This window comes from Lineus longissimus, chromosome 6 (assembly GCF_910592395.1).
Source record: "Lineus longissimus chromosome 6, tnLinLong1.2, whole genome shotgun sequence".
NCBI classification, from domain to species: Eukaryota; Metazoa; Nemertea; class Pilidiophora; order Heteronemertea; family Lineidae; genus Lineus; species Lineus longissimus.
In genome coordinates this window covers 14,473,564-14,593,460 of record NC_088313.1, presented here as the reverse complement: position 1 = coordinate 14,593,460, position 119,897 = coordinate 14,473,564, and the positions used below count along the sequence as shown (strand labels likewise).

Genomic DNA, 119,897 nt, shown 5'->3' with positions numbered 1-119,897 from the left:
GGAGGGATTCATACCGAAGATAAACCATTCATTGTGGACTCTTGTGATTGTGGTCATCTGAGAAGGGATACGGAAGATAAACCATTCAGTGTGGACTCTTGTGATTGTGGTCATCTGAGCAGGGATTCATACTGAAGATAAACCATTCAGTGTCGACTCTTGTGATTGTGGTCATCTGAGGAGGGATTCATACTGAAGATAAACCATTCAGTGTGGACTCTTGCGATGTGGTCATCTGAGGAGGGATTCATACTGAAGATAAACCATTCATTGTGGACTCTTGTGATTGTGGTCATCTGAGAAGGGATACGGAAGATAAACCATTCAATGTGGACTCTTGTGATTGTGGTCATCTGAGCAGGGATTCATACTGAAGATAAACCATTCAGTGTCGACTCTTGTGATTGTGGTCATCTGAGGAGGGATTCATACTGAAGATAAACCATTCAGTGTGGACTCTTGAGATTGTGGTCATCTGAGGAGGGATTCATACTGAAGATAAACCATTCAGTGTGGACTCTTGCGATGTGGTCATCTGAGGAGGGATTCATACTGAAGATAAACCATTCAGTGTGGACTATTCGGAAAGCTAGCCCTAGCAGTTGCTAATGTGCTCTTGATAACAGTCGACACTTGGACATCAGGTATTGTATAAGCTCTTCACAGGTGAGCTGATAGTGCAAAGAACTAACAATATTTCTTGCAATTTTCTTCTTTCTTGACTCAGATTGTTTATTTTTTGAGTAGGGGGTGTTTTCTACCGGTAGGCAGGGTCACATCAAACAAACAATATTTTAAGCATGGCCTAATGTTGGGTCAACCAATTTAATTGACATTTCAATCATCTGCAATAATTATATACAGTGTATTACATTTCATTTCAAAACATGATTAATATGATAATAAGACGCAACACAACATTTTTCCATAATGACAGCCAAATCTTTCAGACTGGTTATGGTTAAAGGCAATTTCGCACGACCAAAGTTTCAGGTTACGTTGCAAAGTTCTTTAAAGGCCAACGCCGTTCATTAAAAATTTGAAATTTGTAATTGAATTTGAAAATTTCCCATTGCATAAATACGTATCGAGTATAAATTTCAACAGCGCCGCTGTGTAGACAGCTATACAAATACTATCCATACCAAGTTTCAGCAAATTTGCATGTATGATAACTGCACCACGGCATTGTGTATAACTGCATTTCTATTTCCCTGATCCACTTATGTTGCTGAATGGCATTTGAATGTCAATCACATTTCAAATTTTGCGAAACTCGGATCAAAATTGCTCGCCCAGATGACTTGACTTATGCAATGTTGACTGTTTATCACACCCTCCAGCGCCATCTAGTAGCTGGTCCAAGAACTTTGCACTCGTAGGTCTACCATTTAATCACAACCTGTCTGATTTTTTTACAACTGATTACATCACACTGCCGTCACAAATTTTCAAACATCTCACAGCTCTCAGCTTATTGCACACTTCGCTTTGCCTCATTCTTCCAATAAGGTAATGCTTTTTTAATGATTGGTTCTCAAGACACCAATGAAAGAATTAGTATTAAACCCCCAAGATGTTTTCTCCTGAAGATAAGATTCTCGGCAAGGTGGCAGACTGAGTCTACAGGGTGACATCATAAAAAATTCTCGCGTGAACGACAATTAAATATTTATTTACAATACAAGTCCTGAACCACAACACTTCAATGTCCTAACACATCAGGCATTTCCACCCTGGTTTTTTCATGATATTTTTGCATGATATTTGAACATTTTTCTTCAGACCAAGTGTAAAATTGCCCCCTGCACAGTGTAAACAGACCTGCAAAAGACACCTCAAATTCAACTGTTTAAAATTTGAAAACACCAATTCCGTTAAATCATTATCACAAACCTCCAGGCAGAGACTGTGGTATGAACAGACTAGTATGTCTGAGGCAAGGTCTTTACACTGGCTGGAGAGTGATTTGGTTGTGTTTGTATCTCCAGACAGGGTCGGGTAATTTCTCCAGGCAGAGACTGTGAAGATTTACACACTAGTATGTCAGAATTACTGTCTTTATTCAGGCTGGAGTTTGCTTCAGTTCTTTTCTGTCACAGGAGATGCCTCCACCTTACCCCAAATCTCCAGGCAGAGACTGGCTGGAGTTTTCTTTGGTTGTGTCCATATCTCCAGACTGAAAAGCCTCCTTTGTTAAGTCTCCAAGCAGAGACGCCGGAGGCTACTCGTATGTCAGAAGTATATAGTCCTTGCACTGGCTGGAGATTGCTCCACCGGACAGTATGGACATTTAAGCCTGAAAAAAACGGAGAACCACATGTTACAACATGGCGGTTCAGAACACGATCGTCCGTGCACTGGTAGATGTCTGCTGCAATGGACAGTAGGGGCACTTCAACCTGAAACAGAAGAGGCAGACGGGATAACAATAAGATAATGATCACATTCAACAATAGGAAAGGTGGCTGATAACAATGGGGTGATGCAGAAAAACAATGAGGAGATGACACAACTGACCCAAATTGAACATTTTGAACTCGAAAAGATCCCCCTTCCCAAAAGGAAATTGCAACAGGCGTATCTGAATGGCTCTCATATTTTTTTGTAGAAAGACTTGGATTTCGTCAAGAACAAGTAAAGGTAAATCTTAATTTATTCTTGGTTTCATAGATATGTCAGTTCCTCACTGGAAACAACTATACACATACAATAACTACAGCTCCAGTCAAAGGTATTTGACTGACCTCTGGTCACTGGTCAATAGTAGTAATGTTACACAGCTCTGGGCCAGGACACCGGGGTCATAGTAGACCGGCTTTAGTAGACACTGTGAAAGAGAATGAGTTAGGCAAACCCTGAGGATAATCTAATGTTGTGCAGCACCACTATCTTTCAGAAAAGGTGATCTGGCTACTTTCCCGAATTCAACTAAGTACCTTTGGCCAGAACATATGAAAAACACTATACACGCATGGTAGTTCGTAGATTGCATACTGCACACATTTCACAAACCCACGCATGTTTAGGATGTCAATTTTGATTGGAACTGTAGAAGCATACAACAAGGCAACGAATAGGGGTTGGCCTGAGATAAAATTATTGATTATCAAATATTATAGAAGGAGAGCAATGTGTTGTTTTTCAATTTTCAAATTCATGTCCAATTTTTAGATTTTTGAACGCACGTTTTGTACAAGTTAGTCCTTTTAGTGACGTGGAATAGAATGACCTGTCTAAACACCTTAGGCCTACCCCTGAGAAGGAATAGCTAACGACATATTGGGCGAAAATGGGTGGGTGTCGATTTTCTCATCCAGGATTTTTCGACTCCAATGGAACAGGGCCTGCAAGAAATTCCACACACATACGACAAGCACGTCAAACAAGGGACCAAACCACCAGCACGGAAGCCGCTGACAATATACATGACGTTATTTTGCCCCTTTCCTCGCTGTTAAAAAGAATTCAGGTCTTGCCCACTACAGGGTCTATTCTCAAAAACAAAGCCCGCTCACACCTAGGCCAAAATTGCCATTGCTCTGCTGTCTTATCAGACGGTCATCAGGGCAACATTGACCCCCGCGAAACACCTTTCAGGCCGGTCGATAGGCTTTAATCCACTTGCAAGAGAAAATACACGTGATGTCAATAGGACATTCTACTTTCGGGCTCTTTACAAGACGATGTCTTAGGTTAGCGAGGCCTCAAATCTAACACAGCACATAAAACTCTTACTTGTTTCCATTCGCTAGTTTGTTTAGGGCGTCGCGCGAGATCACATGACCGCAGAGAAGGCGTACAGGTGGATTGTTCTCGGTGCTCTGCTGGCGGAGGATGGGGCAAGCAAAAACGGAGTGATACCGACACTCGGAACCGAGGTCAATTTCCACCTGAAACAAGCCAACAAAAATTTAAAATACTGCAACAGAATTGAACGTTTTCCATTACCCAGTACTCGGAAAGGAAGTATCAATATTTTTAAGGAGTGTAAGCCTTTTATGCTTGCAACGAGCCATATGCAAGAGGATGCAACTTCGACGACCCCGTCTGGCACTGTACTTACGGGTAGCTCATCTTTGGCACTCCACACCCCCGAGCATTGTCTCTGTTGCATGACCTGCTTGATGTTCAGTAGCGGTGGGAGCGCCATGCACCCAGCACGGATACTGAAATGTAACAATCACATTATGATTAAGTTGTTCCCTTTTAATATATATATCATAACGTTGGTATTTGCATATCTGTGGACACAACAGCAATGTTGAAATTTATAGTATACGTATTTACGCGATTGGTCATTTTCAAATTTAATTACAAATTTCAAATCTTTGACGAACAGTGTTGGCCTTTAAAAATGATGGCAGTTTATACCTGACAGCCAATGGGCTCTCCACAGAAAGACCCAGGAGTGAACAAGCATCTCTGGTGAAAATGTCACAGATGTCTGCCCAGTGAATCGGGTCCAGGAGGTGGGAGTACGGACTGTTGTGGATGCCTTGCTTTAGGTAGAGAAGGCTTCCCATCAGGATCTGGAGTTCTGTAAGTTGAGAGAAAACGTGTTTAGACAGGCCTTGCTTCAGGTAGAGAAGGGTTCCCATCAGGGTCTGGAGTTCTGTAAGATGAGAGAAAACGTGTTTAGACACGCATTGCTTCAGGTAGAGAAGGGTTCCCATCAGGATCTGGAGTTCTGTAAGATGAGAGAAAACGTGTTTAGACAGGCCTTGCTTCAGGTAGAGAAGGGTTCCCATCAGGATCTGGAGTTCTGTAAGATAGAGAAAACGTGTTTAGACACGCATTGCTTCAGGTAGAGAAGGGTTCCCATCAGGATCTGGAGTTCTGTAAGATGAGAGAAAACGTGTTTAGACAGGCCTTGCTTCAGGTAGAGAAGGGTTCCCATCAGGATCTGGAGTTCTGTAAGATGAGAGAAAACGTGTTTAGACACGCATTGCTTCAGGTAGAGAAGGGTTCCCATCAGGATCTGGAGTTCTGTAAGATGAGAGGAAACGTGTTTAGACAGGCCTTGCTTCAGGTAGAGAAGGCTTACCATCAGGATCTGGAGTTCTGCAAGATGATAGAAAACGTGTTTAGACAGGCCTTGCTTTAGATAGAGAAGGCTTCCCATCAGGATATGGAGTTCTGTAAGACGTGTTTAGACAGGCTTTGCTTCAGGTAGAGAAGACTTCCCATCAGGATCTGGAGTTCTGTAACATGATGGAAACAATTTTAGAGGGGAACACCATTCGTAATTACATGTGGACCAGGAAAATAGAAATGCAGTTATACACAATGCCTTAGTGCAGTTATCATGAATACGAATTTGCCGCGGGTGTAGTTTTGCTGGCACCCTTTCAGGAAACAGCTTTCCCCTAAGAATAACTATGACTAAACATTACCTTTAGAATGCGACTGCGCAAATGGTCCAAAATTCCTCGCATAATTGAGAGCCTCAGACTGCTTCTCGATTCCGTGACTGATGAGGCTGATAAACAGCAACCGATGGAGTTTAAACTCTAACAAACTGTTCTGTTGTTTGAGTTTCTCGCGATTCAATTCGGCCCATCGCAGAGCAGGGAACAGATCCCTCTTCTTCAAAGCCTCGAGTATTCTGTGCAGCTCCAGAAATGGCTCCTTTTGCGTTTTTTCCAGTGAGAAATTCGCATCCTGAAGAAGGAGCAGAGAATTTTCAGAACTTGTTGAATCAAATGAGGATTTCAAGCATTTTAAAACAGAGAGCGCCCTGCAGACAAGCGATTAAATTGCAGCTTCCTGCAATTTGATCACACGCAACGATAATCACTCGGTTGCGGTGGTCATCGGAAGAATCGGTGGTTGCAACAACATGCGGTCTTACCAGCAGAAGAGAGATCTTTTTTGTTGCACATTAAAGCGATTATAATTGCAGGGCTACTCATACCCACCCTTATAAGCTGTTCAGCTGTGTCTAGCATTCCCTGCCTGAGGAAATGCTCGCATATGACAGCATTCAACTGGCTCCTCTTCTCTGGTCCCTCAAATGTCGGGTCGGATACAACAGCGCCGAAATCTGAGACGAAATTCTGAAATAGGAATAGTTATGAATTCACAACGAGCGCGAAGCGTGACTCATTTGCACAGAGTACATACGCACAATCATAAACTTTTCAGTGCTACCTTCCCCTTGTATGCACCAGCCCGAGGACCCCCTGCATACGTACACCAAGATTGTCTGTCTAGTACAGTATAGTCAAAGGAAGAGTTGATGTGTGTCTCAATGCTGCATAATAAAACACCATGAAATCTGATTTTCTAATTTATTCTTAAATAACATTCAAATGAAGTATGATCGCAGATTCTGATATTGACAATTGGTGTTGGCAGAGAAAATATCCTTTGACCTGCTTGGAGAATGCACCCAATACTCAAATTATTTTTCTTCATTTCTCACTCATTACCACATACCCGATCAATCGACTTGCCAACTTTAGAGACACTACTGTGGAGATCTTTATGTTCGAGTCCAATACGACCAGCAATTTCTTTCACTCTCTTCGAGAGCTGTGTCAGCAGTATCACTTGGGTTGCAGGAAGTTCAGCATTTTCAGGAACTGAAATAAAGTATTACAGGGCCATTTACACAGGACCCAAAAATATACTAAATTGGTCTGCTGTGTAAACACACACCAATGAGATCTGGTCTAATTCATGAATTGTTTTGTTCGATTCAGTGATCAGGCCTACCTCAACTTTGCACGTTTTTGTTGAACGTTTCCGTCGATGTCACGAGCGATGATGTCATTGATGACGATGAACGGCTCAAATCAAACAATCGATACCGGTACAATTTCAAAGGATGTATATGTCACCCTGTGTAAATTCTGTGTTACAAAGTAGGGTGTTAGGTGTAATGTACATAATGCACAGTACACTCACAGTGCAGTGCAGTATAACATATATAAGCCTAGTACACATCACATGCATGTATGTAATGCAATGCACAGCTGGGAGCAGAGGCTAGAGCTGGTTGTCTTGCTGTTTGTTTTGCGGTCCACTTTGAGGGACATTTTTCGCCATTTCAGAACAAAAAAACCAACCTCCAGAAAGTTCATCACGTATACTTTGAACATCTGATATCAGCTGTCCCAGCGTTCGCTGGGTATGTTCATCGATGCTTCTGAATTTCGTCAATATTTTCTCAACTTCTCTCTGGACTGCCAAGCAAGCCTCCATGTTGACTTTTGTTTTGTTTGCCTCGTTTTCATTCCAAGATGGCAGCGGCCACAGACAGCTACTTCCGGGTACAAATCTTCAAAACATTCCAAACAAAATCACAATTTACATGATATTTGAGCAATAAACTGACTTCAGTTAGAATTTACCTGATACGTCAGCTACTGTTGGTCAATCTGGTATGTATGTCATTTGTGTATTTTGATGTCATTTCCACATATTTTGTCGTTTGTTTAGAAATTTCCGAAATTTCTTTGACTCAATTTAATTTGACTATCTGACACATGCTTTTCCATCCATAATGACAGTGTTATGAGCTGTCAAACTCAAAGTTATGCCATGGCTCTGTGGAGATGAAAATAAATGAAGTAACAGTGTCCAATCTGATGTCAATAACATAACATCACTCACATCGTCAACTCAAGACACTGTCAGTCAGTCGTCTCGTTACAATGATCATTGCCACACGCCTAAGAAGAAGAAGTTTGTTTGGTCGCTGACCAGTCATGTGTTTTACCTGGGACAAAGGGTCGCAGTGGCTTAAAACGCATTGTCCGAAGTCGGCTTAGGCCTTCTGACGTGTTCCGAGTGTGCGCATTGGTTTGTTTGAGCTCTGATTGATTTTTGTCGAAAAAAGGCCTATACAGGCTACCTAGCTACTGCCCATTCATGCGCATGCAGGGTCTATGGTTCCCTGGCATTCATGTTGACACGGAACATGGCATACCACAACAACATACATACAACAAACCACTTAAAGAACCTGGGATTTTAGCTTTAATGACCTAAGACCTACTGCTTGTTAGGTTACATGTTGGCAGACATGACAACCTTTCGGCCATTGCGTCTCCAGTCTTGAGCCTCAACAAATTGAGGATGATTGACAGGTCATACAAGTAAGGCAGCAGACTTGATGATACTTCAGTGTTGGACTTATCCTGCCCTCCCAATAACAACACCCGCCACATCCCACACCTCCGACAGTCCAAGCATCACATCCTGAGGAAATCAGGGGTTAAATCTTAGAATCGAGGTTGCAGTGCGCACCTCGAAGGAGACAGTGCTCTCTATTCTTTGGCCTGATCAAACAACCAGTGAAAATGCGAGTTTCAATAGCGCTGCTACTACGTCTTTGAGATTCCTACACTCAAATGTAAGCGATGCGCTGATTGGGTGCACTTACTCCTGCGCTGACACTTCACCAAATGAGGGCGAATGTCTCAGGGGTTCGTGTGCAGGGCCGGAGAAGCGAACAAACATTAACCCCCAATTCCTTCAGGATGAAGCATCATTGACTTCTCTCATGCTCTCCTGATACTCAACTTACGAGGCTTGATATTCCTGTGAAGTTTTGTCAACAATCTTTCTGTAAGACTATCTGCTAGTCATACTTGTGCAAACTAGGTTGTTTATTTTTGATCCGGTAACCAGGCTACTTGGAATGCGGTGCTGGCTAATATTCTGAAAGCACGGCGAGAATGCGGAGAGGGGTGTTGGAAGTACACGCTTGGGGATCCAGTTTGTCATGTCTACAGATATCATGGTGCCTTGCAAATTACTGCTGCTGTCTCCGAAAGTTGAAGCTGAACCAAACAGACTGTCTTTTTTCTGGAGGTTGAAGTGTGGCAAAAATGATGTAATTGAGCAGCCTGCAATTATCGTTGCATGCAATTCAAATCACAGGAAGCAGCAATTTAAATCGGTCGCTTTGCGGGGCGCTTTACAGTAGCGCATGCCCTTCCTCCGATTTGACAGGCTGGAACTAACTTCTCATAGCTTTGTGGTTATCATGAGAAAGATGGTCTCAGATATGACCATGTTTGTGTTAGCAATTCGAACCATGCTGTGCTCGTTTTTATGCTTCACAAAACGCCACACAATTTGTTTATGTCAGGTCAACTCCGGTAAAAATGGAGGTCTTTCTACGCACATCCTCAAAGACAGGCATTAAAGGCGTTGCATTGCCTTTGTGTAGACTGAGATACAAATACTATACAATTTCCTGGACCACCAGTAACTATGAACAGCGTGTCTCCTTTAAGACTGCGGGGGTTAATGATGCGTTTGAATTGTCCTGTGACCTCGAAGTGTTCTGGCGCGGGGTCAGACCTATGAATCAAGTTGTGCGAGGCATCCTGCTGAGATATTTTGATATTTTGACTGAACATAGTAATTCATTGTGGTGATTGTTAGATGCCGGATTTCACATCAATAGATTGGTTGAAGTTGTCTTATCTCAATATCTGAATAATTCGTAAAGCTCCATCTTCCAGTTGTTTAAGGGGGAGATTAGAGGCATAGTCGTTAGACTAGAGTGCCGGCCTCATTTTCAGGAGGTCGTGGGTTCAACACTTGCCAGGATCAACACTATTGCATCTTTGTTTCCTTGAGCAAGGCACTTAGCCCTACTTGCTTCTCTCCACCCAGGAGTGAATGAGCACCGGACTTATAATCAGGAGGTCGTGGGTTCGGCACTGAGGAATCGCTGCTGTTACATCTTTGTGCCCTTGAGCAAGGAACTTACCCTATTTGCTTCTCTCCACCCAGGAGTGAATGCAGGGTACGTAGAGTATCGCTGGCAGAGTCAGCCATGAATGTTGTGTCCTAGCACTGAGACTGAGGCAGCTGGAATGTACACTCCCCAAGGAGTTGAGCTTGAATGGGGATGTACAGGCCAAAAACCCAAGTAATGATATGGCAAGTGTGAATCAAGTACGAGTGATAAACAAATACTGAACCGTACATTACAGTACACACTATGAGCATGAATTGCTGACTGAGGACCTCAGCTCCCGTAACCTGGTGTTGCTTCTCTGTGATGATATTGCCTAAGGGATGATAGTGTGATGTGGTCAAGAATAAAATCTCAAATCACAATGATGAATGATGTCAGGCATCATTCAACACACTGTGGGGTTTTCATTCGAGTGGCTTCTCCCCTTTATAAAATGGACTACCCCATCCGCAATCTTTGTTGATCTAATGATAATATTATCATACTCTTATTTAATAGGTAGAACCAAATGTCTGCTGATGATATCGGACACGCCGGTTCCGGACCTACATTGCTTAAAGTCAGTTTGGCCGGATAACATGCTGGATTAACACAAAAGTAGGTAGGTTGATGAGGTTCATTTTCATTTTTGAAAATTTGGTCCAGTTTTAAAGTCTGTCAGAATTCTGTGTTATGTTTGTAGTTGAGTGTTCCATGAATTCAGAATTCCGCGGAAGTTGTGGTAGAGTTTTAAGTTTGATAATAATCTTTGGTATTCTTACAGTTGAGTTATAAGTGCGACAGAATTCTGTTGTATGCTGGTTGAGTTTTAAGTGTGACAGAATTCTGTAGTATATTTGTATAAACAGACTGAGATATAATCAGTCATCTTTACTAACAGGGCTCTTTATTTTTCATTCAAGAACTATGCCTTTTCCATAGAATGTAGAATCTCGAGGTACATAGAAGAATCTATGATGGGAGATTCGATGTAAAATGTGGTTTGTGACAATCATCATAGAACCTACCATAGGCCATCATAGAATCTACCATAGGTCATCATAGAATCTACCATAGGCCATCATAGAATCTACTGTGTGACATCATTGAAACTACCATGGGCCATCATAGATTCTGATGGAAACCATTGCTTATGGAGTCTGGATAAACCAGTCTGACCAGTTACATTCACAACATTGTGATAGCAGCAGTCACATGAACTCCTAATAGGAGAGCCTGAATAATGTTCAGAGGGGAGGGTGCAAGGGTTAAACTGGTACAGAGGACTAATTGGCCCTTCCAGCTATGTTGGATAATAAATAGTTAATTAACTCGAGGCAGCCAAAGGGGCATTCTGGCAAACAGTGACAATAAAGGCACTGCAGGCAATTTTAAACAGGACATTTGACCAACAAAGTGTTGAGCGCCATATTTAGTTTTAAATTAATTGTCAATTTATTCATTATCGGGACCACCTGGGTGCTTCAATTTGTTTTTGTCCGAAGGCTCTCCCGGTTAATGATAGAACCTGAAATGCATGGAATGAAATGAAACATCTTGAAATATCAAAATCATTGTGTGAAAATGGGCTCGCTCTGATGATGTGAGAATTCTCTGTACCACGTGAATGCGGGTCTCTGATGATGATTCTCCACCAAAGATCTATATGGAAGGGCTTGTGGATGGAACATTGATGATTTATCCCCATCATTAGATCATAGATCCACAGATGAAGAATCTGCGAATATCATTGTTGATACTACGTAATGCGCTGAGGCAAAGTGTGGCTGAAGTGAACTTAATCATTAGTTTCTTGGGGGATCTTTGTAAAGGGTTGATGGAGAATGTGAGGCATTTGTCTTTAGCCTGCTAAAGACTGGTGATTGTACTAAAAAAATGTGCGACAAGGGGTGTTTTTTGGTCGGCAAGGGGCAAATGCGCCCATATCAGTTAGTTGGTGACCCTGCGATGGGTGCTACACTCATGATGGCGGGTCGCAGTGACTTAAATCGCTCATTTGTGGGGCGCTTAGCCTGAAATATGGTGTGTATCTGAATTCTCATGCAATGAATACCTAAAATGCATTTTCTTGGTATGTATCCCATTATATTGAAGATTTTCATTTCCAGTTTTCCAGATCTCATCATGTAGTGAGGATGATATTTGCAATGCCAGTAACCCGGGACGTCTTGTGCTCTGTCATTCTCTTATGGATGGTTGGGACGCATGCTGTGGACCTTTCTCTGATAGGTAAGCACCAGCAATGGAAACAAGGTGGAGGTGGATGGTTTGTCACAGCTTATCTTATGGTGTGTTCACACTGGATGCGAATTGAAACCGAATTCCGTAGAGCGCTCTCCGGAATACGAATTGGTTAATCCAGTTTCAGAACGGTCGCGTCACACTGGCCCGAATACGCATTGAAATCGGTTTAAAACGTGCCACACTCAATGCGTACTAACGACGCGCCATCTATAAATACATCAGTTAACTAGTTCGGAGCGCTAGTTCCCGCGGTCAAAGGTCACTTTCCATGCGCCGGGCGCATGCGCAGTGCGATCAAAATTCTTAATTCGTATCAAGCACGTCACACTTGAAATCTCAATACGGTTTCGTTGATTCGGATTAGCTGATTCGCATTCAATTCGGTTTAAGAACCGTGTTGGTTAAAGCGGATTGAGATCGGTATGAACCGAATTGAGTGTGACGCCCCAATGCGTATCAACGTTTTAATTCGAATTCAATTCGTGTTAAAACCCCAGTGTGACCACGGCATTAATGAAAATCATGTTGAAGAGATACGAGAGTGTGTGCGCATGATATTTACAAATTCGCTATGACGTCATCAGATCAGATATCCATCTACAGCCATGGTTATTTTCAGAACCCGGTTGTGCCGATGGCGTCAGACAAGGTTTACACAGCTTCAAGCGGATAGCGGCTTGCAGCGGTGAATGGCGGGGTCATATCACCAACGCTGACCACCTCTGCGCCGCTGGATGGCGCGTCTGCTCCCATGAAGACAGGAAGTTGCTGAAGGAGATCACGTGGCGAGACGCGACTGAGTTTGGCGGGTGTTTTGCTTTCAATGCTGCCCAGGATGGCGGGAATTGTCACGAGTGCCGTGATCACTTGGAGAAGGTATGCAAACTCTGTTATGACTATTTCAGCCATTCTCCAAGCTGATCGAAGGATATTTTCTCTCTGCCAACACAGAAAGTGACTCGGCCTCAAATTTTAGGGCACTCCCTGCCACAACCTAGCTTTGTCCATCCTTGGTATAGTACTTATAATAACATTTTGTTTTATTACTTCAGGATGATCTGGCAGCTGTGGGGCGTGGCTGCCCCCACCAGAACTACGGTCAGAGCTCCTGCATCACCGGTGGAAAGATTGACGCAAGCTGCTGCGTGGACACCCACTTCAATAAGTCGTGTATATACCAGCCTGGGTTGATGTCAGGGGTGCTGTGTTGTCACAATCGTACGAGTGGCAATGGTAAGTCCTGACCAGTGTTCTTCAGGGGTGGATCAGAATTATGAGAAAGAGTGATGCTGACGAAATTATTACTGCTTGTAGACTTTGACTCAGTGGTAGATTATTTTGCTTTGGTGGTAGGCCCGATTTGAAATTTGACTCGGTAGTATGACTTTTATGACTCGGTAGTATGACATTAGTAGGAAACTTCAGCTCGGCGGCAGGTAGGCAACTAATAGGAGTTGGAGAACACCCCTGAAAGACCATTTCGATGTCAAATATAGATTATCAGGCGTTTGTGACCTGTTCTGTCAAAACTAGCACTTGGTGTCAACGACATAATGAGTTATTATATTGGGATGGACTGATTGTGTACTAAATTACCCTTAAAATGATTTATGACACTTGTCAGTCACTTGAGAATTGATTGAGATATGGACGTCAGTATACACCATTCTTATACTTTTGTTTATCCAGAGATACAAATCTGGGTTCTCCCCGGATTCGAACCTGGGTCCTATTGTGTGGTAGCCAGCGGTGTTGACCACTAAACAATGAGGCTCCACTAAATCAAACTAGCAAATGTAGAATGTTTGTTTTAACTTGCTAACTTATTTTCCAACCTTACTTAGTATAAACTACTGCCTTGAGTTTGGTGCTGAACTTCGGCCCAATTTGTCCCCAATAGGACAGAATGATGCTGTGACATAAATGACTAAATCCATTGTCTATTTATAGGTCAAATAGTACCCACAACCATGACAACTACTATTACCCATGATCCACAGACAACCTTGACCCCTAATAGGGATCCAGAACTTCTGATAACCTTGACCCCCAAGCAACGTCCTCGAATGACCTTGAAGGTGTCTCAAGGTGTGCCAGTATTTGTGACCTGTCAATTGACTGATCCCGTAACAGCCGAAGTCACATGGTATAAAGATGGCCGACTCTTGCCGGGAAGCTCGCAGAGGATATCGATCCTCACCTCAGGTAAGAAAGAACCCTGTGGAAAAGTAGGTCACCACATCAAAATCCAAGATGGCTGCCACCTTATGTGCTGAAATCGTGTCAGTAGTGACAGAGGAACTGGGCGTAACATTTGTTAATTTTTAATCATATCTAAAGATGCTCTTGAACATAATCTTTTTTCACTTCCAGGCGATCTCTTCATTGTTCCCTCAAAGGTCACAGACTCTGGCCTATACACGTGTACTTATGCAATGGCTGATGGGCGGTTTGTTTCTGTAGAGACGGAACTTGCTGTGGAACAAAAACGTGAGTTGATAAACTCGATATGTTGCAATAGTAGACAGAAAACTCGAGATGTTGCAATAGTAGACAGAAAAAAAGCTTTGAAATCATATTTTTTGGTGGTTCAGGAATAAAGAAATACACAATGCCATGGTTGAGTTACTATGCATGCAAATTTGCTGAAATTTGGTATTTATAGTATTTGTATGTCTACACAATGGCATCATTGAAATTTACACTTACAATGTCCCTTTAAATCATCACTGTCTGTAGCCGTATCTTTTCTGTTTGTTTTTGCCATACTTGCTTAATGGAGCAGGGTAAGTAGGTTGTTCTCCTTTAAGTGGTTTTCAAGTGGCAGGAGAGTCCCATACAGTCCCAATTGCAATTGACATCCCTGAAAGTGCCTATGTTTTCAGCGGCATAGCTAGGTTTTTGATCTTGGGGGGCTATCAAATGACACCTTTTGAAACTTTCGGCCAAAATCAGGCTCGGCTCAACAACACATTACCATGGTTTTTCCATTCAATTTGACCTCTCTAATCAGGACACCCAAGGACAGCACTTGTCAGACCCGAAGCTGCCCATAGAGGGGCTCTACTGTACTTATTTTTACTTTACTTTCAGATGGTGCTACTTCTAATCCTCTCAGCGGCTGTGCTACTGGTGTTCTCGAGAATCTCCGCCACCAAATAAATGTCCGAGCTTGTGCCGGGGCGTGGCTCGGTCATATCCGGAAGGGTCGAAGTCTCTGTGCCAAGGGATGGCACGTCTGCAGCCCCAAAGATGAGGCTGCTCTCCATAACATATCATGGGCCGATATCATAAAAACGGAGGGATGCTATGCCTTTAATGCTGCCAATATGCCTAGTAAATGTTCAAGGTGAGCCAGGGACTGTCCCTTTAAATGCCTACACCGTTCGTTAAAAATTTGAAACTTGTAATTGAAATGTTCAAGGAGAGCTAGGGGCTGTCCCTTTTAGGCCTGCGGCGTTCATTACAAATTTGAAAATTGTAATTGAATTTGAAATTTTCCAATTGCATCAACATTGACTGAGCAATTTGACAACACCGCAACAGTAATTTCAGTTAGATTTTTTTTCGAGGCCTTTCATGCAATAAAAGTCGCATAAATATTTCTTGATTAATTTAGTATGTTATGATTTGTTTCTAGGTGCCGTGGCGAATACATGGCAGGTGTTGGGAAGAACTGTGGGGTGGTGAGAAGGAATAGCGCTCCGTCCTGCCTCCCAGCTGCACATGTTACAGTCTTCCAGAAGCAGAAGTCGGGATGTTATTATATGCCGGGCGTGACGTCGGGGGTGCTGTGCTGTAGGAGAAAGAGCAAGAGGCCGAGTCATAAAAAAGGTAAGCCCCCCCCATCCGTCAAGTACCTAATGGGCCATGTAATGGGTGCGTTCCAATTTCCTTGGGAGCGGCAATTCAGCCATGCTGAAATCTATATTTAGAACGAAATTCCGCAGTTAGAAATTTTTCAATTCAGTTACAAATTTCAGATTTTCATAAACGGCATTTGGGCGATTTTGAAGTCTTGGTCGCGATTCATAGGAGAACTCGAAATCAACCTTAGTTTCCATTTTATCTTAATCTTCCAGCTAATAAATGGATTTACCCCGAGTGCAGCTCAGGATGTAAGAATGGCGGTCGATGTATAGCGACGAACCAGTGTCTGTGTCCAGAAGGTTTTAGTGGTCAAACATGCCAATTACGTAAGTACAAGTTTCTATTTTCAAAATTAAGAAATAAATTTGGTTCATTTACCAGAACTGTATTGATGTATCTTCTTACTTTCACTTTGCACTTGGAGCTGTTTTTCTTCAGAGAGTATTCCACCAACAAGGTTGGTTGCACATTGTGCATGCTGCTATGGGTAGGTGCCAGTTGAGATTTTTTCCTAGTTACTCCATCCTTGGCCATTTACCAGAACCGAATAAAAGTTTCTTCTAATTTTGATTGCAGCTGTCTGTCATCCCGACTGCAGCCCTAGAGGAGTCTGCGTGAGGCCGGGTGTGTGCAAGTGCAAGAAGGGCTACATCGGCAAGGCTTGTAGCATCCGTATGCGGCACTATCGCTGTCAGATGCCGTGCTACAATGGCGGCAAATGTCACAGGGGGAGGTGCATTTGTTCGAAGTTGTATTGGGGAATGTCCTGTCATCATAGTAAGTATCCTAAATCGCAGCTTCCCCCTTGCTTTGTTTATTTTTTTTAATTCTGCTTGCAAGGGGAAATAAAACTCTAATTTTTGGGGGTTTAAAATTCTGTTGTCGGCATACTCCAAAACCTGACTGTAGGTCCGTGTCTACTCTCCAGTAGATATCTGATGTTTTTTTATGGCCTATCTTTTCAGTTCGGTGGTTTGCTATAGCACACTGGAATTCTACAGAGGACTGACCGAGGGTATTTAGGTGACGAAAGATCGAGGCAATCTGGATTCTTTAACCCTTTCTATGCCTATTGCAACCGTGGTCGAACAAGGCCTGGTGTCACCATGTGCCTTAAGCAACCTTAGTTCATTGTTTTGGGCACATAACTGGACTATATCATTGGCTGTGTGTTTACTGCTAATTCTAATAGGAGGTATAGTAGAGCATGAAGGAATCTATCGATAGACATGCTGTTCTAATACAATAATCCAGTACTATTATTTCCTGGCCCACGATTAAAAGGGAATGACGTACCCCTTTAGAAGATAGTTTGTAAAAATAGTTGAGAGGCAAGTGTCAACCAGGACATTTATCAGCTCAGTGAACAATATTGAGTGATTTGTGATGTCATGTGGGATGAGACTGGAGCATTACAGCCAGATCCCGTTAGCGAAGGTTAAAAAGCGAACCTCAGGCTGCAAAGGCAAATGCCTTGAGGCCGTGAGGTTGGAGTTTCTCTTTGAATTGCCCGATGATGTTGTTATTAGGGTAATCAGGCGTGATCAGAGATTAGCGCAATCTAGCCTAATCTCCTATGGCATGTCTGGCTGACCTACCACAGCAGGTGTTACAGAATTTGTTATCGTTACTCCTGCCTGTAAGTGGCACATCATCTGACAAAATCAGAGTGTACTCAATGTAGGCCTAATGGCAATGCTTCAGATGAAGACCTGATTGGTCCTGTCGGATGCTTGTTTCTATATTGCAATATTGTAGTTGATCATGGTGCAGGATGTAACTGCTTTTTCGGACTGTTTGTTTATAGTAGGCCTATGTGAAAAAAACATTTTTTTTTTCATTCATAGTTTTTCATCAGACTGGTTAAAACATGTACCTTGCTTTTTAAGTTAGGCCTGTAAACAATAATGATGTAGGGGCCTTGAAGGCTTTAAACAATATATTGTTCCGCCCTGCGAAGAGCGATCGTGTGCAAAGCGGTGGGACAGAATGGGGTACAACTAGATTACCCTGGGCTCACTGTTATCCATCCGAATTTGACCACCCCACCCTTACTCTTAGGAGAGGAGCCTTGCCTCTATCTCGACCTAACTTGAAAATAGTACACATCCCTGCGACCTATATAATGTATGCTATTGCGTGGCCTACTTACTGACACAGACTCCCTGTAGCCAGGTCAGAACTATCCGTCCAATTTCAACTTAAGCTAAAAAAATTGCAATGCATCAGGTGTGGATATACTGCCTATCCTGCAATGTCCAGTTTAGCATGAAGCATGCTGTTTCATCTTTACCTGTTCTGTTAACACACAGACCATGCAGACCTTGGCCTAGGAATTTTATGGTCAGTCTGGGGTGAAATCCCAAGGTGTATTGTAACAGTGACAAACAGGAATATTGCTTATCAAATCTGCCAAGGGTTTGTAGAGTGACTTTGAACGAAAATTTCATGGACATCAGATAGAAACCAATGCAGAAGCATACACTGCTTCTCTGCATCACAATCATTGAAGCAACTGTTCCTTGACCAATCCATGACTCATCATTATATAACATTATATAACAATTCATGGCACGAATTCAGCAACACATTGAGTGCATTCGATCTAATCCACATACCCATATTGCACCAAGTGTAATGAACCCAGTAAGACAGGTAAACCTAACACAGCAGGTGGTGTCTGTAGTGCAATAGCAGATGTCTAGGAGGAAGGCCTTGGAGTGCAATCAATCAGCTTATCTTACCTATTATAAACATCCAGCTGAGAGGCATTCCACCAATTTTGCTCATCTTTCGCTAACGGGGTCTGGCGGTCATGGGGAACGGAGCTGTCAGTGAGAGGTCACCATATCTCTATCATATGTGCCGATGTTGATTTCAAACATAAGTTTTACAACTGTGCTACTCTGATAGTTTGTTTGATGTAACCAGACCAGAAATTGACATAACTGTATTCTGTCTGTGGTGGTGGAAGAAAAAGTAGACATTGATGAAGAAAATGGCATTTTGTACTTGTACTTGTATATGCTAAGTGAATGACACCAAGAATGAATAATGATTAATCTTTATTTATTCTTGATAATACTGATAGGACTTTTAGTAGTCTTACATTTTTGCTAAAAGACGGATTGTTTATGACATGTTTCTAATTTATACAAGCTGTACATTGTTATTTCTTTATAAGAAAATGAATTAAATGATATCGTTGTCTTTTTATTTCTTTGTATTCTTGGATTACTCTTTGACAATGGCAAGCTGAGAATCCTGAGAGAAAAAAACCCTGCTTGATATCTGTCTGTAGAGGGCAGGCAATAGCAAGCGCATCACCATGTAGAATCGCCAACAATTGCCTCTCCCACCTCTCCGAGTGAATCCATCTTTACATCCTATTTGGGTGCCCACATTGTGCCAGCGAAGTTTTTCTGCACATTCAAACTGCCGAGCCCCAATTTCTATTAATTATACCAACCCAAAAAGCACATGTTCAACACCGGTGCATCCATCATTAATGGGTTGGTTCAAAACTTGGATTTGGCATTGCCATGAAGCACTAAATTCGTAGATGTTTAGCTATCATGAGGAAAAAACAATATGTTCGGCATTGAAAGCCTCCCCAAAGGTCCTCTGGATTTCGGGACGGGTTGCTGCCTTGCCATTTGTCTGGAACGGGATACTCTATACTTGTCACAACGAACGTCCCCATTAGGATTGTGTATCCTGACGAAAATAATCGCCTTTCAGATTTGTCAAATCCCAGCTAAATTAGGTATATATTCCCACCGTTATTGGAGAAAGACCATTCCCCTTCATCACCCTCGACATACCAATGCATGAGCCAGCTCCAGTGCCAATGCCATTTCTTCTTATCATTTTTAACCAACCCAATCCAACATGGCTTCCAGATTTTCAGAATAGATGATTTTGACGATAAAAAAAGGAATTTGAAGAGTTTTCTGAATATGTTATTCGTAAACGTGCATCGAGGAGGCGAACCCAATAGTCGGGAATATATCTAGAGCATAAATTTTTGTATTCATTGCTGGATTTTTAATATCCAGGCCAATATTTGGACTGATGATGATGATAAGCACGTGGTGGTGTGGTGGTGTGGTGGTTAAGTGCAAAATGTGGAATGGAAAGAACCCGGTGAGGTTGGCAACTCGAATGTCAGTTTTTGCCAAATTAACTTCGGCTCTAGATCCATGCATTTGATTGGAATAATGCTGTGATGTTTGTACCAGTGTAGTTGCATGGCATTGTCAATTTGCCAACAAAATATTTTATACACCACCGACTACCATACCGTCGTATGGGCGGCCAGGGGTAGGCCTATACTGTGAAGTCCCAGTCGTGTAGTAGGCCTACACTCTCGGCATTAATGTCTTTTTCACCTACATTTGTAGAAGGAGCCTCGGGTGAAATTTGAAGCACCAAACGTTACCAGTGACTGAGTGAGTCTGGCTGTTTTCGCCCAACAGTACTAGCGAGTCTAAAGGCGATGAAGGCACTACCCCTGATTGGACCAGTGACAGCATTAGAGTTCACAGAGAACCACCTTTTGGCCGGTATGTTTTTAGTTCACCTCTGGTGCACATCCATTTTTGGCGGTGTCTGTTAGCAAAGCACGTTTTGTAACTACTGGAGCTATCGTTTTGAAACTGGGTACATAATGTTCCCCAGGGAGACCAAATTTCAGTCTGGTTAGATTCGGGATTTCGCCACCAAGTGGCTAAAACAGAAAACACAAAAAGTGTTATATCTCGCTCATTAAAAAGGCCTAAATCATTCGATTGAATATGCAACGTATCCCTTGAAAGGTTTTCGATTTTTCTGCAGGGATTGGTCCGTGGCTTCATCTGTTTGACCTTAAGACAAATAAACATCTATCGAGCTCAAAATGCCTCCCTGGTTCAAAGATCCATGGAATGAGACCCGGTGCAGCGTCAAAGGGTTCAGCACTCTTCTGCCTGTTTGGTCAGAAATTTCTCAGGATAGCGTCTTTTGAAGAGGCTAGATCAAGGTAAGCAGCTGGGCAAGGGTCCTCGGATGAATTCCAAAAGAATCGACACAAACTTTGCCTTGTCTTTGGTACGAAACCCCCATTGATGACATAATGGTTGACCTCGGTGTGGGTTTAAATAAACAAATGTAACGACATAATGGTTGACCTCGCCCACAACAGTGTTCAGAGTGCCAATGACATCACCATTTCATTTTAGCTTACAACTGGTTCAAGAGCCTACGAGGTTTGATGACTGGATCTGGGATGTTGCCTGGGTAACCTCCAAGGCTGAGTCGACCCTGGCAGTTGCCCAGGGCCACAACTGTGTACAGCTGTATGACTGGAGGACAAGGACGGTGCTGGAGAGTGTTCAGTGTGAAGAGATATGTATTCTGTATCCTTTATTTTCATCAGAAGCCGAGATCATTTTCACACATCAGTTACTTAAAGTGTCCCGTAAAACGATTTAATTTGCTGCTACCTGCAATTTAATTGTACCACCCTACCTTATATTGTGCCCGTTTTGCGAATCCACCTTTCTTTTCCTTGACCACCATCAGATATTGTGCGAGGTTTCTAGGTACGTGTTGGGCTGATCTGGTGTTGGCTGCTGGAACTGTCTTCAACCAAGTGGTGATCTGGGCTGTTTGTGGGCAAAAGAAGGAAGGTTTCTCGAAAGTTTTATATCGGCTTGGTGGACACCAGGTATGTGATTGGATGTAACTTTGTCCTGGTTTTTACAATTCTTAAAATAATAATCGAGTCAATAGCATTCCGCGAAGATGACGTCACTGCAGCTGCTGCCCTCTATTTCCCCATTGCTGAATTACAAGCAATGTCGGACAAACATGCGGTTTCGTAATGGATTCAGGCTTTCTAACTAGGGCAGTTAGATTCAATCTGGCACATGTCCGAGTGTTGGAAATACTACATAATTGTTCTGAATATTACTTTCTTTGACTCTATGGTATCATTCATGCTAAAAACAATGCAGGGTCAAAGATAATTGACTTTGAAATAAGCTCAAATGCGTAGAAATAAGTGTCGATGTCCGACTGTCACGTGACTAAAACGTCATCAATATCTTATGCAAATGACCTTGTGAGCTATTAATAGTAACTTTGCGGAATGCTATTGACATTATCCAAATCCAATCTTACAATATTTCTCACTTGGCAGGGTGTGATCTTTTCCATCGCCTACCATCCATCCCTCCAGTATCTCTGCTCTGTATCAGACGACCGCAGCCTGCAACTGTGGAAACTGGCTTCACCAAATGCAGTCGTCGGACAAGAGACGAAAGAGTTCAAACTTGCCGACTGGTCTGAAATGGAATTCACCAAGGTCTACAGGTTATATGGACATACTGCAAGAGTTTGGAATGTGCAATTGTTGGACCGCTTATTCATAACAATAGGGGAGGTGAGATTTCTTTGAAATATAATTGGTTCTGAATTTCATAGGATTCCTCATGAAAATATTAGGGAAGAGGACTAGTTTAGCAAACTCCAAAGCAGACATGGTATTCAAGCATATTCTCTCTGCCAGTATTAGCTTCCATATTGTATTAGTGACTGTACATTATACACTGTGAACGCGCAGTGAAATTGGACTGAAACTGGCCGCAGCCACAGACTCATACCCACTTTGTGGATAAAGTTACCAAAAAATTGTTGTTTGAAATAAAACAGGACACCCTCTTTAATAAGGACACCTGTGTTGGCCCATTATTTGTCATTTCCATTCAAACTGACCTCTGTAATCAGGATGCCTCTCTATTGAGGACAGCCTCAGTCAGTCCCAAGGATGTCCATAATAGAGAGGTTCTACTGTAGCTTGTCTCCTTCAACATTTCATTTTCTCTGCAGGATTCTACCACATGCGTCTGGGATTACGCCGGTCAAGTCGTACAGAGGTTCAAAGGTCATCGAGGGAAGAGCATCTGGAGTGTGGGGGTCCATCCATCGCAGAATCTCATTGTAAGTGATTTCTTGGTGGCTTGTCACTTTCAGCGCAATCGAACAATATTCTAAAAACAATTGATGGTGATTTACTTAAAATATTCGAGTCTGCTAAAGTGTACATGTGGTCATATTTGATATTACTGAGGTGAATGTCTATACTTTTCATTCCAGGCAACCGGAGGAGGTGACTGCAGTGTGCGGCTGTGGGATCTGAAGGCAAAGGGCAAGGTTAACCCCTTCACTTCCAATGTCCTCCAGCTGCCGGCCAGTTTGGTAAGTACTGCATTGTTTCAGTTGTCCTTAGATACCCAATACTGTATTGATCTGTTTAAAGGGGTATGCCATTTGTAATTACTGGTGGTCCAATATAGTATTGATGTGTTTTAAAGGGGTACGCCGTTCGTAAATACTGGTGGTCCGGGAAAATAGAAATGCAATCATACACAATGCTGTAGTGCAGTGATCATGTATGCAACTAAGCTGGAACTTGCATATACAGTATGCGTATATCCATCTACATGACGGCACTGTTGAAATTTTTATTCGGTACATATGTACACAATCGGATATTTTCAAATTCATTTACAAATTTCAAATTTTGAATGAACGGTATACATTTATTTGGTTTGGATTGGAACGAGTCCCTGTTGCGTGGCATTCTGATATAATGAAAAATATGTCCTACTCTAGTTAAAGGGCGACTTCCCCAGAACCATCGGCCTCCTTAACGACGATGCTATCATTGTCCTGACCAATGAGGGCTCACTGCTCCAATACTCGATAATCACAGGCAACTGGAAACAGCTCCTAGTCGATGAAGCCTACAGATCATATAGTGTCCTATCTCCAAGTCCCTGTGGAGCGTACGCTGCGCTTGGGAACATCAGCGGAGGAATAAAAATAGTATCTGTAGGTAAGTTGCTGGTAGCCTGGACATATTTCTTTTTAACCCTTTTGCCCATGACCATCATTTGCGTGTGAAAGGGTTCTGAGAGATTTTGCCAACACATGTGACTATGGTATCAATTAAGGTGTCTTTGTCGCTTTCAATCTTCTCGAAGTAATGTGCTAGTATGTTTGCCTTGACTGTTTTGAATGTGTCGGGCTTTTTAAAACAGTGCCACCTATGGGCTACATACAAATTCCAGGTGAAATTTTGGCGACGCTAAAATATAGCGATATTGCTCATTTTCACTTGGCGATAGAGTTAATAGCGCGTTCACTGCAATGGTTAAAGCATTAGAGTTGACATTTTCGTGCTCTTTATAAAGTTTGCATTTGATTCAGACTGACAAATTTGCCTTAATTGAGAGGTGTCCTGTTTACCGAGGTCAAATTGAATGGAAATGACTAATGTGGGACCAAATACAGTGTCCTCAATGGTGAGGGTCAATGAGAAGTGTCATGAGAAGTGTCCTCAATGAGAAGTGTCCGCTAAGGGTGGTTCCACTTACAACCTGTTGTTCTTACAGCTGACAGCAAGACTGTAGATCATCAAGTGTTTGAGGGGAAGATACACAGCATCGAATGGTTAGTGGTGGATGGAGGAAGTAATACTGTGCTGGTCTCGGGACCTGATGGAAAAATTGTGAGTCGACTCGTTCTGTTCTGCCAGACGCCGTTCTGCGTTCGCACGAAGCAATGTAAATCATGGACTTTCTTTTTACCCGCAATTACTCAAAATTTCCTGACGCTGTCTCTAGCGTCCATTCAGAGCATTGTCTGTCGGAGCTGCGTTAAACTTTGTATTTCTTGATTGAAAATTGGTCATTGCTAGTTTGAAGTAGAGGTATTTGTTTAATCCTGTAATTTGTGTGATGTTTATCTGAATAGCTAAAAATTCATACCTGGGTGAAAAGACATACGTTTTGGAACGAATAGCTCATTGGATGATTTTTCCCTATATTTTGTGTTTTCTAGGTAATATATGAACTATTGGTAGAAGATGGTCACATGGGGACCCTGGTGAAGCTTTTCCATGATTTCACACTGCCGTACTGCAAACAGCGATGGGTAACTAGCGCCATCCTCCTTCCAGAAGAGGAACTACTCGTCTGTGGCGATCGCGGTGGGACGCTCCATGTGTACGACCTTTCCGATTCGTCATCGTCCCCGTCCAAAACATTCCTCAAGGTTCATGGGAAGTCGGGCGTCAGCCATGTTTGTTTCCATGACGACCATGTATACAGTTGTGGCAGAGATGGTAAATACGTGCAGTATAGCTTGGAGGATGGTCAACTGAAGCAACTCAATGCCAACAAGGTACAGTGGAATGCCCCCTCAGCAGACGCCTCTGGCAGCAGGAAACTTTCTGTATGAAACAGAGGGTTCTGTATACAATTAAATCTGCTGTACATTTTGTGTACAATATGAAGAGCCACACAGATGAGTGGTTAACACTGCTGGCTACCACGCAATAGGGCCTGGGTTTGATCTTGGGGAGAACCCAGGATTGTATTTCTGGATGAATCACCCTAGCTTTCATGGAAAAAAATTCCTGGCTGTTACGAGGCGTTAGCATGAGATTAAAAAAACGAGGTTCCTTGTATCTGGTGTCTAGCAAAAGACCCCACCAAGTGAGAAACAAGAGAAGCTTGCGTGGACTCTACCTCTATCTGAAGTCAGAGTCATGGGGCCAATAATTGGTGCCTAACTGAAGTGGCACACAAAAAAGGCTTGAAGGAGGAATACTCTCCCAGAGTGTCCCCGCACTTCTATAGGCATAGGCCAACAGGTAATGCCTTCGACCATAACAGATCATTTAACCATTTAACCATGTCTTCTTCTGTTGCAGGTTGCCAAAGGATTTGAGTGGCTCTGTCAGTTGCTCTTCACAGACAATGACACATTTGCGCTCGGATTTCACACTGTAAGTATGCAGTTTTCTGCAAAACATATTTGAGATGATCTCAAACGTCTTACATGTACAGTGTACTTAATATAAATGTTGCAGTTTCTAAATAACTTGCATGGTTTGATGGCAGATGAGACAAGACCACAATTGATTTTTTAAGCCTTTTAGCAGTTAAATTGTCAATGTTTGACCGCGACGCATCAAAGAACGCGTGGTGTTGTGAATCTGAAATTAATATTATGTTATTCCGGACAGTCGGGCAAGTAAATGGTGAAAAATAAAATGGTGATTGACCACGGAAATTTTTTGATAATCGACAAATTAGACAGACTTTGATATTTCCACTCTTTTCAGCCAACTGGCAGAAAAAACTCAAAACACGCCCCCTATTACCCAATTAGCAAAATTCGAAATTAATTTTTTCATCAAATAATTTCTTTATATCTGTAGACTTGCCACAACAAATATTTTTTCAATACCTCTCCAAATATGTACTTGAGAGTTAAAAACATGCACTCGTCTAATTGATAGGCCGCGACCCTCCAACCTATGAATATTCATTAGTGGTCTTGTCTCAGATGGTGCCAGGAAGTGCTACAGAGCCATGTTGCTCGGGATATCAGCTCAGAGGTAAAATCGGAAAATAACACAAAGGAAAGATCCAAGTTTCTGTGATCAATATTTTATTTCAGCAAGAAAAATTGACACACAATTGATCAAACAGCTGACCTTTGATCTGTAAACCCTCACATTTTAACATATAGTATCCCAAGTCAGTTTGAGAATATACAGTAGAACCTCTCTATTAAGGACACCTACAGGACGGACAAGTGCTGTCCTTAATAAAGAGGTGTCCTGCTTAGAGAGGTCAAATGAATGGAAAGACCAAATTTGGGACCAAAACTAGTGTCCTTAATAGAGAAGGTGTCCTTAATAGAGAGGGTGTCCTTAATAGAGAGGTGTCTGCTAAAGGAGGTTCTACTGTTTATGTGACCTGCTTTGTGCGAAGTATAGCTGGTGCTTGTTGCGTATCGAGAATAGGAAGAAAAACTGGATGAGAAAACCTTTCTTCTTGATAATTACTTGTTTAAAAATCGACTGACGATAATAGCTCAATGGGTGATATGAATAAAGACTAGCAAATGCTTTTATCTAAATCTCCATGTACATTTACACTAGGCCTTCCTGTACAAAACCAGAGTAAAAGCATTTGCTAGTCTTTATTCATATCACCCAATGTCTGTCTTTTACGTGAGAGCCCCTGTGTACTTTTGACAGAGTAGGTCACATGTAATGGCCAGGTAGGCCCAGTACCAGTACCAACATGAAAAATACAGATGATGAAAAAGAGAAAATTGAACAAACCAAGAGAGATAGGTAAATATTCACAGACAATTGTGTGGAATTTCTTCTCAGCAATGAACTTCTTTTGTGCTAGAACTTAGACCTTTTGCTGTGGGAGTCATTTCTGGCCAGCAGTGCTCAGTGCTGTGGCTGACAGTGCTGACCAGTGGCGACATCTTTCAGAGTGCTTAGATCGTATTCAAAAGCGTTGCCATCTGTGGTATTTGGGTCAAACTAATGTTCCCCAAGATTCCTCAGAGGACATGACATTGTGTCATGGCATGCTATGCACGTCAACTGCAACAAAAGAGCTAAGCACTCAGTTTGATCCCCCAAAGAGGATGCATGAATACAATTTATCAATGATCATATACTTTTGACAGAGATGAGTTCTCATAAAGACACTCGGCCCATTCCCCACCCACCAGGTAGAAGCGCATTATCAAGACGTCCGCCCAACAGAGCGACATCACACCATGTCATGAAATCATTGAATATCTCATGGCATCATGACAAAACTATCTGTAGTATTTCAGTTTCTGAACAACTATCTTCTGTGAGTGTCAGTACGTCCGGACCTTGTTTGTAACCAAGAGGCCCGGGCCCTACACCCCTGTATACCTCCCAACCTATGAAAAATGTCACGCTATACCTCACTATCTGACCAACTCTCTCCAGTAAGCGTCAGTACATCCGGACCTTGTTTGTAACCAAGAGGCCCGGGCCCTACACCCCTGTATACCTCCCCATCAATGAACAACGTATCCACCTTAAGCTTCGTCGTCTTACCATCCCTCCTCGCCTCCCGCAGCACCGGATACAACTTCTTACGATGCATCTCAATTTCCGCCGGATACTCGTCACAAACGATAAAATGCGTCCCCTTTAATCTATATTTAGCTCTCTTGATTAATTCCTTTTCCTTGTAAGAGGGGAAGATGACCCTAATAGCCCGATCAACTCCGGGCCGCGGAAATCCTAAGCGACATGTCTTCAGGAGCGGACCTGCTTCAACCCCAAGACGTTTCTTGAAAAACGTTCTAACGGTCTCATCAGGACATTCATTGTCATCTTCACGCATCCCGAGAATCAGAATATTATTTTTCATCAACGTCAACTCGTGTCTTAGATTCTTCCGTTTCATATCGCCGAATCGCGCCTCCATTTTTGCGAGCATGCTGTCAGTATCGTCGAGGTTTTCAATCATGCTTTTCGCACCGTTGCGAAATTCTTCCATATCCGTTCGCTGACTCTCCATGGAGTCTTTCAGAATGTCTGACGCCCTTATCATGGAGTCTAAATTATTCTCGATTGCAGCAGATTTGTTGCCGATCTTGGAAGTCGTTGGTATCGCCGATAATTTCATTTGACATTTTATGTCCCGGATTTCCCGCCGAACCTTTTCACTCAAATCAATATCGGTCGAAGATGAAAGATTGTTTTTATCCGCGAGGTGAATGTATTCAATGGCACGTGCCATAGCCTCATCCTGGATTGAATAATTTGGGTGTTCCGTCTGTGAATGATGATCTTCCACGTCGATCCTGAAGTTGGACAAAAGTTTTGAAGAGTCTTGGTGACTTGGGAAAACGATGTCCCCTTTGGAGTAGGACCATCTTGTTTCCTCTCGAAAAGATTCTTCAGAATCATTACTTGATGGAACTGGCGAAGTGCCATTGCCATTTTGGGTGACAGTGACTTGATCAGCTGAAGGCATTCCTCCTTCCAGCTGCAAATCTGTGAGGTGCAGTTTCCTTTTCACATGCCCAGTGCTCTTGTTCTGTGAGGTCTGCGTTGATTGCCTATCGCGAGGATGACGTTCAGAATTCGTTCGTCTCTTATGATAGCGGTTTCCCTTACTACCCGTCGACTCGGAGCCAGTTCTTAGAGCACCTTCACCCTGATAACCTCCCTGTTTCGAGTCCGTGCCTAGCACTAGTTTTGTCTTTTCACCATTGTTTGGAGATCCAAGTCTTTCACCCTGCCCCTTAAAATCGTTCCCGAGGTCAATTTGATCCGTGCTCGTCGAGTCGTGCTGCTCAACGTCCCAGATATCAAGAGAAGACACACTACGCATCTGCGACAGATTTGATTGGCTGCCATATTTGAGCGCATCGCTATACGAATCATATCGCGTCCTTGGTGCAAGTAGGAACGATTCTGGCCGCGCAGGCCGACCCGAGTCATCAAAACCCGCATGCCTCAAGTCAAATGAAGAAGAACTTACGACTTTGATAAGGTTACTCCGTCCATTACCTCCTCCATTCCTCATCTCCTTCTGTCCCGTTATGCTAATTTCTCGTGACCTTGACCCACTTTGCCTCCGTTTCCGTGGTTTCCTTGCTTTTTGCGGCGACCTTGAATCGTACGCCACTCCTTTGCTGAGGTCGCACATCGAAGCACTGAGGCCTGCCTTTTGAAGATTTGTATTTTTCCGTCCCTGGTGAGCCCGAGTCCCTGGTGACATAATTGTATCTTTCGTACCGACTTCCCTTAAGTCACAGGTTGAGGCACTGCCAGCCTTAGAAAGATTAGCCCGGTGAGATCTGTTATCATTTCTCTTGTCCTGTTTCCTCCTGGGCCCAAGGTTGCTCAAGCTAACATCACCTCCAGCTGCTTGTCGTACATCCTGAGAAGACGAGCTAGAATTTTGGTTCAGATTTGTTCCATGTGGCTTACTTTTTCTACCCTGACCCTGTCTTTGGGGCGACACTGGCCGCAGACCCGAAATGCTCATTGGTTGAAAAGTCGTCCCATTATCCCTTTGCTCCACATTTCCTCCATTGCTAAGATCACTCGTCGAAATGCTCCTTCTCTTAGAAAGATTTGTACTTTTGTCCTCGCTAGCAGTACCAGATTGTCGCGACCGCCACACAACCATTGTCTTGACACTGACAGGCCCACCCCTGTCTAGCTGTTTATTATCCCTGAACACCCTCTCTCGCAGGGCTTTGGCCCCATTGTTCCCACCAGTTCCGACTCTGTCATTTTGTTGACTGATTTTTGGTGACTGCAACATGACTTCCTATAGTATGTTTCCAGTCACACAGATAATCCTCACAAAATAATGTCAGGCTACCATCAAAGTATGCTGCAATAATGTAGCTAGATTTCTTCGGAGAGTACTTTTACGAATGTCACAAATGGGATTCCTAAAGTTATTTTCCAAGAATACGCTATCTTCCTGATCTTCCTGCAAGACTTTTTCACGACTAATATCCTTTAGAATAAACGTTAGGCTACCACTAGTCTATCCTTCAATGGAAGTTGTGCCAGATTTTCAGTGGGATTCTCAGGCTAATTCTAGTGACTGCACTTTCTTTCCAATCGTATATCCTTCAGAAGTAATGTTTCCTTCGGGTTAAACTTTGATGAACTTGCTAGAACTCTTCACTTGGTTATGATAACAAATGTGATCTGGACCATATGCAGTGACCACATTTTATCCTACTCACATACAAAACATGTGCTGTAGAAGCTGAAATCTCAGTTAATAGTGCTACATTGTATGCATACCGCTGGCAACTGTCCTAATTTTGTTCAATTGTGCTTTATCAATTGCACTTTTTACAGTCACGGCATCCTGTTCTTTGAGCTAAGAGCAGAGCTGCAGGTCTCCTTCTGGCCTTCTTTCCTGAAATGTCCTAATGTGGTCTAGTTGTCTAGTTTTTTTGTTATCAATTGTAACAGTCTCTCCTCTTGTCCTAAGAGCTCCTATTCTCAGCCTGCATCTTGCCTCAAAAGTTCTAATGTGGTCCAGTTGTCCAGTTTGTTACTTATCTGATTGCACTCAGAGTCTCCTTATCCTGTCCTATGAGCCCCTATTCTCAGCACTGAAGCCTGGTTTTAGGCCTTCTTGGCGCAAATGTCATCAACTTGTCTAGTTTGTTATCTATCTGATTGCACTCAGAGTCTCCTTATCCTGTCCTATGAGCCGCTATTCTCAGCACTGAAACCTGGTTGTAGGCCTTCTTGGTGCAAATGTCATCAACTTGTCTAGTATGTTATCTATCTGATGCACTTACAGTCTCTTCAACCTGTCCCATGAGCTCCTGTTCCCAGCACTGAAGCCAGTAGGCCTGCTCTTTAGCTGAAATATCCCGTGGTGCAGTTGTCTCATTTGTAATCTATCCAGTTGCAGACATCGCCCGTCTGTCCTATGAGTCCTTTGGCTTTGAGTCCTATTCTCGGCACTGAAGCCTGAAGGTTTAGGCCTGCTCCTCAGCTGAAGTAGGCCTATCCTAGTGTGGTCCAGTTATTGTGTGCTTTGTAATCCATCTCACAGCCTTCTCATCCCATCATCCTCTGAGTAAATATCCGTCTTTTTCCGGTCAAGTCCTAAATAAATGAGAGTTGATATAAACTCTTGTGGTGTATCCATGTTCACAAGCCGAATCCATATGTACTAAGGGCCTTTGACATTCTTGTTTTAACCAGGCACTATTGTGTGGGAGTAGACACATAACTAGGGCCTAATTACTGCAGTACTTATGTGGAACTCGAGCTGTAATGACGGAGCACCATGATCGACCATGCCGGGTCGTTCGTTAAATTCTTTCAACAACTAAACAAATCACATGAGCAATTATTGTGTCGAGAATAATGCGCTTTTCCTGGCCTATACCCTCGGTGTGAACCCAGGCCTTTAAGTGTCGATCAAATCAATAAAACTCTTTTAGGCTTCATCCCTCTGTGTACATATAGGCCTAGGATGGGACTCACAAAAACACATACCCCGATTGTTACAAGGCCCATGAGCACATACATTTGTGACAGCTGATATTGCGTGTATTAACCCTTTGAGCCCTTTTAACACCTTTATTTACGTTGCTAATCTAGCGGTTGGTTGAATGCGGTTGTAATCCCATTGTTTTAGACATAAAAAGTTGCCCATGAAAACCAACCATTTCTCTGAAGGATTTAATAATTAATCATCTTAGACCAAGTGTAAATTTAGACCGAGTGTGAATAGACGTCATATCATCATATTGTTTGTCGCCTCGAGGTTGGGATGAATTTAAAGCTGACATGGCAAATATACCCTCCATAGTAAGGCCAAAGAGGAGAACTTGATTGTTAGAGCACTAATACATGTTATAGATGTTCACCAATTATTCCAGGTGAACTTTGAACTTTGGAGCCTGAACACCAATCAGAAGATGTTGGAGATTGAGTGCGGAGGCGGACACAGGGACTGGGACTTCTGTTACCATGACAACCAGGCAGTATTTGTTTACATCAAGAAGGGTGACATTGTTCTACACCAGGGGGAGTTGCGGTCAAATCAACAAATCATAAAGGTTTGTTGAGGGGTCAGAAATTCATCCTATAAATCGACTTTGTTATGACTTCCAAAATGACAAAACTTATAATGAGACGCTCCCATCAAGAGCTCTTGCTTTATAAAGTAACATTAACATGAAGGAAAGTTAGAAAATGCCATGATTTTGAGGGCCAGGACTGGCTGTTCCCATCATCACAATGCCACAACGTTTCAATGTCATTTGGTGCATCTCGTTCCCTGTTCGTGCGTAGGTAACCAATTATTCCCTTCCAAAAATCACTCCTGGCTAAAAATTTCGATGTTTATTTACATCATTATGTAATTCTATGTTTCGTATTTCAGCCACCATTACATGGGCGAGAACTGACAGATGTCAAACACATCCTGACCACAGGCAACGTCCATGTTCTGTGTACAAGTAGCGAAGACACTGACGTCAATATTGTAGCTGTAGAATGTATCCTTTTTGTGTTGGTTCTTGGCTCGATGGAGGTTAGTGTGCAAGGAATCTGAAGGGTCGTATTGCGAAATTTCTAAGATACCAAAAAGAGTCCCTGAATTTTTAAACACCTTGAGTCATGAATGAACATGTTTTTTCATGTAGGGGCAGATTGGGGTCCGAAAATTCTAATGTGAAATTAATTTGTAAAAGATTGCAGCAGAGTTCACAAATCCTTCATTTGATATTGTTATCAACATTGACGAAAAGCTATTGCGATATCTGAAGTCATGAAGAAATATTCTCTCAACCACTTGCTGTAGAAGTAACCATCGTGTTAAAGAAAACAAGAAGGTTTCTTTCATGTTCCATTTGATACTCAACTTTAAGTTGATCATATCCTTAATGCCAGCTCAGATAATGAGGAAGGGAATGTCACACTTCACCCCCTGAAGACCCTACAGGGTCATCTCTCTAACGTTCGTTGTCTGGCACTCTCATCTCCCAAAACTACAGGCAACGTGTCTGAATTCATTCTTTTCTCGGCAGGAGGAAGAGCCCAGTTAAAATCTTGGCGGTTGACGTTGAAAATTCCCGATTGCGTGGAAAGATTCAGGGGTGGTAATGGTGCTAAACAAGATTGTGTTGATGAACCGTTGCGAGATTTGAAACTTGGTCGTGCTAATTCCGGTGCTGGTGAAATTTCACTTGATAAAACAGACGTGTTACAAGATGCAAAAGCAGTTTGTAATTCTCTGAATCAGATGGTTGATTCTGACATCCAATCCATCACGTGCAGTCCTGATGCCCAATCTGACACGTGCAGTCCTGATGTCCAATCTTTCATGTGCATTCTCGATAGCCAATCCATCACATGCAGTCATGAACTCCTCAGCACCCACATGCTACAGTACAAAAGCAAAAAAGCCAGCAAACCGTGGAAGAAATTTGAATACGATCCAAGTTTGGAGACGCGATTTATGGCCCTGTCATGTTTCTGTGCCAATGAAATACATCCCGACTATGACGACAAAATACATTTTATCAGTGCAGCTTGCTCGGATGGATTCTTGCGGTTGTTCAAGTACTGTGTAGGATTGAACCAATTTAAACTTCTTGGGGAGACCGAGTTTCACGATCATTGTTTACTCTGTGTTGAACATTTGATAACAGGAGAGCTGCCCTCACGGAAAGTTTTGCTGTTGTCTGCTGGTACGGATGGCAGAATAGCTTTTTGGGACATTACAAAAACTGTGGCAGCTGCTGGTGTTCAAGATAAAGTTACAGGCAGTGATGTCAGTGACGCTGAGGAAATCTATGATGCAGCCGGGGATACGGATGTTGCTGCAGCTGGATGCATCCGTTCAGAATCCGTGGAAGTATTCGTGGAGCCTTCCTGCGTCATCGAAGCCCACCAGTCTGGTGTGAACGCATTGGCTGTCCGGAAACTCACTGGTAAGATCACCATTGTCTCTGACAGTCTCAGTCTTTAAGGTATTTGCTTATCTGTTTTCACACTGGCATTGTTGAGAAATAAAACAAATGGCTCAGGAGATTAAAGATTTTAACAATTCTATATTTGTTTTAGATGATGTCTACCTGTTGGCCAGCGGTGGTGACGACAATGCTCTTGTCCTGACAGAGTTCTGCATAACAGATTCGCCAAGTGCTGTGGCTGCTCGGAGAGAGATACGCCAGGCATCTGCCCACGCCACGCAGATCACAGGGATCAGATTCATAGGGGAACAGTTGATGACCATCTCCATCGATCAAAGGGCGGTTAGCTGGAAGTGGTCTTTTGAAAATAAGGTATTGGCAACAAAAAACTTATCAAAAGTTTAAAAAGTGATGGGCTGAGATTAGACAGGACATAAAGCCCAGCTCTTGAAACCCTGGGTTCAAGTGTTAACTGATTCTGGTCCCTTCTAGTTCATGGTACCATGCATGATATATGTACTATGAGAACATCTCACTGTGGTGCTCAAGCAGCAAATGATTAGGTAGCACAATTTCTTTTTAAATTTGCTGACAGAGAAGATAGACAGTGTCGCCATCTATCACAGGGGTGTCCGCTTAGGGGGGTTCTGTTGCATCAGGCAACGGTGCGCTCTTGCAAGGATGGCTCGTGCGGTTGTCTCTTCCATTTTTAGCTCACCTCTTAGCAGAGGTGAGCTTATCCCATACCGTGGCGTCCGTCGTCCGTCGTCGTCGTCGTCGTCGTCGTCGTCGTCGTCGTCGTCCGTCGTCGTCCGTCGTCCGTTAGCAGGGCACGTTTCGTAACTGTTAGAGCTATTGAGTTGAAACTTGGTACACATGTACCCTTATGTAATGACACCTTGGAGACCAAGTTTCGGTCCGATTCGTTTCATGGTTTGGCCACCAGGGGGCCAAACGTTAAAAGTGAAAATATGCAATATCTCCCTTAATAGTAGTCGGGAAATTTTGAAAAAAATATGGTAGGTACTTCTAGCAAAGGTGCATCATATATCCTCCGGGTTTTTGATTTGACCTCCTTTTCAAGGTCACAGAGGTCAAATGGTGTAAATTGGCCATTGGGATGTAACGATGGCACGTTTCTAAACTGCAATGACTATTGATACCAAATTTGGTACACATTTACCCCTTAGTCAGGTGATCTCAGGGACCGAAGTTTGGTCCAATATGATTCACCACTTGACCACCAGGTGGCAAAATCCAAAAACCTTAAAAATGTGATTATTCCTTAACTTCTTGCCCGATTGCCACCAATTTGATATCATGGGTACATCTAACCACCATACAGTATATGTCACACAGGTTTTTAATTTGACCTTCTTGTCAAGGTCACAGAGGTCAAATGGCGTAAATTCGCCGTCAGGCCGTAACTATGGCACGTTTCTTAACTGCAATGACTATTGATCACAAATTAAGTACACATGTACCCCTTGGTCAGGTGATCGCAGGTACCGAAGTTTGGTGCGATCTGATTTGCCGTTTGGCCTCCAGGGAGGGGGCCAAATCCTAAATTCTTCAAAATGCCATTATTTCTAGTAATGACTTGCCCGATTGGCACCAATTTTATATCATAGGTACATCTAGTTCTAACAACCATTCAATGTGTCACCTGGGTCTTCTTTGATTTGACCTACTTTTCAAGGTCACATAGGTCGAATGTACTGTAAATTGGCCATTTTGGGGAAATTGTAATTGCTTGGACCTACATCAAACCTAACACTACATGACACAATACCATGCTCTTTATCCATCTTTCCTCCACATGAGGTGAGCACAATGGCCCTGGCCATTTCATTTTAAATCCGTTATTTTTTCAGACTCTGGAAATCTGTGAAGTCAAGTTTGTGGACGTGGCAGATATCTCTTCATGTGATCACTGGCGCTACAGGCAAGTTGTGTTTTTTTATCCTCTCTATATGTTCCACATGTAAATACTGTTGTAACGTACTGTGAATCACCAAATTTTTGTGCCACTTTATTTAGCACTTTACAAACATTTCTAAAAGATGAATTATATTATATCACAGTAGTTAATGATATTATTCATAATTGTCTTGCATTATCTATTGCAGCGATGAAGACGTGGTAGTTTTATCTGGGACTGGCCTTCAACTTCTTCGACTGCCTCGCAATAAGGAACCGACCAGTTGATTGATGGTGACAAGCATTGCTCAATATCTTGCATTGGATGTAATTTCCACAATTCAAGTAATCAATAAAGTATTTCTATTATCAAAGGGTAAATATTTTGTAGTTTTGTTATTTCGGACAGCAGAGAGATCTGAGATATGGATGATGTGTGATGATGTGTTTCGCTCATCTGAAGTATGAAATGGTACTGCAGTAGAACCTCTATTAAGGACATCGTAGTTTCACCCTTCACTTGGTTTTGGTCATCCCGGAAGTTGCCTTCCAAGATTCGGATATCCTTGTAAGTGACTTGCCCAAGGACTTACACAATACAGGCGTGGCGCGAACTTCGACTCTTTCACCAGTCACCTCCATTCACTCATTACAGAGGCTGGCAATTCACTTGTCATGAATTCGATTTCGGGGGCGTTAGCTTCAGGTGTCCGGTCCTCGAGCCAAGGAATACCAGCGCTCTCGGTATTCTCAGGTAAATCGATGAGGCCTCCTCGACCCTCAAATCTGGGACATTGCAGTAGCTACTGCCATCAGATTGGTTGTGACATGGTCTCTACAGGGAGACTGACAAGACATGTGCCTTCCCATATCAAATAATGGCTCGATGTGAATTTAAACTGTTTTCATAAATTGCTCACTGATATATGATACCCGGTAGTTAAAATTGATATAACAGGTGGCAGCACAGACTGTCTGACGCACCATTGCTCTCTTGGCATGGACTATTTCAGCAACCACTCGTAGCTGCGATGTCACTATCTGCATGCAAGGCTTCACTGCTGCAGTACCATCACTGGTTGTGACATAGCCCCAGGTTGGTGTAGACACCCATGGCTTGGACATCACTACTGGAGTATCCAGACAGGTAGTGACATTGTCCCTGGCAACATAGATTAAAAGTTGGTGTAGACACCCATGGCTTGGACATCACTCCTGGAGTATCCAGACAGGTTGTGATATCATCCCAGGCAATATATACTAAAAGTTGGTGTAGACACCCATGGCTTGGACATCACTCCTGGAGTATCCAGACAGGTTGTGACATTGTCCCTGGCAATACAAAAAAATTGGCAGATCACTGAAATAACAAGGCCTATGGCAAAGCCATAAAAAACATCTATTCATAACCAATTCAGGAGTGGAGCATAAATGTTTTGGGCATTCTTCATCCAAAATTGCAAGGCAAAACTCACAGTATTCTTTAGGGAGAGTTTCACTGGAGTGCCAGCCAGTCAAAGAAATTATTTCTTAGACTGTTGACTCCCAACAGGAACGCAGATACAATGCCTGTCCATGCAAAGCATTTGGCTTGAAATGAGAACTTATAATTTTATTTCTTTTGCAGCTCCAATCCTGTAATGTTATGCAATACACTTAAGCTAACCAAATGACAACAAATTGTAAAATTTTTATTCTAATAAATACAAATAATGAATAAAAAGCACTATTTTTTTAAGTCACATCCAGAGCTGAAACTACAAAGTTGAAACTGGTATGATACAATATCATGTTAAGGTGAATTTCTGAAAACTTCTCACCTCTATTTGCCAAGGACAAAAGAAGCAACACAAATTTCTCAATATATAACAAGTGATCAGTGCTTTTTCTCACAACTTTGAATCTTGCTAAGGACAAAGGCGCAATGAATGTTATGAAACAGTTTCACCAGTTCAGAGCACAATCACCTGACAGTTATATGGAGTTACACCAAAATGCTAACAATTTATTACATTTGTGAAAAGGTGTTGATTATTTCAATACAATCACTGGACCCAAATCAACCATCTCAGGAAGGTGCTAATGCGACTAATTGCATGGCTTTTAAAACACAAAACAAACCAGAGTTATCACTAAACCAGAGTGGAATACTCAGAAAGACTACTGTTGATTAACATTGGTATCTGTGTCCTTGTACAAGAAAACTAGCTCTAGAACCAACTATTACAAGAAATCTAGCTACACCCTTTCCCTGCGTCCTTCATCATGTCCTTCGTGCTCACAATGTCTTGCACGCTGACTTATTTCTGAGAACATCTCACCTACATTTTGCCAAGGACAAAAGAGGCAAAACAAATTTCACAATCTACAATAAGTAATCAGTGCTTTTTCTCGCAACTTCAAATCTTTCTAAGGACAAAAGGCCCGATGATTGTGATGTAAAATAAGCAATGATAATTTACAAATGGAATGAAAAAGTTAGCAAATTGGGGGAACTCCACATAATTGTCAGGTAATCACTCTCTGAACTGATGACAATCAGATGGCCTGAAATTCTCACTATTGACCACCCCTCAGTGAAAATGAATCCAACAAAAAATGGGGTCATTGTATACAGTGGTACTGTATTACCCCGATGAGAAGCTGAACGTCCATCACTAGCAGCTAAGATGTTTGTGCATACCGGTTTGACTACAGGCTGAAGTTGACGATGTACTCCTGACGGAGCCATTGGGTGCTTCGTCTGCTCATTGACCGAGGCATGGTGACCAAGGAGACAGTGACCAGTTGGCACTAGCTGATCAACAGACATATTCACAGGGCGGCAATTCGCATCTTTTCTCAGTACAGCCTATTCACGTGAATCAAGTTTTACAAGGAAACCTTCTCCTTACGTAGCGTGGGGTACCAACCCACCGCAGATTCAGGATCGTGCAATGGTTTCCAAATAGCCTCCACCCGACTCGCCTGATTGTGGTATCCATTCGCAATAGGTGTAACCACCGTCCTGCCCCTTTGAGGTCACCATCTCTCAGGCGCTAACAAAGGAGCAATCAGGTCTCAAATTTGGCAAGAGGAACGGACGATAATGACACTTTCCAACCAATCAGAGTGTCACCAGTTCAGAGCGCAATCATCTGACAGTTATATGGAGTTACACCAAAATGCTAACAATTCATTACATTTGTAAAAAGGTTTTGATTATTTCAATACAATCACTGGACCCAAATCAACCATCTCAGGAAGGTCTAATGTGACTAATTGCATGGCTTTTAAAACTAAAATGAAACGGCCAAGGGCCATTGTGCTCACCGTATAGATATTTGGTGATTAGGAGTTCATCCTGGTTAAGAAACATGCTACATATATAGTACATAGGTCAAACCAAAGTCGGTATGACATGTAATGTATTGTTGCTTGGAGTAAATACCATAAAAATATCATCGAAAAGAAGTCACTAATAAGTGAGATATTGCACCTTTTACCTTTTTAGTTTTGGCCTTCTGGTGGCCAAGTCAAGAATCAGATCGGATCGAAATTCGGTGTCCGAGGTTACATGACGTAAGGAGTCAAGGTTCTAAATTTCAAGTTCATAGCTTTAGCAGTTAAGAAATATGCCAGTTATCAGTAACTACAGTGCCTAGAATACCGGAAGGGTATTGGTTTGCCTCTCAGAAAGATCGCTGATGATTAACGTCTGTGTCTGCATCCTTGAACAAGAAAACTAACTACCATTCTTTCCCTCTGTCCAGGAGGATGAATAGTTTTAAGGCTCTCTGAGAGTAGTCAACCTCCTATCAGGAGGCGGACAATTCATTCAGTTCTGGTTGTAGAACAGCAGAATTCAACTTATATATTGGAAAACCTTTAGGCCTACACTGAAAACAAACAATTCGATTGTCCAGGTATTTTTGTTGCCATCGAAGTCCTTCATGCTCACAATGTCTTGAACGTGCCGTACCATTCAATGACCTTCCATGTGAACCAATGCTGAAATAATGATAATGACACTCAGATTATGAGTAAAACAAAACCAAAGTTTAGCTTGCTTCCCTTTCTGAAGTGCAATTCAATGATCTCATCTTGCACAGGTTTTGGTGAAGTCCAACTTGCTCACTGCCTTAGATATCCCTGAAGAAATCTTGAATTCACCGAGCATGCCCTTCAGGGAATCATCCAAAGTAGAAAACATCAACATGAACTGATGTTTGTCCTTCATTGATGATGTTCACAAAATTTTGCTGCCATATCAAATACTAGACTCACCCTGTTGACTACTAGTTGACAATTTTGAAGAGACCCAGTCCTGGCATTGTGGATGTGACTTTGTCATAAAACAACCCATTTCAGTTGAATGGACTGAATCATATCAAAACAGCACAGAATCTTTTTTGTGCAACGATGCCATCATAAAGATGACCTGTTCAGAGTTTCAGTCACGTGAAGTAGATAAATCCTGATCTTCCCTGAGCTTACAAGACAAATTGGCTGGACAAGACCTAGGGATCATTCTAGTATGTTCCGTGGAGTTGCTTCCCAATACAAGAAGGCTACAGCATATAATCACATACCGTACACAAGTTCAACCTCCCCACAAACCTTGTATTCTGATAGATTTGATCCATTGTTGCTGTCCTCTGCCCAGTCTTCTGATCTCCCGTCCGAATGGTGTTGCCTCAGGGGTCAGCAAATCTTGATGAGAAGTTGGCCGTGGTACGGGTGGGACCTGCAACCCTCGGTAGTGAACTACCCTAGACTTGTTAACCAGTAGGACCGAGGTGCTATACCATCTTTGATCAGCTGCACTACTTTCCGGCTTGATCATCAACACACTGAGGTACTGGAAAGGATCACAATTTTAAATTTTTTGTTCTAAATGATAAATCCAAAATTAACACAAACTAGTCACCGTAAACTTCAATTTTCCACATCTAGATATTCAACTGTTGAAGATAATTTGAAGCCTTTGTAGAAACAGCTGCAATCAAATCACTCTGATCTGAAGTGAACCATGAAATAACTGTCATGTCGGGTGAAATTGTGATCAGCAATTAAAAACAGTGACCATCTGCAGTTAATGGTGTTTACAGGCTTTCTGCAAGATTTAAATGCTTCCTGGCCTTCTATTTCTCAAGATTAATAAATCAGCCACTGTGTAAGTTTGGCACAACCTCAAATTCTGTTTACTGCGAAGACGTCCTCAGTCATCCACCACCAAATTTCACTTATACTTACGGTGGGGAGTCTTCTTTATACTGACCAGCTGTCACTTTCTCACCAAGTCCTAGAATCCTAATTGCTGTCTCTGACTGGCCCAGGTCACAACCAAATGGAATCAACCCAACAGCATAGCATATTTTTTACTAAACAAACTATCATGCCACTTCTTAATTGTCAAGGTAGGAAGTGAACGAGGACCCTCCTTGGCATCAACCACGATCATGTCTCTGTCGGCAGCCTTGCAAAGCCTCTGTGACAATATATTCAGTTGTTTCTCCAGCTCTGCTGTTCATGCCGCAGGCAACATGGCGGCAATTACTAATCGTTAGCTAGGTGCGGCCCTCAGCTACTTTTCACAGCAGGCATTCCTGATATGAGGTTTGAAGAGTCTCCGAGCACCCTTTGATGGTTTCCCTGGGGCTATGTGACAGATGCAGCACAAATCTTGGACCTCAGCTGGAAAAGAAACCAAACTATTATAACTAGCATAAATTTGTGTGTCATTAGACACGAAATTCTCTGACACTTGACATCCTAAAGATTCAATCCTTTCGTTGACTGGCTGTTGATATTTCATCGTAACAAGATTGCCTTGCTGAGGTGGCTACTTGGTACATATATACGGCAAGGCATCCTGTTTTAGAGCCCTCCTCTCGTCTTCCGACAATTCAGAAACTTTATTCAGCTTAATTTTGTCATTGTCAGCTATAACAAGTGCAATGACTGGCATCACTATGTCGGCAGCTCGACTGCATTGGATCAGAGGCAAGGACGTTTCAAACTGCAAAAGTACAGCAGAATGACCTCTGTCACAAAAAAACTGACAAGAAACTTCATGCGTCGGAGGTACGCAGCTCTCCATCCCTTTGGTTGACAGTTTGTCTATGGATACTTAGCCACGCAAAACCAAACTGTTCCGTCTTCTTTTATTCTACTGTACAAGTCTCCCCTTGACATCCATTTCCGCTGAATAAATCCAGGCTTTCTACTGTAGTGGTTCTGGTTCTCTCCAATGATCTTGAAACCAGACTGAAAAAGAACTCAAACCATTAGATTTTTGTAGGATATAACAGTAACACAAAGAGATTCTCAACCTCAGACCATTTCCCTCTGTTGTCAAGCTTTCAGTATCACAAGTCATAGGATGGGCATAGCTGTAGGCCCCTATTTGACTGATGCTCTCTAAGCGCTGCAAATTTGCAGTGTACCACACCTTCATCACTAACAAGCTTACTTTTACTGCATACCTGAACCATGTCCTGACAAAGTCCATCAGATGCGGTGGCTGGGATGGATTATGACAGACAATGGATTCTTTACTAGAACAGGACCGTCCATCTAAGATGGAGAATAAAGATGATGGTTTGCCAAACTACCTTATGAAACCAGGCTGAAAAAGAACGCAAAAAGTTAAGGATAATGCATCAATTTGTAGTAATCACAATTCTTGGGGAATTCTCCCCATAATCCTCAGCCCAACCCTGTAAGAATGTGGCAGGTACTGTCATACTTCCTGTCGGACAATCGTCCACTACTGTCCTTGTTGTATGCATCCTGTAGTAGCTGGCCACCAAACTTATTCAAACTTGTTCATAATCATACTGACAAATTTTAGTTCAATGCTTGACTTGTGCCAACACCAATGTGACTGTACCCCACCTGAGATGCCTCATTGCCTGGCTCCAGTCACCACTCGGCTAAAAGTTCTCGATGTTCAAGACCGATCGGCACAACCATCATGGCCAGAGCCTCTGTATTAGCCATGCAGACTTCTGGTGTTTGGGAGCCATTTTCAATTCTAATTCTGCAAAAAAGCAGACCTTGCAAATTACAAGAATTTAGACAACTTAATTTTCAACCACAGGGGGTCGGTTCCTATTGAGTTCCCCTTTTAAATCTCACTAACCCCTCTTTAATTGGCACTTATGTTTTCAATATTATTATTAAAGGCAAAATATAGGCAGCAGCTAGGCGGGCAAGATAAAGTTACACAAAGTCACCAATAGGGGTCTCTCACATCTCACAGTATGTTGAAATGATTGACGCTTGTACCAGGAATATATTTAGTGCTGAATCTGACATGACCCTTTCTGTGTATATTAGTCACCTGAAGATGGCCAGATTAGCCCCTCTGCTTCTGCCAATAGTCCCCCTTTAACCCCTCTTCTGAACTCAGCATCCAGTCCAATGCACGCACAATGCACATGGCATAGCACATGGTCAGCAGGACTGAGACATTGTATTCCGTTCTCACCTATCATTTTTTGGTGCACGTTTTTCAATCGAAAAAACGCTCAAATTATTTATAAAATCTTGTTCGCCAGACGCAGAAATACGAATAGAACACAAATATCTGAATCAGGCAACTCGACTAGGATGCTGGAACTCCCAATCGATATTTTTTTGGAGATGAGATGAACGCCCATTCGTCAAAAATGTGGGCGCCATGAAAAAATTTTGCGCACTGCACAAAAATCATGAAATACTGCATCAAAACTGAAAGAAACGGGTCAAAATATATGTACGTTTGAGCTATGATATCTTATCTATAAACTTACCGCCCAAAAAAGTCTTTACTTGTGAAAAGAAACGTAAAATCGAAGTTTTTTAGGAGAAATTTTGAAGCTCCCGCTCAGTGAATTTATTTAGCACGTGGCAGACGATGGGTGCAACCTCCTTGCGCATGACCGGAACTCTTGGGTGGCACTACACAGTGCGGAGAACGGCGTCAAGGGCCGCGTCAAATAGGCCCCGGGCAACCGGCTTGAAGTCACCTTGTGGGAAGGTTGTTGAAAAGCTCACCGTGGTGTATTTGCCTTCAATTCTCAAATGGCAAATGAAACCAAGCCATTTCACATTAACCCATGATGTGACACACCTTTGTGTTTGTAATCACCTCCAGTTTCTGTATCTGTCGTCTTGAGGGGCAGTATAGAACATCATAAACCCATTAAGGTGGCACTACACAGTGGGGACGGGGTCCGATTTGTCCCCCCCCCCCAGAGAAATAAAAATAGCCGAGATGACCCCATTTTTTCACATCAAATAAAGAAACTATATGCATTTGGCTATCTGCCTGTGGTAATGGCGTTCCCAAATCATTCATTTTGAACCGATTGAGGCCCGTTTGAAGATCGCAAACATCATGCCATTTCTTTGTCAATTATTGTCGAATTGTGAATTAAATGCAATGAAAATGCTGCAGACTTCTCTTCTCTGGATTCATATGAACCTTAAATGTATGGATTATGGTGCCTATGATGTATGATTAGGCCTCAGCAGGATCCAAAAGACTACCTCGTATCGGTTGCCGGGGCCTAGTTGACGCTGCCCTTGACGCCGTCCTCCGCACTGTATAATGCGACCTGAATATTACCTCTGCTTTGGAGAGTGGATTGTGTGATGATGTCATTGTCGGAGAGTGAAAGTCACAGCACACCAATCAAAGACGGTTTTATGGCGCAATATTTTCACATGGCGTCTTGGCCAATGGGAAGACTTCTAACTTATTGATTGGTTCTGACGTCACAGTTTAAATGGCTGTAGTTTTCATTGATGTTTGGATTACGCTCTGAAATTTGTACGTTTTCTCGAAAATTGTTGATAGAATCATCGAATCTCTGGAATTATTAGAAAGGTGAGTTAATTTACAATCCAATAGCGGTCGAAACTTAGTAATCGGTGGGCGCATTGCAGAGAAATCATGAAATTAGAAATGGTGTAGATGTTTGTAGATGATGGATGATTCACAACTTTTCTTTCTCCTTTCTGAAAGATAAGATTTTGCGATTTCTCCTTCCCGCCCTGCAACCCTGATTTTAGGTTCGATGTTATCAGTCTTCTTGATTCGGAAATCTCTTCATGTTGACCAAATCCTAGCTCTTTTCGATGAAGGATAACGCCAGTAGAAGCCTGCAAAAACAGATGTTTTTGTTGTGGATAGCGATGTACAGTGTACATTATGTACACGGATGTATAGGGGTTTGTTCTTCAGCTATTCTTAGAACTGGTACAAATGACCCCATGGTTGGGGGCTATAATACATCACTTTATGACATCTGTATTCATAAAACACGTGCTATCAGCAAAAGGAATCTGTGGTGGGTTGATTTAGATCCTGATGCAATGATAATTGACAATGATTTTCAGTAGGCCCATAACCTCTCTATTAAGGGCACACCAGGGACTGACAAGTAAGTGCTGTCCTTAATAGAGAGGTTTCCTGATAGGAGAAGTCAAATTGAATGGAAACAAAACAATTTGAGACCAAAACTAGTGTCATGACCTTAATACTCGAGAGGGTGTCCTAAATAGAGAGGTGTCCGCTAAGGGAGGTTCCACTGTACTAAAATGGTGTGTTTTTGTACAACATTGGTTTACTGTTGGCCAAGGAAAATAGAAATGCAATTAATTACACGCACACAATCACGTAGACGTAGTATTAATCGGTATCTTTATTGTTTAAAAAAGGGACTAAAGTATTGGAAGGAGCATATTAGCTTCATTGAAGAAGCTAGGGGGGGTCAAATAGGTGATCCTCAGGTAAATTACATAGGACCAACACAGTTAGGGGACTTAATTGTGTATAGTTCAGGGATTAATATTGTTGTGCAAACTTGAATAGTTTTGTTGTGCCCTGGTTGTATGTGGGATAGGAGAGACACTGATTTGGCAACAAAGTGTATCTTTTTCTTGCCGTCTCATAAAAAAGATTATCAAAGTTCTTGAAATTATTTGAATTCGATACCATTTAATGGTAACTGGATATTTTTGGAGCATTTATGATGAAACAACTGAATAATCTGCAAGTGTCTGCAAGCTCCTCAGGAACACCCCAATCATTGGAAATTAACCCTTTCATTGTCTTGCAATCACCACCATATTGTGGGCACGTTGTTATTGCTGATCAAGTCAACGACCCACCAGTGACGCGCTTATCTCTCTCTATGTTTCGCATTTGCGTTCGGTCTCCGTGTGACTTACGCGCCAATGAGTCAATGACGCGATTCACGGATGTCATTTGTGACTTGGACTGTAGTACTAAATGGAATGAAGTACTTTTTTCCTCAATTCAAAAAGTGTTCAATGCGGACCGGCATTATTCATCATGTTTGTTCACCCACTTGTCATGCCGGCAAGTGCTACAGAGCTCTTTCATCTTCCGCCCGCCATTTAAAACTACGTTGTAAAATGACAACCTGGAGTGGAGTTTGCTCCTCATCTTTTGCTCGACTGTCCACGGCGGGAAAACGTGGCACCGCACTCGAGAACTGCTCAAAATCGAAAAGTAAACAACACAATTCACGTAATCCTTTTTATGCAGATCGATGTTTCCGTGTCGAAAACTTTTGTGCTGATCAAGAAAATCTTATTCAAATAATGTGTTTGTGCAGATGCGTGCTACATTTCTCCGCGCTATATGGGTTTTGTCCCATATAGTGCGAGCCCCAGTGGAATATTATAAAACGTAAAAAAGAATTCCAAACATTTCTGGTGGCTGAACAGAAGTGATGAGGTACATATGGATTCTTCAAAAAGCATGTTTTAGAAGGATATACAGTAGAACCTCTCTATTAAGGACACCCTTGGACTGACAAAATGCTGTCCATAATAGAGAGGTATCCTGAATAGAGAGGTCAAATTGAATGGAAATGACCTATTTGGGATCAGAACCAGTGTCCTTGATAGAGAGGTTGTCCTTAATAGAGAGGTGTCCGCTTAGGGAGGTTCTACTGTACTTTGATCGCCGATGAATCATTGCAAGGAAGAGCCACCACGTAGTTTCGTTTTATGTATAAGATTCGCCGCACCACGCCAGGTGAGGTTGGTCGGTGCAGAACGCCGTGAGTACAGGTTGGCAGATTGTTTCAGCTATTGGCACAGCGCAAAGAGTTGCATGCGGCTTGAAGCATTTCTTATGTTGGCAAAGGAAGAGCTATTTTCCTGCTTCACCACTTTAATCCCTGGCATTGCTGACGAACCAGATTTGAGGTTTGAATAATGAATTTTGAGCTTTAAGCCTTCACTTCAGGTCTCGTACCATTCTGCTTGGGTACATCATAGGCAAAACTGTCCATCCTTGGATCTAGGACGAGGATTGATCATCAATGTTCTATCCATGGATCTATGATGGAGAATCTCCATCATGCGGATGCAACCATGGTTGTATCATATCTGCCATGGGCTATCATCATCATCATCATCATCATCATCATCATCATATCGGTATCATCATTCCAGCATATCATTACCGGGGTCAAGTGCAAGGGACCATGGCTTTAAATCTCATCTGACAAACCCTCGAGTATTTTGTATGTTGTATGTGTTTTGAAGAGCCAGGAATTTTAGTTCCTTAAAAGCTACGCCGGTTCAGATTCAGAAATACAATCCTGGGTTCTCCCCGGGATCGAACCCGGGTCCTACTTGCGTGGTAGCCAGCAGTGTACCACTAGGCTATGAGGCTCCCCTAATCTCCTATCATAAGACCGGCTATCGAAGAATTCTCGAATGGGTTTGTTACTGCTTATGAATTATGTGTATTCATATGGGATAAATGATGGAACCTATCATTCGATCTTGGATCTATGATGGAATTCCCATCAATGGATCGTCCATGTGTATCGCTGGCTCTACCCTTGGCCCTCATAGAATCTATGGTCAATGGGATCCATGATTCATTGATGGAGACCATTGCCTGTGTCGAGATCACACCCGAGCTCGGCCTGCCGATTCATGTAGACCAGAACATGGGAGTAATAAGTACCTTCATCAAGGATTGTATTGTTACAAGCCACATTTCAAGCTCCGGAGGGAGTCCATTGACAAACACTCAACAAAATTAATTCATCAATGTTAGCCTCCTCCACGGAACTTTCTCAAATATCTCCAATTGTCCTGCCATTCTCGCCAAATCAACATGTTTCCCTGCAAAACTATCCCACTCAATACCACCATCATGTGGAGAGAGACTTTCGTGGATTATCATGTATGTCACAGACCTGCCAATCATATTCAATTAAATTACCTGTGAGTGAGTTGTGAATGATCCACACCAGGGTGGCTAAATCGGTAAATCGCACAGGCTGCGTATGAATACGAAGTGGAATTCGATGCCAAATTACGTCTCTTCAGACATCACAAAGGTCGAGGAAGTTCACGTATTCAGACTAAAGTACATTTTCGCAAACATCGCTCAAAAGTTCAATGAAAACGATAAACATTTGGACCCCCTCCCTTCCTTGTTTTTCCATCTCTGAAAATTCCGAAATATTTGAATGTGTAAAGGAATTCATGATACTCGACTGGAGGTATTGCTTTTCTCACCAAACACCACAAAGTTTGAGCTAAAACGTTGGCCAAAACCACCTCGGTTTTCGTCAACATTTTAAGCTCTGACACCCTTGTGATTTTGGTGAGAAAACGGTGCTCCAATGCAACAAAGGTGCACACCTTCCATTCAAACGGGAGGGAGTGACATTTTAAAAGGTGGTGTTATAGAAAATCCTTATAATTTTTTCGTCAGTTTGAAAAAAATAATTTATCATAATTTTCCTGAATTGGACAAAACCGGATCTTTATATCAAGAACCTTTTTAAAATTGAGAATTATCAATTACAATGTAGTTGAATTATAATCTCATAAATTGAAAAAATCTATTTGGTTTGACAATGGCCCATTGACACTTTTGCTGATTTATGTGTGGCGTTCTTGAGCATGTCCACAAGATCGTTACAAAAATCTGTCATAAATAACTTAGTTTTTATGTTCATACCGAGTGAACTTGATTCGACTTCTGAACTCCGGTCTTACTACATGTATACCAGCACCGGGGCGGGGTGGTGTCTCCCAATGAGTGCACACCCTCGGGGCTGACAACTGCTGTCCTTAATTGAGAGGCGTCCCGATTAGAGAGGTCAAATTGAATGGAAACAACCACTTTGGACCAAAACTAGGTTGTCCTTAATAGGGAGGTGTTGGCTGAGGGAGGTTCTACTGTACTTTGATTATCGACAACCTGGTCAATTGATTGTAAACTTCATATGAGGATTGAAGGCTTATTCGCGGCTTTGAGTGCCCTCGTCACGCAGCGACATTAATTATTCACCTGATGTGGCCATTAGGGGGCGTAGCGCCACGCCACCTCTTTATTCCTCGATCATAATTCTGATGAATATTTCATCGCGCAATTGTCGAATGTTTTGAAAAGGTTGCAAGGATTCGATATCGCCACGTAAATATTGAGGTTTGTTCGACAGGTGACATTATAATATTGCTGTTTGATTTTATTGGTCACTTCAATGATTGGATGCCTGATGAAGTGAACACAAAACTGACAAAATCTGTGCAGAAACTGCAGCAACTGCCAACAGTCTAGATGGATAACAGCCTGAATAAATGGGGACACAGTTCATAATTACAGTGGACCCAGGAAAACATAAATGAGTTTACGCAATGCCGTGGTGCAGTTATCCACGCCCGCAACTTTGCATGTATGAATTTGGTTGAGGTTGAGTCACCCCTAAATCATAGTCTGCCACTGCAACTTTCAGATCTATGGTCCTGCATCCCTGCTTCTACTGCTTCATTCCTCATCAATTTCATTGCTTTGTATAAAATGTGGAAGCCTGCCTTCACGCTATCTTCAAAGGCTGGCGTACAATCCACAGATCTATTTGAGCTCGTTTTCTCGTATCTCTGGCATTGAGTCATCGAGTGGAAGTGAAAATCTATCAGATACGAACCTAGCGCGGTACTTGTTAGCTACGTAGCCTATCTGAATTGTGCATGTAGCGGGGTTGTAGCGCGGGGAACATAGCAGAGGAAAGTTGCACTGCAACTTTGAGCATTAACGCATTGTTGTCGGTGGACACCAAAATAAGCCATAATATCTTAAATGTGAATCTATCAGACCAGATCCTAGCTCCGTACTAGGTAACATATCTCAACTGTGCATGTAGAATTATAATATAAGACTCTAAAAAAGATTTTAGTGCATTTGAATATCACATTCTAGGCTGGGAAATGGGATTTTATTTGAATACGTGGCCTTGGTAGGTTGTGTAGCATGTCCGGAGATGCTTGTAAAGCATGAGACTGAATGTGGGAAAGGGTCACTCTCGGGGCTCAGAAGGTCCTAAAAAAAGTTTAACTGTATTTGAATATCACCTTTCTGGCTGGAAAACAAGAGGGTATTTGAATGCCTGTGCTAGGTAGGCTACATTGTATGTAGCATATGGCTGTCTAGTTTGCAGCTTGTACCATGAGAAACCTGGGAAATGAACATGTAAAGTTTAAGCTGGAGAATTAACACTCCTGTTTCTGGTTACGGATTATCTTTTAGAATGTGGAATTGATTGATTTCGGAAAGAGTTCGTGTTGCCTGTTTTCTGTGCAGCTGAGGATGTAGCTCACCTTGTGCTAAAAGGTATGCTACCGGCGTCGTGTAGTGCTCATGCTGTCACTGAAGTAAATCGTGAAATTTGGTAAGGAGTTGATTTTTGCAAACGCATTGTTCGTTTAAAGGGTTTTCACCCGTCACAAATATCCACCTCCCAGAAGACAACAGTTTTTCAGGAAAATTTAAAAAAGGTTTTGGGATGCTGAGCTTGGAGGTTTTTTTCAAAGGGGTGCTTACAATGTACGTATTGGCCGGTAACCTTGAAATTTTTTGCAAAAGCTGAAAAAGTGATATTTCTAAGAGTGTAGGATGTCCAATCTTCATCACGATAAAAGTACTAGCATGACCAGTAAATGAATTTAATTGCTCCATTTATTTCTTTGAACTGCCATTTTCCCAGCAGATTCCTCCAAAACCTTTGTCCAGGTCCCGAGAATTCTTTAGTCGGGCCTATCCCGATGACCCCAAGGGATCTGTCCCGGCTCAGAGGAGGCCAAATCGCAACACGCTTGCATGCGATGGGTGTGCGTCCACCAGAAATTATCAGAAATATCCAAATTTAGACCGAGTGACAACCATCACCGTGGCAGGCTGACAGCTGCATAGAAAATTTTTATTATTCGCTGAATTGTCGCAGGAGGGTTTCACAGAGATCGGCACCAGACCCACGGATCTATTGTCCATGGTGCAAGTTCATGATAAACATTGATTGTCCTGAGCAGCAGGATGCGCCCGGGTGTCCTGTGTCCGTCAAAATGATTCCGTGCACCTCTTGGACTAGAGTTCACCCACCTTGCCTGTGTATGTGCTTTGGACACCAGTGCACCTCCAGTTGACAGTTTTTGTTACTTCGAAGGTTATTTCACGTGAACTAGACTGATATTCTTAATCTTAGCTCGAAATGGACTTAACCGATACTTAATTTGCCAACAATAGTCCTATCTTGTCCGTCATCCCAACTCTCCGTGTACGCTGAAGTGCGTTCACGTCGTTTGTCCGTTCCCGTGTAGAATATGACACCTGATGTGAACTGCGCTATTCTCCAGGGTGGATGAGAGTGCATTCGACGTGTGTGTATTAACGGTGTGTATTCATCCAGTGTGGACGTTGCACACTGTATCAGTGTATGCTATTGGAACAAGCGATACAGGATTAAGGCTGTACTCTATGCCAGTGTAGTTTTGTGATTTCTTTCTTGTGATTATATTTGAATGGTTTCCAGTGATAATTGGCTTGCTCTGTCAATTTCCTGTGGAGGATTACAGTGCGTAGGTGAGTGTAACACTAATCGGTGTTCTGGTGTTCTCCACTGTAAGGGTTGACCAGAGGCACCACCATTTTGGGTAGAACTTGAAATCCCAAAGCAATTACAACTTCTTTGAAATAAAGTGAATGCCAATTTCAAGGTTGGGACCAAATGCAGTGTTCTCAATAGAGAGGGTGTTCTATTAGTAGAGAAGTGTCGCTAAGGGAGGTTCCACTATACATAAACATGAATGCAGACCTGCCAACCTGTTACGATTTTCCGTATTTAGTACGGATTTTGGCCGAAAAACGCATTTTAGTACGTCGTTACGGAATTGCTATCAAAAATACTATTTTCAAAAAAAAGTTCGATTTTTTTTCGTTTCGTCGATTTCGTTTTGTTGATATCTGTGCACCGCCAAGTCTCGCGCAAATCACATTAACTTTTTCAAATACATTGGCATTATGATACTGCCAGCGTTTCTCCTGCGTTGCGCACGACTCACTCTCAGATTACAATATGGCGGATTTCGATTTTGACGGCTTGAATTTGATGTTCGCACGGAGATTGGACTTTATTAGTGCTTCTCAAGGAACAAAAAACCTACTGAAAGTTTGTGATAATGAGAAATTTATGTGTTACTGAAAGACCCCCCCAAAATACTGAAAAAGTGACAAATTCAGGGGGAAAATACTGAAAGGGGTATTTAGGGGTTGGCAGCTCTGTGAATGTACAGTGGAACCTCCCTTGGTAAACGCCTCTCTATAACAAACAACCTTTCTATAAAGGGGAACACTAGTTCTGATCCCAAATTGGTTGTTTCCATTCAATTTAACCTCTCTTATCAGGACACCTCTCCATTTAGGACAGCACTTGTCAGTCCCAACCCTGGGTATCCTTTGGGTTCCACATTTTTTTGTTAACGACTCTCGCAATCTTTCTATTTCCAGATATCGTACATGTACATGGTTGTCAACCCATGACGCCGCCCTCACCAGAATGCAACAATTGGTGGCCCTATCACAACGACCCCTAGAGGCGTTAGCATGAACTACTTATTCGTATTTCTGTGGATATCGACATGTATCGCCGTGGCTTGTGCTTGTCCCCCACGATGCACCTGTACTACGATGAGGTCACGTGAGTCGCCCATCTCACAGGGGCGTAAGGTGGTGTGTGCAGGCATGCCCAATGCCCAGTTTCGGTCCCTTGAGGAGATACGCTTGACCAGTCTTCCTTTGGATACGTTGCAACTGTAAGTATATTTTCCATTGCGATCAGCGTCCTCTTGCAGTCTCCACCAAGGGGTTGGTTGGGTACAATTGGTGTCCTCTTGCAGGGTCTATTCCAGGTGGTACAAAACATTGAGTACAGTCAGTGTCCTCCCTATGGTCTCTACCAGGGGTTACGTTTGGTACATTTAAAAAAAAACATACTGTAAAATCTTAGAAGCTTTTAAACTTTAAAGCACACTCAAACAAATGATTTAAATCATTGTGTACATGTATGTGCGACAAAAAAACTCTCGTCTGCAGGTAAAACCTGGTTAAATATTGATCGCAGGATGCTGCGATCACTGATTTTAGTCACAGCTCACTGCGATGACCACCGCAGATGAGAGAATATCATCGCATGGGATTCAGATCGCAAGTTGCAGCTATTTAAATCAGTCATTTGCGGGTTGCTTTATAGAGCAGCCCTCTAGTTGAGAAACTGTGGTTAAGTTGTCAGTCATTGATGGTATCAGATGGTGAACATTTTTTCCCCAAGTTGTGTTCATCATCAATTTCAGCTTGGTATTCCATTTATTTTGTTGCTCACAAATGTAAACATTTTCAACATGCATGCTCTCGCCATTTAACCCTTCGATCTGAAGAATCATGTTTTGGGCAACTCAGATTTGTTAAAGTGGGCATCGCTAGGCTATATGGTTTGTTGGACTTGCTTGAAACCCCAGTCATACCACCACGCTTTCTCTAAAGTCCAAGGTAAAATATACATTCCAGAGTAAGGCGAACCCGAGCAATGAGGAACCGGCGCGATTTATCCGCTGCGTGGCGCTGCAATCGATCATACCAAAACTCTCCATTTCCAATGCATTATCATGTTATTTCTGAGCCCGAAAACGATCGCTTATTTTCGACCGATTTCGGCAACGTTTGCATCTTCCTGTTTTAAATCTATTGAGCTATCAGTTTCTTAAGATAATTTTGCGGAAAATATGCACGATGCCAGTTATTGGGCACGTTTTCTGTTGTTGAAATCCTGTGCAAAAATGTACGCAATGGTTTCCCGTGATTGACCTCATGCGACGTCAACAACCAGAAAATGACATCATGGCGTCAGAAGGTACAATCGATTGTGGCGCCGCCACTGGCATTTATCTTAACGCCGGTTCCTCATTGGGAATTTGGAACTTCTACTGAATATATAGATATGTACCCATTTACCCATTATTGGACCCAAAATGGTACTTTCCATTCAATTTGACCTCTCTTATCAGGACACCTCTCTATCAAGGACAGTCCTGTGAGTGTCCTTAAGAGAGAGGTTCTACTGTAACATGCATCGCTCAGTTTAACTGTGTTGGCGCTGCAGCTTTCTCGCTTCACATGCAGTTGCGCTGGTCACAAACGTGATCAACTCTGCATCCGATCAATCAATATTCGATTGCGAGCTGAAAGATGCATGCAGTCGTTAATAAATGCGTGTAGACCTAAGTCATCATTTGAACCATTCAGCGGATATTTATACGCACAATAAGTCGTTGACATCATGACATTGTGCGTGCGTTATTGGCTCCAGTCAGGGCTGACATTGAGTTTCGTGTTGGTGATTACGGTAAAGAAGAGGTCGCATTCAGCAAATTATTGGACACACTATGGATAGACCTATAAACAAATGTCATAGCTGCGGATCTTTCCCAGTTAACAGTGGATGTGTACAGGCATGGGTTGCAGAGGGTTAAAGAGAACAATCTTTGCTGCATCTGCAACGCAATTGTTATTGTATCACGGATGTTGAACATCTGCAACTGTTTCATGATCAAGAAGAAGCTGAGGTCTGCGATGGCGTAATGTAACGTAACTAAACATACATGCGACCTCATCCTCCGGGCAATCATTTCTTCATCTTGGATCGTAATTACCCATAATACAACACTGTAGTTGAGGTGAAAAATGCGGGGAAAAGTGCAGATGTGTTTGATCTGCTATTACATGTACATACTGGAAACCGTAACAATTTTGCTGGCTTTTTTCACGGGTTTCACTAATAACCTAGATTTGCAAAAGTATTTTTTACTGGAAAAGCTGAAGGTAATTTCCTAATCTGTTGAAGTAAAAATTGTGAATATTTTATTTTGCAAATTGTAAAAATAAAACAGTGCGAATATTTGGCGGTTTGCAGTAATTCTTAGCATAATAATACAAAGTTTAACTTATACTTTTACCTAACTGCACCTAAAGAATGTCATAGTTTAAAGATAAAGTTTTCACTGGCAAGTTGGTTGCGCCAGAATGCATTGCATCTGACAGCCTGGCACATGTAAAAAGGCCTGGCCAGACTCCTAAGATCAGAGGTCTCACAGCCAGCATTAGCCATAACATGGTAATTAACGTATCCTTTGATTACAACCTATAATTGCCTACTGATTTCCTGATTACTAATTACCTGGTCACAAAGAGCAATCATCGCACCTATCATCGTCAGAGTCATTCTGTGGCGGTGATTGCGCAATCTCCTTACCAAGGTGACAAGGAAGCGCGGGAGGGAGTGGATATTAGAGAACGGTGTTAAATTAGCTTCTCTTGCAAAGAAATGAGTGTGGCAATCTAGTGGTTTTTGGCTCACCGTAGGCGAGTCTATACAATACCGCAGTGTCCATCGTCGTCATCTGTATCCCGTTTCAAAAACAGTGGCACGTTTCTTAACCGCTAGGGCTATGAACTCTGACACTGAATTTCAGTCTGATCTGATTCTTGACTTGGCCATCAGGGGGCCAAAAGTGGAAACCTAAAAAGTGTGATATCTACTCTTTAAGTGACTCGATGCATATTAACTACAGAATGCCTCCCAACAGAATCACTGCATCGTCAAGGTGCAATGGTTTTCTTGTTGTTTTGCCCAGTGCTTAACTGTTAAGAACACATGGATGTCCTTGTCACAACCATCACATTTGACAAGAGGAATTCATAATCTTGTTCTTGCCAATTTATCTTAAGTCTAACTTTTCTACTAACCATTTTTGTTTCAATAGTTTTGTTCTTATTAACTTCTGTTCTTGTTGGCTCAAGTTCTAGTGGTGTGCCATCCTGCTGATGAGCTCCAGGGCAGACTGCATGGGTCCTATAACAAAATCATGGACGAAACTAGTGAAGACCACAGGCAGAAATGTTTGAATTATACCAGGGAAATATGAGTTGTCCATTAAGAGTTACACCAGATTTGAATGCCAGGCTTCATTTGGTTGTAGTAGTGGTCTTCACTAGTCCAGGTTAAAAGATTTCAAACAGTATTCCACTAGCGGATTTACACTTGTTTGCTGAAGGGTCCGACTCAACAATCAACTTCGAGATGGAAGATTGAAGGACAAGCTCTTTCCATATGAAGATCAAGAAGCGTTTATAGTGAGCAGCTTCGTCTCCCCGATTGATGTAATGAAATCCCTTTTTGCAGAGTGCCAGAAGTCGACTGAGTCATGTTACCTTAGTACACTCCACCCATGTCCATTTCAGTGAAAGTACATTAATCATTGCAGCACTTATTTCCTTCTCTTTATCCATATTATCAGGGTTTGCCTTGTTGCTTTCATATCAATCACAAATTGCTCAATTTCTGGTGCCATTGGGGGTGTCTAGAAATAGAAGCCATGGCTAGAGGGGGGCTGAATCATTTGTGCCTTGTGATTGAGTTGTTAGACTAATGTATGATTCATAATCAAAGGTCCCTAAAGTGCTGTGCAAACAAGCAATTTTTGTTGCAGCGAGCTTCGATGGAACCATGACAATGTGACGATTGTGGCTGGAGTGCGTCTGATGATTGGTCAAGTTGCTATCACCAATCAAGATGTCGTGGTTTTGTCTTGGTGACGAAAATTGCTTGTTTAAAGTTTAAGTATATTTTTTAGTCACTGATCTCTGTGTAATGTAGTAGCTCGGTTTGACTTGATGTCGACGGCTTGATTCAACTCCCTTTGCTCGGACAACATGGACTAAGAACGATGTTCGGACAAAGAACGTGTAAACTGATCCTGCTCCAAAATCTTAAGCAGCGGATATCGCGTTACCCGTTGTCCGAAATTAGGCAATGAAATTGTATGTCTTTTTGACTGCTATGCCTAGAAACAATAACACAAAACAATATTAGCTTGAAGACGTCAACCAGTGAAAAAATAACCTTGTTCTCGTTCTAGAATAAAATGCTGAACTTCTCTGCCATGTTGGCCCCACTCCTTAAGTCGAAAATAAATATTGCATTTGTCGATTTAGAAATTGAAGTGTGTGGAAGTAGCAGAAGAGCCGGATAAGAGTCTTGAACTTCGGATGGTATGGGTAACAGAATGTCATTGCAAATGTCAGATTCAACAAGAGTGACTTTTTAGTGCATTAGGCGGATCAAAATAAGCTCAAGTTTTCTGACCCGTACCCGCGTTTTGCTTGGGTGCAGTGAGGAAAAAACAAGGAGAGTCATAGCCTCGTAGCTACCACACAATAGGGCCCGGGTTCGATCCCGGTGAGAACCCAGGATTGTATTTCTGGATGAACCAGCCTGGTTCTCAAGGAAATAAAATTCCTGAGTAGCTTACGTTGACTCTACCTCTGGCAAAAGTCGACTCACTAGGGTAATAAACCCAATTGGTGCCTCAATTGTAGTGGCACACAAAATGCCCATCTCGCCTTGGAGGAGTAATACCCGCTGGAGAAAGTCACCTCGAAGAACAGAGCAAAGGCTGAAAAACAAGAAGAAAACAAAGAAACCTGCCTTAAGTGTCAGGCAGACTGGGGGACATGGGGAAGGGGGTACAAACCAGGGACCTCTTGGTGCCGACATTCCGAACGCCTCACACTGGCCCTTTGTCTTCTCTGTGTCAAATAGCACTGTCAAGACAGGACGGTGATCCAAAAATTATTTTCATTCGGCCTGACTGATGGAAATATTCAATAGATCCAACAAGTATTTTTCATGTAAACATCAGTTCAGCTGCTATGAGAAACAAGTACCCTCATTAGTCTCGTTTTCACGACAACGCAAATATTCTCGAGCACTTCCACCGGGACCACCAACTTGGTGACTCCCGTGTTTCCAACGGATTCTTGCTATTCTTACATTCTGTTGTAATCGGAGCCAAAGTGCTTGCATCCACAACAGCTATATTTTCCTATTATTGGTAATGTTTTAACTCGTTATGCCTGTTTTTCGTAGCGTTCTGGCCAAAGGTATATGTACTTAGTGGCTCTAGGAAAATTCGTCCCCGGAAAATTCGTCCCCGGAAAACTCGTCCCCGGAAAATTCGTCCCCTAGGAAACTTCGTCCCCGGAAAATTCGTCCCCGAGGAAAATTCGTCCCCGGATAATTCGTCCCTGAGGATAATTCGTCCCTGGAGAATTCGTCCCCGAGGATAATTCGTCCCTGGAAAATTCGTCCCAGAGGAATATTTCGTCCCCGGAAAATATGTGCCCTAGGATAATTTGTCCCTGGGAAATTCGTCCTCGAAGATAATTCGTCCCCAAAAGTTGAAAGTTTCTGACATTACTTTCTAGTAATAACTACATGTACTACTTACTACTTTCGACTTTTCTCATTCATTATATCTCGCTTTACTACCCTACTAGCTAGTTACCTACTCCACTCTTTTCATAGTAGGTAGAGGAAGGCAGGCGAAGTAATTTTTTTTTTCTTCAAATAAGTATTTTTACTGGTCAGAATGAAAAAAAAGCTCTAAATTCTTCAATAAAATATTTTGCCTGCCTACTTCTACCTACTATAAAAATAGTGGGATAGGTAACTAGCTAGTATGGTAGTAAAGAGAGGTGTTACACTGAATGAGAAAAATCGAAAGTAGTAGTTATTACTACAGTCCATTCGACAAGACTAAAGAGTCTTAGAAAGTAAAGTCAGAAACTTTCAACTTTGTAAAATATTCTGGGGATGAATTATCCTCGGGGACGAACTTTCCAGGGACGAATTATCCTCGGGGACAAATTTTCCGGGGACGAATTATCCTCGGGGACGAATTATCCTCGGGGACGAATTTTCCGGGGACGAATTTTCCTTGGGGACGAATTATCCGGGGACGAATTTGCGGGGACGAATTTTCCGGGGACGAATTATCCGGGGACGAATTTTCCTGTAACCGTACTTAGTTGAACTCGGGAATGTGACCGGATCACATTTACCAAAAGATAGTGGTGTTGCAACACTAGATTATCCTCAGGGTAGGCCTGACCAGTGCTCTTTCATGGTGTCAACTATGACACCGACTGCTCGGGGCTGTGTGACATTACTATAATTTCTGATCACGCTATTTCTGTTTAGTGACACGAGGTCAGGCATGTACCTTTGGCCAGATCTATCTGAAGAAACACTATACAGGGTGGCCCAGAATTATTTTCCCTCACACAATGGATGCACAATAGAATTCTATTGTGCAAGGGAAAACCTTTCTGGGCCACCCTGTAGAGAGGTTGGAGGAACAGACGAAAAAAGCACCCCCAAATGACCATGACAGCATTTGATTCCTTTAAGTTTGGTGTGACAAATCATTTTTCTGCCCTGCCAACATGACGGGCCGTGAAAACACCATATATTTAAAAAAAACAATGTTTGATGGTGGACATGTGGTGAAGGGTTAAGCTGTCGATTAACTATAGACATGCATTGTTCACGTAACCATGGCACCGATAATGCCATTTTTTCCCCAGGTTCACCCTTGCGATGTGACCACTCATTCATTGTTTTGAGACCAATTAATGCCAAGAGCCCGCCTTGGACGACCATACAAACCGCAGCGAGACTCGCGATTACGATGGCAACAACCTCTCCAGTTTATACAGATGATGGAGGGGAGAAAATCGTGCGTTCTTGAACATCGGTGTTATTCGCTTGTTTGATTTGATTGATTGGTTTTGAATAATGAAATAATTGGCGGTGACGTTGGAAAGTGCGTCCAAATGCTGATCAGACACGACAGGCTGCTCGAAGGATCCTTCATACTTTCCTAATGGCCCTTCAGGCAAATTTCACAGCTTCAACGTGGCAAGTTCTTTTTTTGCAAAAATTAGCTACGGTTTGAGCTTTTTATAGCAGCAAATCATTAACAATTCTGCGGTGGCACGTGGAAGAGTTTTCAATCAACTTGTGATCGGAAAGTCATGGGTTAATAAAGGCTCATCCAGTGCCACCATGTACACTGTTTAAAGCCTACGCTGTTTGTTAAAATTTGAAATTCGTAATTGAATTTGAAAATTTCCAATTATGTAAATATGTACCGAATAAAAATTCAACTTTGCCGTCGTGTAGACTGATATGCGCATACTATATTTACGAAGTTTCGGCAAATTTGTATGCATGATAACTGCACCAGCATTTCACTATCCTGACCGACCAGTAGGAATAGCGTGACCCTTCAACTGGCCTGGAACAGCCAAGAGTTGTGCAGTACGTGAAAAGTTTCCGGTACCCAGTAATACACATTGAGACTGATGCACAGTAAAAAGTGATCAGAACTTTTTTTCAAGCTGGACATTTTATTTTGCATTATTTGGCAAACGTTTGTTGTTGTTCGGTCACAGGTGGCAGTGACGAAAATCGCTTTTTCGTGCAGCATTTTGCACCACCCAGGTTAAAAAGGGTAGAGTCAGGAATGCCTAAGTTGTAGAGCCAGTTAAGCTCATCTGATATCTACTAAAATTTTTCAGGATAGACCAGGCTTGAAGGGTTAAGTCAGATGACACACCCCACTAGAGTTGATATTTAACGACAAACCGAAAACTTTGAAAAAAATTCAAGTGATTCCATTTGAGAGCACTTTTGTTGTGCACATTTCTTGAATTGGCAGTGAATAGGAACATTTGAGAATTTTGACAACCATTCTTAAAAGTTTTGATCGGCAATTCAGGCAGGAAAAGTTCACAAACATTTGGCACAATATCCATTTTGGGGATTAAATGTGCCCGCCTTCACAGCTTGAGTTCTTTCACAGGAGATTTGTCAGCTTTGTCCTGTGGGTAATGGAGTCCCTTTAAGGAGACAATATGCATTAACCCTTTGAACTTTCACACTATAAAAACCGTCACAAGGAATGTCATAATGTTGGAGCTTTGATGTGAACAGTACATATTGACAAATTTAATTGACACCTGTCAAATCATATCAATCAAATTAAACAGCTCAATCATGTTTTTCAATAATGAAATCATTAAGAATCAAAATGACACATGTCCTTTTATTTATTTTTCATTACGATAAAGTGACAACATGATTGATGAGAATAGATTGATGTTTTTATGACGGGCCATTTTACACATTCAGAATTGGATGATGTGTTGTCATACATGGAGATTGGGCAACATAAAACAAAAGCTTTTTACATCGAAATTATATTTTCTCATACATTGGAACCTACCGTTCTGGACACCTCTCTTAGCAGGACAGCTTCCCTATTATGGACAGTGGTTTTAGTCCCAAACAGGTTATTTCTATACAACTTGACCTCTGTAGTCAGGACACCTTCCTGTTAGAAACAGGCTTTGTCAGTTCTCAAGGGTGCCGTCCTTGATAGAGAGGTTCTACATCATCATCATCATCATCATCATCATCATCAGCATCATCATCATCATCATCATCAGCATCATCATCATCCTCATCATCATCATCATATACACCTTTCCAGAAATGAGGCGCTGAGTGTCCGAAATAGTGATGTCATAAGGGGAAACTAGGCCTTATGGTGGAGGGACAAGGGAGATAGTCATGGTTGACCAATACACTTGAATGCCTTTAATGATGGACAAGGGGGAAAAAGTTAGTTCCAATGCAAGCCACCAATTTCGGGAAGCATGTATAGAACAAGCTTCATATCTGATTTTGCCTGAATTAATTTATTTTGAAATTCTCTTTAGAAATCATTGCTAAGACCTCCTTTAGTATTTTTTTAACTGAAACCATTACCCAATTCACCCAGACGACTCAAAAACCCTTTAAGAAGCATTTAATGTCCATAAAATTGTAAAACTTTGATCTTTTTCAAAATATCGACCAACGAAGTTAGCGTCTGCAAGAAAATGCCTGTAAATCAGTTGCCAGTGAATGCACTGCAGTGCATGGCGAACAGAAATTTGAAGCATTAGTGTAGGAAATGTTTTAGTTCGGCTAAGCACACAAACCCGAATCACATCACGCTTGGCGGTCCAACATAACTGCCAATCAAAATCATTGAAGCTTAAAACATTGGGCCGATGTGTACGAAGCACAAGGCCTATTGAACTATGCCTTGTACAACCGGTTTAAACTGTTACAACTTTGGAACGATTAGTGTCAGATTATTTTAGCAATGGCGTGTACGACTGCACTTGAACACCTCTTTTTCAACGCAATTTAGGCCCTTGATATTTTCCTTGAGGCTATGGCAGGATAAGGTTGTTGTATATATTGGCTTGGCAGGCCGCCACATAGGATTCATTGGTGTGGGGTTCACACTGATCACCATGATTAACTATTGCAGGTTGCAGCAATAAAAGTCCCTTGTCTGTGGGGTGCTTCAGCTGAAATGTTCTGGAGCCTGACCAAGGACAAATCACTGTACACACAACTTCTGTCTTGCCAAGGTTTTGTGATAACACATTTTCAGTCTCACCTGTCTGATAGTTCTGCCTCCCTGAGAATGCCGTGCAATTCTACAGGGGGTCACAAAGGTCAAGGTTGTATCTGGGATGGCCGTTACTCATTCTCACGAGGCGGAACGTTAATGAGCGCGGATTGTCGCATCTATCGATAATCAATTATCCACAGCTAAAGTCACTTATAATTGGACACAATAAATTCTATAGACGGCACAATGGCGTCTGTCAATTGGAACGATGATTCAAATTTTTACAATTTTCGCAGTGGTTGTTTTGGCGTGTTAAAAACAACCGTGTTGTGCATAGATAAGCAGGCGTGGGTTTGCCACATATTCGCATGACGGCGTCCAGACGTAGATGAGATATCGGGTGATTACCCAATATTAATTTTCTCCCGGATATTGATGAGATATTGACCTGTACGATCCAATGCACTTGTCTTACAATTACATTGGCGTACCTGGATTAACCCTTTCAGGCCTGCTTAAACGTGTTATCCTGATATTAGTGGTTTTGGAATACTGCAAGCCACCGAATATTCACCGGCATCTCATTTGCGCTAATTTTGTAACCTAAATATCCTAACCTAACCTAAATTTGCAAAAAGATTGCAAAAAGATTTTTTTGATTGAAAAACAGGTGAAGTCTGTGTTATAAAAGCAGTCCTTTGGACCTTGATGAAGGGACATTGCAATCTTGGACCCTTGCATGTCAAAACTAAATGACACTCATTTGTCATGTATTATGGCTCTAATGTAGGTCACACCAGCTAAGATCTCTTGTTTGCACAATGCTAAGTTTAACTGCTGGTATCGATTTCAGCGGTATCATGGAAATCACTTCCTTAACAGCTTGCTCAGGAAAGTTTGGTATCCAATTTTAACCTGGAATGATACGCGAACCATCAAGTCTCACCAAATCTACCTCCCTTCAGTAGAAGCTGGTCCAGGTATTCTGTAGAATCAATCTGTGGCACCAGCAATGATGTATCGCTTGTTGCCGCCATAAAGCAAAGTTCCCATCATGTTTGCGCACCCCGGCTGTATCAACATCGCTATAAACCCATTCGATGCCTTGCTTTCCTTTTATTCGTGTTTACCTGATCAACATCCGAATCTGCTGGGAAGAATTCTGACTCCATCGATACTATCTCATGAAGCCTGCTGCACCGTTCCTGAGAAATGAACGTTGTGATTCTTGTGCCATTTGAAAAAGCATAGAGAATGGCATTCTGAAGGCAGGGTTTGGGAGCTGAAGTGATCTGAACCACAGCCAACTAAATCTTACTGAGTATGCCTACTTCCCTTCGGTTGATGGAGGAGGCACCGAGGAAGGGATTCTGAAAACAATGTTTGAGAGCTCAAGTGACATGAACCTTGACTCCATTCTGTTCATAAAATAAATAAAAAGGAATGCTTTCTGAGAACCAAGGCTTGGGGCTGGAGTGACCTACATGTATACGTACCTCCACTCATCAAACCGAGGCCTACTTCCGTTCAGTTGAAGCTGCTTTGGCACTAGCAATTATGTATCGGAGCGTGTTGCCGCCATAAAGCCAGAATTCCATCCATGTTGCCCACCCCAGCTCCATCAACAGTGTCATAAACCCTTTTGATGTTTGAGAACTTTCTGGGCTTACTCTGAGACTGTAAAGAGGGGAGACATGTTCTTGAAATGAGTGATCATGTTTGTTTGCAGAAAGTGATATTGCTCTTCTATCGACTGTGGATTCTGTTTATGGGTGAATGATTTTGACTCTGCTCCACCTTGACCTACGAGGAGATCAATACGACGCCACATACGAAATGCACTCAAATCCCCTTCCAACTTGATTTGATCAAACTCACAGCAAGGTAAAAAACAGGTGGCATCAATGTTATGAAAATTGAGACGAAACGGGGAAGCCTTCGGGAGTTTAGAGTGTAGACTTCGGCCATGGATGCTGGCAGATACTGCTGGTTGCGAGGTGCAGATCTTCCTTTGAAACCCCATCCGGGGAAAAAACATTCCAATCGGTGGGGAGCTCTACGCTCAGATGGGATTCTTCATTTAAAACCTGAGGAAGATAGCTATATATGCTTGTGTTTGTTTTTATTAGGCAGGGTTCCTATCTTGACAGGGTAGGTATATAATCGATAGGTTTAGTAGCCACTGATTCCAAGTATGCGTCCGAGTCTGATTGGGATCCTCATGCCAACATTGAGTTCAACCAGTCAGCACTGTCACTACTCTCAGTCTGAGCTGATGCACATGAATGTATGCACACCAGCTTACAAAATATGGCAAAAACCGTCCATTTTAATGAGTGCTCTTGCCATTAAAAGTACATCACTGGGCATTAACGTTTGGCTGAGCTCCTGTATAGATTCAGAAACCATAAAGAAATGTCCTAAATCAATGATGAGGAAAGATAAATTTGTAGTGGGAGCGCACTTATGAGTAGATCCTGCCCTAGCCGCGTTTTATGAGCTTAACTACAAATGAAGGTTTGATGACGTATAATGCAAAAAGGGAATCACCTCATACTCGTGAGTCGGAGTTGGGCGGCTTCCAATCCTGTCTAAAATCTGTTGCTGGTGAGTTGAAGGATTGGATGAACTGACAAAGTTTTAGAGTATTACATGAGTAACACTCGGCAACGGCAATACAGGTGACATTGCTCATCCCATATCAGGCTAATGTTCGGATAATAAGACTCCTTTGATCCGGTTATCGCGACTTTGACATCAAACCAAAACAGATATGATCCTATCATACCAGCTCACGATCAAACGCCTCCACAATAACAACGCATTATACCAGTGATAAGTTTACCATCCGTAATAAGTTTGGGAATGATCACCTGACCTGTTTGTGACAGCCAATCAGATTATTCGCTTCAATCTTGCAAAAGGTTTGCAAATATGATTTGAAATTGAGTTTGAGTTATCATTCGGTTGGTAATATGGAGAGTTTATCCATCTGTATGTGGATTGAACTTTCTCCAACACTGAGAATCGGATTGGCGCAAAATACTGCAACCACCTACTGCAATCACAAGGATTTTATTTTCCAGAATTCCTTAAAGAACCTCTATTTGCCAAATGAAAAGTGTGATGATAGTTCTTGATTTGAAAAACTGGAAGAGAAATTTTTTTGGTGGATTTCATTACATTTTGTTTTTCGTGGCGTCTTATTTTTTGCGAATTTTGCTGGTCGCGAAAAACATGTAAAAAGATCAGAAAAAGTTCCTGAGTATATTTTGATTAACTTTAAAAACTTCACCAAAAGTTGTATTCTCAGTGGAAATGGTGTTTGGCAGATTGCATATTATGCAAATAATGTAAAACCAAAAGGGGTGATGATCGGCCTAGTCTTCTTTCCTCGAGTCATCTTGGGACGTTTTTCCGAAAAATACCTGACATCCGGGATTACTGTCAACCTCATCATCTATTCAATCGAAGTAATCACGGTACTATCCAAAAAAAAATGGCTGCCACAATAGGGATGCCAAAATATGGTAATGTCGTTTCGAAATACACCAAGGAATTTTCGCATACGGGTTAATATCACAACATTGCGCTGAGGAGTGGAAAAGTTGCTTGTACAATCCCGGGAGTCGGACAGTGGGAACAGGCGAGCATCGTAAGGAAATAAAATCAATGCGACGACCTAGTCATACAATTTTTAGAATAATCCCTCATTAAACTTTGAGAATATATCATGAAAATCAGTCTCAATTGGGTTTTCTTCACATCTCCCATGGTGTTGTTTTTGTGGACCAGTTTGCACAAGTTGCGCAAGGCCTACGTTCTTCAATGTATCCTTTTTTTTCAAAATGCAAATGAGGTGTCTTTTCCATATGCTAATAATTACGATATTTCACAACTTAGTCGGCTCGATATTTTTCATATGCGAGGTGGCAGTCCCAGGTGGGGTTTGCGTACATAAAATTACATAACAATTCATATTCGAGTTTTTATTCAATCACCAAAGTTTGTAACATCGTGAACAAAATCTTATATTATGCTCAAATTTGTTTCTTGAGAAGTTCAGGAATAATGTTGGCAAAAATTCAGCAGAGCTCCAGGCCCTTGGGCCTCTTGTTTATAGCAAGTTCCCTACTACAATCAGTGAAAATATTTGGAAAGTGGGGCAAGTCCTGGCAATTTCATTTCAAGTCCTGTCAAACCCTAGGCCTCCATACAATGTAAAAAGAAATCCAAGCAGGCCTACCTGTCGATTGCCTGAGCAGGGGAGGGACAGGGTTCACATTGACCAGTGCATAAGGGTTGCAGTATCCAATACCATCACCCTCACAACTTGAAGGTCTTGTGCCAGTAATTTTAATTCTGAGCATCTCTCCTCCTTGAATCATCAGTAGTGAACCCTATAATTGAACTCCCTTTCCCTGTCAGGGAATCCCTCGTGGACTGTATTGGTATGTCATGGATGTATCAGGCTGCGGTGATGCTGCGCCAGTAATTGTACCGTGAAGCATGTCAAGGTTAGACTTCTCAAGGACAGAATCTCTGACAGTTCTGATTCCTGAAGTTGATGATCTTATAATCTTTGGTTTCCACTGTTCCGTTGATTCAAAATGTTGGATGTGTATTTTTGCGGATTTCCTGAATATATCTATTCGCAAAAATAAAAAATGTAAAGATATTTTTTGATTGTAAAACCAGAAGGAATCTATAGTCTGCCAAAATAAGAGAACATGATGAATAATGAGAACATTTTTTTCAATCCTGCAAAAATATCTTTTTAGTAGAAGAAATTGAGTAGGTTAAGTACTACAGATGGCATTGCTTGTTCAGATAAAAGTAAGCACTGTGCCGCATTTCTATCCACTGCATGCAGAAAAATGCCTTCCAGCACAAAAGGGTTAACCACTTGTTCATCGTGTCAGTTATTAGTCAGCGGTCCCCTCACCAACTCAGCCGGCGTGTTCGATGACTCTTTGTATTGGTTTCATAATAATTAGTGTGACGCTCGTTACACTTGGGTTCCTAATGAAGATGGGATAAATCAAGGCGACTTTGATTGTCACCGTCGAGGTTGACATTATAGATTCCGATAAGGCTGCAGAGTGATGGATGTTGCGGGAACAACATTTGGTAAACTCGTGGTTTCACTTGTTGCAGAGATGCCAACCCACCGTGGAAAACTTGGAACCTCCCTATTTTGCTGTTGATCTCCAGGTATTTCACAGAGCATTTTCCTTCGTTCTCAAAACTTTGGTACATGTTTGGTAGTAACACTCCCACATTAATGCGCACAACACCCTTAAAATTTGTATTCAACTCAGTTTCTGGCCACCAGGGGGCTATATGTGAAAACATAAGTAAGTGTGATATCTGGCTTATAATCCAATGTCCACCAACCAATCATTTGATACATAACTCTCTTCTTTAGATTGTCCTTTGGTCCATATCGTCAAGTTACTTTATCATGTTTATCAAGAAAATAGTTCAAGACTTGTTCCCAGCGTTGACTCCAAATTCATCGAGAACCATGGTTTAGACAGAGTTACATATTACAAATTGCAGGAATACTAATTGCCCACTCAGATAGAATGAATACAAAAAACAAATGATTGCAGAATAATGTGAATTGTGTTGATGAGATTTTGCGGTGCGTGACAGAAGTTATCTTCGACCGGGTCGATGACATGTGTCTGACCTCAGGTCAAAACCTGCTATATTTGGCTATGTTTGGCTCTGCATGCAGACTACATGGGAACTGTACAAAATCGCCCTCAATTCATGTTCTTCATTCAGTGAATTCCATCTCGTCATAGCAATACGTGCATTTGATAATTAGGATTTCATATTGGCGTAACTATAGCAGGCGACGGTGTGGATGACTCGATTAGTCATTGGAATGGCGTGACGAGGTGGCTGACCATGTAACGCGAGCCTGGCGCCGTGACTTTAACCCTTTGTTTGTTGTGCTGCAAATTCATTAGTCTGTCTAAAGAATGATGCTGCTGTGTATTTAAAGTGATCAAATTTAGTGAGGGTATTATGCTGTACTGAGTTTTTCTGCCAGGATTGATGGGAAGGGGTACAAAAAAAAGTCTTTTTTAAAGGAGATGTTTTCTTTGCATATAACATGTATAAAATCATCAAAATAAGCTCCTAAATATCCTATATTTCTATTGTTAAATCATTAAAACGTCTATTAGGACTGTAACGCAAACTTTTGTAACCATCCCCCCTTCCAACCACCACAGAGAGTGATTTGTACCGCCCCACCCGTGGCAAAATACAGTCACTTTAAAGTGTATTGCATGTACTGTCAACTGGTTTACACCCAACGTAATGAAACCCTAAACAGAGCCAAGGGTCTGAATCATTGCATCCTATTCAATTCATAATCAAATCACGGGCATCTGGAGGATATGATTAAGTCACAGGGATCCAGAGTATGCAAATATTGGTATCCGACCTTATCCTATGTAAACATGTTGGTTGCTTGCATTGGACTATCAGCAACTCATGAAAATAAGTCATATCTAGTTACTCTAGTTTCACCGACCTAAGACTGGTTGATTGATCACTACAAAATCAAAACAGAGTCCAAACTGGAACATCACAACTTGTTCATTGGTGAATTGGAGTTCATTGGAGTTGTCAACCCGTCGTTTATCCAAATTGAACATGTTAAATTGCACCAATCATGTCGAACGGCAATGTTTATTTCAAATATCCAGCATGAGTTAAATAAACAATTGGCAATTTTCAATTCAATTAAAAAAAATTAACAAGGCACTGGCCTTTAAAGATTTTCTCAACTGCTTCTGCTGTTTTCTCTTCTTTTTCAGCTTCTTCCTCTCATAAACAGAGATGTTTTTTTCACAGTGATTAGACAGCCATCTCTTATAGATTTTTGACTTTATCCTTTCAGGTCTCTCAAGGGTAACCAGCTGACCATCATCAAGCACGGAGCTTTCAAGGGTCTCAACGCGTTGCAAAAACTGTAAGTTTCCTTATCTCGTTGTATGAAATTCTGGATTGACTGTCAATGCATGTATTCTTGGCCACATCAAAAGTTGTACAGAATTGTTTAAAATTCCTAATCTCAAGTGTCAAACATGCATGTCTGCCTGGTTATGTTTCATGCAGCAGTCAATATGAACATTGTACCCCCTCCAGAGGGGCAAGGGGATTCCAAGAGTGAAACATTCCAGAAGTCCTTGGTTCGAATTTGCAACATATACATGTGGGTCGCAACAATGCAAATTTTGCAGGTTGCATAACTTTACCACAGATATACATGTATGGAGGACAAGATTGAACAAATGACTTGCTCATTGCCTCTTCTTGCGCAAACTGTTTGGAAAAGGCTCTTTTACTTTCTAGAGTTGTCAAACGGAATGGCACGTCAGCATCGCCATGTAAATGACTACAATACACAAATCAGCGATAAAGTTAACTTTTGCCAAGTTCGACAATAAAGATAAACAGTTCTGATGCCCTGAGGGGACGCGCTTCATCGAATATGTTACTCTCGTCTGTCTCACCTTAACCTGGTCTCCTGTGTCTCGTCTCTGATGTACATAGGGATGCATAGTGTACTATTAGTTTGTGTGCACGGAGGTTGGATTCGACTCCGGGAAGCGCCCATTCTGACTCCTTAACTCCATCTAAACAAACAATGCTACCAGTATGGATTAGCTTCATATATTGATCATTTGACAATGGCGCAGAGCAGCGTAACGGGCGCGATCGTTTTTTGTTGTTCTCTTCGCTATTCCTCCTCCGGGGCATATCGATGAAGTCGGGAAATAATTACTCGTCTCATTCAGTCGACGTCTTCCATGTTAACCCTTTGCGAGCAGTGCCAAATTGACTCTGTGGAAAAGTCTCCAAGATCCATTCACCGAAGTGCCCCGCGAATGAGCGATTTAAATCACTGTGCCGTGGCCTGCAATCCCGATTGCATGGAACAAAAATTGTTCATTTGCGGTGGGATTGTTCGGTGCTTGCGAAAAGAATCGGTGATCCCAGATCATCATCAAACCCAGCCAGCCACTTTTATTTCTATGAGTTGTGAGTCACTCGATATATGTTCAAATGTGGGACAGACAAAAGTTGTGAATGATATTTTGAGTCCAAAACTAACTGACAAGTATATTACCAGCTTCTGCTGGTCTGTTTTTCTTGAAACCGTGAACTCATAAAAAGGATTTTGAGAAAATATTTCAAAGTACAGGTTGATCTTTAATGAGTTTTACTTAGCCTGCTTTCTCCGCATGACCTCGCTCGAAAAAGAAACTGAACGGCGTAAAATAAACAGCGGAATTAGAATCACGGACGGACAACCAGTGCAACCCAGTTGTTGCTACGATGGTTCCATGGGGGATTCAAATACGGCGAGTTTTCCCGGTGGGCGACGTTTACATTTACTTGTTGATGAGTCCAGTGAATTTGTAGTGTTGACGCTTGATACAAGTTGGTCATGATAGCGTGGATAAATGGCTTTATTTTGCGACTTGCTATTTTGATGGCTTCCAGGAGTTGAGGTTCAATGTTGTTGCACAGTAGAATCTCTCTTTTAAGGTCACCCTCTGAACTGACAATTCCTGTTCGTAACCGAGAGGTGTCCGGTTAGAGAAGTCAAATTGAAACGAGACAACCATTTTGGGACCAAAACTCATGTCCTTTATAGAGGGTGTCTTAATAAGAGAGGTGTCTGCTAAGGGAGGTTCCATTGTAGTCTGGGACCAAAACTATTGTCCATTGCTGTGCACGGGCCGTTGCAGGCTGAAAAGTGTTTCCGTAGCAAAAGGCTAAACATGATAAGCTAAAAAACCAGGTTGACCGGGATGTTAAAAAGGTTAGCATGAGGTAAAAAAGAGTTGAGATAATCGGGGGAATATGCCTGTAATACCTTATTGGCAATTTTGGCCATCCTTCGTATCAAACTCCAGCCCTTGAGCAGCTTGTTGCGTCAGTTTCGATAAAAAATTAAGGAAAAATCTGCTTATACAATATTCTATTGGGCGAGGTATCCATTGACTAACATAATATCGGCCGAGCGCGGGAAAAAAAACCTGTTGGCCTAGCGGAAAATCATACAATGTAGCGATGGGACATTGTTAGATCATTCTTATCGTAATCAGATACGTCGAGATACGATGACAGGAAATACAAAACAATTACGACGTAAATTGGAAGAAATGTTACAATAGGTAACATTAGACGGTACGTGGTGGTTCGGGTACGTATTCCGTCGGTGATGAGTTAACCCTTTCATTGCGATGACGTCTGTCTAGTTCTATAAGAAATAGAAAAAATGTCATGCAATCTTGATTAAGGACACTAGTTTCGGTCCCAAATTGGGCGTTTCCAATCAAATCAACCTCTGTAATCAGGACACCTCTCTATTAAGAACATCATTTGTCAGTCTTGAGGGTGTCCTTAATAGAGAGGTTCTACTTTATTTATAATATTTGTTTATCTTTCTACATGACAACAGTGCAGAAATTTAAATTTAATACGTATTTACTCAATTGGAGATTTTCAAATTCAATTACAAATTTCAAATATCAAACAAACGACGCAGGCCTTTAATTAAACTAGGTTTTCCATTCATGCACTGGAGATATAAAATCCATTCATAAATAAAAGTTAGGCAACAACACTGTGAAATAACTATCTCGTGGATGGGAAAGGCGTTATAATGATTTTTATTTTATTTGCATATTTACGCCCAAGGCCAAATCGTTTTTTGCAATTTCAAATTATAGCCTTTTAAATGCCAACAGTGTAATATATCTACCTACCTTGCTCTTTTTTAATTTTTTCAGAATTTCTTGTACATATTGTGCATTGTGCACATGATGCAATTTGATATATATATGCCCGTCCTTATCCTGTGAAGGTTTATCGATTTTGCTCCGCCCCCAAGGCTATCGACTCCAACAAAACAACCTTGGTGCGGACGTTTATTCCAGAACCTTGAAATCTTAAGTGGGCAGCTGACCAAAAGATCAAAATATATTGAAGAAATCGAAGAATTGATTGGTTGAGAGAGTCAAGGTCAAAGAAACTGAAAATCTCATTGGTCATCAAAGAAACAGTTTCCCATCTTTTGAAAATCAGGCTGTTGCCCTCTCTTTCACATAAGTGTACCAAGAACAACGGGGAATCGAACCCAGGAGCTCCGAGCTCCACTGTGCCACTCTGACAGCCCTCCAGCCCATGCTACATCCTGCTGTGACTTGCTGGTGGTATGAAAGCGTTACACCCTTTGATCCCTAAACACTTTAATTGCACTGATTAGGCCGTCGGTGTCAATTTGAGTAATGACAGCTGAATTCAAGACCAAGATGATTGCTGCTTCCAGTTGCCTTTTGCCCTAACGCCAGCTCAAAGTGACCGTCATTTCTGGCCAATCAGAAATCTCGTAACTTCCTGCATTGGAATAGCATTGATATGAAAGTGTTAAACCAGGCCCTTTGATCCCTAAACACTTTAATTGCGTTGATGAGGCCGTCGGTGTCAATTTGAGTAATGATGGCTGAACTCGAGACTGAGATCATTACCGCTTCCTGTTGCCTCTTCACCTAACGCCAGCTCAAAGTGACCGGCGTTTCCGGTCCGAGATTGACCGTTGATCAGTATTCATGGCAGCCAGGGCGACGTCTAATCGAATCTTGCTTCGTTATTGCTGTATGCGTCTGGTGGTTGTGGTGTTGTGGGCGTCTGTTTTGATGATATTCAGACTACCGGCTGCTGTTTGTGGCAAATTACCTTGTTTTTTCCTCTGTTGCAAACTGGCGGTTTTATTTCGCATAGACTTGCAATATTTGCAATAAAAATTGCTTGTTTTGTCTACAGTCTAAGGTGTACATCACCTCATGGAAAATTGCTGCAAGCAAATCCCCTCCTCATCAGTCGACTTGTTGTAAAAATTTCAGGGGAAGTTGTGAGAATTTCAGTCCAAGTTGGTGATTTTCTTGATTTCCATGTCAGTTTTCTTGGACCTTTGAATATTCTGACTTCCATTGGCTTGGATGCATGCATGATCTGCCTCCAATACGGACTGCTATCCATCTGCAGAATTAGAAAATACTGGTGTCCTCACGAGGAATCAGACAATCTCACAAATAAATCAGAAAAAAAGTTAGAAATTCTTCAGGATCATGGCAGTCATGTTCTCTCCACAAGGCCATTTGTCAGGTCGGCCCATCCTACCTTGCTCTAGAATTTGGTAAAGGGTTCCTGTAGGGTGACCCTACCACAAATTGCTGGCCACCCTACCTTGTATTGCTCACTGGCAAAACTTCTTCATTATCATGGGTCCCACCCTACCTTGAGAAAACCTGGTGGAGGACCCTGCTTGGAGCACACCCCGGCATCCTCATAGCAGTATGGAAATATTCCAACCAAATCCAACTTTCCTGGCTGAATCATGCCAAGTGAACTTTTCTCTGCTTATCGGATCACCTCCGGCTGTGATGATGGTTTATTTTTCATCTCGATGGTTGATCCGGGGATTCCCTCACCGTGGCTGTGGAGGAATCCCCCGGTGGGCGCGATGGAAAACATTTGGATTCAACATCGTGGCTGGTGTTTCTGTTTGGTGTGGTGGGTTTTGTTTTTGAGGGCGTATACCAGAGTTCTAAGAGAACTGAGAAAGGTTTTATGATTAACCCTTCACTCTTGGAAATATAGGTCCTTTAGAGGTGTTTTGATAGAGTGTAAACACCGAATGGTTTTGAGAGTCTAAAACCTCTTAGAGTTATTCATTTCCTGAAAAACCTCTCTGGAGTACATGGTCTGTATTGGCTGAAAAACTACTGAAGGTTTTTCATTGCTGAAAACCTTTAATTCTAAAGCCACCTTTAAAACCCACCTTTTTAAATCAGCTTTTGACATTTAACCCTTTTGGACACTTTTAGTATGGACACTTTTAACTAAAATGGACTTAATTATTATTTTCATATAGACATTTTAAAATGCTTGAAACTCTGTACAGTGCCCTGGAGCAAGCCTAGAGCTTGGACAGGGCACTATAATATACTGTATTTTATCATTATTATTATTAAAGGTGTGGAGTAACCGTTCCCATAGACTTATATTGTACTGTCCTCAAATTGGCGGTTTTGTTGTTGGTATTTTAACCTCAGAAATCTTATGGTGGTTTAAACCTGACCTTGACCTTGACGTAGCACACAACCAAACACCCATCCTCACCCCAGGTGTCTTCCCTCTCCCAAATACACCAGATGAGCACACATTATAAGTCAAGGGAACGAGGTTTCAACAACTTTCCTGACTCATGTCGCCCTTTTCTCGACTGGCTGCCATTATTCATTGATCTGGGGATTAGTGTGCGCCATGTGACAGCAAATTGAGCTATTTAGTCGGAGTAGTTTGTCCCCGAGGTTGTAAAATTGTCGATACACTGTCATGACAAATTGCTCAAATGCAACTCTGACATGGTATGATTTATGTGTTAGTATTGTATTACAATAGAACCTCTCTATTAAGGACACCCTTAGGACTGACAAGTTCTGTCCTTAATAGAGATGTGTCCTGATTAGAGAGGTCGATTTGAATGGAAACACCGAATTTGAGACCAAACTTAGTGTCCTTAATAGAGAGGGGGTCCTTTCCTGGACCACTGGTAATTATGAATGGCATACCCCTTTCAGATGATCGGGCGTCTGATATTTAAGCCTTAATCATCATACCAGCAATATTTATCTGAAAGAGTTATAAACATATCAAGCGCAGGTGCTCGTTTTAACAGGTGGGTAGGAAGTTGGTTAGGTTTCTGATGGTGTGTTCTTGTACCTTCTTGTTGGAGGAAGCAGGATATACGATTTCTTGGCGAGAGTCTGAGGAAGATAGCGTTCGTTTTCATTAGAACTTGATATAAAGAAAACCTTTTATGCCATTCATTAAAGATTTGAAGTTTGTAATTGAATTTGAAGATTTCAGGTTGCGTAAATACTTCTGAATATAAATTTCAACCAAGTGTAGACAGACATAGAGCTAATAGATACCAAGTTGTATGCATGGCGAATTGCACTACAGCATTGTGTATTAACTGCATTTCTATTTTTCTGACCCACAGGCCTTTTTTTTTCTCTGCGAATTTCCGAAAAAAACACAGAAATAAGAATTTGGAAAAAATATGTATATGAGTGTCAAAATTATGTAGTCCGCCTGAATAAAAATCTTGAAAATTTTATCTTTTTCCATGGAAAAATTGGCAAATTGCATTATAAAGCTGCAGGGAAATTTGGTGGTTTACTGTATTGAAATCAACATGGGTTCTCATATCAGTTCATTGACCCCCCAGAGTTCCAAGTTATCGACTTATTTATTGACACCAACCTCCGATAACTCGATACATTTTCCGTAATTAGAAAAGCGTTGTTTTTTTCTCTCGCCTGTTATGGATCGAATATGATACACTGATTGATAGGAAGGCAAATCGATTGAACAATAATGCAATTTTTTTAATAACTTGATGATGTTGTCAGGTGATGGATATGTACCTAGTTTCATGTTGGTTGTTTTCTTAGCGCTAGAATGACATTTTACAAAATTTGTTTGTTTTGACATTTCCTGCCACTGCTTATTGCAAGCACCTAATTGCCGGAGGTATGGAGACCACTTTAGGCTATTGACCACTTGTTTGGGGTATTTATTTGCCATGACACTCGGGTACAAGGGACCGCGGCATTTAGTCTCATCCAACAGACCCTCATCAACTTATCTCATGTTGAGTTGAACCTCAAACTTGTTGTAAAACCCAAGAATTTTAGTTCTTTGAAAGCCACAGCAGTTCGTCCAGAAATACAATCCTCCCCAGGATCGATCCTGGCCGTATTGCGTGGTGGCCAGCAGTGTCAACCACTAGGCTAGGAGGCCACTGAAAATTTCACTTTAATTTTCCAAGGAGACAACCTGTACATTAGTATAGTATTGCTCATCATCCAGCCTCTGGTGATGAAGACCAGGAAGCCATCATTATACACATTTTCCAATTCATTGGACAAAATTGATGACATTACGAAAAACGAGCATCTTGGGCCTGCGCCATTTCTGTAACGGAAAATTACCGCCCGCGGCAAAGTTATGCTTTATGAATAATAACAGTTCCATAGGGCCCGTTATCTTAATAATCTACTTTTATAGGAGATTCGATGGATTTGTAACGGATGTCTATGGAAACCTGTTCGATAACTCCGACATCGGCCCTTAGGCGTATCCGTAAGACTCGATCGAATGTGATATGGCAACATTGTCCAAAAAAAATTAAGATATTGCCTCATTTTTTGCCCTGGGGTCTTCGGTAACAGTTATTGCGAGCTATTTAAGAATCGGAAAAAATCATTCATATTTTTCTTTGCAGACAATTATTTTTTTAGATACTTTAATACAATGGGGGGGTTTATCTCGAAATTCTGAACAAAATCCTGCAGCCAAATTTTCTTTTTACTGATTATGAAACCGCATTATTAGGCCTTCAACATTCTGATGAAGGCCTACAATAGATAAAACCTGGATCAGCCAGTACAACTGGCTGTAGCCAAGCCTAATGAGGGGCACACTCCGATAACCAGCAACATGGTGCATTTGTTATCCATACCTGTCCAGGCCGATGGAGATTTAAGGTAGCAGGAGGAACCGATTTCTTCCCGGAGCCTGTAGGCATATAACTCCACCTGGAGGTATCAAAGTAACTGATATGTCGTATCATCAAGTCCTACCCGAGTTTCTGAATTGAACCCTGTTGCGGGCCCCTATTGTCCACACATTCATCGGGGGGAATCTAGCTAACTGATCTGCGCCAGACTTCTACACAGGAAGTGAGAAGGTACATTTCCACGGTCCGAGAAAATGTAAAAAGGAGGCTGAAGCACTGGTCAATCCTTTTTAAAGTGCATGCAAATTTGCTGAAACTTGGTATGTATAGTATTTGTGTTATTTATCTGTCTACACTACGGCAACATTGAAATTGATATTCAGTACGTATTTTCGGGTTTGGAAATTTTCGAACTCAATTTCAAATCTTAACATATGGTACTGACCTTTAAACACATGTACACAACAACTGACAATATATTCACAACGCATTGGTAAATTTGATCAATTTCTGTCTACCTGTTCACGGAATTGAACCACAAAATTGAACTTGATTCCAACACAATCGCTACGTTTTTTTGGGCGGTATAACTGAATACTTTGCCTGAAGAAACTGGAGAGGTGTTATTATCATCAATGGGAGTACTTCACTAACTATACTGCGGAATCAATTTCGAATATATAATGAAAAAAATGGCATATTGACATATTGAATTTACAGTGGTTTTTGCAGTAGTTGGTGAGATCGAATGATACTACTCAAGTTTCACTGATATAAGACTGCTCCATCAATGAGGGAATCGCAAACTACACTGAGGAATCGAATAAATAGTGAAAAAAACGGCATATTAAAGGTACAGTGGTGGTACTTGCAGTAGTTGATGGAATCAAAAGATATTACTCCAGTTTCCATGATATAAGACTGCTGCATTAATGATAGACTTTATTTCTGAAAGGTGGCAGTTGGTGGTCCAACACATTACATATCTTTTTGCAGATTAAATTGACATGGGATAGACTTGGGCTGGAAGTCTATTTTGCATTGAACCGCCAACAAATACCGCTGATTTATATCGCTCATTTGCGGGACGCTTGAATGTGATGAGTAACAAGAAATCAGCATTTGTTTGGGTCATGCCAAAATAACCATTCCCGAATGTAAAGTGCATATTCACAGAAATGCAATTTCTGCATTGAAAGGGTTAAAACTGTCTGATAATCAGAGCAACCAAATCACTAATTTTCGATCCACACGTTAATCACACATCGCAGGTTAGTAATCTCAAACAGCACCATAGAAAAGTCTCGTACATTGACTCGGACCATCGAGGTGGAAGTCAGTCCAGTAATGGACGTTACTGGACCGATTTCACATTTTAATCGCGATTGATTTTATCCGCCAATCATCTGGGAAACCTGCAGGTTTGAAAAGGGTGGTGAATCGATAATCACTCCACCGTGGAGTCCATCGTTAAAGAACTGGTTAACCGGAAAGTCACACACACAATTTTAGTTTAACTCTTGACAGCCAATCAATTTTGACGTCTGGGATCTTTTCCATCTAACCACTCAGTGGCTGATGGTCATTTTTGCATCATTCATCTGTTGATGAGACGTGGTCGTCATGAATTTCAAGTACGTCGGTCTTCGAGGGTTGAGAGCGACCTTACTTTTCAACGTCCTGACTCACACTCTCACTCAAAGTTTAACCTTAAGTGTGAGCGGGACAGTGTGTACCCCCTCTCTTGTCATTAATTTACAGAAGTTGTTAAATGAAACTAAAAATGGGCAAACAAAATTTGAACTAATCAAGTAGAATTTAAAGTTTATTGAAAACAATTTGAGGAACTGGAACTTGTACAGTATACATGTACAAGTATCAGTTAAAGTCATATGTCCCCAGTTTGATTTAATTGAAACTAAAAGCAAAGCTTGTCAATTTCAGATTGATTCAATGGACAATGATTGACAGCTTTAAAAACACAACTTCCTTACATCAATAAATTTTCCGATCACTCCCCAGCACGCTGGTGATAAATCATCGTCGACTGGATGTAATCAGTGGCTGTGAAAATCAAACCAGCCATCGGTCTGCCGATTCAATGTGAAATTGACAAAATATATCTTTCTGTCTTTGCAGGGACCTCAGCAAAAACAAGATCGCCGTGATTGAACCTGGAGCATTTCTCGGACTCGACAACCTCGAGCGACTGTAAGTGTACTGTTGTTGTATTCAGTGGAACCTCTCTTAGCAGACACCTCTCTATTAAGGACAGCACTTGTCAGTCCCGAAGGTGTCCTTAATAGAGAGGTTCTACTGTATCACACAAATATTACAGGGCTGAGTTGTTCAAAACCACGTTAGCTTTAATGGAGATGTTAAGTCTTAACGTGAACATTTCAGTGGGTTTAACTAAAAGAGATAACATCCTTGAGGATACTTAACCTAACTGTTAGGGATAACGTGACTTTTGTGCTTTTGAACAACCGGGTCCTGGTTTACGTAAGTCAAGAAAACACTTGAATATGTTTTCGCTTTTAAAAAATGCATAAAAGTAAAAAATAGAAAGCAAAAGATCGTTTTGAGTTCTGTGTCAGATTTTGTCATTTGACACATTTCTCTGACAAGGTCTCAATTTCTAATCGATGTTGCTCACTTGGAACAAAACTTTGCGGGTGAAATTTCTTGTCAAGCACGTTTTTGTGACAATTTATCGATAATCTTGCGACAATTTGAATAACGAGTGGAATAATAGCGTGAAGTTTGTATAATTTCATTGCGAATTGATAAGGTTTCAATTTTGATGCTCAGTCTGCCAGCAAGTTGAGTTGCTCGATGACGAATGTAATACTGGAAAGTTTGCATTCTTTTTATTTTCAGGTTTTTCAGGTTGACTGATAAAATGATGGAATTTGTGAGATTGGAGTTCATATGTCCTTTTAAACTACTAGTAAATAATCGCATGTGATAAACAGAAAATGACACTCGTCTTTTTTTCGTGGTTGTCTTGGCCCCAAAAAACCCACTAGACGTTCGGTCTCATGGGTCTCCAGGGTATGACAACCATTCATGTGATATTTCGACACAAAAAAACAGACTTGTGTGGTTTTCTTATTTCGGCAATTCCCACAGAAAAAACCATCCCTCGATCTTTCAAACGCAGCGGTCAACCGTTAACCCCTGCGCATTCCCAATGGACCACCAACGGATGATTAAGTCATCTCAGCAGCGTTAAAAATAACTCACCTGTCACGCTATTAATAGACGTCATGCCGGCACAGTATGCGTGCCAGTCAGCGCATTGACAGACCTGTCAAAATTCTCATAACCTAACGTCATAATTGACACATGTCATTCAGAGCACTATCAGCAAAAATTGATGAAAACATTGATCACAATACCGACGTATATTCGAATAGATTTTATCTCAATCATTTTTGCGAGATTTGGCACAAATAATGCAGCATTCTACACGCTACACGGGATATTTAGAACGGTAAATGAACATTGGCATGAAAGCGGGAGTTGATGAATCCACTTCCTTCTGAACTATTTCCTTGACTGGCCTGGAAGCCGGTGTTAAGAATCCACTTCCTTCTGAACTATTTCCTTGACTTGCATGGAAGCAGGATTTGAAGAATCCACTTCCTTCTGAACTATTTCCTTGACTTGCATGGAAGCAGGATTTGAAGAATCCACTTCCTTCTGAACTATTTCCTTGACTGGCCTGGAAGCCGGTGTTGAAGAATCCACTTCCTTCTGAACTATTTCCTTGACTTGCATGGAAGCAGGATTTGAAGAATCCACTTCCTTCTGAACTATTTCCTTGACTTAGATGGAAGCAGGATTTGAGGAATCCACTTCCTTCTGAACTACTGTCCTTGACTGGCCTGAAAGCCGGTGTTGAAGAATCAATCCACTTCCTTCTGAACTATTTCCTTGACTGGCAGTTGGTATACATGTTATAAGATGGTGCTGCAGTTTCTAACAGAAACAAGACGTCTCCAACAATGTTTTGAGGGCAATATCTTTGAGTTATGACCTTACTTCGATGGCTTGGTTCATCTTTTGAGTTTCGGGTTGGGTGGTCCAAAGTTATATTTTTGAAAAGTTGGTGATTTTTATATTGATTTGGTTGTGAGAAGAGAATATATCATACTCCGTATGGCCAGAGTGCGCTCTGTCTGGCATTGTCAGTTAAAGGTTACAGGCGTTGTCGACTTTATCCCACACCGATGGCCGTCTGCCCCAAACAAAGTGCCCATTGTCTTTCGTTATCGTTTTAATCAACCAAAACCACTGCAAAAATATCATCAATAGAACTCTTCATTTATTTTAAGGTCAAACCAGCCTGTGTGAAACTATTCCCTTTGTTGCCCACTTCGCTTATGAGGTCATTATTCCTCAGATCTTAGCCAAAGGTTCTCAATTTAACATCGATTGTTAATCGATTATCAATATTTATTTATTTATCATCATTTTTCTTCTCTATTCGTCCTTTAGAGAAAAAGTTATTTGTTTGAACTTCGTTAAGAACAAAACAGTATCTGATTCCGGTGTGATGTGATATTCTGCCTTCAGACGTTCGTGTTAGATGATGTTCTTTTGAGCAGTAGGTGACATAAAGGGTAGCCATGGCCTGGGGGGTTATTTAGTTTGCATAAGTTGCAATCTGCATCTTTGGTTTACCTCAAAAAGAATGATAATGTTCAGCAAATTGTAAGGCGGTTGACTCGATTCATATCTAATTGGACTTACAAGCACATATGATTGCCCTAGCCCTAGCTGAACTACCTGGGATGTACACAATCCAACTGCCTCTCAGTACCACTGCTCAACAGTCGTGGCTACCTCTGCCAGCTTGGTACCCATTAACTCATGGGTGGAGAGAAGCAGATTGGGTGAGTGCCTTGCTCAAGGACACAAAGAGAAACAGAGTTGATCCCTGAGAGTGTCAAACCCACAACCTCCTGATTATAAGCCTGATTGTCCTACCTGTCTTACACCCAATCGCGGCTTGGAGATGGAGACAGATAGCAGACACCACACCAAATTGAGGACCTGGGTAGTATATGGTTAGCAAGAGATGCTTGTCGCCGCGTGCTGCGTGGTCAACTCATGATCATGATGATGATGATGATGATGATGATGATGATGATGATGATGATGATGATGATAATGACAGTATTTTTCATCCTAATCACATTTATGATTGGCTACTGATATCACACAGCCAGAAATGTCCAATGATCGAGAAAAAAATGACACATGACAGTGAGATTTGATCGGAGGCGTAAAAGATCTCTGCACGCACACAAGAGGCGGTAAGATCAATGATTGGAAGACGAGAAGATGTCAGTACTGACACCGCCGTAATGATCGACTGCAAAATGGCCACGCAAGCTATTAACGTGTGATGTTGCCAAGTCAGCTGGCTTGGAGGCAGTTAAGGAATTGTTGGGAGATATACAGTCAAGAGTTTTACTCTGCAGATGAGAGATTTTTGTCACATTGGATCAGAATCGCAGGTCGCAGCAACAAAAATCGTTTATGACCTTGTAGTTTCAATTTTATGCACTATTTACAAAAAAACAAAATCAAGTTCAGGATTGTTGCAAAATGACATTCATGCGTCGATGTTTGGCCAAAGACATTGAAAATGCTGTCATCAAAAACTCCATCGAATTGTATCACGATCTGAATTGCAAACGAAATTTGAAACAACAACCAACCTAAGTAAGCTGGAATGATCTCGAGAAAAATCTACTCCTTGCAGTGTAGAATGTACAGGTCTTTGAGCCCACGTTTTGGTGAGATCAACTTCATGACTTGCTTCATCCCAAGTTGACAAGAATCGCTAGTGCATTCACTTGGTTTGATAGAGAAAATGTACACATGTGTTCGAACACATCTTGGTGAATTTAACTAAGCATCTTGCGCTGATCAAAGGTGGCCGTCAACTGGCAATAATGTCGCGTCGAACACCAAGAAAAACATCAAAGTTGTCTTGATAACGCACGTGAATATGAATTACCAAGGGAATGCTGGCACCACTTTGATTTGCCTGTCTCGATATAATGAAGTGAGTGTAGCGGTTTAACCCTGCAAAATATGCATCTTTTATATGACTTGGAAAGATACACAGCGCATCGTTAAAGGCCGACCTTGTTGGTTGAATATTTGAAATTTGTAATTGAATTTGAACATTTCAAATTGTGTCAATACGTGCTGGATATAAATTTCGACAATACCGTTGTATAGACAGGTATACAAATACGTTTAACCCTTTAAGGTTTGAACTCTTTAGGTGGAAAGAACTAAGGTGTTTAAAAAAATCTGGTTCGTTATGTCATTGGCCAAGCAGTGAGCAACCTATCTCATCACAGAGTCCAAGATTGACCTCACCGATTTAAATAATGAATTATGACTTTCCAATTACAGTCGCACCAGGGTTCTTTTTTCTGTTTCCAATTTTAACGAGTTTAAAATCCCAATTATTAATGTCTATGCAAGTAGAAAAATTTGCGATTATTTCCGCTAAGTTTGACCTTATGAAATTTCATAACTTGATTAAAATTAAATTTTCTCACAGACACGTATTAAAGGTTGCCACAGGCCAATACTATTGATACCGTGTGGACACAACTTTCCGTTTTTCCTCCAACTTTTCTTGGTACGGATGCCTCCTATGACGTATTGATCACCAATTAATCTTTTTTAATAAGCACCCCCTAGCTAAGTTAAGAAAATCACGGAAATTTTTTACGTCAGTGAAAGTCTTCAAAGATTTTCTCCATGGTGTTTGTGACTTCTAAAGACGGAAAGGAAATGGTTTGGAATGGGGTGAGAGGAATTCACCCAGGAGGGCCTGATTCTCCGAAGGCGAAATTGTCAACAAAATAAGAAATATCATGAATCATCGAGATTTGAAATGTTAGGAAATTTGGTTCGATTGGAGAATTTGTCGTATCGGATAAGTGATCTTGTAAAGGAAATTAATCATTTCGCTTTGAAGTCCGGGATCTGTAATTGAAAATTTGACCTGCTATCAACCCCATAAACCGGTCGGGAATGGGCGCACATTTGAAGGACTTCCAGTAGGACTGTTACTTCTCATTATTGAATAATTGAGGAAACATCAAACTGCAATCGATATTAGATCTTCCCAAAACGGAATGCAACAGTTGGCCTGTCTAAGATTTGCAAGCCACGTCCCAAACCACCTCTCAACACTTCGAAAATCATTATTAGAGATCAGCATTTGATGTGATGCTATAGGAGGCGGCACGTGGTGGCAAAATGGCACATTATCTTCCTGCTCACCTAAATCCCATGTCAAAGTTGCCCCTTTAATTGAATGCAGAATGTTATTCCCCAAACTTTTGCTGAACCACAGTGGTCAACAACAAAGTTCCAGATGCAGACACTGCAGACTTGTTGGCTCCCCGCATTATTTCATGACGTTTGATGTCTTCTCTTTGCAGGGATCTCTCCGAGAATGCCCTTGGTAATATCAATGCCAGCATGTTCACTGGCCTCGGGAAGGTCACCAGAGTGTGAGTATTATTAACACTTTCAGCATCCAAGTTTCAACCCCAAACACCCCTTTTCAGACTACCAGGGGAAAAAATCTAACAGAGATAGCTATACAAGGTTTTTTTCGCAGCAGCATCCTCAAGACAAGAGCTTGCTGAATCAACAGAGAAAAGATTACTGTGCCCTCTGCCCTCTGCCTGGTTAAAAAAATACAAAAAGTGACCAAAATGACCCCTTTTCAGCACTTTTAGACCCCCTAAAACACCCCACCAAAGTCAGAACCACCTTACAACTGGTTTTTACCCATTGATTAAGTCAGTTCCTTCATCACCCTATAGAAGGCGTTTGTGGCACTTTAACATTGAAGCCTTTAGAGATATAATAAGCGGCTGGAAGGGGGATATTTTTGGCTGGAAAAATTACTTTGATCTACGTCCTCTGGTGCTGAAAGTGTTAAGATAAAGTTGATGTTTGATGTTTCAGGTCGCTGTCCAAGAACCAGCTGAAGACAATTGCAGAAGGATCCTTCCAGGAGTTGGCATCTCTCAAGAAGATGTAAGTCCTTATTCAATATCAACACCTTGGGTGCCTAGCAGCGTAGATCTACGTCTCTCACACCTTATCATTCGGAGCCAATGACGTAGATCTGCGTCAAACTATAGCACCTCTTGCTAAAACCTGGTGTAGACTGGGTGGCCTGGATCCCAACTTGCCCTAGGAGAAGTTTCAATGTGAAAAAGCTAGCATTTTCCAATCTTATGGTCGAGATCTTCATTGAATCGCAGTGCAGCCATGTTGTTTTCTCAGGTGCAACCAACCAAAAACTTACAGGGGCTGTGATGAACGATAGAAGTTGGAGAAAACTTCGCAGTACGGGTGACTTCGGGCCAGCAGTACGCAGTGTACGGGACCAGTATATGCTGGGTGTGGTAGCAAATGTGTTCAGGAATTCACTCATTTTATCCATCTTTTGCAGAGACTTTCAGTCCAATCTCCTCATGTGTGACTGTCACATTCAGTGGATTATCAAGTGGTCCAAGTCGAATGTGAGAATCTCAGACAACACCAAGTGTGCATTCCCAAGAGACCTGGCAAAGCGTCCACTCCGCTCCATGAAGAGGAAGGATCTCCACTGCAGTAAGTTCACGTTTGCAAATATCTGTATCATGCTACGAAGTGTGCGGCATTACTCCTTCTATTGATGTTTCAAGTACAGACACAGCCCCCACTGGCCCCATAAAAGTCTGGATACAGCACACTGACCCCCCCCTAAAAGCCCTGCATTTTTTGGGAACCTTGCTGCCATATCTTTCTTGATCGAAGGTTTCCAGCGTACAGCTGATTTGCGTCTTCCCCTCCCCCACACCGTTGTCGAGGCCGGCAATTACACCCCAAAGCATCATTATTTCTTCACCGTGTTCGCACAACCCACATACAAGCAATGTAATTTCCCTTACTGGTAAAAAAGACATTTTCCTTGAACTTGTCTGATTTAAGGGTTAACTATTGGCACCTAGAACTTGAAATCCTACAGCAATTACCGGTAGACATTTTCAAAAACGAAATGGATGTGAATTTCACAGGGGGTAGTCTGTTGTGTGGAATACAAAGAACCAACTCCCACCTTCATTTTGAAAGAGTTCTAAATGCTACAGGATTTTATGTTTCATCCAAAATGTTGGTACCTATCGTCAACCTACCAGCGTTTCTAGCCTTCTTCTCTCAGTCACCAGTTCTGTTTGGTACTTCGAAAAAGAAATGTTTTCACAGTTTCATGGAGTCAAACTACATTTTAAAAGCTTTTCGTGTCATCTTGGTGCATTATGTGATAGTTTAAATGACTCGAAGAAGTCATGATATTGAGGTTTTGTGTTTACAAATGATTTCTAAAGTAAGAAAGAAATTAACTCAAAATCTTTTGTGTTTAAAAAAATGTGCAGGTTCCCTGGTGATGCCATTTTAAACCTGTCGACACAACACATACAAACATTGAGAAAACACTGCTATAACGGTCATACCAGGGTGTTTCGGAGGCAAAACATGGGAGGGGCATGCCACACAGGAAGAGCTAATGCCAAGGCCGGAAGGTCACCTGTGTCGTCGTTATTAAAGAACTCGAGCAATTGCGGCCGTACAACATCAAAACCCCCCAACTTCAAACAATCAGTTAATTAAACTCACAGATTCAACAATTGAAAGATTGTGGACAATAAGACACATTTAATGAGAAAATTGAAACATTGTTTGACGCAGCTAGGAGGCAGTGTTTCATCAGGATTTAGTCCCAGTATGAGCCGGTTGTGTGTTGTCGCATTTCCTGTGTACGCCCTTTTCAAAGTTAATCTTTTCATCTCTCGATGATGATGCGTGTGAAATTGATGTTTTGATGTTGTGAACCTAGCGTCAAAGTGTCCCCAGGTTGCATTTTGTCTAAGATTCGACGTAAATGGACCACTTCCTGTTATGGGTGGCATTCTTTGTGGTAAGCGTGTGATGTGAATGGTACTTTTGCGTCCTCACGTCGAGGCGTTGGCTTCAAGATGGCTACAATGGTGGTCATAGAGAATATCAATTAGCAATTACTCGGCAGAAGGAAATTAGCTAAGAAAGGTCAAAGATGGCTAAGAATAGTAGCACCTGTAAGTATAATATTGCCAGTAAAGAAAGAGCTCCCCCCAGTCGCGGAGGGAACCTTGGTGAACGCATCGAGGGAAACTCTCTTCACGACAGCTAGAATGTTGGTCATAGAGATTGTTAATTGGCAATTACTCAGCAAAAGGAAATTAGCCAAGAAAAGTCAAAGATAGCAAAGAATGACAGTAGGGTGAAACATCTCCATTGAGGCCATCCTTGGGACTGACAAATGCTGTCCTTAATTAAGAGGTGTCCTGATTACAGAGGTGAAACTCAATGGAAACCTTTTTGTAACCAAATGCAGTGTCCTTAATAGAGAGGGTGTCCTTGATAAAGAGGTGTCTGCTAAGGGAGGTTCCAATGTACCTGTACGTACAGAGTTAACTTTAGATAAAGGGCTTCCACAGTCTACGAGGGAAACTCAGTGAGTGGGTTAGCCAACCTCAAGATAAACCAGAGAGCAGGCATTTTATAGATTCCTACAAATGATTCTGGGCCTCTTCCGTGACACTTTGACCTCCACTGCCTACCTGAACCTGATGCGCATTTCATCGACATTCCCAACAATACGCGAGGAAAAATAAATTCCCCAGTGCGATTAACTTACCTTTCCACGGCAATCACGACAATCAGATTGGCTGCTAAAGAGCAGTCATTGCTTCCTCATTTCCCTCGATCTTTTCGGTCGGATCAGCGTCTATTCAGCGTATCGATGAAAGTGACGATATATCTGCGCTTGAGTCAGCCAAGGCATGATCGTGTTTCGTGACGCTGACTGCACTTTCTAATGAATTAACGATTTCATACTACCTGTTTCTTCTTGTGGCAGATTGCCAGATATTCATTTTCATTTTGATTGGAAATGAACAATTCATCGATAATGCATTGTTCATCTCTTTACAGCCATTTTATTTTTCTTCTTTTTCTTCTTTAATGTTCGCTCTGCACTTTTAGTTAAAAGTCATAGTTTGGGTTTATAGTCTGATATCAACTGTGATAGAAGTACCATCCAACTCCACACTTTGAGTCCAGCCTATCCTAAAAACTTTCGGTAGACCTCAGATGAGCTGCTCAATCAGCGCTACAACCCAAGAATTTCTAACCGATACCCATTTCTACACCTTGGTGGAGTGAGGCAAGTCAGACAAAGAGATCTGTTTTAAGTCTCACGCCGACTGTGGGTTTGAACCAGGGACCTGATGACCACCAGCCAAGAGTCTGAGTCACCAACTAAATCCACAGTGGCTTCAAATTTGAAGGTGTTTCTCTCTAGAGAGTCTCTCTCCTCCAAGGTGTGATGAGCATTTTTGGATGCAACCTCTGTTACTCACCGATTTATTTCTGAAAAATGAGAGCGACGTGAAAAGTTTTTCTCGTCATCTTGTAGCAAACTGGAGTTTCAGATAACCTAATTTGAGATTTGAGAATAATTCAAAAAACAAATCTCATAGGAAACATTATCCAAAGGAGCAACTTTGATCCACAGAGTGACAAGATTAGCTCATGAAGCGTAACGTCAACCTTTGTGAAAACCATCGCATTGTTTCGAAAATCTCAAAGAACGCATCGCGATTTGTCTCGAATATCATCGCGCGTGAACAACATGTTGACGTCTTACCTACAAATGAGAGATATTTCTGCTCGGCGGAGCGGAATTTCTCGCTCGGACAAAGGGCCCGAGGCATGTTGATTTGGAATCTTAACAAGTTGGAAGGAATAGCCTTGGGGTGGGGAGATGCCAGTGACTTCTGTGTCAATATTGATGACGGGGGTATCAGATGGAGCGATGATAATGGAGCCATCGATGGAAATGGCGACCCTTTGTTGGCATTTTTGAGGATGAGTCTTCCTATCTGAATGTCATTGATCTGGATTGAGAGATTTGCTGGTTACAGGGGGGTACCTCTTGGCTGTTGAAGGCTGGGTATAGTGATGGGATGAGCATGATGCTGTAAAAAAATATCGCAGTTTACAAAAACTATGCAGTGTTAAGCAATATTCAAAAGAATGAAATGGTCCAGGGACCATGTGCTCACCTCGGGTCATGTAATGCATGTCATTTGCAGTGGATATGAGGAGGAAAGTTTCTGGCTAGTTTCACCAGTTTTGATTTCATTAAATAATATTTTTCTTCTCGGCTCAATTGCACAAAAGAAAATTACCGGTACCATCTAAGTATAGCATTTTGGTTATAAAGTTGACTGAATTTCAGGGTTATTGAAGAGTGTACATGTCACATTGAAATTGGTTGACATCTGTTCAACAGTTTAGGAGTAATAGTTATCGTTGGATTTCCAAGATGGCGGCCATATTTGTCTTGAGATTTGACTGAAAATTAGGGATATTGATAAGAGTACATAGATACATAATCACATTTAGTTTTGTTGCACTCCGATCATTAGTTTCGGAGTAATAGGAATTTTCAAGATGGCCGCCACGACAGACGCCACGGTATCGTATAAGCTCCCTAGTGGTGAGCTAAAAAGGTCTTGAGGAAAATCTAAACTGGCGTAGCGATAGGAATCTTCTGCTAGCGGTGTAAAAAGTTTGATTGAAAATCTCTTGGTTATTAAAGATAAACGGTTTTCCTCGAAGAGGTGATTTAACGCACGCTAAGGATATTTTTTCATAAAATATTGAATTTTATTTTTGAGTTGGATTAGTTTTGGGGTTTCCTAAATTTCTGTGTCTGCCACTACAAACCATTGCAATTAAAATGTGAGAATGAAAAACGTGAGAAAGCCAGGGGTGTGACCGAGTGAACGTAGAATACAAAAATTCAGTTTTCAATGATGGATTAAATGTGGTGTCAGAGCCAATGACGAATCCGTAACAAACATGTTAAGAAATTTACAAATGCCTCGCGGCAACTTTGGACCTGGCAAATCGAATGTGAAGCAACTTAACATGGAGTATCGCGGATCCGAATCAGGGTATCGCACACAATCAGAATAACAAAGGCAGAGACTAATTTGATTGGGAGAGTTTCAATATTCCTTCAGAGGGACGACAGGCAGATAAATTGAACTTGATGGAACCATCGTGGGTTCGTGCAGTAAGTCCTCGCAACCAGGTGAGACAGACTTTTGCCATCTCATCACCAAACAGCGCTTAGTCGTGCTTGTCACTTTCACTTTCCTCAACCGCTATTGTATGTTGTCATGAGAGGGGCGTGGTCAACTTTGCCTTGGGGTAGAACTCTTCGGGTCTAATTTGAGATCAACATTGGTGTTGACAATATCCCTTTCATGGGTGCTAAAGAAGCCCCCGACAAGCTGAAGAAATCTCTCCCGGTCTCGTCACTAAACTTGGGTTAGTTGTGCTTGTCACTTTCACTTTCCTCAACGGCCATTGTATTTTGTCACAAGAGAGGCGTGAGCAGATTGACTTTGCCTTGGGTGATCATGAGTTTGTCCTGAAAGTCCCTGCGACCTAGTGAAGAAGAACTCTTCCCGTTTCATCACCAGACAGGGGTTAGTCGTGCTTGTTGCTTTCACTCCTCAACGGCCGTCTTTTCTCACGTTCTCAAGATAGAACTCTTCCCTTCCTATCACTAAACTGGGCTTATTTCAGTGTGGTTGTCACTTTCACTTTCCTCAACACCCATTGTCTTTTCTCAAGAGAGGGAGAGAGAGAGGCGTGGTTGGGTACTATTGGCCTCAGGGTAGAACCATCCATGTCAGATTTGAGAGTAACATAGGTTTTGACGTTTTCCTTCCTCCAGTTGTCGCTGTCCAAGAACAACAAAGTTTGCTCCGTTTGACGTCGAATGTTTTTGGCAGGAGCGATGTGACATTTGAGATCTCATGTCCAGAATCCGTTCCCAACGGGGTGATTTTTTCTTTCTCGATGAAAAATTAACGGAATTTCAAAGGAGTGAGATCTGAATGATTACGGGTAGTAGCCTCTTTCTGAATAATTTAAGAATAGAGGAATTCGGAGGTGTGTATGGAATCTTAATGCAGCTTGTGCAGTCAGCGCATTATGCTTTGGCGAAGGCAAGAAGTTTCACTTTTAATCATAGATTATGCTGACTTTTGAGTAGACACTGTTCTGCGTTCTGGTGAAAAAAACATGCAGTATAATATTGTATTTTGCTGCCTCAAACTTTGTGGATATAGGGTAGAGGGAGGATTTGAGTTAAGGAATTAAGAGGAGTGCTTGAAGTCATAAAGATTTCCTCTGAGAAAAAAGTATTTTTGAGCTTTCGAAAACCTATAAGGGTTATTTTTTCAGCCAATACAAATAAGCAGCCATAGAGGTTTTACGGTATCTTGAACAACCACTAAAGCATTTTGAGATTCTGAAAAGCCTTAGAGTTTTTTTGCTGAGGTTTTTTAGAGGTTTTTGCTCTAGGGGTCCCGTCACATCACATCATTTATTCCCAACACATTCCATGATAACCACCCCCTTTAGCACTTATTCAAATCTTCTGACACGAAAACTGTCAACATAAAAAAACGAACGACTCCACCATTACGAGTCTACAACCCATACGAATAGCCTTTTGCAATATCCTGTTCTCACAATATGTAGCTGAATTGAAAAATGCCGGTCAGAACCCAACTCCTAGAGCGTATCAAATGTTTCCGCAGGCGTGCAATCATTTGCATTTTTCTCCGCCATTTCTTTGATGTGCTGCTTTTTACTTTGTGAAAGATAGACGATTGAAAAGTCATGTCTTGGAACATATAGAATTAATGACAAATCACTTTATTTACAGAGCAATATAAGATGACACTCTTCCAAATTTTAACCAGCTGATAAAAGTAATCAAAATCAAAATAGATATCAAAAAAAGATATCTGTCATCCGACACATGTATTCAATAAAAAATACCATAGCTAGAACTACCAGAGACTTTGCACCTTGCATCACGCACACAATCAAAAAAGAAAGAAAAATGTATAACTGCATTATAGATGTACTATGTACGCTGTTGTGAATATTTTTCGATTCATGCAAAAAAAGAAGAAAGAAAGGAAGAAGAGAAAAGAGGAGAGGAGAGTAGAAATGGAAGGAAAAAAGATTGATGCTTCAACAGCTGTGGACTTTCACTCGGAGTTCCCCCAAGGAAATCCTGGGTGATGCCTCAAGGAAGACCCCCCCATGGTTGTCCGTCTTACCCAACGCACAAGAACAACGTCATTCCTCTCGACGTTCACGGCATTGTCCCCGCAGCTATTTTACGCCATTTCCAGAGTGCGTTTTGCTGAACATTATGTGACACTACCTCTTTCGCAGAGCCTGGGGTCGGACCCTCAGGGTCCGTAACGCCAGCCTGATCTTCAGAATACAATGCTCCTTTATCAATTATCCTGTTAAGTTAATCGAAAGATGGCTGCAACATGGCCGAGTTAATGTAAGGTTCGTTGGACCACTGACTCCAGTTGTCGCCCAGCCAACCATACATCTGCAACATTCTGATGTGAAGCTGGAAGCTACTGGGAGCAGCTCATGCGTGAGCTCAATAGATGGGGCTTCGGTAAAAGCCGATTTTATGAAAAGAAGTAACGTTTACATTTTCTTTTGCCGTGGAAAGATGTGAAGACATTTCTTATTCCTTTGAAAGTCATGAAAATACATTTTCTTGAAAGATAGTTATGTGACCAAAGATATGAACAATGATCTAAAGCAATGCACCCAAACTAACGCACCCATGGAAGTCTTTGCCCAGACCTTGCTGATCCCTGGTTCCATGCAGTCACCATGATATCACCCAGTCTCAGTTTTTTGTTTGGTTTGCGTGGTGCTTTTACTGAGATCTAACCAGAATCACCTCGTTCCTATAGTTCCTATTGAGTAAAGTAAGTGCAACATTGATGCAATTTAAACATTAGATGGCCTACCTGGGGATGAGAGTGAAGGAGATGGTGCCCTGAACCAGAAAAATATGAAATGAAGTAGGTACACCTTGATTCCGGGTGTTCAAGGCGGGCCACTTCGTAGGATGGTTCGAATCGTGCATGGAGAATGAAGCTCTGCCCAAATCTACGCAATTGAAGGACCTGCCGCTTCTCAATGTTTCCGGACCTGTAGGGTTAACTGTCTCCGAATGCTGTAGCCCAGAGGCGCGAAACATAACGGGGCAGGTAAGAAAACAACCAATCACCTTTCAGCGCCTGTCGCACTCCTTTCGCTCATTATAAAGGACCACGGCGGCACTTTTGCCCAGGGCTACAGATCATTGACGCGGAAAATGCCCCATCATCTTTCAGGCGAAACTGTTTCAATGGCGAGGAATGCATTTGTGTATTAATTGTCTCTCCGCGATGACAAACTCTTCTAATTACTGAGGATTAATTGTGATGGAAGCAAGAAAAACACTTCAGAGTTAGAGAAAAGAAAATTTCTCCAAGAAAAGGAATGTTTCCAAATATTTCTGTTGACCCGTTAGTATTAGAATATTGCAGGAGAAATCACGCAAACCTACGGACATGACAATTCTCTTGAAAGCTCTCAATCTGCTCTCTCTCTTGGTGCCAATTTTATCATGGTTGATTTCACACAATATAGTTTTTGAGAACAATTGGTTCTAGTCTAAAGCATCCTGAGGAAATCAGGGGGGTTGATGCTCTGATTGAGCGTACTTCCTTTTGCGCTGGCACTTCACTGAATGAGGGCGAATGTCTCGGGAGTTGTGTGCAGGGGCGTAGAAGCGTACATCAACACCTGATTTCCTCAGGATGGTCTCAATGGGTTAATTCTAACGTCGACCCCACACGATTTTCTTCCTTCAACTCGCCCCTTTCACAGGAGATGATCAGACTGAAGTAATATCGTCAAAACTAAAATAGCTATAACACTAATAAAGTTAGCGCTGCATTCAGATGATTCGATTTTTAATAAATCCGTACTGATCATGTTGATAGTGCCTGGGGGTTGGGCTGAGCTCAAGCAAGCCAAAATGACCCGAGGCTATGTTCGCAATTAGCACCAATATGCTCGGGTTATTGCATGGTCATGCACAAGCAACCATACAAATTATGAACTTTTTAATGAAGATTCGGTAACTTGGTCATAAATTTTATGGATTGTTACATTTTTTGGATCATTACGTGTGTGACAGGTTACTGTAGTGTGAGCATTTCATTTGGGTTATAATGTAATGATGAATATTTCAATTTGATTGCAATGAACACGTGTGTAATTACATGTATCTGGGTGGCTTAAGTTTGACCATAGGCGGCAATCCAAACTCTCTGGTAAACAAAGAACTGACTCCAATCTTTGAAATTGGCATTCGCTTCATTTTGAAAGAGTTCTATTGGCTTAAAAATTCTATGGTCGTTCCATTCTCCAAGCGGACATAGTAATCAAGCATATTCTCTCTGCTGGTATAAGAATCCATGTTGCAAAGTCACTGTACATTATACATCACATACTTGGCCACTGCCACAGTTTCTTCTCCGGTGGTGTCCACTTCAGCAGTGTTCTCCACAGGGTTTTCTCAAGGTAGGGTGATACCTTTGATTTTCATGACGTTTTACCAGTGTGCAACACAAGGTAGGGTGGCCCTACAGGTACCCTCTACAAAGTTCTAGAGCAAGGTAGGGTGGCTCTTCCAAAGTAGGGTGGTAAGCTGCCAAGGTAGGGTGGGCCACCTTCACAAATCGCCTTGTGGAGAACACTGCTTCAGGGCAGTCCTGGGGAATCTGTCTCGCTCCATTCGAAAGACACACCCGAGCCATCTGAGTCTCCGTTGTCTGATTTCACTGGCAATATCATCAATCAGTGACCTTGGCCAATTCCGCATCCCAAGTTTGAATCATTTCTCTCTGACCCAGATGAACCAGTGCACCCATGTTCCATGTCCCCCTGGGGTCTCCCCTATCTCCCCCACAGGCAGACTGTCATTATGATGACAATTCTCGTTAGGAAACACGCTAACAAACGCCACGTTGTTTGCTGGTCAAAACATAACAGTTCACCATCTGATAATGCCTCGGGTCCGGTAAAATGTTGTCCTAATGACGCCAGCATGGACATCGTGACTTTTCAAATTATAAGCTGTGGAAAAAACTTGAGATTTTGACAAATCTGGTGGTTGTTATAACCTATTCGAAGCATAAATATTCCACACCCGCATTATTTTCATGTTCCCGATGCGTTATTACCACCTCGTATTGACTTCTCGTGTGAAAGCCTTTGGCAATTGTCAAAAATCTTGTAAGACTTGCCTAACGTTGCTTCATCTAAAACAGAAAAATTGGTTGTCATCACTGGAATGGTTTTGAATGAATGAGTTCTCTGAAGATTCCACTTATGGCTCTCCAGAACTCTTCGGCAGGGCTTAGTCTCGCACCATTCAGACATGTACATACGATGACACTTCGCAGTGATTTTCTTTTTATTTGGTGCTGAAATTACGAAATGGAAAAGTGCAAATATCAACATCTACATCATACAATATCTCCTATACTGGTGCACTTGCTATTTCCAGCCTCCAGAGACTAGCATGTCAAAAGGATGTCAAATAGAGCTGGTGTCCTTCTCTGGAACATAAATAAAGGTGTCCCACCTCAAAAGTGGCCTCTAGAATGAAGTCATGATAAATCTTATTGCCTGTGTAATGTCCTTTCAATGTCCTGCTGCCTGTGGGCTATTTCGAGCGCTGGGCCCCCCGAGGTAAATACGAATTTACTGCACGCAATCAAAAAAGGTGTCTCGCCATTGAAATAAAGTCGTCATAAACCTTATTGCCCATGTTATGTTCTTTCAAGACGGTTATGATGCCTGTGGGCTCTTTTTAGGGACACTGCCTCGAGCACGCAAAGCGTAGCCCTAGGCGTGCCCATATCTGCCCGCAGGCAGTCTCACGATGTCTCAGGTGGTCTGGATTCGATAGACACAGCAGGTGCCGAAGACGAAGTCGTGGACAACAGGTCGGGCGATGAGAGTAATGCTTGAAGGAGTTGCCTGTAGGTGCCCAGAGTTGCCTGGAGGGGTCCCTGGTGCATTCTCCAAAGCAGACATAATATTCAAGTGTCCATGATGGAGAGTCACCCTTGGCATTGAGAGGTTGTGCAAATTGGCCGATTTGAAATAAAATCATAGAGGAATATGTGGCATCAATTTTTAAAAAGTATGGAACAAGGCTGCTGACACCTTGAAGGGATAGCCCGTACTGGCATCACATGTTGGCAGATCGTTTGGGGTGGGAACCTCAAAGCATGGCCATGCCTTCTGGCATCCCTGCAGGAAAGAAAAAAGTGCCTCAGATGGAATGAGAACTCAAGACCCTGCAGCAGAGTCTGGCACTGTAACCACTAAGCCACTGCACTCCTTGCAGGGAGGTCATCCGAATGCTTGCTCAGAAAGCACTTGTCCACATCATCAGTTTCGTCAAGAACACTTGAAAGGCACCCAACACGATCAAAAATAAACTTCTCCACTACCAGTTTCGGTCCAGAACAAAGAATGACTCATCCTGCAAATCAAAGACTTGGAAAGGGTTCTACTGAAGGCAGTATAAAAAATGATTATTGGCCTAATTATGGCAGTTGGTGATGAAGGGCAGATGTCCACTTCACAAGGAACCTTGTGGCATTAGTGGACAACTCTTCATTGTACACCCTTTGTCAAAAATAAATGAACACCAGGTTTTCATACCAGGCTTTCATGCCAAGTCTCATACGACAGACCCTCATATGTTCTTCTCATGATGAGCCTCAAACTTGTTGTGAAGAGCCAGGAATTTTCCTTAAAACCCAAGTCAGTTCATCCAGAAATACAATTCTGTGTTCTCCCAGGATCGACACTAGGCTAGCAGGCTCCTCTCCTAATATTGGGTATCAAACTTGTTTTGAATTGTCAGGAACTTTCTTTTCTTGAGAGCCATGCCTTTTTGTCCAGAAATACAATCCCGGCTTCTCCCGAGGATCGAACCTGGGCCCTATTGCGTAGTAGCCAGCAATGTTAACCACTAGGCTATGAGGCTCTGCAACCAAGGCATCTTCCTGGCTGAATTTGTAGTGACTCTTTAACGAAGATATCACTAGCAGTTAAACCATGCGCATTAGCCATCTTTGTGAACACAAAATCTGTCTTGGTGCCATGCGAGTTTTGAATTACCAAGATTTGCGCAAAGCTGAGGGAACAATGACCAACAGTACTCTACCGGATTACCGGCACACGCCCGACATGAGCGTTCGGGGCTACAGCAGCAATAAACTAATCACCGGGCAATAAACAGAGCTTTGCTCGGTGATGGCCTCAGGGTTGCAGGAGGGATAATGGTCATTGTTGCACCATCCTCTGACAGATTATCCAACGTTGCAGGGACTTGTAAGGAGGATTGCAGTCCATGCACGAGTCATACTGGAATTGTGGAGTGAGGGCGCACAATGGTGGAACCTTAAACATGATTAAGGGAGGATGGGAGGATTTTGAAAAGTCTTCCTCTGTGTAGAGACATGTACTGATGATTGTAGTGAAGGCACGAGTCGTACACTGGAATTGTGGGAGTATAGGTCACTCAACAATGATAGAAACTTCAACATTATAGAGGGGGGATCAGAGGATTTGTAATCATTTTCTGCGGCACTGGTCTCTTTTTCGACTCTTCACGTGCACATGTCCATTACCGCCCTCTCTATCGAGAAGTTCTATTTCACCTGAGCTATCGTGGGGCAGCTCTGAATAAAGGACGTCTCTTGTAAATTTTGTAAGTGCATGGCATGTTCACTGTGCAGAAGATCTTGGAATCTACTTAAATCCCAACTAATTTCCCTGGTTTCTATTAAAACGTTTTGAACCCACACTTTCCGATAGGCAGGTGTACGCAACGAATATATCTTCTGGTATGTTTTATTGGAGGACTGGTCCCATTCGTACTTTTGGGCAGAGTGGTTCTGTTGACCTTTGCAGTACTGCCCTTCCGTTTGTATTTTCCGTGTATCTAGACCGGAAATTTGTCAAAATTGCGCCCAAATCCGGAAAGTCTGGATCACATCATCATCATCATCATCATCTTGGCAGTATGGCCCAATCTAATAGGCACTCTTCCTAAATCTCTCCTAGGAATCTTCCCTATCGTCTTGAGTGATCTACATGAAAGAAGTGGTTATGGAGCTGTAGCAAATCTGTAGTACATCTTAAAAACTTAATCATCAAAACTAATTAAGACGAACTCATCCTTTTCCAAATACGTTTACAAATCATTCCTCGAGACATTCTAGTCGACAATGAAAATGAAACTTCATACAAAAATCCATCGTGTCCGTGACAATTTTAATTAGGCCTCCCTGTTCAACCAAAGCTTTCAAAGCCAGATATCCAAATGGTGTAAAATTACAATTTTCAATTAGCATTTCTTAATAGTAAATAGTCTTGGGTTTGTGTCTTCATATTGTGGAGATAATGGTCGAGATGAAGGTCAGGTAGAGTTGAAAAATCATCAAGTTACACTACGATTGAATACCTGCACCAGCGTAATGATTCAAAATGTCATTTGAGTCTTTCCCAATACGAGTAATGGGTCAGAGCTTCTTCAAGGAATATAAAGAAGATGGATTAACTGCATTAGAGCGAGGTATGATTCGCAGGGCTTTCCAACTACTACTCCTCAGAGCGGGTTGGCGCTGAAGGTCCCTGATGAAGAGATAATGCCGCAAAAAACGTACAAACGACCCTGAACTCACTTTTTGGGATTGATTGTATGCATTATTTAGCCCTGATAAGAAAGAATTTGAGGCTGAAATAGACTTGATTATGCGTATTTGCCATGTGTTTGTTGGTTAGAATGTGATTGGGAGTCAAAAACCCCCAGCAACAGTCGGCAGCCTGTCAGTTTTCTGGTGCCCCTGGTTCAGCACGTCGCCCCAACAATCTGCTTATAGTTGTTGGTAAACCCTGATTCGTTTGCTGAGTCATTAAAAGATTGCAACAGAATATTTTATTGTGATTTTATTTTCGAGAATCACGGTTATTTGCAAAATGCGTGAAAACAAAGCAACCAGGAAAATTTAGCCGTTTCCAATACTGGTATGTCGTTCATTTATTGAACAAGAAGTTGGGTGATAATTTTCACAGCCAACAAAAATAGTCTCTTATGGATTATTTGCATGACAAGTTTGCACAATCAAAATTGATGAATACCATTCGTTATTACCTGGACATTTTATGGAACGCCCAATAAAACAGCTTCGCACAAAAAAGCGCCCAATGTCATAATTGGTCTTTTGTGTCCCAATCGAATCTTAATGCATTTGGTAAAAAATGACACAAAAGGCGTGAAAATTATGACACGATGATTCACTCTCTACAATTGGGTCTGTGGCCATCAAATTTGGTCCTCCTATTGATGAAAGTTGCACCCTGCGTGATAATACATCTGATAATGCATCGCAAATGCGGTAATTCTATCGATTAGGGATTAGTTAATTGGCGTATCTCGGGTTAGGGGTGGCTCGTAACATGTGGTGTTCTTCTCCGATGATAATCACGTCTTTGGCGTAATCAGTCTAGAGGTGTGAAAGGATAGTAGTAATTACGGCCGCCTCATAAAAAGGATGTTGCTAATTTTACTATAGTTGGGTGGGAAAAGAAAAGGATTTTCTCACTTTGGTGAAAATGCATTTGTTTTCAAGTGCGATATTCAAGATTTGCTTCATATTGTCAGGTCCATAGCTAGAGGGGTAGGGTCTCAAAATGGATGCTTTTCATTCTGTAGATTCTTGCCAATTTTCATGCTGACTGCCGGGTGCTGGGGCTAAGAGATGTGTTCATCCATTAAACTACGAAACAGATTCTACCTTCCACGCCAGTTAAGGCACATGAAAAGTATAAATTAACACCAAACGTTTATACCACCTTCTTTGCAGAAAAATTCTTTAATTCATTTTTGATATTGCTGTTTTAAAGGTTTCAGATGCAGTCATGAGGAATGGATAGAAATAAAACTCAAGAGTGCAAATTCAGCTTCAGATCTCCTGGTTTAATTTCTGGTTTGGCCACTAGGTGGCTAACACCGAAAAACAACCTGTCTGTGAGGTCAGTGAGCAGAATGGCCCTGGCCATTTCATTCAAATAAAAAGGTCCTGGATTGTGTATCTTATATTCATGTCGCCCTTATTTATGTTTTTCAGACTGGCCTATTGAGCTTCCCCTGTTTGTCATCAACCCCTCCAAGAGTCAGGTCGTGTTCCAAGGGGACGAACTCCCGTTTGAATGTCGGGCGTCTGCCATTAATGCCAAAACAGACGTCGTCTGGTTCCGCGAGGGAAAGAAGGTCGAGACGAACCAGTCTGCTGGCATCATGGTGTCGACGAGACCGTCGGATAACAACAAGGTCATCATGAATCGTTTGACGCTGCGGAACTTGGAGGTCAAGAACTCCGGGATATGGATGTGCCAAGTTCAAACGCCGCAAGGGAACGCGTCGAAAACCGTCAACATTGTTGTGATTTCCGACAACACTTTGCATTGTCCGCGGACGGAGGTCCAGACAAATCGGGGTTGGTTCAAGTGGCCTAAGACCGTCTCGGGCGTGTCCATCGAACATGTGTGCGAAACTGGCAGGTCGGCGAGTTATCACGGAAAGGCGGTGCCCAAGGCGTACTATACGTGTAGCGCGGCCGGGAAGTGGGAGAACCTGGACACGATGCAGTGTCAGTACATGATGGAAATGACACGGGTCTTGGAGCAGTATAGCATGGTAAGTCGGACTCCTCTGATGTGGGACTTGGAGCAGTATAGCACGGTATGTCTGACTCCTTTGACGTGGGTCTTCGAGCAGTACAGCATGATACGTCCATCTCCTTTTCAGAATAAGACAATGTTGCTAAAAGTTGAAAGGTTCAGATTTTCATGGTGAACCTTTAATGGTTCTAACTCCTCATATGATATTTCCAGCTTCAACTGAACCATTCCAACGTGTATGGGAAGGCAGTTGGTCTGCGGCAGTATATCGGGAATGGTTACAGCCTCCAGGACAAGCTCGATGTCGTATATATTTCGGATATCATTGGCAAGCTGAGTGTATTCGTCTCGACAAATCAGGAGGTAAGGCTTCTTCTTCTCCTTCTTCTTCCTCTTAGCATTCAATTTTCTTTTTTTATGGCAATACTACAAAACCAGGCCTACGTCTCTTATAAACCTGTCGTCTCTTGTTCGTCCCTTGATCCCCAGAGCTTGGTCTCCAATGATGCACCATATGGCCCTGTGGCTAGCCTGTCCCAGAGAGGGCAGTTCCGGAGCACATGCTCTGATGTCAGCTGAGGCTTCAAAATAAGGTCTGTTTGGTAAGTTGTTGATGTCGTGGTCTGCGTGAGTGTCGAGGATCCTGATCTGACCGTGTGTGGCGCGGTGACTCTAGGGCTACACTGGAGGATATCAGAGGTGACAGGGGCTAATTTTGCTTGTTTGAAAGGTGCTTAAGAGCAAGCATAGAAGACTGAGAATCAGAATTTCAAGTAACTACATACAACCTAACAATGCCGACAATAAATAGTCAATCTGGACGAAATAATTCGGTATTTGCATCTTAGCACTCGCCATGCCCCGTGGGAACATTCCAGCGTGATGTTGACATTTTCACAGTCTGGACGTCATTTCACAGCCTCAGAATTTACGCCTCGGGTGTTTTGTGAAATGAAAATTCGCTCGAGTTAAGAATTTATAACTGATCAATGAGATGGCGTGAAAATCCCGTCGGCGTCAAGTTGTGGTTTTGACAACTGATGATGAGGCAAACTTGGGTAGAATTTGTAGATGTTTATCTGAAAGTAATTTACTTTGGAATAAATGAAAGTATGTTTGTACAGTTGACTTGTCTCTTATGCAGCATTTATGATGCTGTCCAGTGATTGAAAATAAAAATTGTTAGAATTTTTATTGAAATGAATAGGCCTCAGTGCGTGTGGCAGTGTTATTACTGTTAGCACCAGCTGAAACACTGAAGCAAGATTAACAGTTTGTTGTGCCATGATTTTGGTATGTTGGTGTGGAGCCTGTCTTTATTATTTATGATATGGTATCGAGGTTGCTTTTGATAGGGCAGTTGCTGTTGTTGTTTTTGTACAAGACTGGCAGAATTTACAAGAGGTCTGCTTCCTTATTGTGTTTCAAGGATTAATAAACTCTTCTTCATTTCTTTTAGCTCGTCGATGTGATGTTGGACGTGATCAGTGTTGTGATGGAGCTGCCCGATAGTCTGCTGATGGACGCGCAGAAAACACACCAGGCTTGCTCCAGGTATGTCGTGGTCTTGAAAGCCTACGCCTTGTTAAAAATTTTGAAATTTGTAATTGAATTTGAAAACTTCTAATTGCGTAAATATCTGGAATATCTTGAATATCTTGAAGTCCTTGATTGAGAGAAGTCCTTTTTACAGAAGTCACTTTCCATGGAAATAGCCAATTGGGACTAGATGCGTTGTCCTTATTAGACAAGGTGTTTTTGATAGAAAGGGTGTCTCTATCTAAGAGAGGGTGTTCTGAATAGAGAGGTTTCCGCAAAGGGAGGTTCCACAGTATTTTGAACAATTCTTCCTCTCCCCGTTTCAGAATGATCCAAGTGATCGAACACATCCCCAACATCTTACTGGACAGCAAGAAGTACTCGAGCCACTATTCCAAGGGCGTGGCATTCGAGGCATTCAAGATCCGGCCTGAGAGTTTTAGCGGCATGACGTGCTCCGTCCAATCAAATCCACCCAAGAAACTGAACGAGAGCAACTTTCGATGCCATGATCTCGATGATAAAGCTATTTTTGATGAAAAGGTATTTTGGCGATTTTTTGGGAGGGGGGCATGAAACTTTTTCAGGACTTGAAGATTGGATTATAACCTCAGCTATCAATAGTTTGGTTTATTTTAAATTATGGGGCTTGCCTGATCATCTGTCAGCACATGTAAAAGTTCTGAAAAATGGCCCACTCCTTGTAGGACTGTTGACTAAACTCAGTCGATTAAATAGCCCTGTTATCTCTCTTAAATTTTTAATAACTTCGATCATCCAAATTAGTATGATTGAATTGACAAACCAAAACTCTTATCAACTGTTGTTGTTTTACAGAATCCGCGAGCGTCTATAACTCTTCCCAGTCCGTTACTGAAGAACATGCGTGGACTCTATGGCATAACCGGACCGAGTTTTAAAGTCCAGTTTGTCGTCTACAAGAATGCCAAGCTGTTTCCGATTGTGTCCTCTAGTGTCGGATCGGAGTACGAAGCACGATTGGCCGTCATGACAAATATCATTTCTAGCAAGATTTGTAAGTGATGGCCATGTTTACCTTATGATAAGTGACAATATTGAGTTCTTTTGTAGCGCTTTTCCATATTACCCTGTTTAAAGCAGTTTTGTGGTACCATATTATGACCCCGGTCTCCACAGAAATCAATCAGGGATTTCAAGGAGCAACCAGAAGGCACTCACTTGAACTCGACCAGTAGGGGAACCAAGCAGTGAATCGGCCAAGAGTAGAACCCACGACCTCTTGATCTTGAGGCCGACCCTGCAGTTAAAAAGTTCTCTTTTAGAACCTTTAATTGATTCTCTCAACGCTCCTCTGAATGGGGCTTTGACAAATCTTGTTGTCCTGTAATTGTTTATCATTGATATTTTCAGCTGAAGCACCCGTTGAGAATCTGACCACACCTATCATCATCAGACTTCAGTCAGCTCAATCATCGTCCAAATTCTGGCCTGTCTATTGGGACTTTAACGCCAACAGTAAGTTTGTTCACGTGGTCTTGGATAGCCCAAGAATGAGCCTTTTCAGAAATGCAAATTCACCTTCTTCTCTAATTGTAATGTACAGTATCTAAGGTCACAGTTCACAAAACCTGTTTGACACAAACATGCCTCACAAATATGTCGGAGGTCCACTGAAAATGCATCATTTCATGCAGAGTCTTGTCTCTCTTAGGCTTGAAAAGAAGGGGTGCACACATGAACCTGGTATATGCACCTCTTCAAGTTAGGCAGCAGTTGTTAGTGGTCCAATACACAATAGATTTCCTGTCCAAGAAGGGGTGCACACATGAACCTGGTATATGCACCTCTTCAAGTTAGGCAGCAGTTGTTAGTGGTCCAATACACAATAGATTTCCTGTCCAAGAAGGGGTGCACACATGAACCTGGTATATGCACCTCTTCAAGTTAGGCAGCAGTTGTTAGCGGTCCAATACACAATAGATTTCCTTTCCATGTCAAGCCCATGTCAGTTTAATCCATAAAGAGACTTACCAGCTTCTTCCTCCCCTTAGAAAATAATTTCTTTGCCTTGAATGTTTCACTGATTCCGCTTTCTTCCTGCAGATGGCATCGGCGGTTGGATAACAAACGGCTGTAAGATCATCCGCCAGGAGGGCAATCAGACAGAGATGCGCTGTTCACATCTGACCAACTTCGGCGTGATGCAGGTTCGCGGTCCAATCCCGCTGGAGCTTTTCATCATGGAACCAGTCGTGTACGCCGGTAGCCTGGTGTGTGTCCTTTGTATGATGACAACCATTGCGTCATACTGCATGTGTCATAGGTGAGTTTGAATTCTCGATCAGCCGATAAATCTCTAGTAAGGACACTAGATTCGGTCCCAATTTGGATTTGCCCTCGCTAATCAGAACACCTCACTATCAGGTACAGTACTTGTCAGTACCGAAAGTGTCTTTAAATAGAGAGGTTCTTCTGCCTCAATAGAGAGGTTCTACTGCCTCAATAGAGAGCTTCTACTGCCTCAATAGAGAGCTTCTACTGCCTCAATAGAGAGGTTCTACTGTATGCTACAAGTATTTTTCCACCCGTTTTCAGAAATATTATCGTCACAAAGAAGCTGAAACACTCCGTGGTGAACATCTGCCTTAGTATCCTCATCCTTATCATGGTGTTCACGATGGGCGTGCTACGCACCGACCATCTCCTTGCGTGTCAGATCATCGGAATCATCATCCATTACTTCTCCATCTCAGCGATATTTTGGATTACGATTACTACCAGGTAAGGACTTTGACCACACTTTCCAGATACTTGTGACAGAACAAATCTTTTGCGGGGCACAGTCACCCGTGTACCTTTTAAGAGTTCATGATGATGTGAGTTTTTAAATAAAAAAAACCAAACATATGAGGTGTTACAACCACAACAAAACGAATGATATCTCACAAGATCCAATGCATGATTGTTACATCATTTGTTGGTACTGTAAGCTGGCTCAGTTTATAGCATGTCCAATGAAGACATCGTTACGCCATTTTTAGGAGTTGGAGTTTACATTATGATCTTCGCATAGGCCTTGAAAACCTACAAGCCTCTCTGCTGCACCGGTGAGTAGTGGTGTCTCTGCGCATGGACCAAAATCAGCGTCGTTGATAGAGAAGCTGTTCTGCTTAACGAGGTGTTAACTAAAGAAGGTTCCACAGTCTGTCTCTTTTCCGTTTCAGCAATATGTATAAAAAGATCGCCAAGGCACAGCGCCCTCCGCCGCCCCCTGAAGATTTCCTCGAGCCAATCCCGCCGCGGCCGATGATACGCTTCTATCTCCTCGGCTACGGTGTCACGTTAATCATCTGCGGAATCACGGCAGCCGTCAATATGAAACATTACGCCGGACGAGATTATTGTTTTCTGTCCGCGGAGCTGAGCATGGGTGCCTTAGTCGGGCCGGTTGGGGTGCTACTGCTGACCAATATAGTGCTATTCATATGTATAGGGTGCGCCCTGAAGGGAACAAACAATGGGTCGCTCGAGTCAACCGATACTGACGATATTGAACTCACAGAGGGGGCCACTTGTGCGCAAACGAACGCAACCAATGACTCGGCGTCGACCACGACGATCGTCGATAAGGAGCATCGGGCGATAAGTCAGATGCGGGCGCTGATTATTTTGATATTTTTGTATATATTCATGTGGACTACTGGTGCTCTCTTGATTGCAAAACCATTCAAGTTCGCGTGGATTTTGCCGTACCAGGAGATGATATTTAGTTACTTGTACGGTTTCGCCAGTGCCGCGCTGGGGATATTCATTCTTGTGTTTTACTGCTTGTCGCGGCGTGACGCGCGGACAAGTTGGAATCGGTTCTTATGCTGTGAGCCGCAGCAGCGGATGTACGACATACAAGTCCCGGCGCAACCGGCGATGCAACCGATCGCCCATATGCCAAAGCCGAAGCAGAAGATGCCACAGGCGAACGGTCATGTGACTCAGGAAACGGTTATCAGCGGTCACGAGTCAGGATCCGTGACTGATAAGTCGATGCAATCTGGGACTCATAACGGTGGGCTAAACGGTACCTTACCGCACCGCAATGGCGGCCCTAAACAAAACAAGTCAAATGCTAATCTAGTCGCATCTCAAACTGTTACATATACGGAGCCATCTGTTGTCAGTGTTCACCAGGTGGCACCCAGTCACCATCAGTCAGGTCCGGTCCATCACCAATCAGGGAACGTTCACCAACCGCAGGAGTTACCCGTCTCCGTCTTTTATAATCCACGCCAAAACGTCATCGCCAACAAATTCTGGGAACGCAAGCGGCGCCACCAGGTCCGCCGTGATCACCTGCAACATATAAACAGTAAAGAGGCAAAAACGGACCAGAGTCAGAGCTCGCTTGATAAGTGTTTAACCGCGGCAATGGAGTCGAATAAACGCCACAGTAATGGTACAAACAGCGACATCTGTAGCGTGGAGATTCAGAGTTATTTCACTGACAGTATCGGGCGGAAGGCTTCCTATAAGCCAGGATTGTCGAATATATCCGGTTCGGCGTCGTCCGTGCCCATGGACCGGAACCAGATGATTCCAGTCGGTGCACAGCAGCCGCCTCAGTGTAGCTCTCCGACTGAGAGGAATAAGACTCCCTCCGGGCATACGTTACCGCCCACCCCTCATAATCAAACCTCACCTGGATGTCCTGAATGTCATGATTCATCACCAGGGGGCTCTCTGACATTTCCACCTCCGCCGCCACCAATAGCATTAGTGACACCGCTAAGCGGTGGGTTAAAAATGCAAGGGCCACCGGCCCCTCAGATCTGTTGTGGTCCGGAATGTGTCACAATTATGACGTCATTTTCAAAAGTTTGTGACGAATGTGCTATGAAACAGCAAAAGCAGGGTAATGAACTTCCTCTCATCGAGAACTTGCAGCCCAAACGTCACTGGATGCAACCTCATTCTAAATCTCGTCCCCATTCGTCGGGATCCGACGGCCATAAAAATAAATCTCACGAATCGGTCACGGACGACGATTGTCATCGGACTAAATTTCATTCGCTTGATAATGATAAAGATGGCCACAGAAATCGTGACAGTTTCTTGGAGCAGATTGAGCAGCGCATACCGCCGCGCCGCCGACCCTTATCTCCGGCCAAATCAGACACTACGCACTCGCACATGGCCGATTCGGACAGTCAGGTGGATCGCCGTCACAAGCACCGACATCATCGGCATCGCCATGGCGACCATCGTCACCGGCGACGCAGCGGATTGTCGAAGCAGAGTTCGTGGGAGGACGAGTTTAAAGATCGGCCACGGAAACACCATGCGTATGCGCATGTCCCGCAGGAGCACCGGGATAAATCAATCCCGACCGGAAAGCCGCCATACATGGTGGAAAGTGGCAGTCGCTCATCGTCAAATTTCCCGCGCTCCGTCTCGGCCTATGAGCAGATGGCGAATGGGTTGTTGGAAAATATGGATAACTCGTCATCGAGTTCGGAGGACGATCAGGGGATGTGGTTGCCAAAGCGAGATAAGAGACGATGCAAAAAGGTCGAAGCAAGTAAGTAGATTGGTTTCATTTAGAATGACAGGTGTATTTGGAAATCACCCCTCACCCTGTGGAATCAGCTGCCACCTCTCCGAGGCATGGCCAACTACCTCTCCGAGTCGTTGTCAACCAGATGACTCAGGGAGGTGAGAGACGCTTGGAGAGGTTGCAGCTAATTCCACAGGGTGTCCCTTGAATTAAACTTCATGAGAAGACCAAGTATAGATCTGCATTCAAATCGAAAACACCATCAAAAGGTTCAATGGTGTCACTCTTGCAGTAAAGTGTTCATCGTTGTGACTTAAGTTCATCATATGTCGTTATAATCGTGGTAAACCCCGCATGTGATATAAACCATCCACTGCCCCCCTCCCTCATCCCAGACCTGATACCTCCCCCCACTCATCTCCCAAAGACCGCAACAATAATTCACTATCATTTTGACCAATGGGCCACACGAATTTCATTGCCGATTCCACAGCCTGCTTCTGTTGTATCTCTCAATCTCCGCACAACTTGTAAACTGTTGTTCTTTTTCATTTCCGACTGTGTAGGTTTGTTAGCGAACAAGAAGCCGATTGCACCCACAGGAAACAGCATAAACACTACCGTCTAGAGATTGCACTATATGTCGCACCGTATATGCACATGACGCCCCTCCACACCCTCGGGATGCGGTGTCACGCAAATGGCGCAAACTTTCAAAGACTTTGCGGCGTCATCGTGAAGTAATACTGTGTCACGGATTTTCCACAAACATTGAATTTGCTGCAGTTGTGAGATGTCCTCGCAATTGACTGCTCATACGCAAACCAGAGATTTTTGTTGATGCAACCTGTGATAATTATCGTTGCATTGACAGACAAACGATTGCTTGTCTGTGTTAAAAAACTGGTCATCACATGTCGCAGCAATGACTGATGATTGATGCAGGCAACCACTGCAAAATTGGATGCTTTTGTTTGATGCGATAATTTTTGCAGGTTGCAGTGAGAAAGCTTCTTGTTTGCGGATACTTTAAAGTGATCTTCTCCTAATTTGCAAATGAGCGTTTAGAAAAACTCACTATTTTCTGTACATAACTGCTGTCATGGATGCACGAAGCACTATCATGGCAGAGTTGTAAGAAAGGGAGTCTTTCGTTTTTTGATTACAACTTTTTTGGCAACCCAATGTGGTCTTGTTGGAAAGACTTGAATTCAATAAGTGGGGAAAGATCGCCCAGTGCCTTTTTGTGGGTTGAGGATTAACCACGCCTCAATCCTGCAGAAAAAATTATCATATCACCTCATCCAATTATTCTGATTGGACACGCTGGGCATAGAACCTTGTAAACGATATGAGTGGTTGGATTTTGACATTGGACCGAATGCCTTCAGTTCATACCTCTCGTGAATGATGATTTCAAGGTGATATTCGTGTTTCTCTGCAGAATTGTGGACATGGAACTGGTTAATGCTCAGCCCACATTTTGTTCGGCCAAAGGAAATGGCTTTCTAAATATTTCTTGTATTATGGGTTGGCCACCACCATTTTGGGTAGAACTTGAAATCCTAAAGCAATTAGAACTCCTTCAAACTGGAGTAAATGCCAATGTTAAGGGTGGGAATCGGTTCTTTCTTTATCGGAGAACAGACTCCCTGGTTTGAGATGGACTTTCACTTCATTTTGAGAAAATTCTATTTCAAGTTCAAGCAAAATGGTGATGCCTATGGCCAACCCTTAAATGAACTTGCTAACATTTGTATGTATTTTATTGACAATTTTGCAGTGTTCACCGTGAAAACATTTCTAGCAGGGCGGAAACCGTTGCGTATTTTGTCATTCGAAAGAGATTTGGCATTTGGCAAGTCCGTAACAAAGACAATGGGGGGGGGGGGGTTATTTTGATATTGTTTTCTCCAGTAACCTGAAGATCTGGGCTTGGGTCCGGGTCTGTGATGACCAAAACAAATGTCTTAGGAAGAAACCCATACAAATTTACGCCACTGAAATATGACCAATTATTTATACTTTTCCTAGCCTGCTTTAAATTGCCACGGAGAATGCTCACTGGTTTGCATTTCTTATGGGATTCCTGGCCGAAGTTTTCGATGGTCAGAGGATTGCATAATATTTACAACAATCACCTCGATAGTATTGACAATCTTGGAGCGAATGTCGTCAAATGATCGCGTGCAGGGTATCCATGATTTTGTGTTCCGCATTGAGATTAGGCCTATGGCTGCGACATGCGATATTTATCGCTGAGACGTGTGGGTGCTCGGCCAACAGGGTAGGGGCAAAGGCAAATACGCAACTGAAATAACCATGTAGTGCTCCCTATTGTCAATTTTGCCAGATGTTAGTATAGGCTTATGTAATAAGGTTACCGCTTCCTAGAGAAATGTATCTAAAAATCTCTTTTCTATGCAATGATTTCATTATGCTCCTCTTGTAGTGCAAGTTGCATGCAAGTTGCTACTTACAACTAGTACTTCGAGTGACATGCATTTTGTCAATGCATTTCTTGCCCTTTCTGAATCAATGCTTGACCACAGTGCCAGCCGTAGCATTGCAACACAAAAATTTGGCAAATTGGCTCATTTTCATCTGGCGAAAGACTGAATATCGAGTTTGTTGCCAAAATTCAATGATAAGTGCATCTTCACGCTTTTAAAGTTTGCATTTTATGCTGCTTTTGCGAAAAATAAAACTTGCGAAAAATTTCACGATTTGCGGTAACCTCTCTCCCACGACGCATCAGTTATTGAGAGACGTCACGTACAATACGAACTTGTAGGCACATTCAACCTTTGAGGAGAGTAAAATGGAAAAAATGTCATCGGCCTTTCTTTATGGACTATTTGTTGTAGGCAGGGCTACAGTTTGTTGGAGATATGTGGCTTGTAATCTGTGGGTACAGCAAGCCTTGCTTAAAATAATCTTGCCTGTTGCATGCTATAAAAGGTCTTGTCCGAGGCAGGCTTCATTCGTGTCTATTTATTGTTTTAAAAGAAATATTAAAGTATTTCAGCACAAATTTGAAAAATTTGCCAACTACATGTGTATCATGTCTGATTTTTTATCGGGATTTTGATTCTCTCTATACAATATAGAGGGCTCTCTTTTAAATATGTAAATTTCGAGTGCAAATTATGATAATGTATGTAGATGAGAGTAGTGCATGGACTATTTATATGATAAGTAACTTATGTGTGTAATTTTAAAGGGTGGTGCGAAAAAAATGTCCTGGTTGATTTCATTGACTTTAACAAAAACAAAATGATATGATCATATGTATACATGTTATTTTGGAGTTTTGAACGACCCAGTAAAAAGAGAAAACCTAAGGTGGGAATATGCTCCCATTGTTAAATCTCAGCAGTTTTGGGTACCCCTCGGTAGTTGATCTTTTGAGCTCGCATCTGGGTAACATTGCGGACTGTGTGGCATTGACTGGGCCTCGAACCCATGACCTTCTGATCACAAATCAGATGCTCTTTCACTGTGCCACAGCATTTCCCTCAGAAATGGACAGAAATCACATGTATTTTTGTGCGCCCTGCAAGTCAGAAAATAGCTAAAACCTGGTGGTCTGCATTGTAATGCCTTTTGTCTCAAAGTAAGGGAATCAACTCTGACATTTCTTTCCACACTATGTACAAATAATGTTCTTGTATGATTTATTCTCTAATTAAGACATGAATTAATTAGCATGTCTTGAAATTGAGGAGTTAGAGGAGGAAGTTTTATACTTTTCATACAATTGTTGCAATATACTTTAATATGTAGTTGTAAAAATGAAATTATCTTTTAGTATCAATAATCATAAGGAGGTTGATTCAATGCCTTCTCCACAAGTGTATGCACTAAAGTACAGTAGAACCTCCCTTAGCGGACACCTCTCTATTAAGGACAACCTCTCTATTAAGCACACTGCATTTGGTCCCAAATTGGGGGTTTCACTTTAATTCGACCTCTGTAATCATGACACCTCTCAATTTATCCAGCACATGTCAGTACCAGAGGTGTTCATAATAGAGAGGTTCTACTGTATATGGTTTTAAGAAATTGATTAAAAATGGCTTAGTTACACTGTACATAATTCTTTAGAATAATGAATTATCCCTAACTTTTCATGAAAGTTATCAACACAGTTTGCAAAATTTGATTGTGGAGGGGTGGAGGGGGGGAAGAGGTGAAATTCCCCCAAGTTCGATATGTTTTTAAATGGGGAAGAAAGGGTAGAATCGGTTTTATTCTCAAATTTTATTTTTTTGCGGAGGTTTAATCTCACCCATGTGTTCATAAATTTTGGCATGGTATGACCCATTTTAAATCTTAGAACCCTTTTTTAATTGGACACCCCTAGGAAAATATCTGGTGTTCCACGACAGATATCTGTTGATTTGCAACACCACCAGCGTACCAGACTGTCATACAACACTGCATATGATAACCACATGTTGTAACACTGATATCAGTGTAACATTCAAAAACAGTGTTCCCATTGTTGTCAGAAGACACATTGTTAGTGTTCCCCTTGCCTGCTTATGGAGACATTGCCACATGGACACTGCAGTGTTATGATATTTGGTTATCATAGTGTTCTGCAACTTGACTTGAACATTTTGTGTTTTGAACATCATTTTGGGTAACACTGCTGTCTGGTGTTCCTGGCTTATCCCTAATATACATTATTGTTTCTGAAAATAGAATGTATGAACACTGATATCAAATCATTAAATGGCTTATAACTACTTTATTCAACACTGATAACCAGTGTTATCATTGATGATTTATTTGAAACACTGATATTAAGAGTTTTTAGGGTTTATTCAGAGTTTTGTAACACTGACAATCAGTGTTGTTTTTGATAATAACTTCTGTGCAACACTCACATCAAGGTGCATTTTCAGTGTTACTCACCATCTGGTAACACCAACAATTAATAAAGACAATCTATTAACTCTTGGTAACACTGCTTTGATAATAACCTCCATTTAACACTGATATCACTTGTTTTCATGGCTTAGTACCATTAAGTAACACTGCCAATATCAGTGTTATGAAATATCAGTGTTATCAATTGATTAGTGTTCCCTTGATATCCAGAAGATTTTAATCCTGGATATATTGTGTTTTGTGACAATTGTAAACCGCCATACATGTATGTAGAGATGAATTATACACCTATTTAACATGGAAAACAATTCTTTTTCATTCTTTTGAGGGTGGCTCTCTTTCGAGGACCTATGTAGATATCTTTGACTCTACAGGGTGGCCCAGAAAACTTTTCCCTTGCACAGTAGAATTCTATTGCATCTCCATTGTGTGAGGGAAAAGTTTCTTGGGCCACCCTGTAGATCTGTTATGTTTTTGGGCCACCCTGTAGATCTGTTATGTTTTTGACATAAAATAAAAAAAGTGTAGCATTTTTATTGATACACACTGTACAGTGGTGATGGCTGCCTGTTAAAGGAAAGACTGCATAGGAATAAGCGGCTAGTTTTGATATTCACGAAAACTGCCGGGTTACTTGGAGACTTGATGGAAAACAACGGAACTGCTGTTAGAAGCGATTGTCAAAAGTGACTTGCATCAAAGATAGGTAATATCTACGTAATTTCCCAAGATGTGTGTCGGCAGAAATCCCAAACCGCCAGCACAGGACTCACCACGGAGAACAAACAGTTATGTAAGTCTTGGATCTCTGTCTTCAGGGAAACTCTGCTTGGACCAGTTCAAGTTTAAAGGGGTACGCCTTTCGTGATTACTGGTGGTCAAGGAAATCAGAAATGCTTTTACACAGTTTTTAACGAACATTGTAGGCCTTTAATTTAGTGATAGCTTATTTGAAGTTGTTGAGATATTTTTGGCCACAAGTGGTCGCACTATTTTCATTTTTTTCTATTTTTTTACGGTAGTGTAGTTTTGTACCGTCACTTCCCTCGCATCGATGTTAGTGAGTTAGAATATTTGACGATATCACAGAGACGCTTTTCATGTTGTGTTCGTTAGTGACATTAGTGTCTCCACCTATTATCAGTATTGGAAACTGGGCGGATCGTGTATTGTGTTAATTTGGGTTGTTGTTTTTACCGTTGTTGATAAAACTTACAGGACGGGTGCACTTTACGTTAACCTATTTCCTAGAATGTTTTTTTTTCTAAAAATTTTGAAAACTCCCATTTATCATGATCATTTGCCACTTTCCTGAATCGGAAATTTTGGACAGCACTGCTAGTCTGGGATTGACCAGTCAATAGGCACCTATCAGACTTGTTTGGTGCAGAAGGCAGGGTCATGATTGAGTACGGGCTTCTGGTTGGTCAATACCTGTCACCTGACAGGAAGACCTAAATATCATTACTTAAGTATAGTGGGGAATAAGGATGAATTGTATGGCATAGTGACTTGTAAGGATAAAGCAATCAATTAGGCAAGTAGCAAAAATACTTTGTTATAATGCGAAACAATTTTACATAAATATATTTCTAAAAAATAAATTTGTATTTCAGCGGACCCGGGCCTCAACCGCCGTAGTCACCCACAGCGGACGCACCACCACCATCACCATCACCACCACGGTAGCCCGAACACGTTCCATAGCTATGGATATTTCCCACTTCTCGAAACTCTGAAGACGTCCAACGCAAGCCAGTATAGATTCTAGGAATGCTAGAGTACTAACATCATGAACTCTAACGCAAGCCAGTATCGATTCCAGGAATGCGAGAGTACTAACATCATGAACTCTAACGCAAGCCAGTATCGATTCTAGGAATGCTAGGGTACTAACATCATGCACTCTAACGCAAGCCAGTATCGATTCTAGGAATGCTAGAGTACTAACATCATGAACTCTAACGCAAGCCAGTATAGATTCTAGGAATGCGAGAGTACTAACATTATGAACTCTAACGCAAGCCAGTATAGATTCTAGGAATTCTAGAGTACTAACATCATGAACTCTAACGCAAGCCAGTATCGATTCTAGGAATGCTAAAGCACTAACATCATAAACTGAGTACTAATTCTCACTCTATCCAAAAACATTCTGGAAATGCCATCACCTCATTTCCGCTGCAGAAATAATGTGCTAAAGATTTTTTTTGTGACTTTAGAGCCAGAACAGCAGACAGAGAGGATATGGACATACCTCAGCAGTATCTGAATGTCCTGAGGTTGGAACGAGACCCTTACGTGACATATCATAGGAGTGCATTTGGATTAGGGGACAGGCAGATCCAGGTGGCTTGCAGACAGAAGGGAAGTCCATTCAAGCAAGTGTGGATTAAAGAAGAATGTTTAACTAGTTATTGGTTAGATAGACTAGCACTTAGCTATAATGCATAATTGATTCAAGTCGTAGGTGAAATTTGTCCCCCCCCCTCATACGATGGTGCAGAAAAAATGATTGTTTGATGCCACGAGATGTGAAAGACTTTGGACCTGCAAGATTCCCGATAAAGGGCGATATATATCATTTACTTCCGTCCTCGTGTCAAAAATCTAGTTAGGTATCATCCTCGAGCCTTCATGCGATTCATTTCATGACTGTTAAAAATATGACGCGCAAATTAGCTATTTTGACAACATGACGAGTGTTTCCGATTCAAAGGCCTACCTCATTCATTGAAACAAATCAGAATCTGTCAAGGTGATGATTGAAATACCAGTGTTTTTGTCAGTAGTCTGATAGAGTATATCTATATATTGTAAAAAATATAAACAGAAGCAAATGTACTATATGTTCCTGAGAAAATGATCAAATCCTCTAGGACGAAGGCTCCAGATGCAAAAACTGACCAATGCATATCTAACCTTTTTGAGTCATATTAGTGGTACCAGAATGTTTGGTCATACAACAATGTTTCTACAAAATTTTATCCAGTCTTCAAACAGATGTTGAATATGTCTCTATTATACAGGGTCAAAATTCATATGTTTTCAGATTTTTTACGATGAAAATGTGTCATTCCTACGCCGTACAGTAGTTATAATTTTAGTTGAAAGTGAAATGCGGAGTTTTGAATGGCCCGGTTTAAGGTGAGAATAAGCTTCCATTGTTAAATGTTAGCAGTTTCGAGTTCCCCTCAGGTAGTTGATTATGTAGCCAATGAGCTGCATGAGAAGTAATCACCAATTTAGTTCTTTTTACCACGTTCATCTACATGTAGTCTATTAAAATAAAGACTTGTGCCACAACTGGCTCTCTTTAATAACTGTTTGGTTTTACTAATATTAATGTTGTAGCGCTATTAAAACATACATGTAGTATCTATACTGGCAACCAGGATACAGTTTTCAAATGTCTTTCTGAAACTTCTTGTTTTTATTTTTTCATGAATATCTGTATGTTTAGATGACTCTTATCAATCTGATGAACAGGGTTTATTGTGATGAATATTGTTCATCACAATGGTATCGTGATGAATAATATGGTTCCGTAAGTGAAACAGGGTCTATTGGTGGTGGCAGTGCACATCATTATATTATAGATGAACAGGGTTTATTGTGATGAATATTGTTCATCGCAACGGTGTCTTGATGAATATGGTTCAGTAAATGAAAACAGGGTGTATTGGTGGTGGCAGTGCACATCATTATATTATAGATGAACAGGGTTTATTGTGATGAATATTGTTCATCGCAATGGTATCTTGATGAATATGGTTCAGTGAATGAAAACAGGGTGTATTGGTAGTGGAAGTGCACATCATTATATTACAGATGAACAGGGTTTATTGTGATGAATATTGTTCATCGCAACGGTGTCTTGATGAATATGGTTCAGTAAATGAAAACAGGGTCTATTGGTGGTGGCAGTGCACATCATTGATGAACAGGGTTTATTGTGATGAATATTGTTCATCGCAATGGTATCTTGATGAATATGGTTCAGTGAATGAAAACAGGGTCTATTGGTAGTGGAAGTGCACATCATTATATTACAGATGAACAGGGTTTATTGTGATGAATATTGTTCATCGCAACGGTATCTTGATGAATATGGTTCAGTGAATGAAAACAGGGTCTATTGGTAGTGGAAGTGCACATCATTATATTACAGATGAACAGGGTTTATTGTAATGAATATTGTTCATCGCAACGGTATCTTGATGAATATGGTTCAGTAAATGAAAACAGTGTGTATTGGTGGTGGCAGTGCACATCATTATATTACAGATGAACAGGGTTTATTGTGATGAATATTGTTCATCACAACGGTATCTGGATGAATAATATGGTTCGGTAAGTGAAACAGGGTCTATTGGTGGTGACAGTGCACATCATTATATTACAGATGAACAGGGTTTATTGTGATGAATATTGTTCATCGCAATGGTATCTTGATGAATATGGTTCAGTAAATGCAATCAGGCCCACCAGGGGAGAGACATCATGACATGTATTCAACCACCACCGGAAGTGTGGCACAGTAAAAACGAGCTTATTAAACTGTCAAGTTGTGGTAAATATATGGCTGGGATGGATCAAAGTGGTCTCCCAGGTCAGTTTAGAACTCGTATTTTGATAGGGCCATTATATCAGTGCGCGAGTGATGATTTGACCGATATGCTGCACAGAAGTCATTTTTTCTCAGGCAATTGGTTTTGGAATGTTGTAGAATTTTATAATGATATTTGTAAAGGGTTATTCTTAACACATATAAAATTTCGTGAGGATTGATTGGACCTAGGGGTACCACAATGTAAGAATTTATGTTGTCATTTTTTGGGCAGAGCTTTATAAATTATTTTGTTAAAGGACTGCACCATTTGTGTACATTGTTTTTTCTGCGGCACAGGTAAATAGAGATAAACATTGCCACTATACAGTAAGCTGGGCCTGGTGGTTCAAAGCCTGGCGAGTATAGCCACCGCTAAGTTCTAGTAGCCGACATTAGCTAACTTTTTGGTAGGGGCGAGGGGGGGCAAAAGGCTCTGCATGGGCAAGGGGGGTTGTGCTAGCTACATCCAAGTCAACGTTAGGCGGTAGTGGAGCTTTGAACAACCAGTCACAAAATTGCTGATCAATATCAAACCTTGCAATTACCAGTTTTACCTGCAGACAAGAGATTTTTTTGTCGCACCTAGCAGGGATTATAATTGCAGGTTTATAGCAGTGCTTTAAATCGCTCGTTTATGCGGCAATTTAGATGAATCTATAGTCATTGATGTCATTCTCATCAACAGTACCGTCAGTGAATTTATTTTGGCACAAGTATTTTGAAGACCAGTAGGTTTTTGTGAGAGATTTGGGTGTAGAATTCACTTGCAATAAAACTCTGTTAATTGTATATGACTGCTTGTTGAGACGTCCTGTATGTAAATGCTTTACAGAATGTTCCTAATGTCCTAGCTTTACAGAATAGAGAATGTACTCGTAGAATATAGAATGTACTAGAAGCAAAATAGCCCATTAAGCAAGACAAGAATAAATAATTTGTACACAGGAAAAAGCAGTTGTCGTTTGTGAAATAACTATTCAAAATGGCGTCTGTCCCGCCAACATGGGTGAACAATTTGTAACCGTAAAACCTAGGAACTTCAAATCTGACCATGAGGAAGAACAGCGAAGGAAATGCCCCTGATAGAAGATTTAGCAAGGTGTGACTTAAATTCTTCTCACCAGGGGGCTAAAGGTGTAAATTACCAAAAATGGTTTTGTTGCTTTACTCCAATAGATAGGTGCTTGAAATAAAGTTGAGGACACGAGTTCTGGTCCCAAATTGGTTGTTTTACTTCAATTTGACATCTCTAATCAGGACACCTCTCTATTAAGCACAGCATTTGTCAGTCCCGAGGGTGTCCTTAATAGAGAGGCTCTACTGTAGGTTTTGATATAAAATTGGAATAGTTTTTATTGATACTACTAGTTGGCATTCTGTGTCGACATAGTTTTAACTTGACTTGAATTTCCAGCTCTTGTATAACTCTGAAGACCACTTCAGGGCAAATATTTGTTCTCCCAGTTTCACTAGTACAACAGTAGAACCTTTCTATTAAGAACACCTTCGGGACTGGCAAGTACTGTCCTTAATAGAGAGGTGTCCTGATTAGAGAGGTCAAATTGAATAGAAACTGTATATCACATTTTCTTTATATTTTAAAAAATTTGGCAGGCAGCCATCTTTGAAACCATATTAAAGCTCGAGTGACTAAATGTTTGGTGTATCTGATAAGTCTCCACTATACTTCTCACTCAGGTTTTCGATTTGACCAACTCTTCAGGGTCATAGGACTCAAGCTCTTAAATTTCACCACTGGCATGTTTCGTCAATCTCTGTCCAAGAGTCTTTTTACTTTGGCATGCGTGATTTATAGGCATATCCCCACGAGGCCATATTTAACTAAATTGAGGTTGAAAGAGACTTACCAGGTACCTTCCATGCCCATTCATTGCAGCTGAGCACCTCTTAATATATGATCAGATGACCTGTCAAATGCCGAATGAGATACTCACAGCCATGGTCTTTTCAAGTCTTTCATACATCTCAATGGCCAGACTCTCAGTCTTGACCCTGGCAGCAAGTTATCAAGCGACTAACACATTCTCCATCATGACTCTGCCAGCTGGTTAACAAGAGTGTGCTTTGCCTTTGCCAGCTGGTTATCAAACGAGTATTTTTGCCT

General features: G+C 41.9%; 4 protein-coding genes across 10 annotated transcripts; 3 read left to right on the top strand and 1 right to left on the bottom strand.

The window, feature by feature from the left end:
- Positions 1–706: 706 nt before the first annotated feature.
- Positions 707–7,257, bottom strand: LOC135488961 (E3 ubiquitin-protein ligase RMND5A-like). Of its 2 annotated transcripts, none has more exons than XM_064773963.1 (8): positions 7,074–7,257; positions 6,442–6,587; positions 5,922–6,059; positions 5,397–5,664; positions 4,375–4,540; positions 4,067–4,169; positions 3,739–3,893; positions 707–2,402 (listed from the first exon to the last, which is right to left on the bottom strand). In XM_064773963.1, exons 1-8 carry the CDS (start codon positions 7,207–7,209, stop codon positions 2,339–2,341), a joined length of 1,176 nt encoding a protein of 391 aa, XP_064630033.1. In that variant the 5' UTR covers positions 7,210–7,257; the 3' UTR covers positions 707–2,338. The 2 variants fall into 2 exon arrangements, with proteins under 2 accessions (XP_064630033.1, XP_064630034.1); XM_064773964.1 differs by having other exon boundaries at positions 707–2,299.
- Positions 7,253–19,038, top strand: LOC135488959 (uncharacterized). 3 transcript variants are annotated; one of them, XM_064773961.1, is made up of 12 exons: positions 7,253–7,388; positions 10,223–10,321; positions 11,833–11,953; positions 12,588–12,844; positions 13,021–13,201; positions 13,919–14,173; positions 14,342–14,458; positions 15,062–15,317; positions 15,609–15,802; positions 16,051–16,164; positions 16,415–16,615; positions 16,804–19,038. In XM_064773961.1, exons 3-12 carry the CDS (start codon positions 11,860–11,862, stop codon positions 16,845–16,847), a joined length of 1,713 nt encoding a protein of 570 aa, XP_064630031.1. In that variant the 5' UTR covers positions 7,253–7,388; positions 10,223–10,321; positions 11,833–11,859; the 3' UTR covers positions 16,848–19,038. The 3 variants fall into 3 exon arrangements, with proteins under 3 accessions (XP_064630031.1, XP_064630030.1, XP_064630032.1); XM_064773960.1 differs by having other exon boundaries at positions 10,223–10,325; XM_064773962.1 differs by having other exon boundaries at positions 7,255–7,277; positions 10,223–10,325.
- A 690-nt stretch (positions 19,039–19,728) lies between these two features.
- Positions 19,729–36,453, top strand: LOC135489134 (tRNA (34-2'-O)-methyltransferase regulator WDR6-like). The gene is made up of 18 exons (XM_064774332.1): positions 19,729–19,837; positions 20,242–20,403; positions 20,675–20,858; positions 21,058–21,234; positions 21,401–21,545; positions 22,020–22,262; positions 22,709–22,819; positions 22,976–23,077; positions 23,495–23,717; positions 24,277–24,392; positions 24,725–25,066; positions 25,599–25,673; positions 32,123–32,302; positions 32,629–32,743; positions 33,143–34,180; positions 34,314–34,534; positions 36,037–36,107; positions 36,292–36,453. The coding sequence occupies exons 2-18, from the start codon at positions 20,337–20,339 to the stop codon at positions 36,368–36,370; spliced, it is 3,489 nt and encodes a 1,162-aa protein (XP_064630402.1). The 5' UTR covers positions 19,729–19,837; positions 20,242–20,336; the 3' UTR covers positions 36,371–36,453.
- An 8,400-nt stretch (positions 36,454–44,853) lies between these two features.
- Positions 44,854–118,723, top strand: LOC135488978 (adhesion G protein-coupled receptor A3-like). Of its 4 annotated transcripts, none has more exons than XM_064774017.1 (17): positions 44,854–44,939; positions 52,896–53,200; positions 69,678–69,749; positions 79,521–79,592; positions 84,866–84,937; positions 85,401–85,472; positions 85,894–86,054; positions 100,640–101,208; positions 101,406–101,555; positions 102,652–102,746; positions 103,058–103,274; positions 103,569–103,767; positions 104,124–104,228; positions 104,817–105,036; positions 105,309–105,494; positions 105,938–108,285; positions 115,383–118,723. In XM_064774017.1, exons 2-17 carry the CDS (start codon positions 52,992–52,994, stop codon positions 115,430–115,432), a joined length of 4,797 nt encoding a protein of 1,598 aa, XP_064630087.1. In that variant the 5' UTR covers positions 44,854–44,939; positions 52,896–52,991; the 3' UTR covers positions 115,433–118,723. The 4 variants fall into 4 exon arrangements, with proteins under 4 accessions (XP_064630087.1, XP_064630083.1, XP_064630086.1 ...); XM_064774013.1 differs by having other exon boundaries at positions 114,777–118,723; XM_064774016.1 differs by lacking the exon at positions 115,383–118,723 and adding an exon at positions 108,828–113,783.
- The last annotated feature ends 1,174 nt before the right edge of the window (positions 118,724–119,897 follow it).

Excerpts from the sequence above, each read along its gene's own strand:
- LOC135488978 (XM_064774013.1), top strand. The coding sequence starts at position 52,992 with ATGAACTACTTATTCGTATTTCTGTGGATATCGACATGTATCGCCGTG. Across the intron at positions 85,473-85,893 it reads TTGGCATCTCTCAAGAAGAT|AGACTTTCAGTCCAATCTCC; the intron begins GTAAGTCCTTAT and ends CATCTTTTGCAG. Across the intron at positions 102,747-103,057 it reads ACACACCAGGCTTGCTCCAG|AATGATCCAAGTGATCGAAC; the intron begins GTATGTCGTGGT and ends TCCCCGTTTCAG.
- LOC135488959 (XM_064773961.1), top strand. The coding sequence starts at position 11,860 with ATGATATTTGCAATGCCAGTAACCCGGGACGTCTTGTGCTCTGTCATT. Across the intron at positions 11,954-12,587 it reads TGTGGACCTTTCTCTGATAG|AACCCGGTTGTGCCGATGGC; the intron begins GTAAGCACCAGC and ends GGTTATTTTCAG. Across the intron at positions 15,318-15,608 it reads ATGCCTAGTAAATGTTCAAG|GTGCCGTGGCGAATACATGG; the intron begins GTGAGCCAGGGA and ends ATTTGTTTCTAG.
- LOC135488961 (XM_064773963.1), bottom strand. The coding sequence starts at position 7,209 with ATGGAGGCTTGCTTGGCAGTCCAGAGAGAAGTTGAGAAAATATTGACG. Across the intron at positions 6,060-6,441 it reads TTGGCAAGTCGATTGATCGG|AATTTCGTCTCAGATTTCGG; the intron begins GTATGTGGTAAT and ends TTCCTATTTCAG. Across the intron at positions 2,403-3,738 it reads AAACTAGCGAATGGAAACAA|GTTGAAGTGCCCCTACTGTC; the intron begins GTAAGAGTTTTA and ends CTTCTGTTTCAG.
- LOC135489134 (XM_064774332.1), top strand. The coding sequence starts at position 20,337 with ATGAAGGCACTACCCCTGATTGGACCAGTGACAGCATTAGAGTTCACA. Across the intron at positions 21,235-21,400 it reads TGTGAAGAGATATGTATTCT|ATATTGTGCGAGGTTTCTAG; the intron begins GTATCCTTTATT and ends GACCACCATCAG. Across the intron at positions 23,718-24,276 it reads AATAAAAATAGTATCTGTAG|CTGACAGCAAGACTGTAGAT; the intron begins GTAAGTTGCTGG and ends TTGTTCTTACAG.